General features: G+C 46.5%; 2 protein-coding genes across 3 annotated transcripts; both read left to right on the top strand.

The window, feature by feature from the left end:
* The first annotated feature begins 27,937 nt into the window (after window positions 1-27,937).
* Window positions 27,938-47,902, top strand: LOC144491714 (protein rolling stone). 2 transcript variants are annotated; one of them, XM_078209921.1, is made up of 3 exons: window positions 27,938-28,128; window positions 35,091-35,349; window positions 42,814-47,902. In XM_078209921.1, exons 1-3 carry the CDS (start codon window positions 28,033-28,035, stop codon window positions 43,347-43,349), a joined length of 891 nt encoding a protein of 296 aa, XP_078066047.1. In that variant the 5' UTR covers window positions 27,938-28,032; the 3' UTR covers window positions 43,350-47,902. The 2 variants fall into 2 exon arrangements, with proteins under 2 accessions (XP_078066047.1, XP_078066046.1); XM_078209920.1 differs by having other exon boundaries at window positions 42,811-47,902.
* Window positions 47,903-61,070: 13,168 nt separating this feature from the next.
* On the top strand, window positions 61,071-136,309 carry LOC144491888 (toll-like receptor 7). The gene is made up of 4 exons (XM_078210178.1): window positions 61,071-61,166; window positions 66,956-67,036; window positions 67,134-67,214; window positions 133,166-136,309. The coding sequence occupies exons 1-4, from the start codon at window positions 61,071-61,073 to the stop codon at window positions 136,307-136,309; spliced, it is 3,402 nt and encodes a 1,133-aa protein (XP_078066304.1).
* Window positions 136,310-144,179: the final 7,870 nt, after the last annotated feature.

The raw sequence follows: 144,179 nt of genomic DNA, 5'->3' as shown, positions 1-144,179 counted from the left end.
TGTGAAAGGTGCTATATAAATAGAGTCATAGAGGTTTACAGCATGGAAACAGGCACTTCGGCCTAACTTGTCCATTTTTTACCACTAAGCTAGTCCCAATTGCCCGCATTTGGCCCATATCCCTCTATACCCATCTTACCCATGTAACTGTCTAAATGCTTTTTGAAAAATAGGATTGTACCCGCCTCTACTACTGCCTCTGGCAGCTCGTTCCAGCCACCCACCACCCTCTGTGTGAAAGAATTGCCCCTCTGGACCCTTTTGTTTCTCTCCCCTCTCACTTTAAACCTATGCCCTCTAGTTTTAGACTCTCCTATCTTTGGGAAATGCAGGTTTTTTCTATCCTTTCTTTCAGTAACTCTCCCCCATTGCCTGCCAGTGTTCATCCCTGACTCAGGGCACAGTGCCTCATGGACATGCTTGGAACAATAAGGAGCCACTTTGAATGCAGCAGGGCAAGCGGTTTAAGACTCTGGGTCTGTAATCGTTGGAGTTTAGCAGGATGAGGGGGGATCTTATTGAAACTTGTAGGATACTGTGAGGCCTGGATCGATTGGACGTGGAGAGGATGTTTCTACTCGTAGGAAAAACTAGAACCAGAGGGCACAACCTCTGGCTAAAGGGACAATCCTTTAAAACAGAGATGAGGAGGAATTTCTTCAGCCAGAGAGTGGTGAATCTGTGGAACTCTTTGCCACAGAAGGCTGTGGAGGCCAGGTCATTGAGTGTCTTTAAGATAGAGATAGGTAGGATTTTGATTAATAAGGGGATCAGGGATTATGGGGAAAAGACAGGAGAATGGGGATGAGAAAAATATCAACCATGATTGAATGGCAGGAGCAGACTCGATGGGCTGAGTGGCCTAATTCTGCTCCTATGTCTTATGGTCTCTGGTCTAAGCAATGCTTAGAAACCCCAGCGAATGTTCTGCAGGAAGATGAAAGAAGGAAAAGAAACAAAAACTTATAGAATGTTTCTCATTATATGATGTTTACCTAATTGGATCCAAGTGTGAAGCTGGATACTGTTACTTTCCTTACTGATTGGTTTATTCACAAGATGCAGTGTTACCAATCTCTGCCTCTTAACGACCAACCCAATATCCTAGCTGACTCTCTTTATATTCTTTTCCAGATACCAATTAAACAAATTAGCTAATTAACAGCCCCTTCCAGGCACACTGTAAGAAAAATCTAAAACACGAACAGAAATTTATCTAATTAAATTAAAATAATATTTCTGGGGGCACTGTCTCTTTTGAGTATACTAATTAAACTAATTAACTAATTAGCAGCTGCTTAAAAGGACGCTTAGGGGAGGCGATAGCCTAGTGGTATTATCGCTAGACTATTAATCCAGAAATTCAGCTAATGTTCTGGGGACCCGGGTTCGAATCCCGCCACGGCAGATGGTGAAAACTGAATTCAATAAAAAATATCTGAAATTAAGAATCTACTGATGACCATGAAACCATTGTCAATTGCCAGAAAAACCCATCTGGTTCACTAATGTCCTTTAGGGAAGGAAATCTGCCGTCCTTACCTGGTCTGACCTACATGTGACTCCAGAGCCACACTCCAGGCAGCGGAAGATCTCAGGATACTGATGGACACTCGGTGCTCCCTGTCCAAGGACACCCAGAAGCAGACATACCCAGGGAAAATGGGCAGGCATATCAGGGCAAACGTCCCCCTCATCTGCCCGCTGTCTGGACCTGTTAATGTCCACCAAGGCCAGGCCCAGCAGGAGAAAGTGATGTCCTGTGACTTACACAATATGAGGTGAGACCTTGTATTCACTTTGCATCCCATCGCCAATGCTAGCTGCAGTCCCAGCAGTGGCCACTGCCTTCGGTGGTGCTGCTGAGTCTTGAGAGTTGCTCACCCTCAAATTGACCATCAGAGCCTGGAGGCAAGACTTCCTCATGGTGAAGGACCAACTGAAGGAAGGCTGACTTTATTTCCTAAAGCCTTTCCACCACTTACAAGGCACAAGGCAGGAGTTTGATAGAATGTGCTCCATTTGTTTGGATGAGTGGTAATTCCAATAACATCATCCAGGACAAAACAAGCCTTTTGATCAGCAACCTATCTACCACCTTAAACACTCCAGCACTGACACACAGTGGCCAATTACAAGATGCACTGCAGCAACTCACCAAGACTCCTTCAACTGCACCTTCCAAGTCTGCAATTTCTATTATTTAGAAGTGTAAAGACAGTGGGCACATGGGAACACCAAGCTCCTTTCCAATCACTCACCATCCTGACTTGAAAGTATATCGGCATTCTTCACTGGCTCTGGATCAAAAACCTGGAACTCCCTCCCTAACAGCACTGCAGGTGTATCTACACCACATGGACTGCAGCGGTTTGAGAAGCAGCTCTCCACCTCCTTCTCACGGGCAATCGGGGATGGGCTACAAATGCTGACCTTGTCAATTGAACTTTATTTATTATTGCCACAGGTAGGCTTAGATTAACACTGTGATGAAGTTGCTGTGAAAATCCCCTAGTCGCCACACTCCGGCGCCTCTTCGGGTACACTGAAGGAGAATTTAGCATGGCCAATGCACCTAACCAGCACGTCTTTCAGACTGTGGGAGGAAACCAGAGCACCCAGAGGAAACCCACGCAGACACGGGGAGAACGTGCAAACTCCACACAGACAGTGACCCTAGCTGGTAATCGAATCCAGGGACTTGGCGCTAGCTGAGGCTTACAGTGCTAACCACTGTGCCACCGTCACTTGAATGAATAAATGAGCATAAAATTCCTTTGGCTGTACATTTAAAGAGTTATAATAAGTGCACACATACTGTTGCTATGTGTAATTGGAGAATCGACATTAGGTGACCACAGTTCCCAATGAAACATCCTTTTGTTTGATCATCATCCAGCGTCTCCCAGCCAAGCTCAGCGTGGATTTCATTAACAGCAGAAAAGATGGTATAAAGTACGGTTTTTATTGTAACAATGGTGGGGTCATTCTGCAGGAAAACTACCCAATCCCTCTTACTGATAAGTGTCATAATTTCTACCCAGGTCCCAGCTACCATCTATTTTCACTAAAATTTTAAAAAATCGCACTTCAAAATTTCTCAAGCCAAGCCAAGACTCAATTTATTTTCTTAATTTGTATTTTCTCATCTCAATCCCAATTTTCCACATGGTTTAAACATCATTGAAACATGAGACTAAAATATTGCCCTGTAAATTCCTTTCAAAACATTCCTCAAACTCCATTTGTACTATTTAAGCTCAGGATTTATTAGCTTTGAAATCTCCATCAATTTCTATGCAGTGCCGAATAGCATTTAGACAGTTACATGGACAAGATGGGTACAGAGGGATATGGGCCAAATGCGAGCAATTGGGACTAGCTTAGCGGTAAAAACTGGGCGGCATGGACAAGTTGGGTCGAAGGGCCTGTTTCTATTAGCGCCTCTTGATAGAGTAAGACCTAATCTGAGAAGTTTCAGAAACGGCAGAGGTAATGAATCACTTTCTGGAAAAGTTAAGTGAAAAGTGTCAATGATCGAGCGTGATTGGGGGAATAGCTGAGTGAAAAGTGATGTATTGTGTCTGGGATGGGAATGGATTAGGTTTTCTAAGTCCTATGATTTGTAAGAGGCTGCCAAATAAACTTGTTGGACTTTAACCTGGTGTTGTGAGACTTCTCACTGTGCTTACCCCAGTCCAACGCCAGCATCTCCAAATCATTGTAAGAGGAAGTCAGGATGGCGAGAGACAGATTTTCACACTTCCTGAAGTCTCAGGAACAAGCATTAGTGTCAGAGCCAATGCAATAGGACTTGATTTCACACAATGTGGATTTGAGGTGTGGGGAGATGTGGGGAAGTTGTGTGGGAGGTGTAAGGTAAGGTCAACTCCAGTCATTTGTCACCCCCTCTAATATGAATTCATTTACCCAGGCGAATGCAGTTACGATTCACATACATAGAAACATACATAGAAACTAGAAGGAGCCATAGGCCATTCAGCCCTTCATGCCTTATCCAACATTCATTTTGATAATCAAAATCAATATAGGGAGTGGGATAGCTTGATCTTGGTTTCAGATGAAGGTCGGCACAACATCGTGGGCCGAAGGGCCTGTTCTGTGCTGTAATGTTCTATGTTCTATCCTGATCCCCTCTTCCCCCTCATATCCTTTTAGCCCCAAGAGCGAGATCTAATTTCTTCTTGAAATCACACAACCTTTTGGCCTCAACTACATTCTGGGGTAGTGAATTCCACACATTCGCCACCCTCTGGGTGAAGAAACTTCTCCTCACCTCAGGCCGAAAAGGTTTACCCCTTATCCCCACCCATGACCCCAATTCTGGGCTCCCCCACCATCAGGAATATTCTTTCTGAATCTACCCTGTCTAATCCTGTTAGAATTTTATAAACTGCTATGAGATCCCCTCTCACTCTTCTAAACTCAGTGAATATAATCCTAACCGACGTAGTTTCTCCTCATATGACAGACCTGCCATCCCAGGAATCAGCCTGGTAAACCTTCGCTGTACTCCCTCTGTAGCAAGGCCATCCTTCCTCAGATAAGGAGACCAAAACTTCACACAATACTCCAGGTGTGGCCTCACCAACGCCCATTATAATTGCAGTAAAACATCCTTATCCCTATATTCAAATCCTCTCACTATGAAGGCCAACATACCATTTGCCTTCTTTATTGCCTGCTGTACCTGTGTGATTACTTTCAGCAACTGATGCATGAGGACACCAAGGTCTCAATGAGTATCCACCTCTCTCAATTTTACACCCATGCAAATAATAATCTGCCTTCCTATTACTGCTGCTGAAGTGGATAACCTCACATTTATCCACTTTATACTGCATCTGCCATGCATATGCCCACTGACTAAGCCTCTCCAAAACATGCTGAAGCATCTCTGTATCCTCCCCACAGCTCACCCTTCCACCCAACTTTGTTCCTTCTTCCAAATCATTAATATATAATGTAAACAGTTGTGGTCCTAGCCTAGATCCCTGCGGTACCCCACTAGTCACTGCCTGCCAATTGGAAAAAGACTCATTCATGCCAACTCTTTGCTTCCTATCTGCTAACCAGCATTCTGTCCATCTCAAGACACTAGCCGCCATCCCGTGTGCTTTAACTTGGCAAGAACTCGTGAGAACAAAATGCCGGGGAGTGGCAGAAGTTGACTGTGTCTAATTTGGAGTTATAAACCAAAAGAGGAAATAAAGCGTATGTGAATCATGACTATTGTTGTCCTTAAAAAAACAATAAAGTCCTCGACCGAGAGAAAAAGGCCTGGCTGGAATCAATAGTAAGCCATTCTGCCCACCGAGCCTGTTCTGCCATTCAGTCAAATCAGGACTGATCCGTCTCTCAAATGTGTCCACCGGGTTTGTTTTCACACCCCTACCTTTGCCGAATAAAAATCGATAAACACAAGTGAGAGAAGGATTTGCTATCAGATACCAAGCCTTCTCAGACCCAAGGAAGCTGGTAGAATATGGGAAGTATTAAAGTAACTTATGGCACAAGACTCTCGAGAAGCTGGGCCAAGGAACAAGAAGTTCTTCCCTGCTGTCTTATATTAGCCTGAGGCACTTCTTTCTCTCTCTCCCTCTCAGGAACACATTCAGGGATCACTCAAATAACACAACAATGCCCTGTGTTCTGGTCTTAGAATGAGGTTTGGCAGAGGGGTATTGTGGGGGAGGGGGGGGGAGGGGGGGGAGTGGAATCATTAAAACCAGCAGAGTAGAGTTGAAACGTGGGTTTTTTTTTCAAGTTCAATTGATAAATTTCTCTGGAGAGTGGTAGAAAGCAATACTGAGAGTGCTCGTAGTCCAGGAAAGGCACAGAATGTACAACATTTGAAGAAATCAACTGAATCAAACGGCACGGTGGTACAGTGGTTAGCACAGCTGCCTCACAGTGCCAGGGACCTGGGTTCGATTCCCGGCTTGGCTCACTGTCTGTGTGGAGTTTGCATACTCTCCCCATGTCTGCTTGGGTTTCCTCCGGGTGCTCCGGTTTCCTCCCGCACTCCAAGGATGTGCAAGTTAGGTTGATTGGCCATGCTAAATTGCCCCTTGGTGTCCAGTGACGAGTAGGTTAAAGGGATTAGCAGGGTAAATGTGTGGGGATAGGGCCTGGGGTGGGATTGTTGTCAGTGCAGACTCGATGGGCCGAATGGCCTCCTTCTGCACTGTAGGGTTTCTATGATTCAAAAACTGCTAACTCACTTTGGGAAGAAATGAAGGCAAAATGAAATTGTAACATAAGTAATGGCAAGAATAGTTTGGGGGGGGGGGGTGGTTTTGGATCGTGGTAAGGATTCTAACATTTGACAGTTCTGTTGGAAAGTCATTAACCTGAATCTCTGTTTCTCGCTCCACAGATACTGTTTGATCTTTGATTTATCATTGTCACATGTATTAGTATACAGTGAAAAGTATTGTTTCTTGTGCGCTATACAGACAAAGCATACCGTTCATAAAGAAGGAAAAGAGAGAGTGCAGAATGCAGTGTTACAGTCATAGCTAGGGTGTAGAGAAAGATCAACTTAATGCGAGGTAGGTCCATTCAAAAGTCTGACGGCAGCAGGGAAGAAGCTGTTCTTGAATCGGTTGGTAGGTGACCTCAGACTTTTGTGATCTTTTTCCCGATGGAAGAAGGTGGAAGAGAGAATGTCCGGGGTGTGTGGGGTCCTTGATTATGCTGGCTGCTTTGCCGAGGCAGCGGGAAGTGTAGACAGAGTCAATGGTTTTGGGAGAATAATCTGGAGAGTAATTCCGGCATTTTCTGTTTTGGTTGTAAAATATAATCTTTTTTTTGCAGCATTCGTAACACTTTATTTCAATGGTTATAAGGTCTGCTACCACCTATGATGGGCAAACTACAAACAGTAACAGCCAGCCTGCAACAGAAATGGCCTTATGGAGATATGTGTGAGAAAGAGAGAGAGAAAAAGTTGTTAAACTGGTATAGACTTTTGTTTAGACCACAATTGGGGCTGGCTTTTACGTTCAGCGAGTGGGTGCTGTGGGTAGATGCGAAAGTGGGCATACCTGGTGCTCCTGCCATGATACACCCTCCTTTAGGATGTTAATTACTTTGGGACGGGACTGCCATCCACATCTGAGGAGGGAATCCTGCCCCCAAGAGCTGTTGGCCATTCAGCGTCACAGGAGCGGTTGACACTGCTGGGACTGTATCCCGATCCCAATCGGACTCCAGGAGCTGAATGCGTATTGCCAGAGCCAAGTGACTTAGGTTCTTTGAACAAGTGTTAAAAATGCTATTTCTGCCACGTTTCCCATTGGGACATGCTCACTGACACTCCTCCCTTTCTCTTGTGGAATAAACTGGCGCATAACATAACATTGGAGAAGCAGCAGAGGGCATGCACATTTGTATCCACTGTGGCCACTGGGGAAGATGATGCTGCTATTTATTGGCACAGCAATGACCGAGGCCAGCATCGTCAAGAATTTGATTTGATTTATTATTGTCACATGTATTGGGACACAGTGAAAAGTATTGTTTCTTGCGCGCTACACAGACAAAGCATATTGTTCATAGAGAAGGAAAGGAGGGGGTGCAGAATGCAGTGTTACAGTCATTGCTAGAGTGTAGAGAAAGATCAACTTAATGCAAGGTAGGTCCATTCAAAAGTCTGACGGCAGCAGGGAAGAAGCTGTTCTTGAGTCGGTTGGTACGTGACCTCAGACTTTTGTATCTTTTTCCCGAAGGAAGGAGGTGGAAGAGAGAATGTCCGGGGTGCGTGGGGTCCTTAATTATGCTGTCATGAGCGACAGTCCAGCATGAGCGACAGTCCAGCAAGACCTGGACAAAATACGGACTTGGGCTGTAAGTGGCATCTAACATTCACGTCACTCAAATGCCAGGTAATCACCATCTCCAACCAGAAAGAATCTAAGCATCACCCCTTGACATTCAATGGCGTTTCCATCGCTGCATCCCACACTATCTTTGCCAGAAGCTGCACTGGCCCATCCATATAAATATCATTGCTACAAGAGGAGTTTACAAGGCTAGGAATTCACCTCCTGACTCCCCAAAGCCTGTCCACCATCTACAAGGCACAAGTCAGGAGTGTGATGGAATACTCCTGATGCGCGATATAACTCACGAGGCTAGAGATGCTCGAGGAAATAAAGGCTTTTATTAACTACTACAATAGAGCTACCATATATAATACACGATCCCAGACTGAGGGGTCCCAGACAGAGCAGTGACCTTTATACCTCTCCCAGGAGGCGGAGCCCGACTGGGATGTACCATAATAACTATATTACAGGTAGAACAGCCCAACCCTAACCCCAACAGTAACATATATACAGACTCATAGTACTGGCCAGACCCTGGCTCAGTACTACCTGGTGGGAACCAACGATGGTTCACCACAACTCCCCACTTAGCTGGACGAGTGCAGCTCTAACAAAATTCAAGAAGCTGGATTCAAATCCAAGAGAAAGCAGTCCACCTGATAGGCATCCTTCCACCATCTTAAACATTCACTCCCTCCATCACCAGCGCACAGTGACAGCAGTGCATACCATTCCACAAGATGCACTGCAGGACTCAGCACGGCTCCCATGGCAACATCTTCCAAAAACACAACCTCTATCATCTAGAAGGACAAGGAAAACAAATGATGAGAAACACAACTATCTGCAAGTTGCCGTGCAAGGCAGACACCGTCCTGGCTTGGGAATATATCGCTGTTCTGTCACTGTCGCTGGGTCAAAATCCTAGAACTCCCTGTCTAACAGCACTGAGGATGTATCTACACCATCTGGTCTGCCACAGTCCAAGAAGACAGTTTATCACCACCTTCTCAAGAGCAATTAAGGATGGGCAATAAATGTTGGCCGAGCCAGCAACACTCACATCCCATGAAAAATGTGTAAAAATCTGGGGTGATGGCATGTTCTAGCCTCATGCATCTTGTCAAATCCCACAATCTGCCATGAAGTATGACCTACAGTGACTGTGGACATCTTGCTTTCCACCCTCACCTTAATCACTTTGTGTTGATGTTTTCAGCTCCTGAAGGACTTCTACCTGTCAGTATAAGGGCAGCACGGTGGCACAGTGGTTAGCGCTGCTGCCTCACAGCGCCAGGGACCCGGGTTCAATTCCCGGCTTGGGTCACTGTCTGTGCAGAGTTTGCACATTCTCCCCGTGTCTGCGTGGGTTTCCTCTGGGTGCTCCGGTTTCCTCCCACACTCCAAAGATGTGCGGGTTAGGTTGATTGGCCATGCTAAATTGCCCCTTAGTGTCAGGGGGATTAGCAGGGTAAATGTGTGGGGTTACGGGAATAGGGTCTGGGTAGGATTGAGATCAGTGCAGACTCGATGGGCCAAATGGCCTCCTTCTGCACTGTAGGGAATCTATGATTCTATGACTTTCAAACTCCCTTAAACTCCTTATGAATTCCCTGCTTTACTCCCTTCCAACTCCAACAGCTAGTGTGAGATCCTGCAACACCACAGTGCACAGTGCTCCCACCTTAAAAAGCTCACAACACTTCACTTCAAACTGCCAATCTCCATCTTTAAGCATCATAGGTAGGAGGTCCCTCATGGCAGCAGAGGTATCTGCATGCTGGGAATGTTTAAGACCAGGCTTTAACAAAGCCGCGAGCTCCAAAATGTGAGTTCAGGGGCCAAATGGATGTCAGGCACTGATTGACATCATGATCTGCCCACTCTGATTGTTTCTGGCATCAGCACGGTACGTCTGCGTAATCATCCTTCCAAACATGGTCATTCCCATGGCTGGAAGTGGACCAATCGCCCCTTCCGGGCTCCTGCAGTGCCAACACCAGCAGCACCACAAAGCCCAATGTTGTGGCCAGGATGTTTCCCCTTGTGGGCGAGACCAGAAGCAGGAGCCTTAAATAGACGATCGTCACTAGCCAGAGTGTGGTGAAAATGTGGAAGTCGCTACCACAAGGAGTGGCTGAGGCTAATAGCTAAGACGCACTGCAGATAGAAGGGAGATAAATGCAGCCCGGGGACAGGATACGTTGACGGGAGTTGGATGAAGATGGTTAGGAGGAAGTTCACGGGGAACATAAACATTGGCATGGACCTGTTGGACTGTGAGGCTTGTTTCTGGACCTCAAATACTCTAAGACTGTGTAACAGATAGATGGGATGAAGGTTTTGTACTTCATAAATATTTCAAGCACAGATCCAAAGATGTGCGGGTTAGGTGGATTGGCCATGCTAAATTCCCCCTCAGTGTCAGGGGGACTAGAATCATAGAATCCCTACGGTGCAGAAACAGGCCATTCAGCCCATCAAGTCTGCACTAACCGCAATCACATCCAGTCCCTAAGCCCATAACTCCACGTATTAACCCTGCTGATCCCCTGACACATTTACCCCATTAATCCCCCTATTTTACACATGTTGGGACACTAAGGGGCAATTTACCAAGGCCAATCCACCTAACCTGCACATCTTTAGACTATGGGAGAAAACCAGAGCACCCAGAGGAAACCCACACAGACACGGGGAGAATGTGCAAACTCCACACAGACAGTGACCCAAGCCGAGAATCGAACCCGGGTCCCTGGCGCTGTGAGGCAGCAATGTTAACCACTGTGCCGTCCACTAGCTAGGGTAAATGCGTGAGGTTGTGGGGATAGGGCCTGGGGGCAGTGGGGGGTGGGGGGGATTGTGGTCGGTGCAAGCTCCTTCTGCACTGTAGGGAGTCTATGATTCAGTGAGATCCTTCACCTAACCATTTATTTTGGTCTTTCTGTTCCAGTTTTCCAGCATTTGCAGTTTTATTGTTATATCATAGAATCCAACAGTGCAGAGGCCATTCGGCCCATTGAGTCCATTCCAACCACAATCCCATCCAGGCCCTATCCCCATAACGCCATGCATTTACCCTAGCTAGTCCCCTTGACATTAAGGGTCAATTTAGCATGGCCAATCCACCTAACCCGCACATCTTTGGAGTGTGGGAGGAAACCGGAGCACCCGGAGGAAACCCACACAGACATGGGGAGAAGGTGCAAAGTCCACACAGTCAGTGACCCGAGACCAGAATTGAAATGGGGTCCCTGACGCTGTGAGGCTGCAGCGCTAACCACTGTGCCACCATGCCGCCCTACTGAATTCATTTGTTTCTTTGCGATATACAAAGAACAGTACAGCACAGGAACAGGCCCTTCGGCCCTCCAAGCCCATGCCGCTCCCTGGTCCAAACTAGACCATTCTTTTGTATCCCTCCATTCCCACTCCGTTCATATAGCTGTCTAGATAAGTCTTAAACGTTCCCAGTGTGTCCACCTCCACCACCTTGCCTGGCAGCGCATTCCAGGCCCCCACCACCCTCTGTGTAAAATATGTCCTTCTGATATCTGTGTTAAACCTCCCCCCCTTCACCTTGAACCTATGACCCCTCGTGAACGTCACCACCGACCTGGGGAAAAGCTTCCCACCGTTCACCCTATCTATGCCTTTCATAATTTTATACACCTCTATTAAGTCTCCCCTCATCCTCCGTCTTTCCAGGGAGAACAACCCCAGTTTACCCAATCTCTCCTCATAACTAAGCCCCTCCATACCAGGCAACATCCTGGTAAACCTCCTCTGTACTCTCTCCAAAGCCTCCACGTCCTTCTGGTAGTGTGGCGACCAGAACTGGACGCAGTATTCCAAATGCGGCCGAACCAACGTTCTATACAACTGCAACATCAGACCCCAACTTTTATACTCTTAGCCCCGTCCTATAAAGGCCCCGTCCTATAAAGACCTATAGTTCGAGTCTGGAGAACAGCTGAAATGCCTGATTCACATCGAAAATAAAAAGCCCTGTTTCATGGTCATATCTGTGCGAATGAGAAAAATCCAAGAATAATACTTAAAATTCATGGCAATAAAAAAAGGGGATTTTTTTTTCCACCTCCGTTTTCTGACAGGCTACACAGCCGGATTTATGCTGTTGTTTCAGCGTGACCCTTGAGTCACTTCCAACTTCACAAAGTAGAGACCGTTTCTGAATAACTAATATTAAATTCTGGGAAAACTGTCATCACTTTCAGACAGAAGAGTAAGCAAGCCCGTTTTGCAAAATGCTGTCAGATTGAAGGGAATTCTTGCCAATGATTCCTTCAGGAGGCCAATTCCTAATCTTAGCCAAGAGTGACAGGGAAGGCCATTCTCGTAACACACAAGCTGGTAACCCTGTTAAAGGGTGTCTTTGACTGAGATAAACCCAGTGCAAAGATTTGTGGGGATACAGTTTAAAGTTTATTTACTCGTGTCACAAGTAGGCTTACATTCCCACTGCAATGAAGTCACTGTGAAATTCCCCCAGTCGCCACACTCCGGTGCCTGTTCAGGTACACTGAGCACATAGCCACAGTAATTCTCCCGCAGTAATGGAATAGTCAGCAAACGTACACTGTTACGGTTCACACATGGCTGTTAATGGTACTTTCGTTATATTGTTGAGATACACGGGTGAAGGGTGGCATGGCGGTACGGTGGTTAACACTGCTGCCTCACACCACCAGGGACCTGGGTTCAAGTCTGGTCTCGGGTCACTGTCTGTGTGGAGTTTGCACTTTCTCCCCATGTCTGTGTGGGTTTCCTCCGGGTGATCCGGTTTCCTCCCATAGTCCAAGGTTAGGTGGATTGGCCAAGCTAAATTGCCCTTAATGTCAGGGGGATTAGCAAAGTAAATATGTGGGGTTATAGGGCTTGGGTGGGATTGTGGTCGGTGCAGGTTCAATGGTCCGAATGGCCTTCTTCTGCACCGTAGGGATTCTATTAAAAAAAAGCATGGTTTAAGTAAGTATCTAGAGCACTTATAGAGAGAGGCCCACTGGCACATCTGAGGTGTTCCGTAGCTCTGTGCTCCTGTCCTTATCTGAAACCCAAACGTGCTCACTTCAGGTTTCATAGTCTCATGGTCAGGAGTGAGAATTCTGACTGACCCGGGGACTTGAAGGCCATGGGTTAGCATCCCAATGGGTTCTGTTACCACCATTTAGGGAAAAGGCAAAGGTTTCCATTCAGATGAAGCTGCAAGGTCCCAGCTGGAGTCTCTGAGCTGAGTGTCAGCGATGGCTCGGTTGGTCACATGCCAGCCACTGAGTCAGAACGTTGTGGGTCATAGTCTCACTCCAGGACTTGAGTTCAAAGGTCAAGCCTGGCACTTTGGTGCTGCAGCGAGGGAGTGCTGCACTGTTGGTAGTGCCATGTTTCAACTGAGATGTTAAAGTGAGACCCTGTCTGCCCCTGAGGTGGATGTAAATGATCCTGTATCCCTGGTACACTGGTCAATATATGTCCCTGGTACACTGGTCAACATATATCCCTGGTACACTAGCCAATATTTGCCCCTGGTACACTGGCCAATATATATCCCTGGTACACTAGTCAATATATATCCCTAGTACACTGGCCAATATATATCCCTAGTACACTAGTCAATATATATCCCTGGTACACTAGTCAATATATATCCCTGGTACACTGACCAATATATATCCCTGGTACATTAGTCAATATATATCCCTGGTACACTGGCCAATATATATCCCTGGTACACTAGTCAATATATATCCCTGGTACACTGGCCAATATATATCCCTGGTACACTAGTCAATATATATCCCTGGTACACTGGCCAATATATATCCCTAGTACACTAGTCAATATATATCCCTGGTACACTGGTCAGCATATATCCCTGGTACACTAGCCAATATTTGCCCCTGGTACACTGGCCAATATATATCCCTGGTACACTAGTCAATGTATATTCCTGGTACACTGGTCAACATATATCCCAAATACACTGGCCAATATTTATCCCTGGCACGTTGGCCAATATTTACCCCTGGTACACTGGCTAATATTTATCTCTGGTGAACACCATGGGAGCTGGACTGCATCATTTTCCGATTGGCAGTCAGTAACTAGTGGGGTTCCGCAGGGATCTGTGCTAGGACCCCAACTGTTCACATTATATATTAATGATTTGGAAGAGGGAACTGAATGTATTATCTCCAAATTTGCAGATGATATAAAGTTGAGTGGGAGAGTGAGCTGTGAGGAGGATGCAGAGATGCTTCAGCGTGACTTGGACAGGCTGAGTGTATGGGCATCTGCATGGCAGATGCAGTATAATGTGGATAAATGTGAGGTTATCCATTTTGGTAGCAATAATAGGAAGACAGATTATTACTTGAATGGGTGTAAATTGAGAGGTGGATACTCAATGAGACCTTGGAGTCTTCGTGCATCAGTCGCTGAAAGTAAGCACACAGGTACAGCAGGCAGTAAAGAAGGCAAGAAATGGTATGTTGGCCTTCATAGCGAGAGGATTGGAGTATAGGGATAGGGATGTTTTGCTGCAATTGAATTGGGCACTGATGAGGCCACATCTGGAATATTATGTGCAGTTTTAGTGTCCTTATCCGAGGAAGGAAGTTCTTCCTCAGATAGAGGGAGTACAGTGAAGGTGTATCAGGCTGATTACTAGGATGGCAGGTCTGTCATATGGGGAAAGACTAAGTTGGTTAGGATTATATTCACTGGAGTTTAGAAGAGTGAGAGGGAATCTCATAGAAACTTATAAAATTCTAACAGGGTTAGACAGGGTAGATTCAGAAAGAATGTTCCCGATGGTGGGGAAGCCCAGATTAGGGTGTCATAGTTTGAGGATAAGGGGTGAACTGAGGTGAGGAGAAATTTCTTCACCCAGAGGGTGGTGAATGTGTGGAATTCATTCCCACAGAATGTAGTTGAGGCCAAAATGTTGAAGAAATTAGATATAGCTCTTGGGATTAAAGGCATTTGGAATACTGCGCCCAGTTCTGGTCACCACACTACCAGAAGGACGTGGAGGCTTTAGAGAAAGTGCAGAGGAGGTTTACCAGGATGTTGCCTGGTATGGAAGGGCTTAGTTATGAGGAGAGATTGGGTAAACTGGAGTTGTTCTCACTGGAAAGACGGAGGATGAGGGGTGACCTAATAGAGGTGTATAAAATTATGAAAGGCATAGATAGGGTGAACGGTGGGAAGCTTTTTCCCAGGTCGGTGGTGACGTTCACGAGGGGTCATAGGTTCAAGGTGAGGGGAGGGAGCTTTAACACGGATATCAGAAGGACGCATTTTACACAGAGGGTGGTGGGGGCCTGGAATACGCTGCCGGGCAAGGTGGTGGAGGCGGACACACTGGGAATGTTTAAGACTTATCCAGATAGCCACATGAACGGAGTGGGAATGGCGGGATACAAAAGAATGGTCTAGTTTGGACCAGGGAGCGGCGCGGGCTTGGAGGGCCGAAGGGCCTGTTCCTGTGCTGTATTGTTCTTTGTTCTTTGTTCTTTGGATCAAGGGATATGGGAAGAAGGGGGGATCAGGATATTGAATTCGATGATCAGCCATGATCAAAATGAATGGCAGAGCAGGCTCGAATGGCCTATTCCTACTTCCAGTTTCTATGTTTCTATAAGCCCCCGAAAATGATATCCTCATTAAATACAGCAATGTTCCTTTAATGTTTTTGTCTTTAGTCACAGAGCTCCTTAGGGCCTATCAATTAGTTTAATTGGTTAATTTGTTCCATTTGTTTTACTCAAAAAGGAGACTGTGCCAATTTCTTTGATGCTTAATGCTGTACTCAGTAAAAATATAGGGAGAGAGATTGTCCCTCTAAGGGGCGGTCAGTTTGATTAACTTGATTAATTTGATTAATTGGTCTGATTAATTTCACAGGTGCTCCAAAGAATAGAAAGGAGATGGCTCCATCAGCCCCCATAATACCATTTCTGTCTAACTTCAGAAGATTCCTTTAATGTATTTTTATTTTGTTACAGTGCCCCTTTAAGGGACTAGGACATGTTAATTAGTTGTTCCCTTGGCTTCTCCAAGCCCCTGAGTGCTCCTTCCGTGGCCAACAAGCCTTGAACCCAGTGGTTCGTGGACAAGGCTGTTGAGTATTGAGCCATAAAAGCTCCTCATGGTTTATCAGCCAAACCAATGTCACGCTCAAGCACCCATCAGCATAGCTGATCCCAGGCAAAAAAAGCTGGGATCCTGGAGATAGGCTGGGAGATGGGATTGTTGGCCAAATTGTGGATCAATATGGGAGCCCAACATCTCCCCATATTGGAACCAGAGAAAAGTTAAAGCACAGAAGCAGGCTATTCAGCCCATCTTGTCCATGCCAGCCTAAGAACATGATGTAGAGATGCCGGCGTTGGACTGGGGTAAACACAGTAAGAAGTCTCACAACACCAGGTTAAAGTCCAACAGGTTTATTCGGTAGCAAAAGCCACTAGCTTTCGGAGTGCTGCCCCTTCGTCAGGTGAGTGGGAGTTCTATTCACCAGTTAAAATCCAACCATTATTTTGTAAATTGAGTTTGTGTCTTTATATGCCCTGTTTGTGAACAGAACTCCCACTCACCTGACGAAGGGGCAGCGCTCCGAAAGCTAGTGGCTTTTGCTACCGAATAAACCTGTTGGACTTTAACCTGGTGTTGTGAGACTTCTTACTGAGCCGAAGAACATCCAGATGCCCGTTCTAATCCCACCTTCCTGCAACCGGCCCATAGCCCTGTAGCTTAAAGCACTTACGGTGCAGATCCAGGTTCTTTGTGAAAGAGTTTAGGGTTTCTGCTTCCGCCACCAACTCGGGCAGTGAATTCCAGACACCCACCGCCCTCTGCGTAAAGAAGTTCTTCCTCATGTCCCCTCTGCATCTACTGCCACTTATCTTAAATCTATCTTCCTTGGTTCTAGAATTCTCCACCAAGGGAAACAATTTTATCCTGTCCACTCTATCTCTGCCCCTCATAATTTTGTACACCTCTATCAAGTCACCCCTCAGTCTTTTTTGTTCCAAGGAAAATAACCCCAACCTATCCAATCTCTCCTCATCGCCCTGACAATATTCTTGTAAACCTCCTCTGCACTCTCTCTCTCCAGAGCTATTACATCCTTCCTGTAATGTGGTGACCAGAACTGCACACAATACTCCAGTTGTGGCCTCACCAGTATTTTATACAATTCCAACATTATATCCTTACTTTTATATCCTATACCTCTGCCAGCGAAGGAAAGCATTCCATATGCCTTCTTTACAACCTTGTCTACTTGAACTATATTGAAGGTAGTGGGAACCTTAATGGACTGGTTTTCCACAAACGACCACTCAATCCCCATTAGAGGCATTGGCGATGAACAATTTTTAAGTGAATACGAAGCCGGGGTGAGGTGAGGAAGGAGATGAATTGGGCAGGGGAGGTACAAAAGGTAAAGGTTTGGATTAGAGTGGGGGGGAATGGCAAAAATGCTGATGGAGCAAAGCAAAAAAAATAAAGTGAGAGAGGGACAAGTACAGAAACAGAAGATGGGCGCAGTGGAGGGCATCAGTGGCTGCAGAATATCGAGAGGAAACTGGGAGCATTCATTATCCAGGATCCAAGAAAAAATATGAAAAGTATCTTCTGAAGTTAGATCAAAATGACATTAGGGGGCCTGATGAAGCCATCTTCTTTCTATTCTGATCCAGCATATCCATTCAGGATGGGCGGCAGGGTGGCACAGTGGGTTAGCACTGCTGCCTCACAGCGCCAGGGACCCAGGTTCGATTGGGTCTCTGTCTGTGTGGAGTTTGCACGTTCTCTGCGTGGGTTTCCTCCGGGTGCTCCGGTTTCCTCCCACAGTCCAAAGATGTGCGGGATAGGTGGATTGGCCATGCTAAATTGTCCCCTAATGTCAGGAGGACAAGCTAGGGTAAATACATGGGGTTATCATAGAATCATAGAAATCCTGCAGTGCAGAAGGAGGCCATTTGGCCCATCGAGTCTGCACCGACAACAATCCCACCCAGGCCTTATCCCCGTAACCCCACATATTTACCCTGCTTAATCCCTCTAACCTACGCATCCTGGGACGTTAAGGGGCAAGTTAGGATGGCCAATGCACCTAACCCACACATCTTTGGACTTGGGAGGAATGTCATGGGGTTATGGGGGTAGGGCCTGGATGGGATTGTGGTCGGTGCAGACTTGATGGGCCGAATGGCCTCCTCCTGCACTGTAGGATTCTATGATTCTAAAGGAATAAAGAAGGCCTTTGTAACTGAGGGGGAGCGAATCTCATTCCAGCAGCTCAGTTAATTTTCTGGTTCTCTTTTTTGAAACGAATCTGAGCCCCAAAGCCTCAGGCAGGCAGCTGTTCCTGCAGAAGCCACAAGGGTATAATTGCTGATACACTAAATTCACTCTCCCTTCAAGGATTGACGTACAGAAGGAGTCAAATTATAAACCGACAGACATGCCTCCGTAATTGTTTGTCTGAAGAACCAGAGGGGGGGGCAATGAAACGGCTGGGGAGCAAACGCAATGTACAACAGCAGGAGCGTGGAAGATATGCTGACATATGCTAAAGTTAACCGGGGAAGACTTAATACAGACACTAGATCCAAAAATTCAAACCCTTGTTCCTCTGGTGTTAAAGGCAAAATATAGCGGATGCTGGAATCTGAATCAAAAACAGAAAATTCTGGAGAAACTCAGCAGGTCTGACAGCATCTGGGGAGAGAGAATGACCCCAACGTCTGGATGATCCTTCATCCGGGCTGAAGATAAAGGAAATAGGACCTGCTTTATCTTCAGCTCTGACAAAGGGTCATCCTGACTTGATGGGCTGAATGGCCTCCTTCTGCACTGTAGGGATTCTATGACTCGAAACGTTGGCTCTATTCTCTCTCTACTGATGCTGTCAGGCCTGCAGAGATTTTCCAGCATTTTCTATTTGTTACCTCTGATTTTTGTGAAGTCAGGGCTGAAATGTTTTCACACTCGTTAGTATAAATACATTTTCTTAAGGAATCTGTTTTGGGCGGCACAGTGGTTAGCGCTGCTGCCTCACAGTGCCAGGGACCCAGGTTCAATTCCAGCCTCGGGTGACTGTCTGTGTGGAGTCTGCATGTTCATAGAATCCCTACAGTGCAGGAGGAGGCCATTCGGCTCATCGAGCCTTCATCGACCGCAATCCCACCCAGGCCCTATCCCCATAACCCCCAATTATTTACCCTGCTAATCTCCTGACACTAAGGGGCAATTTAGCATGGCCAATCAACCTAACCCACACATCTTTGGAGTGTGGGAGAAAACCGGAACACCCGGAGGGAACCCATGCAGACACAAGGAGAATGTGCAAACTCCACACAGACAGTGACCCAAGGCCGGAATTGAACCCGGGTCTCTGGAGCTGTGAGGGAGCAGTGCTAACCACTATGCCACCATGCCGCCCACTGTTCTCCCTGTGTCTGCGTGGGTTCCCTCCGGGTGCTCCAGTTTCCTCCCACAGTCCAAAGATGAGGGTTAGGTGGATTGGACATGCTAAATTGCCCCTTAGTGTCCAAGAGATGTGCCAGTTTTTTTCAGATGGAAGGCCATTGACCTGAAATTATGGTCTGGATTTAATCCAGCCTGTCGCAGCAGGAAAACATGGTGGCCAGGCCCACTTAATTCTGGGAGAGGCGGCGCTTCAGTCTGCAAGAAATGGAAAAAATAATCCCCAATTAAGTCAGAGGGAGGAATGAGTTGACGCGAGATTCCTAACCACATGCCAGTTAAACACATTAGGCAATGTACACCCATTATACTTGAGCCCACCTCAATTTAGTGATGGCTCAGGGGTTAAACAGAGGTTGCACGCCTCTCCCATGTCCTTGGGAGGCCACCCAGCCAACGGCTTCCTGCGGGAGTAGCATCTTGCTCTCTCGTAGTCAGGTATGCTGTACCTGTATCAGGTGATCCTTTGAAAGTCATGCACTGCCTCTGTACCCCTCCCCTTTGACCCCACCCAACAACATTCATCTTGCCTTTTGTCACATTTGGTCTCGGGCCTCAAGACGGTATGGGGCCTCTGGTTTGGTACATTGCCATCAGCTGCCACCACTCCTGCAGGCACTGGCAGCAAGAGGAACTGCCCAACACTGACTGAGTGGCACCTCATAACCAGGGTTTCCACTGCCGAGGACCTCAAACACGAGGAAGACACAATGGTGGCCACTTAGTGCCTGAAGTGAAATTGATTCAATTGGGCCTCCACCACAATCTCCCACCAAGCCTCCGACTATTGGCATGATTCCTGACAGCTGAACATCATCGTGGCCATTAATTCTGTTTTACGTAAATGGTACAGATGAAAACATGAGGGGAATGTTCAGCAAGTTTGCAGACAACACCAAGATTGATAGGGCAGTTAATAGTGAACAAGAAGGCCATAAGTTACAGGAAGATATAAGTGGGTTGGTCAGCGGGGCAGAGCAGTGGCAGATGGTATTTAACCCTGATGAGTGATTGGAAGAAGTAACAAGATGAGGGAGTATTTGACAAATGGCAGGACACTGGGAAGCTCAGAGGAACAGATGGAACTTGGGATACTTACTCACAGATCCTGAAGTGGGCAGAGCACATGAATAGGATAGTTAAGAAGGCATATAGGACACTCATTTTTATCAGTTGTGGTGTAGAGTATGAGAGCAAGGAAGTAATGTTGGAGTTGCACAGAGCATTGGTTGGGCCACAGCTGGAGTACTGCGTACGGATCAAGGAACTAATTGATGGGGGGGAGGATGCAGGGGTAAGGAGAATTACAAAATTAATGGTAGAGGAGAGGGTGCAAGTGAATGAAGGCGGTAATTTAGATAAGGGAGTAGAGGGAGAGGGTGTTCGCGACTCATCAAAGCGGGTCCAGATAAAAGCTGGAATAAGGACACTTTGCCTGAATGCACGAAGCATTCGGAACAAGGTGAATGAGTTGATGGTGCAAATCAGCACAAGTGGGTACGATCTAGTGGCCATTACAGAAACGTGGCTGAAAGGTGACCAGGACTGGGAGATGAATATCCAGGGGTATCAGGCGTTTAGGAAGAATAGACAGGAAGGAAAAGGTGGTGGGGTCGCGCTATTAATAAGAGATAATATCAGGGTAGTACTGAGGGATGACATAGGCTCTGAGGAACAAAACGTGGAATCATTATGGGTAGAGATGAGGAATAGTAGAGGGAGAAAGACACTAGTAGGTGTGGTATATAGGCCCCCAAATAATAATGTTGAGGTAGGGAGGGCTATAAACAAGCAGATAAGGGATGCGTGTAAAAACGGAACGGCAATAATCATGGGGGACTTCAACATGCACATTGACTGGCAGACTCAAGTCGGTAAGGGTGGAATGGAGGAAGAGTTCTTAGAATGCTGTCGGGATAGTTTCCTTGAACAGCATGTTACGGAACCGACGAGGGAACGAGCTATTTTGGATCTGGTATTGTGTAACGAGGTAGGTAGAATTAAGGATCTTATTGTGAAGGACCCTCTTGGGTCTAGTGACCACAATATGGTCGAATTTCTGATTCAGATGGAAGAGGAGAAAGTTTGGTCTCAAACCAGTGTCCTCTGTTTGAACAGAGGGAAATATGATAGGATGAGGGATGAATTGGCTAAGGTAGACTGGGAGAGCAGGCTGGCAGGTAGGATAGCTGAGGAACAGTGGAGGATTTTTAAGGAGATCCTTTTCAGTTCTCAGCAAAAATATATTCCAGCAAAAAACAAGGATTGTAAGAAAAGGGAGAACCAGCCGTGGATAACGAAGGAAATAAAGGAGAGTATTAAAATAAAAACAGCTGCGTACAGAGTGGCCAAAAATAGTGGAGAAACAAGTGATTGGGAAAAATTTAAGAAACAACAAAGAGAGACTAAGAAAGCGATAAAGAAAGGAAGGATAGACTATGAAGCTAGGCTAGCAATTAATATAAAAAATGATAGTAAAAGTTTTTATAAATATATAAAAAGGAATAGAGTGGCTAGAGTGAATGTTGGACCCTTGGAGGACGAGAGGGGGGAGTTAATAGTGGGAAATGAGGATATGGCTGAGTCTTTAAATAAGTTTTTTGTGTCGGTCTTCACGGTGGAGGACACAAATAGTTTGCCAAATATTAACGATAGAGGGTTGGCAGCAGGAGAAATACTTAATACGATTAATGTTACCAGAGAGGCAGTGCTGGGTAGACTAATGGGACTGAAGGTGGACAAGTCCCCGGGTCCGGATGGAATGCATCCCAGGGTATTGAAAGAAATGTCAGAGGTAATAGTGGATGCGTTAGTGATTATTTATCAAAACTCGTTGCATTCTGGGGTAGTGCCGGTTGATTGGAAAACGGCTAATGTTACGCCGCTGTTTAAAAAAGGAAGGAGACAAAAGGCGGGTAACTATAGGCCGGTCAGCTTAACGTCTGTAGTAGGGAAAATGCTGGAATCCATTATTAAAGAGGAGATAGCAGGGCATCTGGATAGAAATGGTTCGATCAATCAGACGCAGCATGGATTCATGAGGGGAAAGTCGTGCTTGACGAACATGTTGGATTTTTATGAAGATGTGACTAGGGCGGTTGATGGAGGAGAACCGGTGGATGCGGTGTTTTTGGATTTCCAAAAGGCGTTTGATAAGGTGCCCCATAAAAGGCTGCTGAAGAAGATTAGGGCACACGGAGTTGGGGGTAGTGTGTTAAAGTGGATTGGGGACTGACTATCCGACAGGAAGCAAAGAGTCGGAATAAATGGGTGTTTTTCCGGTTGGAGGAAGGTAACTAGTGGCGTGCCGCAGGGATCGGTACTCGGGCCGCAACTGTTTACCATTTATATAGATGATCTGGAGGAGGGGACGGAGTGTAGGGTAACGAAGTTTGCAGACGACACAAAGATAAATGGAAAAGTGAATCGTGTGGAGGACGGAGAAGATCTGCAGAGAGATTTGGACAGGCTGAGTGAGTGGGCGAGGATATGGCAAATGGAGTATAACGTTGAGAAATGCGAGGTTATACACTTTGGAGGAAATAATAACAAATGGGATTACTATCTCAATGGAAACAAATTAAAACATGCTACCGTGCAAAGGGACCTGGGGGTCCTTGTGCATGAGACGCAAAAGCCCAGTCTGCAGATACAACAGGTGATCAAGAAGGCAAATGGGATGTTGGCCTATATTGCGAGGCGGATAGAATATAAAAGCAGGGATGTCTTGATGCACCTGTACAGGGCATTGGTGAGGCCGCAGCTGGAATACTGTGTGCAGTATTGGTCCCCTTATATGAGGAAGGATATATTGGCATTGGAGGGAGTGCAGAGAAGGTTCACCAGGTTGATACCGGAGATGAGGGGTTTGGATTATGAGGAGAGGCTGAGGAGATTGGGTTTGTACTCGTTGGAGTTTAGAAGGATGAGGGGGGATCTTATGGAGACTTATAAGATAATGCGGGGGCTGGATAGGGTGGAGGCGGAGAGATTCTTTCCACTTAGTAAGGAAGTTAAAACTAGAGGACACAGCCTCAAAATAAAGGGGGGTCGGTTTAAGACAGAGTTGAGGAGGAACTTCTTCTCCCAGAGGGTGGTGAATCTCTGGAATTCTCTGCCCACTGAGGTGGTGGAGGCTACCTCGCTGAATATGTTTAAAGCGCGGATGGATGGATTCCTGATCGGTAAGGGAATTAAGGGTTATGGGGATCAGGCGGGTAAGTGGTACTGATCCACGTCAGATCAGCCATGATCTTATTGAATGGCGGGGCAGGCTCGAGGGGCTAGATGGCCTACTCCTGCTCCTATTCCTTATGTCCTTATATTCTTATGTTCTGGTCACCTCACTATAGGAAGGATGTGATTGCACTGGAGGGGATACAGAGGAGGTTCACCAGGATGCTGCCTGGGATGGAGCATTTGAGCTATAAGGAGAGACTGGATAGGCTTGGACAATTTTCTCTAGAGCAGAGAAGCCGGGGGGGCGGGGGGGGGGGGGGGGAGGAGGAGGCAGGGGGGGGGGGGGGGGGAGGCAGGGCGGCGGAGGCGGGGGGGGGGGGGGAGGCAGGGCGGCGGAGGCAGGGCGGCGGGGTTGGAGGGAACATACTTGAAGTGTATAAGATTATGAGGGGTTTGGACAGGATGAATAGGAAGCAGATGTTCCTCTTGTTCGAGGGGGCATAATTTCAGGGTAAGTAAGGGGCAGGAGATTCAGAGGGGATTTGAGGAAAGAAATCACTCAGAGGGTGGTGGGAATCTGGAAAGCGCTGCCTGGGAAGGTAGCGGAAGCCAGAAACCTTACAACCTTTAAAAAAATATTTGGATGAGCACTGGAAATATCACAACATTTAAGGCTGTGGGACAAGTGCAGGAAAATAGGATTAGAATACTTTTTGTGGTATTATTGTTGCAGACTCGATGGGCCGAGGGGCCTTTTCTACACTCTGTGACTCTACGCAACAAAAGCCCAACATGCTAAATATATTTAACATTTATTTGCTTTTACTGCAGATTTCCAGTATCTTGTGCTGTTACAGTCTAGCCATCCGTCTGTTGTGTAAAGATGTGGTTGAAATAATGTTGCTTAGTAATCTTAACATTTAACAATGTGTGGTGGCGTACAGGTCAAGATTTTCCACCTTGTATTGAATCCAGACCACAACACCAAAATAAAGCCAGGATTAGGAAGTTAATCCAGCTTCGATACAGAGGTACAGAAACCTTTTCTTTTCATTTTCATTGTGCAATGTGTTTGAACAGACAGAAAGGTAGATCACACACGAAGAAATCTTTAACACTTCCGCCACAAATCCCATTCAGGTATAATTTATACTGCTGCTAGCAACTTTCAGTGTAATGCAATGACAGGAGGATTGTAGGGTTTATAAACAGAGTGCAATTTCTCTAATTCATATTAAAGTTATATTAAAAAATCATTATAAATATGACTAATTAAATTGCATTCACTAGAATAGATATTAATGACAACCTTACACTAAACACAGAGGGTTAAAGCTATGTACTGAGTCAGACCAGCAACTGAGACATCTGTGTCCTGCCAAGCACTACATGTGGTTAATAAGCCTAATGTGACATATTCATTAAGTTAAAAGAACAACTTGGCGCAAAGGGCCCTGCGTCCAATTAGACTGAAATTTAGAGTCAATTTATGTCCAACACTGGCGATTTCCCTATTTTTCCCTATCTTCCCAAGGCCTTTATTCTGAGTCACCTTGCTGAATTCTGTGAGCTTGCCAAGATGTTTTCCGAGTTACACAGAATCATTTCTCGTTTTGAAATGTTCCTTTTCTTAGATCATCTTAACCCAGTCTTTTGGAGGGAAAGTGCTTTTGGGTCGTCCCAAATCCGAAACATTCTCATTCAGCTTTCGCAAGTAGGAAAGAAAGACTTGCATTTACACGGCACCCTTCATACCCATTAGACGTCCCTTTATGGCCGTTGAGCTGCTTTTTGAAGTGTTGTTAAATTAGAAACACAGCAGCCAATTTGCACACAGCAAGATCCCATTATGCTAATGACTGGATTATCTGTTTGTGTGATTGAGATTTCAACATTGGTCAGGGTATCCCCTATTCTCCTTTGCAAAAATTCCCTGGAATTCACCACATCATCAGTTTAAAAATCTCATCCAAACAAAGTACAGCTTTGTGCATCATTCTGTTGGTACTAAACCCAGAGGGTGGTGGGAATCATAGAACCCTACAGTGCAGAAAGAGGCCATTCGGCCCATCGAGTCTGCACCAACCACAATCCCACCCAGGCCCTATCCACATATCTACCCACTCACCCCTTCTAACCTATGCATCCCGGGACACTAAGGGGCAATTTAGAATGACCAATCAACTTAGCCCGCACATCTTTGGACTGTGGGAGGAAACCGGAGCACCCGGAGGAAACCCACACAGACACGAGGAGAATGTGCAAACTCCACACAGACAGTGACCCGAGCCGGGATTCGAACCCAGGTCCCTGGAGCTGTGAAGCAGCAGTGCTAACCACTGTGCTACCGTGCTGCCCCAAGGAACCTGGAACTCACTGCCTGAACATGTGGTAGAAACAGAAACCCTCACAACATTTAAGAAGCATTTAGGTGAGCACTTGAAACGCCTTAGTATACAAGGCAACGGACTAAATGCTGGAAAATGGGATTAGAATAGATAGATTCTTGATGGCCAACACAGACATGATGGGCCAAAGGGTCTCATTCCGTGCTGTAAAACTCTAGGAGCGGAATCTTCCACCGGCGTAATTTTCTGGTCCCGCTGGAGTTTATTTATTTATAAACTTTATTTATTTATTAGTCACAAATAGGCTTACATTAACACTGCAATGAAGTTACTGTGAAAATCCCCTGGTCGACACACTCTGACGCCTGTTCAGGTACACTGAGGGAGAATTTAGCACGGCCAATGCACCTAACCAGCGTGTCTTTCAGACTGTGGGAGGAAACCGGAGCACGCGGAGGAAACCCACGCAGACACGGGGAGAACGTGCAGATTCCACACAGACAGTGACCCAAGCTGGGAATCAAACCCAGGTCCCTGGCACTATGAGGCAGCAGTGCTAACCACTGTGCCACCATGCCACCCCAAAAGGTTCAAAGTAAGTATCTTTTTGAAAGAGTACGAATGGCCTTAGCCCTGCAGTGAACGGAGATTTGGCTGAGCGCCAAATTCTCCATCCTCGATGGCAGTGGACATGAACAACAGGTAAGATCGTGCCCTGTGACTCTATGACACCAGCACATCAGCTGAGATTGTTGTGCTCAAGTGGGATTTGAACCCACACTTTCCAATATTCAGAGGCAAGAGTGCTACCAACGAACTCAGAGCGGTGGCGATGTTACAGTTCACTCAGGGAGTCCGAATTGCTGTGACAGCATGCGCTTTTTACATGCATGTCATGGTCTGCAACTCTGGGTAATATGGTAGCAGCTCCAACTTTCTTTCCATCAAATGGGCAATGGGAATCTCTCCCACTTTTACCAGCTGTCATTGTTGAGTGTTGGAAGAGTTCGCAGGTCGATACTACACACCTGTTTGGTCACATTATGAATGTACTTTCCTTGGCCATTAAGTCCTGAAGTGGGACTGGAACCTGGAGCCTCAGAGGCGGCGGTGCTACCCACTGCGTCACAAGACCTCCATAATTATGGAGTCAGGTGTGACAATTCTTGAAGATTGACTACTGATTTTTTTTTTTAAACCCACAGCTGGGTGGAAAACAAAAACATTTATAGACGGGCAAAGAAGTAGCAAATAAAATCTATGCAGAATTTCTTGCAAACGGTTAATATTTTGAAAGATGTCTTCAAGGTAAGGCTGTTTCTGTTTTCAAACAAGACTCAGAGTGGCCAACCTCTGAAAAGAATTCCCATTGTGACTGACGCCTCTTTCAAAGGGGGTCTGACTATGAGATTTCCAACTTTAAAATAAAGAAAAGAACATTCTGGCAGCGTCGATTCCATTTTGCATCATAAATGCAAGGCTGGCAATCAAATCCTGGACTGGGGTTAGTCCGTCCTGTAGGGTTTTGTTTTGATACTGGCACAGAATTTAACAATGCAGTCCAATTAAGACAAAGTTCTCCACTGGTGAGGTTTCTTTATAGCGAATGGCGGCTCGGTTGTGTGGTGGTGGTGGTGGCGGGGGGGACGAAAGTAGGATGTCTACATTTGCGCAATCGGATAATTTTGGCATGGGTTCCCCAAAATCAGTAATGTGGGACAGGGTGGAGAGAGCTGTTCAGTGAAATTCCCAGCTACACCATCTGGACAGGTTCCTGTTGTTTCAGAGTCACTGCTACTTCATATATAGCTTTAAAGGGAAAGTTGTTATCCTTTTCCTGAGAAAGTTGACGATGGGGAGGGAGTGGGTGGGTGAGGTGGGTGGGTGGGGTGGGGAGGAGGGGGGGGGGAATGGAACAGGACAGGGGAGTGGGGTGGGGGGGGGGGGGGGGGGGGGAGGGCGGGCCGAGGGGAAGAGAAGAGCTGTGCGACTGCCAGCAAAACTCACTGTGATATCAGTTCTGAGTCATTCTCAGCCAGTTCCAACTTCCAGAACCAAATGCCTCTGTATAAATACAGACCAGTCGATGCCAGGACTCAGTCAGAACGCTGAATTATATACAGACCATTAAAAAAATGGGAGCTTCTTGGATCAAGCATTTTAAGCAAGAGTTCACGACGGAAAAGCGTTCTCCAAAGGCCAGAAATCCACAAATAATCCTTCGATCGCAGGTAGGACAGAAGTTATATTTCTGTCATGTTAGCAATAAGTAGCTCAAGATGTGATTCATCTGGAGATTGTAACTATCTGCAAATCTAAAAGCAGATGAGAGTAACTGTTCAGCTTCCAAGCTAGTGTAAGAGCGACGGACTGGGGGGTCAATTGGACAGCCCGTGAAGTCAGGCGCGATGATCACAATTCACAATTAACCTTTGCCCATTCAAGGCAGCGCACTAACTCTGAACTCGCCTCTCAGTTGAGTAATTACTGTGTCCAGCTAGTGCAAACTGCACTGTTCACTGGTTGCTCACATCAGTAAGATGGGAGTGGGGGTGGGGGGAAGAGTCAAATATCGTAGCATGTTCACACAACTTAAAGCTAGCCTGCACTGTGTAAAAACCAGCCCGGGACCCTTAAAGGGGAGATGCATTGTGGCCACAGCAGAGGTTGGCAGCTGTGCAGAAAGTGAATCTTAGGTGCAAACAGGGGAGAATGGCCCAACCTGGGAGCGAGCGGGTTCCAAGGCTTGCAGACGTAACACTGGAGATCTTAGTGAATGAAAGTAAAGTTTATTTATTAGTGTCACAAGTAGGCTTACATTAACACTGCAATGAAAGACGTGCTGGTTAGGTGCATTGACCTGAACAGGCGCCGGACTGTGGTGACTAGGGGAATTTCACAGTAACTTCATTGCAGTGTTAATGTAAGCCTTACTTGTGACTAATAAATAAGTTTTACTTTTACTTTAACTGTGAAAATCTGCTGGACGCCACATTCCAGCGCCTGTTCGGGTACACTGAGGGAGAATTTAGTATGGCCAATTCACCTAACTAGCACGTCTTTGGACTGTGGGAGGAAACCGGAGCACCCGGAGGAAACCCACACAGATATGGGGAGAACGTGCATACTCCACACAGACAGTGACCCAAGCCGGGAATCGAACACGGGCTCCTGGCGCTGCGAGGCAGCAGCGCCAACCACTGTGCCACCAAGTGGAAAGGGAAAGTGCTCTTCTCAATCTGCAGGGAACCAGACACAGTCAAAGGGCAAAGGGAACAGATGAGCAGGAAGCTCTTTTCCAGGAGTAAGGAACCAGGGATCTGGAGGCAGTGCCACAAGAAGTCCAATGACCTCACACGAGTGGTCAAGGTCAGTGAATATATCTTCAAAAGCCACGTCCACCGACTGCACCCCCACATCTGGACAGTGCTCAACCACCACATCCCCATCACTCACCTACTAACTCTCTCTCTCTCTCTCTCTCACATTTCTATGCTTCATTGCACTCACAGACTGCTGCAAGCCTCACGCCCACAGATCACAACTTGCCCACACGTACCGCCAGTTATTCACCCATGACAGCAGTATCACAAAAGCTGATTGCACAGCTCTCATTGACACCTTTCCCTCGCTCTTGTCAGACAAGATGGCACACAAGCAGAGATGGCAGGAGTTAACTGGAGGGGAACAGGTGAGCCTGTATGCCCTGACCCGCAGTGAGGAGTTAGTGCTGGCCACTACTGTGGTTTTCTTTGCTGGGGCTGCTGTAAAGAATGTTTGGTGTCTCACTAAGAGGTCTGAACGTTTGTATGGTTGAACACAAGCCATCAGTAAACCATAAATATAGACGCCGCCGAGATATATTTCTGCACTGGTGCTGGCTCCAAGTTGCCTACTCCCAGACTTCTCTACACACAGTCATGTGACTCTCTACATCAGCATCTGGGTCGTACTGTTTCCCTAGTCCTACATTAACCCTTGCTCTGCCAAATACCCTTATGCTACACCTTCCGTCTCCCGTCTTTAACCAAATATATTTGCAATACTTGTTATTCCTTCTCCGCTCCCCGCCACTATCCACTCCTCTGCTTCCCCCAACCACCTCTCCTCACCCGGCTCAAGTCCCCGACATTTTACATTCGGACAGTCTGGAGTCTTGAGAATTTTGGGGGGGTTTTATTGGCATTGGAATAGTCTCACTCTGTTTCTGGTACTTGGTCGTCTCAACTTATTCCCTTTCTGCAACTCCCTCCAGTTGCGACTCTCTTTACTGACGACCTGTCTGCTTTGTTTGGACACTGTGGATTTATCCCGTTCCCTCCGGGGGGAATCCTCACTCCATTCATTCCTGGAGTTGACACGGATTTTCTTTTCCTATGGGGTCTGCCGTGATCTTGCTGAATGTTAACCTTTCAAAAAGGGAGCCTTCATTTCCATTTATTTCACAATTTCACCCAGGTGTTTGTCAATGTTTTTTTTTTCCAATCCCTTTTCAAGCTTATGAATCTTTTCATTTCGCTCTGTTGTTGTCTTTGAAATCATAGAAATCCTACAGTATAGAAAGAGGCCATTCGGCCCATCGAGTCTGCACCGACCACAATCCCACCCAGGCCCTACCCCCACATCCCTACATATTTTACCCGCTAATCTACGCATCCCAGGACTCTAAGGGGCAATTTTTTTTAGTATGACCAATCAACCTAACCCGCACATCTTTGGACTGTGGGAGGAAACCGGAGCACCCGGAGGAAACCCACGCAGACACGAGGAGAATGTGCAAACTCCACACAGACAGTGACCCGAGCCGGGATTCGAACCCAGGTCCCTGGAGCTGTGAAACAGCAGTGCTAACCACTGTGCTACCGTGCCGCCCAGAGATAGCTGCAGAATCCTTATGCAAGCTTCATAACTTCATCAGGGTATTATTTCCTTTCAGAACCTTTCTCCTGTGTTCATAAGTTCATAAGATATAGGAGCAGAATTAGGCCATTCGGCCCATCGAGTCTGCTCCTCCATTCGATCATGTCTGATATGCTCCTCATCCCCATTTTCCTGCCTTCTCCCCATAACCCTTCAACCCATTACCAATTAAAAATCTGTCTAACTCCTCCTTAAATTTACTCACTGTCCCAGCATCCACCGCACTTTGGGGTAGCGAATTCCACAGATTCACAACCCTTTGGGAGAAGTAGTTTCTCCTCAACTCTGTTTTAAATTTGCTACCCCTTATCCTAAGACTATGATCTCTCGTCCTAGAATGCCCCACAAGAGGAAGCATCCGCTCCACGTCTACTTTATCCACACCTTTTATCATCTTGTATACCTCAAATTTGATCTCCCCTCATTCTTCTAAATTCCAGAGAGTATGGGCCTAAACTGTTCTGATTGGTAACTGACTGACTCTTTTAGACTCTTTAAATTCAATCGTTAGACCAGTAGTCTGTTTCTTAGAAATTTCCTTTTCCGCTTTTAAAGTCTGGATTTGCTTTTCCAACTCGGGTGTGATCTTGCCGGCTCACAGTGTCGGTCAGTCAGCGTGGTGAACCGGGAAAATAGTGTGAGAGGTCAAACATCTGATTTGCGCCAGACGCAAATACTAGCTTCCCAGCCCCTCTTTACCGACGAGAGCACCTTGAGAAAGGATATCCTGGCACTGGAGGGGGTGCAGAGGAGATTCACTGGGTTGATTCCAGAGTTGAGAGGGTTGGCTTATGAGGGGAGACTGAGTAGACTGGGGCTATACTCATTGGAATTCAGAAGAATGAGGGGCGATCTTATAGAAACATATAAGATTATGAATGGAATAGACAAGATAGAAGCAGGAAGGTTGTTTCCACTGGCGGGTGAAAATAGAACTAGGGGGCATGGCCTCAAAATAAGGGGGAGCAGATTTAGGACTGAGTTGAGAAGAAAATTCTTCACACAAAGGGTTGTGAATCTGTGGAATTCCCTGCCCAGTGAAGCAGTTGAGGCTACCTCATGGGATGTTTTTAAGGCAGAGATAGATCAATTTTTGAACAGTAAAGGAATGAAGGGTGAGCAGGCAGGTTAGTGGAGCTGAGTCCACAAAAAGATCAGCCATGATCTTATTGAATGGCGGAGCAGGCTCGAGGGGCCAGATGGCCTACTCCTGACCCTAGTTCTTATGTTCTCATGTTCACGCCCAGAAAGGGCGCAAAGTCTATGAACATCGGATTGCATACATTTACATCCACTCGCCTGGTTCAACACGCTACTTCCACCCTCCCAGATGCTTTCCCGCCTCGTTGGCGAGATACCATGCCGGCGAGAACAGCTACTGCTCTGCAATTGCGCAGACCAGGTGCCATGGCCACACCAGGGAGATCAGAGGCCATTAAAGCCCCCGGGTGATCGGGGACATGGCTGGGCGGTGTCCATCAGGCAGTGCCAGCTTGGCAGTGCCTACTTGGGCACTATAAGTGTGCCGGGGCAGTGCAAAGGGGTGCGGCCTAAGTGGGGGTGGGGGTGGCACTATGGCACAATTACGGGAGGATATGCGCTGGGGGGGGGGTGCTGCTACGCAAGGGAGAGCTCTGTAACGGGGGTGTTCGGCAAGGGGGGGCCATGCAGGGGTGAGTCACGGAGGTCGTCGTGACAGGGGTCTCCAGGGTCTGCCAGGGGACACATTGGGAGGGTCCTGATGCCCCAATCCAGCAGCTTGTGTTGGTGAGAGGGGGGAGGGTGAGGGGTGGGTCACAATGCACTGCTGATGGGGTGCGGGGAACGATGCCTGATAGGGGGGTAGTGGGAGAAGGTCTCCCGGTCCATTGTCAGATCGAGATGCCTTGTGCAATGGCACCCAAACGCACTGAAGCCAGCTTCCCCGATATAATTAGGCTCCGCACCCCCCCCTATCCCCGTGCAAAGCTCCCATCTGTCAATGAAATTGTCAAAGGTACTGTCAAAGAGTACCGGACGACTGCAGTGCCAAGCTCATCCAAAAGACCGGTGTGGAGAATCCCCGTTTTCACGCTGTTATGATACTTAGAAACGTTTTGGGAAAATCGCCCCCTTCATCCTTTATGTTCTTCAGAATGGATCAAAATTGAAGAATTTCATTGCATTTTTCACATTAAATTTTCAAGTTTTGGTTATTAATTCGACATTCAACTAACTGTCCTGAGTCAGGGGGTCAGTAAGAGAGGAATTGTTGGGAAATGAGCGGCAGAATTCTGGATGAGCTGAGGTTTATGAAGGATGGGAAGATGGCCAGAAGATTATTGAGACTGGAGGTAACTATGCCATGGATGAGGCTCTCAGCAGCAGATGGGTCCAGATAGGATCCGAGACAGGAAACGCTACGAAGGTGGGAACAATCAAACTTTGCAATTGCAGCTGAAAGCAAATTACTGCAGATGCTGGAAGCATAAACAGAAAATGCTGGAAAATCTCAGCGGGTCTGACAGCACGTGTGGAGAGATGTTTTTGTAATTGTGCGGATGTGGTTCAGAAGCTCAGTTCCAGTTTGAATAAGTCGAGCGAAGGTTTCCAAGTTGGAAGCCAAATCCATGTTGAGTTAATCAGCCAGAGTTTCCGTTCCTGTTCCCTGTCCAGTCGACTGTATTGCAATGCATGTCTGTTGTGTGTGTGCGTATACTTGTGTTTATGTGGATGGGGGGGGGGGAGGGCGTGAGGCCTGCATCATGCTTAGCTGCTCTGCCCCACAATTGTCAAATAGTCACCAAGAAATCAAGTAGAGAACTCAGAACAAACACTTTTACCCAAAGAGTGGTGAGAACGTGGAACTCGTTAATGCAGAGATTGGTTGAAGTGAATAGTATAGGTGTATTTGGGTGGCTCAGTGGTTAGCACTGTTGCCTCACAGCGCCAGGGACCCGGGTTCGAATCCTGGCTTGGGTAACTGTCTGTGCGGAGTCTGCGCGTCCTCCCTGTGTCTCCGTGGGTTTCCTCCGGGTGCTCCGGTTTCCTTCCACAGTCTGAGAGACATGCTGGTTAGGTGCATTGACCCGAACGGGAGTGTGGCGACTAGGGGAATTTCACAGTAACTTCATTGCAGTGTTAATGTAAGCCTACTTGTGACTAATAAATAAACTTTATTTTACTTAAGCAGGAGCTTTACAGGCAATGAGGAAGAACAAAGAGTTACTATGATCGATTTAGATGAGGAAAAGCTTGATCCAGGCATTAACACCCAGCTTAGACTGGTTGAACCAAATAGCCTGTTTCTGCGATGTATATATACATTGTGTAGAAGTGCAGGGTTCGGATGACTCGCGATGAAAGACTTATAACACCAATAGTTTATTAAGTACTCTGAGTAGCTCTTACTCTAAGAGCTACTCAGAGTACTTAATAAACTATTGCTGTTATATCTCTCTCTGCCCACTAATAGTTAATAAACTATTGCTGTTATATCTCTCTCTGCCCACGCTCCAGGGAGAAATCCCTCACTTCCAACACGTGGCCCTTTAAGTAACCATGTCATCACATGACCACTCTGTCTACACTATGGAACCCTGTGTAAAATAGTCCACTCTCACACCTACTGTCTAGGCTAACACAAGAAACGCACACTTGGCAACCTACCTAATGGTGCCGTACCCCATTGTGAGTAAGTACCTTCAGAAAAAGAAAAAAAATTGCGATAAAAGTTAGAATCATAGAATCCCGACAGTGCAGAAGGAGGCCATATGGCCCATCGCGTCTGCACCGAACACAATCCCATCCAGGCCCCATTCCCGTAACCCCACTCATTTACCCTGATAATCCCCCTGACACTGAGGGGCAATTTATCATGGCCAGTCAACCTAACCCACACATCTTTGGACTGTGGGAGGAAATCGGAGCACCCGGAGGAAACCCACGCAGACACGGGGAGAATGTGCAGACTCCGCACAGACAGTGACCCGAGGCTGGAATTGAACCCGGGACCCTGGTGCTGTGAGGCAGCAGTGCAAACCACTGTGCCACCGTGCCGAATAACTTTAACTTACGCAGGGAGGGGTTGGGTTCAGAAAACCCTGTGTGCCGGGAATGGGTGGGGGCGGAATGCTCATCTAACACCCTGACTATCCTTTCTTCCCATTATTTGGCAGCCGCTATACAATTATCATCCGGATTGTGACAATTCACCTTATTGATGCCAAAAGCTCAGCTTCTGAGAAGGCTCTTGGTTCATGTTGACTGAATATTTCTCTTTCCTCTCTCTCAGTGGCGGTTCCACCCAGCTGTCTGGTTATTCTATCGAAGTTTCGCCGCGATATACACCCTGGTTTGGTGCATTTCAAGTGGAGTTCAGACTAGCGACCCTAAATGGTTCATCTTCTTGACGCACATAACTTATGTATTCCTAACGATATACTTTGTCCTGGCATTGGTAAATCTGATATGCTACATGGCACTTGGACGGAAGAAGTCAGAACAGGACATTAGTGCAGCCTCATTAGAGGAGATTTCAAGATGCAACCCAGGTAAGACATTAACCCAACTCTCATGGTTAGTGACAATGCTCACCTGTTCATAGAAACATAGAATCCCTACGGTGCAGGAGCAGGCCATTCAGCCCATCAAGCCTGCACCAACAACAATCCCACCCGGGCGCTATCCGTGTAACTCCATGTATTTACCCTGCTGACATTCAGGAGCAATTTAACCTGGCCAATCAACCTAATCCACACATCTTTGGACTATGGGGGGGAAACTGGAGCACCCGCAGGAAACCCACGCAGACAGGAAGAATGTGCAGACTCCACACAAACAGTCACCCGAGGCTGGAAGCGAACCGGGGTCCCTGGAGCTGTGAGGCGGCAGTGTTCACCATGGTGCCATCATACCACCCTCTTACCTCAAGGAAAGCTGCCCACAAAGAGATCAACATTGGGCGAATTCCCCCTTTCCTGATGTCAGTTTGAATCTGGTGCCAAGTCAAGGAGATCCAATCACATTGAAGTATTCTCACAGGTAGTAAACCAGAAAGTAAAATGCACTCAAATTTTCCATTTTTAATTAAAATTTTGGAGAATTAAATAAATGGTCGGAACATAAATATGGAATTAATATTGAGGCTAAAATATCATAAAACAAAACTTAAATAAACAATATTTTTAAAAGTGTTTGTTTTACTGTAATGGAGTAAATGAAATTAGTTTCTCTGCAGCAAAGAGGCTGGTCAACAATAATTATAAACTTAGATTCCCATTAAAATCCGAATCACACTTCAATCAACAAGGGGGGATTTTATCACGGATTTTGTTTACACAAAGACTAACAGTGTACATTTTCATCAGTTCAGTAATTTCGAATTTGTTACAGGCTGGCGGACTTTGCCATGTGCCCAATGGAGAAGTGCAGAACCACTGACAGCAATTTCTGAATTTCTATCTTTAACTGCGCATTTGCCGATTCCAGAATCTTCTGTCAGCTTTAGAGGTGTAACAATGGCAAATGTTGACAATGTAATGAGTTCAATGAGGCCAAAGAGGTTGACTTCTTGGAGTATGAGCTCCCTGATTGAGGTCATAATTCCCTGTCCAATCAGGGAGCCTCATCTGGCTATACAAAAATGGGAGTGTCCGGTCTTCTGACACTCCTGATTCTGACTATACACCTGAATCACTCTAGGAGTGAGATAGAGTTTGTAAATATAGGAAATCTGTGAAGGGACACCGGCCTCTGAGGAGTTATTTCAGACAGTTTTGCCATCATTACTACCACAACATCCCTGTATAAATTTTGTAAGTAATTTTGATACAGGTTTTATCATACATTTTCTCCTTTACTCCTCTTGTTTGGTTCCATTCTTACCTGGTCCAAAGTATCCAACACACTTCCTTCAACTATTGTGCCTCCAGGAAGTATCCAAAACAAAATGTAATCCATTCCAGACCTCCAAATGTTGCAATGTTCCCTTTACACAGGTCAATCCTCACCTTCTCACCACATCCCATATACACTTCTCTCCAGAAATATATCTAATTCCCTCTTTAGTCTATTCAGACTGAATTGTTTAAGGCATTTCCTGGTATCTTATGTAAGAAATCAGGAACTGGCGTAGTTACCTTTAAGGGAAGCTAGATTAACATATGAGGGAGAAAAATGTAAAAGTTAAAGATTATTTATTAGTCACAAGTAAGGCTTACATTAACACTGCAATGAAGCTACTGTGAAATTCCCCTAGTCACCAGAGTCCAGCGCCTGTTCGGGTCAATGCACCTAACCAGCACGTCTTTCAGAATGTGAGAGGAAACCGGAGCACCCGGAGGAAACCCACGCAGACACGGAGAGTACATGCAGACTCCACACAGACAGTGACCCAAGCCGGGAATCAAACCTGGGTCCCTGGCATTGTGAAGCAGCAGTGCAAACCACTGTGCCACCATGCCGCCTGATTGTGCTAGTGTGCCGCCCGAAAGGAAGAGAAGGAAAGGTTGTTAGGGTGGGAGGAGGCTCATGTGGAGCATCAACAGGTTCATGGACTTGTTGGGGCCTCTCTCTGTGCTGTGCTCTATGTAATTCCATGTCCTGTTTCAGACAGCTTGCAATACACCAGTTTCAAAATTACAGGAAGGTCAAACCATTGAGGAAGATATATTCACCACGTAAACATCATGCAAAGTCTTTGCTCTGAAAAGAGCAGTTGCTAACATAACAGAGAACTGGTAGGCCTCAATATTTCAGGCAGCGTACTCTACCCATCAACTGAGGGAATGTCTAACAGAGGGGGTTGTCAATGGTGGAGGATTGGGATTGTGGCTGGATCTTACTTTTGATTGGTCAGGATATTGTGTTCATAATAGTTAAGAACAAAGAACAAAGAACAGTACAGCACAGGAAACAGGCCCTTCGGCCCTCCAAGCCTGTGCCGCTCCTTGGTCCAATCGTTTGTATCCCTCCATTCCCAGGCTGCTCATGTGACTATCCAGGTAAGTCTTAAATGATGTCAGCGTGCCTGCCTCCACCACCCTACTTGGCAGCGCATTCCAGGCCCCCACCACCCTCTGTGTAAAAAACATCCCTCTAATATCTGAGTTGTACTTCGCCCCTCTCACCTTGAGCCCGTGACCCCTCGTGAACGTCACTTCTGATCTGGGAAAAAGCTTCCCACCGTTCACCCTATCTATCCCCTTCATAATCTTGTACACCTCTATTAGATCTCCCCTCATTCTCCGTCTTTCTAGGGAGAACAACCCCAGTTTACCCAATCTCTCCTCATAGCTAAGACCCTCCATACCAGGCAACATCCTGGTAAACCTTCTCTGCACTCTCTCTAACGCCTCCACGTCCTTCTGGTAGTGCGGCGACCAGAACTGGACACAGTACTCCAAATGTGGCCGAACCAGCGTTCTATACAGCTGCATCATCAGACTCCAGCTTTTATACTCTATACCCCGTCCTATAAAGGCAAGCATACCATATGCCTTCTTCACCACCTTCTCCACCTGTGTTGCCACCTTCAAGGATTTGTGGACTTGCACACCAAGGTCCCTCTGTGTTTCTATACTCTTGATGACGCTGCCATTTATTGTATAACTCCTCCCTACATTATTTCTTCCAAAATGCATCACTTCGCATTTATCCGGATTAAACTCCATCTGCCACCTCTCTGCCCAATTTTCCAGCCTATCTATATCCTGCTGTATTGCCTGACAATGCTCTTCGCTATCCGCAAGTCCAGCCATCTTCGTGTCATCCGCAAACTTGCTGATTACACCAGTTACACCTTCTTCCAAATCATTTATATACATCACAAATAGCAGAGGTCCCAGTACAGAGTATGTCCATGTTAACATTCCTGCTGCTGATTGGTTGATTCAGTCGAATGGGCAGTGGGGTGTTTCTTGAGTAAGGGGGTATGTGATTGGTGAGAAAGTTGCTGTCTTGTCATTTTTTGCCTTTTGGCCTTTCCAGTGGCAAGGTTCCTATTTCAAACACAGATATGGTGCTGTTACAGGAACGCTATTGTCGCTAATCGTCATGTTATGGACAGGAGAGGGTGTGGTAAACCACTGTTAGCTTATTACCTGTATATGTGACATGCCTGGACACATCCCTGCCGGCCCTACCCGAGACTCCTCCCCCTCTGGTCCAGGTATAAAGGCGACTGCTCCCCACCCCCCTGCCTCAGTCTGGACCAGTTCATCGGCATGGGTGTGCTCCAAGTCTTTTGCTAATAAAAGCCTATTTGTTCTTGCATACAAACTAGTCTTTGCTCGATTGATGGTGCATCAGAGGGACAGTTCAAACTGCTCTGATTTCCTCTTACCACCTCTCCGTAAGCAGAAGGTGTTCTGATTTAGTTCTTGAAAAGAATCGGAGGTGACGGCGTCCCCAACCCCTCGGATTTTGTGATCCAATTTTACTTACAATCCACAGCAAACTCTAGTTAGGATTATCTCAGGAAGTTAGTTTTTTTTTTATGCATTCAAAACCTAGGGAAAAGAAATGCCGGAAGCCTCCGACCTCACCCGTGGCTGGGATTCTCCACTGTCACTGCAGTGAATAGAGCGCCAAATTCTCGCTGGCAGTGGGCTGGGAACAAGGAAAACTGCAGAATGCTGCCCAAGGTTTCTTTGCCACTTCCCACTCCAGCCATTTGCACAGTAAAATTGGGGAGGTAGGGAGGGAGACGGGTATAGAGAAAAGGTCTTACAGTATGAAGACCACAAAATAAATGGATATCAGTTCACGTGACTTCCAGAGTCTAAAATCAGATTCCAGAGGGTGTTTTCACTGTGGTGAGGTTCTGTTCTGATGTGTTCAACAATACCAAAACCCTTGGAGTGAATGACATTACAGCACGATGGGCTTTTTCTGCGTTTTGCCCATTTGCCCAGATGTTGATAGGAGCTTGTGGAATCAAACAGCCTTTTTTTGGAATTGAAACTGCTTACCCAGCCTGGCTGCTGGAATTTTGTCCAGGTGATGTTTAAACATAAGTCTGCCTAGTTTAATTTCACATTAAACTGTCCAAAAAGGCTGGAGGCTTGTATCATGTGACTTTCCTTCCTCACAGTGACTTCAAAAAGGGATGTTTATCTGGAACTGGTTTTGGTTTCTGAACTGATAAATGTCTCAGTCATTAGTTCTTGAAAGGGATGTCATCAATGTTCAGGGTCTGATGGTTGGGAAGCTATTGTCTAAAAAGATGCACTGACTTCGCCAGCAAGATTAGTTCCCAGACAGACGACTAACCCCAGCATCAAGTGACTTGTAGTAGCCATCTTTGCTTTGTTTAGCAGAAAAAGGCCAGTTTTTAAAAGTACAATTTTGTCTTAGGAACCCAACAATTACTAACATTTTAAGGCAGAGTTTGAACAAGTGGTATTTCAATTAGTTAGTCTTAAACCTAAACTCTGACTGCAATATGTCAGGAACATTTTCTTCACATGGTAACATGATAGGAAGGAAACTTTATAGTTTCCTACAATATCTTCACAATCAAAATTAAAATATTACTCTTACCATGGAGACAGAACAACAATTCTGCACACTATCTCCCTAACTTCTCATCAGCAAGTCTCATGGTGGCATCACGTTGACCATAAAGCCCACTCATTCTGACAACATATCTCAACAACTGATCTTTCCAATGTCCATCCACCCTGCTATCAGTTTGCAACATGTTCAATTGTAGACCCTGCTCCATCAGTGACAAAAGACATCAACTTTGCCAAGTTAAGTCAACTCAATGGATTCCCTTCCCTAAAGATTAGCACACACCCACCAGTTACTCATTCAACAACAAATAGTTTCATTAAGACAAGAGTCAGCTTCCCATACTTTGGTTCCATCTCACATAGATAGTAGCACAGTGGTTAGCACTGCTGCCTCACAGCGCCAGGGACATCGTTCAATTCTCGGCTTGGGTCACTGTCTGTGCGGAATCTGCACATTCTACCCATGTCTGTGTGGGTTTCCTCTTGGTTCCCCGGTTTCCTCCCACAGTCCAAAGATGTGCAGGTTAGCTGCATTGCCCATGCCAAATTCTCCCTCAGGAGAATTCACAGTAACTTCATTGCAGTGTTAATGTAAGCCTACTTGTGGCACTAATAAATAAACTTTTAAAAGATTATCAATTATATAAGTCAACGGACATAGAAGTCTGATACAAGTCATCTAAGAAGTTCCACTCCATTGTTTATACCCACAAAGGCAAGAATCCATCTGTAATAGACCAGGTATTGACAGCATACCGTGCTATTTCAGCCTTGTCTACATTGGACATACAGGCCGCAGCCTACACACTGGACTCAAAGAACATCAAATCTTCTTCAAACACAGTGAATGGGGCAAGTCAGCCATTGTCAAACATGCTTAGCTTAAGAATCACTACATCCAATAGTCCAACTCCAAAGATATCTGATCCGTCGTACATTGGTATACAATGCATGCCAGAGGTGCCATGAAGGTCCACCAACACCACACCATCCACCAAGATAGCAGCCTTCTCGAGAGAGAGACATCTGGCTATTCTTACTCAAGGAAAGCACTATTGTCCATTCGACAGGTTAACCAATCAGCAGCAAGAATATGAACATGAATTGACCTATTATGAACACCAATGAGCCTGACCAATGAGCAGTACAATCCCACCCAGATTGCCATCCTCCATTATGTATCACTACCTCACATCTGTTCCAGTTAGTCCTCCGGATAATGGTCAGATTATACTACTGGAAACAGTGAGGCTTATCAGTTCCTGCAAGTAAATATTTTGAGGAAACAACCTGTTTTTTTCAGAGCAAAGTTTAACATGGTGTAAATTTGTCTTCCTCAGTGTTACTGCTCTCACCTGGAAAACCTTCATAATGTTTAAGAAATGAAATAATTAACAGACTAATTTCTGTCTGTCTGCTCTCTCGCGCTCTCTATCTGGGTTTCTCTTTCTCTCTCTGTCTGTTTTTCTTTCTCTGGCTCTCTTAATTGGACACCACAAAATCTAATTTCTGCCTGTCTGTCTTTCTCTTTCCATAAGACCATAAGACCATAAGACATAGGAGCGGAAGTAAGGCCATTCGGCCCATCGAGTCCACTCCACCATTCAATCATGGTTGATTTCAACTCCATTTACCCGCTCTCTCCCCATAGCCCTTAATTCCTCGAGAAATCAAGAATTTATCAATTTCTGTCTTGAAGACGCTCAACGTCTCAGCCTCCACAGCCCCCTGTGGCAATGAATTCCACAGACCCACCACTCTCTGGCTGAAGAAATTTCTCCTCATCTCTGTTCTAAAGTGACTCCCTTTTATTCTAAGGCTGTGCCCCCGCGTCCTAGTCTCCCCTGTTAATGGAAACAACTTCCCTACGTCCATCCTATCTAAGCCGTTCATTATCTTGTAAGTTTCTATCAGATCTCCCCTCAACCTCCTAAACTCCAATGAATATAATCCCACGATCCTCAGACGTTCATCGTATGTCAGGCCTACCATTCCTGGGATCATCCGTGGGAATATCTGCTGGACCCGCTCCAGTGCCAGTATGTCCTTCCTGAGGTGTGGGGCCCAAAATTGCTCACAGTACTCCAAATGGGGCCTAACCAGTGCTTTATAAAGCCTCAGAAGTACATCCCTGCTTTTGTATTCCAAGCCTCTTGAGATAAATGACAACATTACATTTGCTTTCTTAATTACGGACTCAACCTGCAAGTTTACCTTTAGAGAATCCTGGACTTTCTCTGGGCCTCTGCCTCTTTCTCTCTTGCTTTTTCTTTGTCAGTCTCTTTTTCTACCTCTCTTTGGAGATCACAAGCCTTCCTCATTTCCCCTTTATTTACATACAGCTCATTAACCCCTGTTAAAAATGCAGGGATGATGTCCCAATGGGACATCTAGTTGAAACTGGAAAAGTTTCTATGATTCCTATATCTTAGCAAATATGAAACAGCAGCTCAGGATGTACTTTTAATAATGCCATTGTATTTTCTTTGTTCTAAGCAGTTCCAGAGATTGAAGGTGGGACCCTTTCTCGGACGTTGCAGACAGAATTCTATCCATCCTGTACTGTATTATATCCCACCGTCTGCATACAGTGGATTCTGCACAACCTAACCTGCGTGACCACCCTTTTCGTCACAGCTGCCTTCTGGAGCTTAGAGTATGTTCCAGAGAGACCACTTGACTCCATTAACATCAATATGCATGCGATAAACTCAGTGCTTGTACTGGTGGAGCTGACTGTGACAGCGGCTCCCATACACCTCGCCCACTTTGTTTACACCTTGATCTATTGCCTGACATTTATCCTCTTTACCGTCATCTACTGGGGTGCTGGGGGCACCAACCTCAAGGGACAGCCGTACATCTACAGGTCGCTAAACTACGGGGAGAAACCGGGGCCTGCCATGGGCTGTATCATCATGAGCATCTGCGTCCTCATGCCACTCCTTCAGTTCCTGGTGTGGAATCTCCACTTTCTCAGACGCCACGTCTATCTCAAGTGCAACAGGAAGGGTGGTGATGTGCCACACTGCTAATCTATCCATGGATTTTCCTCATTTCACTTGCAGAACGATTTCAAACTAAGGTGGCAAAAAATGGGAATGGACCGGAAAAGAAAAGCCTTGTCCACATCAAATGGACAGGATAGTGAATCAACATATTTTATTTTGGGGGACCGGCCCACATCATTCATTCCTTTACATTATTGGCTTACCCCCGTTTTGCCAGTGAACCATCCCTCCAATTGGACATGTACAAAGATATTGGCTGGTGTTTTATGACCTCACTCGGGCGAGGCTCGTAAAATCCCACTCGAGTCCGACGGAGAATTCCGTTCTGCGCGCCTCGCCCATCCCGAATCCGGGGTGGGTGTGCCGGTAAAATTTTGGCCATTCTGTTCCTGAGGTTCTAACTAGATGATTTGGTGTCACTGTTGAGGGACCCAAGGAGTAGTAATGCTGAACTGACTACAAGCTGGTGAGGGTTTCCCTAAAAGACAATGATGTTCATGGATGTGATGTGAAGCTACATTGCCTCCGGCCTCGCTTGCTAACTTAAGATACGTGTTCGACTCAGTAAAGCCAACAGGTTTGTCCGAAAAAGGCAGCTAGCAAGAAGCTGTCTGCTGCTCAGGGACATCTCACTTTGGTAAGCTGAAGCACGTTCTGGCTTTGTTGGTACATTTCACAACCAGCAAGGCAATCCCACTCCCCTGAAAGAGCTCTTCACCAGGAAAAGACCTGTTCCTGGGGGGCTACCACCTGCTTCTCGCCATTGAGGGATATATTGTCAGAGCAAAATATTTAGTTATAGGCAGACACTACAAGCTATTGACACAATGAAACACCTCAGAGCTAAATTGTGCTGGACGTTTCCAACCAGTGAATGTCCTAAGGTGACAGGAAACATGCAAGGAGATTTCCAAAGGTTCTAACCACCGCTCCCTCCTATTTCTCACCCACATGCTGCCCCTCAGTAACATCATCTGAAAACACATTTTCAGTTTCCGTACGTACCCCGAGCTCTATTTCAACATGACCTCTCTTGACTTCACCGCAGCCTCCAAGTTGTCTGACTGATTTCTGATAATCATGATGTGGAGATGCCGGCGTTGGACTGGGGTGAACACAGTAAGAAGTCTCACAACACCAGGTTAAAGTCCAACAGGTTTATTTGGTAGCAAATACCATAAGCTTTCGGAGCACTGCTCCTTCGTCAGATGGAGTGGCAATGTCCACTCCATCTGACGAAGGAGCAGTGCTCCGAAAGCTTATGGTATTTGCTACCAAATAAACCTGTTGGACTTTAACCTGGTGTTGTGAGACTTCTTACTGATTTCTGATATCCAGAAATAGATGGTGAAATTTCCTCCAACTCTAGATTGGGCCAGCCAAAGCCACTAGGGGGTGATCCAAGCAGAATTTGGAAAAGTTTCGGTTCCAGCGAGATGTGTTTCTCTCCAGAGAAATTGGTCGGTTTTCTCTCCAGATCTTACCATGCTTTGTCGAAAAGAAAGCAGCTGGGGTGAGATTCACGATATCATGTAGGGGCAGGGCCTCAACACGCCAGTAGAGCCCGGCTGTACTGAGGTCGGGGCACCATGTTTCGAGGGCGTTCCGCTCAAAACATGAATGAATCTTTCCCCAACCCCTCAGCTCACAAATGGGTGGGCTTCCCCTACCCCACTGCCCCCCTGCTGATCAGAGCCGGCACTTCTCACCCCACCCCCCATGATTGGAATCAGCACCTCCCCCGCCCCAAACAACTGTCAACGCCAGCGCCCACCCCTCTCCCTCTTCCTCCTGAGCGTCAGACTCCTTCACCCTGTCCACACAGTCAATGACGGCACCCACATTGCACAGCGTACCCCCACACGCCCCCACCCCGGGGCATCCCCAGTTCCCGGGTCCATTTCTGGGTGCCACCATATGTAAATTAATACTCCCCCACACACAATCCATGAGGCTCCCACTGGTGCCAATCTGGTGGTGCCAACCCAGCAGTGCCAATCTGTGCTGGGGGTAATGCCAGGGCATGTCTCTCTCTATACTCTATAGGGGCTATACTCACCTTTACACCCTTTGGGGGATCCCCACAACAGGTGAACCTGCTGCACATCACGCCAACATGACGTCACATCAACGCGCTGTGAATATACAGCGAGGGGTCCATATAGGACGAGAGAGCGTGTTGATTATATGGAACTGAATTTGAATGTATGTAAATCAGGCTCACGCCCACTGTGCACGTGAACAAGATGACATCACTGGCGAGGGACAGTGAAAATCAGAAGTCGCGATCTCACCGGCAAGATCAGTACTGTCAGGTTTCGTTGCATCTTAAGCCCCTGCCAGCATTCTTGCAGAAGGCAAGAGTGGGGTCGAGATCCTGTCCTCTGTTCCTGAGTCACTGGCTCCATCCACCTGCATGGCCAATGTCTCAGGCCTCGTGAGACTGCCCCCAAATCTGGTGTCATATTTAAACCTCAGGATGTATGTGTTAGGTTGATTGGCCATGCTAAATTGCCCCTTAGAGTCAGGGGGATTAGCAGGGTAAATATGAGGGGTTACGGGAATAGGGCCTGGGTGGGATTATTGTCGGTGCAGATTCGATGGGCCAAATGGCCGCCTTCTGCACCATTCTATGATTCTATGAGCTTCTGACCGTATATTTGCATCATTAATAAGACCGCATATTTCCACCTTCCTTTCATCACCCAATCTCACCTCATCAATTGCTGAGATCCTCATTGCATCACTTTGTTGCCTCTCAATTTGGCTATCCCAACACACCTCCGAACAGCCTTCCATGGTTGCCCTCTGTAAACTTGAGGTCATCCAGACCTCTGCTGTCCATGTCCTTACTCACACCGAGTCCCATTCACCAATGATCCCTGTTATTACTGATCTACACTGGCTCCCAGTGAAGCAAAGCCACAGTTTTAAACTTCAAATTCCTCTGTGGCCCTCCCTATCTCTGCGATCCCACAAACATTCAAGATCCAGCGGTGGCTTTTGTCCTGACCTCTTGAACATGTCAGATTTTAACTGCTTTCAGTTGCCTGAGCTTGACGATCTGGAATTCCCTCCCTAAACCTCCCACCTCTCGACATCTCTTTCCTCCATTAAGATGCTCCTTATAACCAAATCTTTGGTCACCTGGCCTAATAACTCCTTTTGTGACTTGGTGTAAGTTTTCGTAGGATCATATAGAATCCCTACACTGCAGAAGAGGCCATTCGGCCCATTGGGTCTGCACCAACTTGCTGGCAGAGTATCTTACCCAATCTCTCTCACTCACCCTATCCTCACACAGTTCCCATGGCTAATCCACCTAATCTATACATCTTGGGACACTAAAGGGCAATTTAGCATGGATAATCCACCTAACCTACACATCTATACATGAAGCACAGTCCATCATGCAAACCAGCCTCCCATCTATTGACTTTGTCTTCACTTCCCACTGCCTCGGAAAAGCAGCCAGCATAATCAAGGACCCTACGCACCCGGGACATTCTCTTTTCCACCTTCTTCTGTCGGGAAAAAGATACAAAAGTCTGAGGTAACGTACCAACCGACTCAAGAACAGCTTCTTCCCTGCTGCCATCAGACTTTTGTATGGACCTATCTCGCACTAAGTTGATCTTTCTCTACACCCTAGCTATGACTATAACACTACATTCTGCACTCTCTCCTTTCCTTCTCTATGAACGATGTGCTTTGTCTGTGTAGCACGCATAATACATGTGACAATAATAAATCAAGTCAAATCTTTGGAGTGTGGGAGGACACCAGAGCAAACATGCAAACTCTGCAGAGTCACCTAAAGCTGGATTTGAACCCAGGTCCCTTGCATTGTGAGGCAGCAGTGCTAACCACTGTGCCGCTGTGCCGCCCCACTTATTCTGTTCAATAATGTTCCTGTAAATCACACTGGGACATTTCATGTTGAAGACACTATAGAAACTCAAGTTGCTGTTAGTGAGGGAAAGCACATCCAGAAGGAAAAGAAAGATTGCAGATGTTATTTTTGACACCTATGCAGTTTATTGATGCAAGTACCCTGAGTGACCAGGCTGCCCCATATATATGTTTATCTTTATATTCAGTAACGCCTAAAGTGTACAAATTATTGGGGCCATAATAACAAAGCTTCATAATTCTGGATTAAGTACAATGATACTGGAAGCTTCTCCCACTGACATGAGCATTTTGGAGAATGAAAACTCATGAAACACAATTGACAGAAATAAAACTGCGACATTGAGAGACCGCAAGTGGGGACAGGATACACTTGTCAAACAATGCGTACTTGCATTGTATTCTGGCCGTAAACCTTCCTTACTCTAAGGGTAATATTCATATCTGGTTCAAATACCCTTTAGCATATACTATATCGTGCATTAATATACAATCGTGTATCCACTCATATTAAAGTCATGCATACCAAGTTATAGCTATGTGTGAAGTCCATCTATCCTGTGATGTACATTACAGTATTCTGATCCATCTAATCCGTGTACCTCAAAAGTGATGTCACATTGCCCAGACCACGTGTTTTGTTAATGTGTAAATAAATACCTTTGTTTTAATACATGTGACTTGAGAATTTACTATCAATGATATTGGGTGGTATTTTCCGGACTCGCTCGTCCCAAGACCAGGAAATCCCACTCGAGGTCAATAGGCTTTTGCATGGTCCTGTCCCGCCCGCTGTGATTCCCATCGGTGGACGGGACGGGAAAATTCCGTCCATTAGCTCTGTCCTCTCTTTCAGTACAGGTGATCATCACTGGAAATATATGGATAACACTTCCGCTAACAAATGTCATTTGGCTGCATTAGGTGTTGTACACTAATATTACCAAAAGGTATTTCTAAGACTATGCCATGTTCCCTTCATAAAATATAGCTGAATCCATGTAAATAAATACCTTGCATTTATATAGTGCCATTACCCATCTCAGAACTTGTGAAGATATTTGAAGTGTGGTATCAACGTAAGAAACATAGAAGTCAATTTGCGCACAATGTGGCTCCACAAATAGCAAAGCAATAATGACCACCCGATCATTTGTCTTTAGTGATGTTGCCATTCAGCTCCTGACCTCATTGCAGCCTTGGTCTAAACATGGGCAAAAGAGCTGAACTCCAGAGGCGAGGTGAGAGTGACTGCCCTTAGTATCAAGGCAGCCGGTGATTGAGTGTGGCATCAAGGAGTCCGAGCCAAACTGGATTCAATGGGAATCGGGGGGGAGTCATACTGCTGGAGTCATAGATGATTGTGGTTGTTGGAAGCCAGTTATCTCAGCCCGAGGACATTGCTGCAGGAGTGCTTCAATTTCAGATTGTTGCAACCATCTTCAGCTGCTTCGTATAGTTGATTCCTCCCTAACATTAGAAGAAGGGATGTTTGCTGATCGATGCACAGTGTTCAGTTCCACTTACAACTCCTCAGGTACTGGGGCAGTCCATGCCCACATGCAGCAACACCTGAGCAACATTTAGGGGTTGGGCTGATAAGTAGTATATAACATTCATAGAGTTATAGAGTCATAGAGATTTACAGCATGGAAACAGGCCCTTCGGCCCAACTTGTCCATGCTTCCTTTTTTTAAGATGTCGAGATGCCAGCGTTGGACTGGGGTAAACACAGTAAGAAGTTTAACAACACCATGTTAAAGTCCAACAGGTTTATTTGGTAGCAAAAGCCACACAAGCTTTCAGAGCTCCAAGCCCCTTCTTCAGGTGAGTGGAAAGAATTCCCACTCACCTGAAGAAGGGGCTTGGAGCTCCGAAAGCTTGTGTGGCTTTTGCTACCAAATAAACCTGTTGGACTTTAACCTGGTGTTGTTAAACTTCTTACTGTCCTTTTTTTAAACCACTAAGCTTGTCCCAATTGCCCGCATTTGGCCCATATCCTCTATACCCGTCTTACCCATGTAACTGTCTAAATGTTTTTTAAAAGACAAAATTGTACCCGCCTCTACTACTACCTCTGGCAGCTTGTCCCGGACACTCACCACCCTCTGTGTGAAAAAATTGCCCCTCTGGACCCTTTTGTATCTCTCCCCTCTCACCTTAAATTTATGCCCACTAATTTTAGGCTCCCCTACCTTTGGGAAAAGCTGTTGACTATCTACCTTATCTATGCCCCGCATTATTTTATAGACCTCTATAAGATCACCCCTAAGTCTCCTACACTCCACGGAAAAGAGTCCCAGTCTATCCAGCCTCTCCTTATAAAACCAAAATCCCAGTAACATCCTTGTAAATCTTTTCTGCACTCTTTCTAGTTTAATAATATAAGAACATAGGAACATAAGAACTAGGAGCAGGAGTAGGCCATCTGGCCCATCGAGCCTGCTCCGCCATTCAATAAGATCATGGCTGATCTTTTCATGGACTCAGCTCCACTAACCCGCCCGTTCACCATAACCCTTAATTCGTTTACTGTTCAAAAATGTATCTATCTTTGCCTTAAAAACATTCAATGAGGTAGCCTCAACTGCTTCACTGGGCAGGGAATTCCACAGATTCACAACCCTTTGGGTGAAGAAGTTCCTCCTCAACTCAGTCCTAAATCTGCTTCCCCTTATTTTGAGGCTATGTCCTCTAGTTCTAGTTTCACCCGCCAGTGGAAACAACTTCCCTGCTTCTATCTTATCTATTCCCTTCATAATCTTATATGTTTCTATAAGATCGCTCCTCATTCGTCTGAATTCCAATGAATATAGCCCCAATCTATTCAGTCTCTCCTCATAAGCTAACCTTCTCAACTCCGGAATCAACCTAGTGAATCTCCTCTGCACCCCCTCCAGTGCCAATATATACTTTCTCAAGTGAGGAGACCAAAACTGTACACAGTGCTCCAAGCGTGGCCTCACCAGCACCTTATACAGCTGCAACATAACCTCGCTGTTTTTAAACTCCATCCCTCTCGCAATGAAGGACAAAATTCCATTTGCCTTCTTAATTGCCTACTGCACCCGCAAACCAACATTTTGTGATTCATGCACAAGGACACCCAGGTCCCTCTGCACAGCAGCCTGCTGCAATTTTTTACCATTTAAATAATAGTCCATTTTGCTGTTATTCCTACCAAAATGGATGACTTCACATTTACCAACATTGTACTCCATCTGCCAGACCCTTGCCCACTCATTTAGACAATTTATATCCCCTTGCAGACATTCGGTGTCCTCTGCACATTTTGCTCTGCCACTCATCTTAGTGTCATCTGCGAATTTTGACACACTACACTTGGTCCTCAACTCCAAATCATCTATGTAAATCGTAAACAATTGCAGTCCCAACACTGATCCCTGAGGCACACCACTAGTCACTGATCGCCAACCAGAAAAACACCCATTTACCCCCACCCTTTGCTTTCTGTCAGTTAACCAACCCTTTATCCATGCTAACACATTATGCATAACACCCGTGCAACTTTATCTTATGCAGCAGCCTTTGGTGCGGCACCTTGTCAAATGCCTTCTGGAAATCCAGATACACCACATCCAAGGCTCCCCGTTGTCACTGCGCATGTAATATTCTCAACAAATTCCACCAAATTAGTCAAATATGACCTGTCCCTTATGAACCCATGCTGAATCTTTTCAATGGGACAATTTATATCCAGATGTACTGCGCGCAGTTCTGGTCACCTCATTACAGGAAAGATGTTGAAGCCATTGAAAGGGTGCAGAGGAGATTTACAAGGATGTTGCCTGGATTGGGGGGCATGCCTTATGAGGACAGGTTGAGGGAGCTTGGTCTCTTCTCCCTGGAGAGACGAAGGATGAGAGGTGACCTGATAGAGGTTTACAAGATGTTGAGAGGTCTGGATAGGGTAGACTCTCAGAGGCTATTTCCAAGGGCTGAAATGGTTGCTACGAGAGGACACAGGTTTAAGGTGCTGGGGGGTAGGTACAGAGGAGATGTCAGGGGTAAGTTTTTCACTCAGAGGGTGGTGGGTGAGTGGAATCGGCTGACGTCGGTGGTGGTGGAGGCAAACTCGTTGGGGTCTTTTAAGAGACTTCTGGATGAGTACATGGGATTTAATGGGATTGAGGGCTATAGATAGGCCTAGAGGTAGGGATATGATCGGCGCAACTTGTGGGCCGAAGGGCCTGTTTGTGCTGTGGCTTTCTATGTTCTATGTTCTATGTCTCGCTATTTCTTCCTTGATGATAGATTCAAGCATTTTCCCTACTACAGAAGTTAAGCTAACCGGCCTATAGTTACCCATCTCTTGTCTACCTCCTTTTTTAAATGGTGGCATCACATTTGCTGTTTTCCAATCTGCGGGAACCACCCCAGAGTCCAGCGAATTTTGGTAAATTACCACTCGTGCATTTGCAATTTCCCCCACCATCTCTTTTAGTATCCTGGGATGCATTCCATCAGGGCCAGGAGACTTGTCTACCTTTAGCCCCATTAACTTGCCCAACACTACCTCTTTAGTGATAATGATCATTTCTAGGTCCTCACCTACCATAGCCTTCTTGTCATCAATTTTTGGCATGTTATTTGTGTCTTCCACTGTGAAGACCGACACAAAATACCTGTTCAATACCTCAGCCATTTTCTCATTTCCAATTATTACATCCCCCTTCTCTTCCTCTAAAGGACCAATGTTTACTTTAGCCCTCTTTTTCGTTTTATATATTTGTAGAAACTTTTGCTATCTGTTTTCATATTCTGAGCTAGTTTCTCTCATAATCCATCTTGCTTTTCTTTATAGCTTTTTTTGTGGCTTTCTGTTGACCTTTAAAGATTTCCCAATCCTCTAGTTTCCCACTAATCTTTGCCACTTTGTATGCATTTTCTTTCAATTTGATACCCTCCTTTATTTCCTTAGATATCCATGGCTGATTATCTCTTTTTCTACAGTCCTTCCTTATCACTGGTATGTACTTTTGCTGAGCACTGGGAAAGATCGCTTTGAAAGTCCTCCACTGTTCCTCAATTGTCCCACCATAAAGTTTTTGCTCCCAGTCTACCTTAGCCAACTCCTCCCTCATCCCATTGTGGTCTCCTTTGTTTAAGCACAAGACACTGGTATTGGATTTTCCCTTCTCACCCTCCATCTGTATTTTAAACTCAACTATACTGTGGTCGCCTCTTCCCAGAGGATCCCTAACTGCGAGATCATTAATTATTCCTGTCTCATTACACAGGATGTGGAGATGCCGTCGTTGGGCTGGGGTAAGCACAGTAAGAAGTCTCACAACACCAGGTTAAAGTCCAACAGGTTTATTTGGTAGCACAAGCCACAAGCTTTCAGAGTGCTGCTCCTTCATCAGGTGAGTGGGAGTTCTGTTCACAAACAGGGCATATAAAGACACAAACTCAATTTACAAAATAATGGCTAGAATGCGAGTCTTTACAGGTAATCAAGTCTTAAAGATACAGACAATGTGAGTGGAGAGAGGATTAAGCACAGGTTAAAGAGATGTGTACTGTCTCCAGCCAGGACAGTTAGTGAGATTTTGCAAGCCCAAGCAAGTCATGGGGGTTACAGATAGTGTGACATGAACCCAAGATCCCGGTTGAGGCCATCCTCATGTGTGTGGAACTTGGCTATCAGTTTCAGCTCAGCAATTCTGTGTTGTCATGTGTCGTGAAGGCCACCTTGGAGAACGCTTACCCGAAGATCAGAGGCTGAATGCCCATGACCGCTGAAGCGCTCCCCAACAGGAAGAGAACACTCTTGCCTGGTGATTGTCGAGTGGTGTTCATTCATCCGTTGTCGTAGTATCTGCATGGTCTCCCCAATGTACCCTGCCTCGGGACATCCTTTCCTGAAGGAACTGGATCTGCAAAATCTCTGCAAAATCTCACTAACTGTCCTGGCTGGAGACAATACGCATCTCTTTAACCTGTGCTTAACCCTCTCTCCACTCACATTGTCTGTACCTCTAAGACTTGATTACCTGTAAAGACTCGCATTCCAACCATTATTTTGTAAATTGAGTTTGTGTCTTTATATGCCCTGTTTGTGAACAGAACTCCCACTCACCTGATGAAGGAGCAGCGCTCTGAAAGCTTGTGGCTTGTGCTAGCAAATAAACCTGTTGGACTTTAACCTGGTGTTGTGAGACATCTTACTGTCATTACACAGGACCAGATCTAGGATAGCTTGCTCCCTTATAGGTTCCATAACATATTGTTCGAGGAAACTATCGCGGATGCATTCTCTGAACTCGTGGATACATTCTATGAACTATCCTTTCTATTATAGGATGACCAGAACTGTACACAGTATTCCAGTGTGACCTCATGTCATACAAGTGCCAGGCAATGGCTGTCTCCAATGAAAGTGGCATTAACCATCTCCCGTAAACAATTGGTGACATTATCATCACTGAAACCTCAACAATCAAAATCCAGGAGCTCACCATTGAGCAGAAACTCACCTGGGCCAGCCATAAAAATAACATGGCTGGAATCTTACCACCGTTCACTCCGGCGGGATTTTCCCATCCCGCTGCAGTGAACAGAGACTTGTCTGGCCGCCAAATTCTCCGACATTGCTGTGGCGGGAGCATGGCGTCAACGGCCGGTAAGATCGTACCCTATGGCTACAAGAGCAGGTCAGAGGCTGGGAATTCTACCATGAATAACTGACCTATTGACTCCCCAAAGTCTGTCCACCATCTGCAAGGCACAAGTCAGGAGTGTGATGGAATACGCTCCACTTGCCTGGATGAGTGCCACTCCAACAATATTCAAGGAACTCAAAACCGACCAAGGAAAAGCAGCCAACTTGATTGGCACCACAAACATTCTCTCCTTACAACACAGCCACACAGTGACAAGATACACTGAAACAACTCACCCAGGCTCCTTCGACAGCATGTTCCAATCATGTAACCTCTACCTGAGGAAGAAGGGCATCAGGTACATGAGAGCATTGACACCTTCCTGTTTCTCTCCAAGTCACACACCATCCTATCTTGGAGCCAAATCACCATTCCTTCACTGAAGCTCTGTCATAACCCTGAAATTCCTCTCCTAACAGCAGCGTGGGTGTACCCACACCATATGGTCTGCAGCGGTACAAGGAGATGGTTCAGTATCACTTTCTCAAAGACACCATAAGAAGTCTCACAACACCAGGTTAAAGTCCAACGGGTTTATTTGGTATCACGAGCTTTCGGAGCACTGCTCCTTCATCAGGTGAGCGGAGAGGTAGGTTTCACAAACATGGCATATATAGACAAAGATACAATTGCAAGATAACGGTTAGAATGCAAGTCTTTTCAAGTAATCAAGTCTTCACAGCTGCAGACAGTGCGAGTGGAGAGTGGGATAATCACAGGTTAAAGAGGTGTGAATTGTATCAAGCCAGGACAGTTAGTAGGATTTTGCCAGCCCAGGCCAAATGGTGGGGGTTACATGTAGTGTGACATGAACCTAAGATCCCGGTTGAGGCCATTTCTCAAGGACAATTAGGAATGGGCAATAAGTGTTGGTCTTCCCAACAACACCCATATCCCACAAATGAATAAAAACTAATGGTTGAGGAATAAATATTGGCCAGGACGAACCCCCTTTGTTTTTTTTTCAAAGTAGAGCAATGGGATCTTTCATATCACTCTGAGAGGATGATGCCTGAAAGCCAGTACCTCTGATAATGTAGCCTTCTCTCAGCGCTGCACCAGGAGCCAAAACCTTGTGATTCAGAGGCAAGCACACTACCAACTGAGTCACAGGACATAAGTGAGAAGAAAAACCTGTGAAATCCCTCTCCAACCTCTTCAGTCAGTCATACTCAGTCCAGGGAACATGAATCATGTTTGTGTTAACTGTTAAAATTCTTTGATACAATTAGGTTTCTGTCTCCCCCATCCGTGCACACCATGCCGTGAACTGCTCCAGCTCCCTGCCAAAGGCACGCAGGGAGTCGAGACATTTCACGGGATCACAAACAGAGGCAGAAAATGCTGGGAAATCTCAACAGGTCTGGTAACATCTGTGGAGAGAGAATAGAGCCAACGTTTCGAGTCTGGATGACCCTTCGTCAGAGCTGAAGCCAAAAGAAAATGGAATCGCAAGTTGCCACGTGTCGGAGTTAAACTGAAGTCACGGTGTCGGAGTAGGGCATGTGATGGAACACAGCATTACACTCAATACATACAGTACAACCTACTGCCTCAACACCGCACATTGCCTTAAAAAAAGTTCAGTGGAAATGCTGGGTATTCCCTTGTGTTTTGCTGTGAAGTCTTTCCTCTTTAGCTGTAAGCAGCCGGTGCCTTCCTTCACCTGCACGGCCGATTCTCCACTGACCAAATAAAAATGAGTGGAAAATGTGAACACTTTTGCAAAAGCTCAGTGCTGCCAGGATTTCAGATGAGAACAGTTAAAAACAGCAGCCTGGTGTGGAACAGGAGAGGCCAGGGAAGCAATGGGAGAGACCTCAATCTACAGTCCGTACAGCCTTGGGAAAAGTGAACTAATGTTCACAGAATCACAGAATATTACAGTGCAGAAGAGGCCCTTTGGCTCATCGAGTGTGCACTGACACATGAAAGGCCCTGACCTGCCCACCTAATCCCATTTGCCAGCACTTGGCCCATAGCCTTGAATGTTATGGCGTGCCAAGTGCTCATCCGGGTACTATTTAAAGGATGTGAGGCATCCCGCCTCCACCACCCTCCCAGGCAGCGCATTCCAGACCATCACCACCCTCTGGGTAAAAAAGTCTTTCCTCAAATCCCCTCTAAACCTCCCGCCCATCACTTATAACTTGTGCCCCCTCGTAACTGACCTTTCAACTAAGGGGAACAGATGTTCCCTATCCACCCTGTCCTTGCCCCTCATAATCTTGAACACCTCAGTCGCTCCTCAGTCTTCTTTGCTCCAGAGAAAACAAGCCTGGCCTATCCAACCTCTCTTCATGACTTCAATGTTCCATTCCAGGCAACATCCTGGCGGATCTCCTCTGCACCCCTTCCAGTGCGTTCAGGTCCTATATTGCTGGTAAATATTGCCTTATTCACAGAAAATGCTGCAAATACATTGCAGGGCAGATAGAGGCTGGAAAATGTTTAGATTTTAAAGTTTATTTATTAATGTCACAAGCAGGCTTACATTAACACTGCAATGAAGCTGCTGTGAAAATCCCACTAGTCGCCACACTGAGGGTACACTGAGGGAGAATTTAGCATGGCCAATGCACCTAACCAGCACGTCTTTTGGACTGTGGGAGGAAACCGGAGCACCCGGAGGAAACCCACGCAGACAAGGGGAGGACGTGCAGACTCCGCACAGACAGTGACCCGAGGCCGGAATCAAACCCGGGTCCCTGGCGCTGTGAGGCAGCAGAGCTAACCACTGTGCCACCGTGCCGTAAAGGAGAGCTAATATTTGGACTGATAAAACCCCATCCTTTCTGATGAAAGGAGCAACATCTGAAACATTTGGGGGCGATTTTGCCAGAAAGTGGCAGTTCTGGTGAGAAAACTGGTGAGAAGCTCTGCAGCCTCAGTTCTCACTCCAGATTTTGAGCTTCTTAGTCTCAGAAAAAAGAGCGGCTGTGGGTTCCACCATCATCCTGGCGAGGTGGGGGACTCTTAAATCCGGCAACCAGCTCCACTGAAATCGGGGTCCCCATTTTTCAGGGAGCTCCGATCGGAACAAAAACCTATCTCCCTCCTGCCCCTCCCCTATCGTCATCACCTCCCCCTACCACACATCCATTCAGGTATAATTTATACTGCTGCTAGTAACTTTCAGTGTAATGCAATGACAGGAGGATTGTAGGGTTTATAAACAGAGTGCAATTTCTCTAATTCATATTAAATTTATATTAAAAAATCATTATAAATATGATTAATTAAATTGCATTCACTAGAATAGATATTAATGTTCACTAGAATAGATATTAATGACAACCTTACTGATGCACGATTGATTCACACAGGAGGCTAGGACGTACCCGGGAATAAAGGCTTTTATTCACAACAAGATTGGAGCACACTACTTAACAATATTATCCCAGACTAAGGGCTACTAGGAAGTAGCAGTGACCTTTGTACTCCTGTAAGAAGGCGGAGCCGAACGGAGCGTACCACATAAACAATAATAACAGGTGGAACACCCCAACCCTAACCCCAACAGTAACAAGTGTAACATATGTACAAGTACCCATAGTGGTAACCATCTATGGTTCACCACACTTACACTAAACACAGAGGGTTAAAGCTATGTACTGAGTCAGACCAGCAACTGAGACATCTGTGTCCTGCCAAGCACTACATGTGGTTCATAAGCCTAATGTGACATATCATTCATTAAATTAAAAGAACAACTTGGCGCAAAGGGCCCTGCGTCCAATTAGATTGAAATTTAGAGTCAATTTATGTCCAATACTGGTGATTTCCCTATTTTTCCCAATCTTCCCAGGCCTTTGTGCTGAATTCTGTGAGCTTGCCAAGATGTTTTCCGAGTTACACAGAATCATTTCTCGTTTTGAAATGTTCCTTTTCTTAGGTCATCTTAACCCAGTCTTTTGGAGAGAAAGTGCTTTTGGGTCGTCCCAAATCTGGAACATTCTCATTCAGCTGTCGCAAGTAGGAAAGAAAGACTTGCATTTGCATAGCACCCTTCATACCCATCAGACATCCCTTTATGGCCATTGAGCTGCTTTTTGAAGTGTTGTTAAATCAGAAACACAGCAGCCAATTTGCACACAGCAAGATCCCATTATGCTAATGACTGGATTATCTGTTTGTGTGATTTTGATTGAGGTTTCAACATTGGCCAGGATACTGGGGATAATCCCCCCCTATTCTCCTTTACAAAAATTCCCTGGAATTCATCAGATCATCAGTTTGAACAAAGCATCAGTTTAGGAGGGGCAATGGCATAGTGGTATTGTCGTTGGTATTAGTAATCCAGAGACCCAAGGTAATGCTCTGGGGGGAACCAGGTTTGAATCACACCACGGCAGATGGTGAAATTTGAATTCAATAAAAATCTGGAATTTAAAAAGTCTACCGACGACCATGAAACCATTGTTGATTGCTGTAAAAACCCATCTGATTCACTAATGTCCTTGAGGGAAGGAAATCTGCTGTCCTTACCCAGTCTGGTCTACATGTAACTCCAGAGCCACAGCAATGTGGTTGACTGTTAAATGCCCTCAGGAATGGGCAATAACTGTTGACCAAACCAGTGATGCCCACATCCCATGAACGAATTAAAACATTTTAAAAAATCTCATCCAAAAAAAGCACAGCTTCAACTGTGCATTACTCTCTTGGTACTAAACCCAGAGGGTGGTGGGAATCTGGAACTCACTGCCTGAACGTGTGGTAGAAGCAGGAACCCTCACATTTAAGAAGCATTTAGATGAGGGGCAGCACGGTAGCACAATGGTTAGCACTGCTGCTTCACAGCTCCAGGGACCTGGGTTCGATTCCCGGCTTGGGTCACTGTCTGTGTGGAGTTTGCACATTCTCCTCATGTCTGCGTGGGTTTCCTCCGGGTGCTCCGGTTTCCTCCCACAGTCCAAAGATGTGCAGGTTAGGTGGATTGGCCATGCTAAAAATTGCCCTTAGTGTCCTGAAATGCGTAGGTTAGAGGGATTAGTGGGTAAATATGTAGGAATATGGGGGTAGTGCCTGGGTGGGATTGTGGTCGGTGCAGACTCGATGGGCCGAATGGCCTCTTTCTGTACTGTAGGGTTTCTATGTTTCTATGAGCACTTGAAATGCCATAATGTACAAGGCTACGGACCAAATGCTGGAAAATAGGATTAGAATAGATAGGTTCATGATGGCAAGCGCAGACATGATGGGCCAAAAGGTCTCATTCTGTGCACGTCACCTGAGATTGTTGTGCTTAAGTGGGATTGGAAACCACAGATCCCATATTCAGTGCTACCAGCAAAATCACAGAGTGTTGGTGATGTCATAGTTCATTCAGGTAGTCCAAGTTGCTGTGGCAACATGCACTTTCTACATGCATATTGTAGACTGGAGCTATGGATAATATGGCGGAGGCTCCAACTTTCTTTCCATCGCATGGGTGATCAGGAATTTCTCTCGCTCTTACCCCCAGTCATTGGCATGTGTTGGAAGAGATACTTCACCTGATTAGTCTCATTATGAATGCACTTTCCTTGGCCATTAAGTTCTGAGATGGGATTTGAACCTGGAGCTTTTGTCTCAGAGGCAGCGGTGCTACCCACTGTGCCACAAGACCTCCATAATTATGGAGTCAGATGTGACAATTCTTGGTGCTTGAAGATTGACTATTGATTTTTATTTAAAAACCCACACATAGTCAGACCAGAGTGGAAAAAGGAAACCATTTATATCCAGGAAAAGATAGCAGGATGATTCTTTACAAGTTCTAACTGTCAGAACTGAATGGCTCTCCATAACTAAAGGGCAGAGCGAGAACATTGAAGTGTATACAACGAAAATGGGACTCTCTTGGATCAAGAACAGCAATAAAATTTATTCAGAATTTCTTGCAAATGGTTCATACTTTGAAAGGGTATTCACGGTAAAACTGTTTTTTTAAGAAAGTCTCTCAATGGCTTCAGCCCACCCTTTGAAAATAAATCCCGCTGCAACCAATCCCTCTTGAACATAGAATCCTCGCAGTGCAGAAGGAGGCCATTTGGCACATCGAACCTACACTGACAACAATCCTAGCCCGACCCTATCCTTGTAACCCCATGCATGTACCCTGCTAATCCCCATGATACTAAGGGTCAATTTAGCACAGCCAGTGCGCCCAACCCACACATCTTTGGAGTGTGGGAGGAAATGGGAGCACCCGGAGGAAACCCACGCAGACACGGGGAGAAAGTGCAGACTCCACACAGACAGTGACCCAAGCCAGGAATCGAACCCGGCTCCGTGGTGCTGTGAGGCAGCAGTGCTGACCACTGTGCCACCCGTGCTGCCCCCACTGTGGGATAATTTAGAATTAGGGGATGAGAAGAAATATTTCCCTCAGGGGGCCATGCATCTCTGGAACTCTCTTCCTCAAAAGGCAGTGGAAGCAGAGCCTTTGAAAATTTGTAAGGCTGAGCTTGGTAGATTCTTGATTAACAAGGGGATGAAAGGTTACCGGGGGTCAGCAAAAAATTTGGAGTTGAGGTTACAATCAGATCAGCCACAATCATATTGAATGGTGGAGCAGGGCTCGAGAGTCCGAGTGGCCTACTCCTGCTCCTAATTTGAATGTTTGTAAAATAATATTCTGGCAGCGTCAACTCCTTTTTGCGTCATAAGCAGTCACGTGCTGTACTGGGGTTAGTTGTCCTGTTGGGTAATCTCATACTGGCACACAATTTAACAGCGCAGCCCGATTAAAAGAAAGTTCTAATCTGATGAGGTTTTTCTATATTAACTGGTGGCTGGATTGTGGGGGCGGGGAGATGGGAGGGAAATAAGATGTCCTCGTTTGTGCAATCGAACAATATTGACATCAGATCCCAAGATCAGTAATATGAGACAGGACAAAGAAACCTGTTTAGTGAAATTTCCAGAGTACCCGATACACAATCTGGTCAGGTTCCTGCTGCTACTTCACCCTCCAGCTTGAAACTGAAAGCTGTTATTCTTTTGCTGGCAAGGTTGGAGATGTCCAAGAGGGGGGAGGGAGGAAAGAGTTGTGTAACTTCCTGGAATGATAGCAGGATGATGCTTTACAAGTTCTGTCAGAACCGAATGCCTCTCCATAACTAAAGGGCAGAGCGAGAGCATTGAAGTGTATACAACGAAAATGGGACTCTCTTGGATCAAGACCTTTAAGCAGGAGTTCACTCTGGGCAAGTGCTCACCAAAGACCAGAAACCCACAATTAATTCTTCGACCGCAAGTAGGACAGAAGTTATATTTCATGTTTGATTTAATTTATTATTGTCACACGTATTTGTATACAATGAGAAGTATTGTTTCTTGTGCGCTATACAGACAAAGCATACTGTTCATAGAGTACATACATGGAGGAGAAGGAAAGCAGAGAGTGCAGAATGTAGTGTTACAGTCACAGCTAGGGTGTAGAGAAAGATCAGCTTAATATAAGATAGGTCCAAACAAAAGTCTGATGGCAGCAGGGGAGAAGCTGTTCTTGAGTCGGTTGGTACGTGACCTCAGACTTTTGTATCTTTTTCCCAACGGAAGAAGGTGGAAGAGAGAATGTCCGGGGTCCGTGGAGACGTTGATTATTCTAGCTGCTTTTCCGAGGCAGCGGGAAGTGGAGACAGAGTCAATGGATGGGAGGCTGGTTTGCGTGATGGACTGGGCTTCGTTCATGACGCTTTGTAGTTTCTTGGGGTCTTGGTCAGAGCAGGAGCCATACCAAGCTGTGATACAACCAGAAAGGATGCTTTCTGTAGTTCATCTGTAAAAATTGGTGAGAGTCAGGCGCGATGATCACAATTCACGATTAACCTTTGCCCATTCAGTGTAATATAGGCAGCGCACTAACTCTAAGCTCACCTCTCAGTTGAGTAATTACTGCGTCCAGCCAGTGCAAACTACACTGTTCACTGGTTGCTCACATCAGTAGGTTGGGAATGGAGTGGGGGGGTGGGGGGGGGGGGGGGGGGGGGGGCGTGGGGGGAAGAGTCAAATATCATAACTTGTTCTCACAGCTTAAAGCTCGCCCTCACTGTGTAAAAACCAGCCCAGGACCCTTAAAAGGGAGGTGCACTGGGGCCGCAGCAGAGGTTGGCAGCTGTGCAGAAAGTGAAACTGAGCTGCAAACAGGAGAGAATGGCCCAACATGGGAATGAGCAGGTTCCAAGGCTTGCGGACGTGACACTGGTGGTCTTAGTGAATGAGGTGGAAAGAGAAAGTGCTCTTCTCAATCTGGAGGGGGCCACAATTCCCACTAGACACAGTCAAAAGGCAAGGGAACAGATAACCATGAAGCTTTTTGCCAGGGTTAAAGCCACAAGGCCTTGGATGTATCGTCACAAGAAGTTCAATGACCTCACACGAGTGGAAAAGGTCGTGAATACTTCTTCAAAAGCCCTATCGCGCTGACTGCACCTCTAACCCTAGCAACTGTTCAAAAAGTCAGATCACCATCAGTAATTGGTAAAGTTATAAATGAGGTCAACAGAACCGATTGCCAACTCAGGGGATTAGTGCGCGTGTATTCAACTAATACAGATTGTATTGTTGAAGGAGGAATGTTCTTGGGAATGATACTTGCCATATCAGTGCTCACTGACTCAACCCACCTAAAGTCTGTAGAGTAGAGAACATAGGAGGGATCAGGGAAAGAATAGGCTGGGATTTTCCGGCCATTCCCGCCGGTGGGACCATCCGGTCCTAGGAAATTCAGAATAAGTGTCTTTACCCAAAGTGGTGTTGAGAATGTGAAACTCGCTACTGCAGAGATTGGTTGAAGCAAATGATAGTAAATGATAGTGTAACCTCCTGCTGACAACGATATGCTCTGACCAGCTGAGTTAAGTAAAGCTGTACCTGGGATGTGCTTGATGTTATAAGGGGCTACTATGTAAATGTTCAATTAACAGGATCCTGAGTTCTTAGCGGTTGGTGTTGAGCTAGGCTAAATTTCCTATTTACCAAGAAATGTCAGTACAGGCATGAATGAAAAGGATTAGTGTGTGCAGTTGCAATCTAGAGTAATAATCTATTAATAATAGCGTGGTGCCTCCTAAAATGGTAAGTATGTAAACCTTATATTAAGAAAAGGTTCAGGACAACCATGCAAAAGGAATGACAAAAATAAATTTATTTTTTTGCATTGTTGCGTCTCATAAAACAGGTAAAGAGTCCCAAATAAAGATTTTTCAATGAAACAGTTTCAACCCTGAGAAATGTTCAAAATATTACCAAGCGCTTGGATTTATAAACGTTGGGGCCCATACGTTGGTGCACATATGAAGCAAACACGCCCTCAACAACACACGGCTGATAGCGTTCAGTGTCTGATAGTATAGTCTCCAGTTACCCACGCAACCACCACACACACAGTCCAGAAGGGTCTGCGAGCGGGAAGATGATGCAGCAGGAAAACAAAATGCAGCAAGCTGTCCGTGTAGTGACGCAGGTCCAGTTCGCTGAAGTCTGTCCTCCTCGGCAGTGCTACTGAGCAAGTTAGCTTCAGCTAATCCTCGTTCTCTCCGTCTTCTCAGTGAAAACTATGCCCGGCGTTTATAGCTGACTGTCCCTCACCGGCAGTTTCTAGCAGAAACGTCCACGCTTGAGAGGACAAGATGATGCGCTTTACACTTTTTCTCAACAGTAATGAAAATAACAAACAGGACTAAACCTTGCTGCCTTTCACTTCAAACTGGAAAAAACGAGTGACTAAACTGCGACAAACACGAGCTTTAACTGCACAGTAATATTTGTGCCCATACTGTGAAGTATGTTAGTCTACGAATATTATTTGCCTCGACGTTAAAACTGGGTTTTTACCGCATGGAAACAGCTCCTCTTCCCCACGTGTGTCTCCCCACTGCAGCTTCCTGTTCCCCACGTGTGTCTCCCCACTGCAGCTTCCTCTCCCCCACGTGTGTCTCCCCACTGCAGCTTCCTCTCCCCCACGTGTGTCTCTCCACTGCAGCTTCCTCTCCCCCACGTGTGTCTCCCCACTGCAGCTTCCTCTTCCCCACGTGTGTCTCCCCACTGCAGCTTCCTCTTCCCCACGTGTGTCTCCCCACTGCAGCTTCCTCTTCCCCACGTGTGTCTCCCCACTGCAGCTTCCTCTCCCCCACGTGTGTCTCCCCACTGCAGCTTCCTCTTCCCCACGTGTGTCTCCCCACTGCAGCTTCCTCTCCCCCACGTGTGTCTCCCCACTGCAGCTTCCTCTCCCCCACGTGTGTCTCCCCACTGCAGCTTCCTCTTCCCCACGTGTGTCTCCCCACTGCAGCTTCCTCTCCCCCACGTGTGTCTCCCCACTGCAGCTTCCTCTCCCCCACGTGTGTCTCCCCACTGCAGCTTCCTCTCCCCCACGTGTGTCTCCCCACTGCAGCTTCCTCTCCCCCACGTGTGTCTCCCCACTGCAGCTTCCTCTGCCTCCCGCCGTTTTTTTTTTCCCTTCCCCTAAGTAATCTGATTGGCTTAAAGTGCAGCTCTCTAGAAAACGGATTGGCTTAGCTTCCATCACTCAAACAAACAGTATCTGTTCACAGTATTTGGCCCAGTAAACAGGATATTGAAACTCACAAGAAAACAAAGAACAATGGTGAATGTTTTTTTCATTAGATTTACCCATATTTCAAGAAAACACACTTTTTTCATTTTTCTTTCATTTATCCTTTTTTTCAGGCCCCTACAATAGTAAATGATAAATAGTAATGATAAATAAAACGTGATAGTCACCACGGGTTCGTGAAGGGTAAGTCTTGCCTCACAAATTTGATTGAATTTTTTGAGGAGGTAACTAGATGTGTTGATGAAGGTAGGGCAGTTGATGTCATATACATGGATTTTAGTAAGGCGTTTGATAAGGTCCCCCATGGTCAGCTCATGAAGAAAGTAAGGAGGCGTGGGATAGAGGGAAGCTTGGCCGATTGGATAAATAACTGGCTATCTCATAGAAGACAGAGGGTAGTGGTGGATGGAAAATTTTCAGACTGGAGACCAGTTACCAGCAGTGCACCACAAGGATCAGTGCTGGGTCCTCTGCTATTTGTGATTTTTATAAATGACTTGGAGGAGGGGGTGAAGGATGGATCAGTAAATTTGCGGATGACACCAAGATTGGTGGAGTAGTGGATGAGGTGGAGGGCTGGTGTAAGCTGCAAAGAGACATTGGTAGGATGCAGAGCTGGGCCAAAAAATGGCAGATGGAGTTTAACCCTGATAAGTGCGAGGTGATTCATTTTGGTAGGACAAATTTGAATGCTGATTACAAGGTCAAAGGTAGGGTTCTGAGGAATGTGGAGGAACAGAGAGATATGGGGTTCATATCCACAGATCTCTGAAGGTTGCCACTCAAGTGGACAGAGCCGTGAAGAAGGCCTATAGTGTGTTAGCATTAACAGGGGGTTTGAGTTTAAGAGCCGTGGAGTTATGCTGCAACTGTACAGGACCTTGGTGAGACCACATTTGGAATATTGTGTGCAGTTCTGGTCACCTCACTATAAGAAGGATGTGGAAGCACTGGAAAGAGTGCAAAGGAGATTTAGCAGGATGCTGCATGGTTTGGAGGGTAGGTCTTATGAGGAAAGGTTGAGGGAGCTAGGGCTTTTCTCTTTAGAGCAGAGGAGGTTGAGAGGCGACTTAATAGAGGCTTATAAGATGATGAGGGGGGTAGATAGAGTGGACGTTCAGAGACTATTTCCTCGGGTGGATGTAGCTGTTACTAGGGGGCATAACTATAAGGTTCATGGTGGAAGATATAGGAGGGATGAACGAGGTAGGTTCTTTACTCAGAGTGTGGTTGGGGTGTGGAATGGACTGCCTGCTGTGATAGTGGAGTCGGACACTTTAGGAACTTTCAAGCGGTTATTGGATAGGCACATGGAGCACACCAGGATGACAGGGAGTGGGATAGCTTGATCTTGGTTTTGGAAAAGGTTCGGCACAACATCGTGGGCCGAAGGCCTGTACTGTGCTGTACTGTTCTATATTCTATGTTCTATGATATAGATTCATTTAAGGGGAAGTTACACAGGCACATAAGGAAGAATAGAGTTACTATGATCGATTTAGAGGGTTGATTTCGGTACAAATACCCAACTTAGACTGGTTGAGCAAAATGGTATGTTTCTGTGATGGATATTTTTAAAATTCATTCATGGGACATGGACATCACTGGCTGGCCAGCATTTATTATCCATTCCTAGTTTTCCTTGGAGGGCAGTTGAGAGTCAACCACATTGTGGTGGCTCTCGAGTCACATAAGAACAAAGAACAGTACAGCACAGGAAACAGGCCCTTCGGCCCTCCAAGCCTGTGCCGCTTCTTGGTCCAACTAGACCAATCGTTTGTATCCCTCCATTCCCAGGCTGCTCATGTGAAAAGAACAAAGAACAGTACAAAGACATGTAGGCCAAACCGGGTAAGGATGGCAGATTTCCTTCCCTGAAGGACATTAGTGAACCAGATGGGTTTTTCTGACAATCGACAATGGTTTCATGATCATTTGTAGATTCTTAACTCCAAATTTTTTCCTTACTGAATTCAAATTCCACCGTCTGCCGTGGCGGGATTCAAACCAGGGTCCCCAGAACGTTAGCTGAGTTTCTGGATTAATAGTCTAGCGATAATAACACTAGGCCATCGCCTCCTCTATCCTTCGCAGTCATACGTAAAATAACTTACTCACACTTACTGTCTAAGCTAATACAAGAAATCCAACTTTGGCAATGTACTCTAATAGTGCTATACCCCATTGTGAGTCAGCACTTTCAGGAGAAGAAGGAAAATTGAAATAAAAGTTATGGGGGTAATTTTAATTTATGCAGGGAGATGGGGGAGCAGAGATAGAACATGGTTGTGTGTGTGGTGGTGGGGGGAGGGGGGGGGGGGATTTCCATTTAAACACCCTGACCATCTTTCTTTCTATTATTTGGTGGTAACTATCAGCCAGATTGGGACAATGCACCTTCTTGGTAGCACAAGCTCAACTTCTGAGGGAAACTCTTGATTCGTGTTAACTGAATGTTTCTCTTTCAGTGGAGAGTCCACCCAGTTGGCCTGTTACTTTATCGGTCCTTCACCGTGATATACACCCTGTCCTGGTGCATCGCCGATGCAGTTAGGATTAACAACCCTAAATGGCTCATCTACCTAACAAATCAAAGCTATGTCACCCTCACCATTTACTTCATCTTGGCGTTGGTGAATTTGATAATCTCCATGGCACTTGGACGGAGGAAGTCAGAACAAAATATCGAGGCAGGCGTTTTGGAGGAGATTTCGAGTAGCAGTCCAGGTAAGACATTGACACGAATGTCTTGGAAACGGAAAAACATATAAACATAGAAAACATAGTCATGGTGAGTGGCGAAGCAATGGTGCTTGCCTCTTACCTTGAAGAAAGCTTGCCCACAAAGTGATTAGATTCCCTCTTTCCTGTTTGAATCTGATGCCAAGTCGAGGAGATCCAATCACATTGAAGTATTCTCACAGACAGTAAACCAGGGAGTGAAATGCACGCAAATATTCCATTTTTAATTACAATTATAAATAAACAATTGGAACGCACATGTGGAATTAAGATAGAAGCTGAAATATAATAAACCCACTAAAAAACAATATTTTTGAAAAGTGATTTTTTTTTTAACCACAATGGAAAAATTTGACATTCCCCTAATTAAATTACTTTCTTAGGGTCAGAATCAATGTTCATTAGTATTAATCAACTTAATATGCCATTAAAATCCAAGTCCCACTTTGTTCAATGAAAAATGACTTTCTCAAAGATTTTATTGACAGAGAAACTAACAGTGTGAAAGAGTATGTTTTCATCAGTTCAGTAATTTCTAATACATTACAGTATGTGGTGCCTCTGCAATGGAGAAGTGTCGAATAACTGAAAGCAAATTCTTGATTTCTACATTTAACTGCGCATGTGAAGACTCCAGAAGTTTCTGTCAGCTATAGAGGTGTAACAATAGCAAATGTTGACAGTTTTCCTACATTACTACCACACAATTCCTGTGTAAATTTTGAAGCTAATTTTGATACAGGTTTTATCAAGTATTATTATTCATTTTCTCCTTTACTCCTCCTGTTTGGTTCCATTCTTACCTGGTCCAAAGTATCCAATGCGTCGCCTTCAATAACTGTTCATCCAGAAAGTACCTCAAACCAAAATGTAATCCATTCCAGACTTCCAAATGTTGCAATGTTCCCTTTACCCAGGTCAATCCTTGCCTTCACACCACATCCCATATACACTTCTCTCCAGAAACACACCTAATTCCCTCTTTAGTCTGTACAGACTGTATCGTTTAAGGCATTTCCTGGTATCTTTTACAACAAATCAATAACTGGCATTGTTGCATTTAAGGGAAGCTAGATTAACACATGAGGGAGAAAGGAAAAGAAGGAAAGGTTGTTAGGGTGGGAGGAGGCTCATGTGGAGCATCAACAGGTTCATGGACTTGTTGGGGCCTCTCTCTGTGCTGTGCTCTATGTAATTCCATGTCCTGTTTCAGACAGCCTGCAATACACCAGTTTCAAAATTACAGGAAGGTCAAACCATTGAGGAATTTATATTCACCACGCAAACGTCATGCAAAGTCTTTGCTCTGAAAAGAGCAGTTGCTAACATAACAGAGTTCCTTGAAAGAACTGGTAGGCCTCAATATTTCAGGCAGCGTACTCTACCCATCAATGAGGGAATGTCTAACCGAGGGCGTTGTAAATGGTGGAGGATTGGGATTATGGCTGGATCTTATTCCTGATTGGTCGATCTATTGTGTTCGTAACAGTTCAGCCCATGTTAACATTCCTTCTGCTGATTGGTTGATTCTGTAGAATGGGCAGTGGGTTGTTTCTCGAGTAAGGGGATGTGATTGGTGAGAAAGATGCTGTCTTGTCAATTTTTGCCTTTTGAACATTCCAGCGGCAAGGTTCCTATTTCAAGCACAGAAATGGTGCTGTTACGGGAACTCTGCTGGCACTAATCATTGCCAACATCTTTATGGAAGAGTTTGAACAAGCAGATCTCCAATTAGTTAGCCTTAAACCTAACCTCTGACTGTGATACATCAAAAACATTTTCTTCAAATGGTAACATGATAGGAGACAACTTCATAATTTTCTACATCTTCACAATTAAAATTAAAATATTAATCCTACCATGGAACGACAATCATAGAAATCATAGAAACCGTACAGTACAGAAAGAGGCCAGTCGGCCCATCGAGTCTGCACTGACCACAATCCCACCCAGGCCCTACTCTCATATCCCTACATATTTACCCACTAATCCCTCTAACCTACGCATCTCAGGACACTAAGGGGCAATTTTAGCATGGCCAATCAACCTAACCCGCACATCTTTGGACTGTGGGAGGAAACCGGAGCACCTGGAGGAAACCCACGCAGACACGAGGAGAATGTGCAAACTCCACACAGACAGTGACCCAAGCCGGGAATCGAACCCAGGTCCCTGGAGCTGTGAAGGAGCAGTGCTAACCACTGTGCCACCGTGCCGCCCCCTACAATGCTGCATAGCTGCCGGAATTTTACCATCTCGCCCGCCCAAGGCTCGTAAGATCCCACCCAAAGCCAACGGAGAATGCCGTTCTGCGAGCCTCACCCGCCCCAATTCTGTGCTGTGCAAGGCGGTAACATTTCTCAAAGTTCTCCACAGCAAGTCTCATGGTGGCATCAAGTTTACCATAAGATACTCACACTAACATGGGTCGCTCATCCCAAAACCATAAAACCCCGCCCTAGGTCAACAGAAATTTCCATTGTCCGCCCCTCGCCCGCTCCAATTCCATGGTGGGCAGGGCGGTAAAATTCCAGCCCCGACCTCAACAACTTATCATTTCATCGTCGATCCACTCTGCTATCAGTCTGCAACATGTTCAGTTGTAGACCCTACTCCATCAGTGACAAAAAAAACCTCGACAACAAAACACAAATCTGCACACCAACACAATAGATTCCCTTCCCATAAGATTATACATGCCCACCAGTTACTCACTCAGACATTGGTTCCACAATGCACAGATTAGTATTTCTATAAGCCGGCAGACATAGAAGTTTGACACAAGTCACCTGAAAACAAAGAACAAAAAGATTACAGCACAGGAACAGGCCCTTTGGCCCTCCAAACCTGCACCGACCATGCTGCCAGACTGAACTGAAACCCCCTAGCCTTCCTGGGACCGTATCCCTCTATTCCCATCCTATTCACGTATTTGTCAAGACACCCCATAAAAGTCACTATTATAGCTGCTTCCACTACCTCCCCCAGCAGCGAGTTCCAGGCACCCACCACCCTCTGTGTAAAAAACCTGCCTTTTACATCTCCTTTAAACCTTGCCCCTCGCACCTTAAACCTATGCCCCCTTTCTTCCACCCTGGGAAAAAAGCTTCTGACTATCCCCTCATAATCTTGTAGATTTCTATCAGGTCGCCCCCTCAACCTCCATCGTTCCAGTGAGAACAAACCAAGTTTCTCCAACCTCTCCTCATAGCTAGTGTCCTCCATACCAGACAACATCCTGGTAAATCTTTTCTGTACCCTCTCCAAAGCCTCCACATCCTTCTGGTAGTGTGGCGACGAGAATTGAACACTATATTCCAAGTGCGGCCTAACTCAGGTGCTATAAAGCTGCAACATGACTTACCGATTTTTAAACTCAATGCCCCTGCCGATGAAGGCAAGCATGTTGCATGCCTTCTTCACTACCTTCTCCACCTGCATTGCCACTTTCAGTGACCTGTGTACCTGTACACCAGATCCCTTTGCTTATCAATACTCCTAAGGGTTTTGCCATTTACTGTATATTTCCCATCTGTATTAGACCTTTCAAAAGACAATACCTCACTCCATTGATTATCTTCACTCCATTGTTCATATCCACAAAGGCAAGAATCCATCTATAATGGATGGTCTTAGGTATTGTTTAAGTTTTTTTAAAGTTTATTTCTTAGTGTCACAAGTAGGCTTACATTAACACTGCAATGAAGTTACTGTGAAAATCCCCTAGTCGCCACACTCCGGCACCTGTTCAGGTACACTGAGGGTGAATTTAGCATGGCCAATGCACCAAACCAGCACATCTTTCAGACCGTGGGAGGAAACACACGCAGACATGGGGAGAACATGCAGACTCCACACAGTCACCCAAGCTGGGAATCAAACCCGGGTCCCTGGCGCTGTGAGGCTAACCACTGTGCCACCGTGCCGCCCAAGAAAGCATGCTGTGCAATTTCAGCCTTGTCTACATTGGACATACAGGCCGCAGCCTACACACTGGACTCAAAGAGCATCAAACCTTCTTCAAACACAGTGAATGAGACAAGTCAGCCATTGTCAAACATGCTTAGTTTAAGAATCACTACATCCAATGGGCCAACTCCAAACATATCTGATCCATCCAGTGTATACAAGGCGTGTCAGATAGACAATGGAGGTCCATCAAGACCACACCGTCCACCAAGACAGCAGCCTTCTGATCAGAGACATTTGGTTACTCTTACTCAAGAAAAGCACAACTGCCCATTCTACACAGTTAACCAAGCAGCAACAAGAATATGAACATGAATTGACCTATTATAAACACAATAGCCTGACCAATGAGCAGTACAATCCCACCCAGATTGACATCCTCCATTATGTATCACTACCTCACATCTGTTCCAGTTAGTCCTCCAGCTAATGGTCAGATGATACTACCGGAAACAGTGCGGTTTATCAGTTCCTGCAAGTAAATATTTTGAGGAAATAAATGTTCTTTTCAGAGCAAAGTTTTACATGGTATAAATTTGTCTTCCTCAATGTTACTGCTCTCATCTTGAAAACCTTCATGATCATCAATCATGGAATCCCTACAATACAGAAGAAGGCCATTTGGCCCATCGAACCTGTACCGACCTCAATCCCACCCAGGCCTTATTCCCGTAACCCCACACATCTATCCTGTTAATCCCCCTAACACTAGGGTCAATTTAGCATGGCCAATCAACCTAACCTGCACATCTTTCAGACTGTGGGAGGAAACCGGAGCACCCGGAGGAAACCCACGCAGACATAAGAACATAAGAACATAAGAAATTGGAGCAGGAGTAGGCCATCTAGCCCCTCGAGCCTGCCCCGCCATTCAATAAGATCATGGTTGATCTGAAGTGGATCAGTTCCACTTACCCGCCTGATCCCCATAACCCCTAATTCCCTTACCGATCAAGAATCTATCTATCCATGATTTAAACATATTCAACGAGGTAGCCTCCACCACTTCAGTGGGCAGAGAATTCCAGAGATTCACCATCCTCTGAGAGAAGAAGTTCCTCCTCAACTCTGTCCTAAACTGACCCCCCTTTATTTTGAGGCTGTGCCCTCTAGTCCTAGCTTCCTTTCTAAGTGGAAAGAATCTCTCCACCTCTGCCCTATCCAGCCACTTCATTATCTTATAGGTCTCTATAAGATCCCTCCTCAGCCTTCTAAATTCCAACGAGTACAAACCCAATCTGCTCAGTCTCTCCTCATAATCAACACCCCTCATCTCTGGTATCAACCTGGTGAACCTTCTCTGCACTCCCTCCAAGGCCAATATCTACTTCCGCAAATAAGGGGACCAATACTGCGCACAGTATTCCAGCTGCGGCCTCACCAATGCCCTATACAAATGCAGCAAGACATCTCTGTTTTTATATTCTATCCCCCTTGCGATATAGGCCAACATCCCATTTGCCTTCTTGATCACCTGTTGCACCTGCAGACTGGGTTTTTGCGTCTCATGCACAAGGACCCCCAGGTCCCTTTGCACAGTAGCATGTTGTAATTTTTTTCCATTTAGATAATAATCCAATTTGCTATTATTTCCTCCAAAGTGAATAACCTCGCACTTGTCAACGTTATACTCCATCTGCCAGATCCTCGCCCACTCACTCAGCCTGTCCAAATCTCTCTGTAGACCTTCTACACCCTCCACACGATTCACTTTTCCACTTATCTTTGTGTCGTCTGCAAACTTTGTTACCCTACACTCGGTCCCCTCCTCCAGATCGTCTATATAAATGGTAAATAGTTGAGGCCCGAGTACCGATCCCTGCGGCACGCCACGAGTTACCATCTGCCAACCAGAAAAGCACCCATTTATTCCGACTCTCTGCTTCCTGTCGGATAGCCAATCCCCAATCCACGCTAACACCCTACCCCCAACTCCGTTGACACGGGGAGAATGTGCAGACTCCGCACAGACAGTGACCGGAGGCCGGAATTGAACCCGGGTCTCTGGCACTGTGAGGCAGCAGTGCTAACCACTGTGTTTAAGAAATGAAATAATTAACAGAATATTAATGAGGCACCAAATTTTATTTTTGTCTGTCGCTTTCATGCTCTCTGTTTGGGCCTTTCTTTCTCTCTCTGATTTTTTTGTCTCTTAATGGACACAATAAGAAGTCTCACAAAACCAGGTTAAAGTCAAAGGTTTATTTGGTAGCACGAGCTTTGAATTGTCTCAAGCCGGGACAGTTAGTAAGATTTTGCAAGCCCAGGCCAAATGGTGGGGGTTACAGGTAGTGTGACATGAACCGCACACATGAGGACAGCCTCAACTGGGATCTCGGGTTCATGTCACGCTACCTGTAACCGCCACCATTTGACCTGGGCTTGCAAAATCTTACTAACTGTCCTGGCTGGAGACAATACACATCTCTTTAACCTGTGCTTAACCCTCTGTCCACTGGCATTGTCTGAACATAGAACATAGAACATTACAGCGCAGAACAGGCCCTTCGGCCCACGATGTTGCACCGACCAGTTAAAAAAAAAAACTGTGACCCTCCAACCTAAACCAATTTCTTTTCGTCCATGAACCTATCTACGGATCTCTTAAACGCCCCCAAACTAGGCGCATTTACTACTGATGCTGGCAGGGCATTCCAATCCCTCACCACCCTCTGGGTAAAGAACCTACCCCTGACATCGGTTCTATAACTACCCCCCCTCAATTTAAAGCCATGCCCCCTCGTGCTGGATTTCTCCATCAGAGGAAAAAGGCTATCACTATCCACCCTATCTAAACCTCTAATCATCTTATATGTTTCAATAAGATCCCCTCTTAGCCGCCGCCTTTCCAGCGAAAACAATCCCAAATCCCTCAGCCTCTCCTCATAGGATCTCCCCTCCATACCAGGCAACATCCTGGTAAACCTCCTCTGCACCCTCTCCAAAGCCTCCACATCCTTCCTGTAATGTGGGGACCAGAACTGCACACAGTACTCCAAGTGCGGCCGCACCAGAGTTGTGTACAGTTGCAACATAACGCTACGACTCCTAAATTCAATCCCCCTACCAATAAACGCCAAGACACCATATGCCTTCTTAACAACCTTATCTACTTGATTCCCAACTTTCAGGGATCTATGCACACATACACCTAGATCCCTCTGCTCCTCCACACTATTCAAAGTCCTCCCGTTAGCCCTATACTCAACACATCTGTTATTCCTACCAAAGTGAATTACCTCACACTTCTCCGCATTAAACTCCATCCGCCACCTCTCGGCCCAACTTTGCAACCTGTCTAAGTCTTCCTGCAAACTACGACACCCTTCCTCACTGTCTACCACACCACCGACTTTGGTGTCATCAGCAAATTTGCTAATCCACCCAACTATACCCTCATCCAGATCATTAATAAATATTACAAACAGCAGTGGCCCCAAAACAGATCCCTGAGGTACACCACTTGTAACCGCACTCCATGATGAATATTTACTATCAACCACCACCCTCTGTTTCCTATCCGCTAGCCAATTCCTGATCCAATTTCCTAGATCACCCCCAATCCCATACATCTGCATTTTCTGCAGAAGCCTACCATGGTGAACCTTATCAAACGCCTTACTAAAATCCATATATACCACGTCCACTGCCTTGCCCCCATCCACCTCCTTGGTCACTTTCTCAAAAAACTCAATAAGGTTAGTAAGGCACGACCTACCTGCCACAAAACCATGCTGACTATCACCTATCAATTCATTACTCTCCAAATAACTATAAATCCTATCCCTTATAATTTTTTCCAACATCTTGCCGACAACAGAAGTGAGACTCACCGGTCTATAATTCCCGGGGAAGTCTCTGTTCCCCTTCTTAAACAATGGGACAACATTCGCTAACCTCCAATCTTCTGGTACTATACCAGAGGCCAACGACGACCTGAAGATCAGAGCCAGAGGCTCTGCAATCACTTCTCTTGCCTCCCAGAGAATCCTTGGATAAATCCCATCCGGACCAGGGGATTTATCTATTTTCAGACCCTCCAGAATATCCTGCACATCCTCCTTATCAACTGTAATACTGTGTATTCTACTCCCTTGCAACCCAGTGTCCTCCTCAGCTATATTCATGTCCCCTTGCGTGAACACCGAAGAGAAATATTGGTTCAATGCTTCACCAATCTCCTCCGGTTCCACACATAACTTCCCTCTGCCATCTATAACTGGCCCTAAACTTGCCCTAACCAACCTTCTGTTCTTGACATACCTATAGAACGCCTTAGGATTCTCTTTAACCCTATCCGCCAAAGTCTTCTCATGTCCCCTTTTAGCCCTTCTAAGCTCGCTCTTCAACTCCCTCTTAGCCAATCTAAAGCTTTCTAGTGCACTACCCGAGTGCTCACGTCTCATCCGAACATAAGCCTCCTTTTTCTTTTTAACCAACAAAGAAACTTTTTTGGTGCACCACGGTTCCCTAGCCCTACCAATTCCTCCTTGCCTGACAGGGACATACCTATCACAGACTCGCAGTAGCTGCTCCTTGAAAAAACTCCACATGTCGGACGTTCCCAGTCCCTGTAATCTCCTAGTCCAACCTATGTTTCCTAAATCTCTCCTAATAGCCTCATAATTACCCTTCCCCCAGCTAAAACCACTGGCCCGAGGTTCATGCCTATCCCTTTCCATCACTAAGGTGAACGTAACCGAATTGTGGTCACTATCACCAAAATGCACACCAACTTCCAAGTCTAGCACCTGGTCTGGCTCATTTCCCAGCACCAGATCCAATATAGCCTCACCTCTAGTTGGCCTGTCTACATACTGAGTCAAAAAACCTTCCTGCACGCTTTGAACAAAAACTGACCCCTCTAACGAGCTAGAGCTATAACAATTCCAGTCAATATTAGTCAAGTTAAAATCCCCCATAACAATTGCCCTATTACTTTCACTCCTAAGCAGGATTGACTCCGCAATCCTTTCCTCAACCTCTCTAGAACTTTTAGGAGGTCTATAAAAGACTCCCAACAGGGTGACCTCTCCTCTCCTATTTCTAATCTCCGCCCATACTACCTCAACAGATAAGTCCTCATCAAACCTCCTCTCTGACACTGTGATACAATCTCTGACCAATAATGCTACCCCTCCCCCTCTTCTACCTCCTTCCCTACTTCGACTAAAACATTTGAACCCCGGGACCTGCAGCATCCATTCCTGCCCCTGCTCTATCCATGTCTCTGAAATAGCCACAACATCGAAGTCCCAGGTACTGATCCACGCTGCAAGTTCACCCACTTTATTGCGAATACTCCTGGCATTGAAGTATACACATTTCAAACCCTGCTCCACCCCACCTCTGCAATGCCGTGCATTGCAGTCCCCATCCATGCATCCCTCACTTTCAGCCCCACTACTCAGGATCCCTCCCCCCCCCCGAATCAGTTTAAACCTCCCTGCATGGCCTTAGCAAATTTACCCCCCAGGATATTGGTCCCCTTCTGATTAAGGTGTAGACCATCCTTCTCATAGAGGTCACACCTTCCCCAGTACGAGCCCCAATTGCTTAAGTACCTGAACCCCTCCCTCCTGCACCATCCCCTCAGCCATGAATTCAAACCTTCCCTCTCCCTATTCCTCTCTAAACTATCCCGTGGTACAGGCAAGAGTCCAGAGATAACCACTCTGTCAGTCTTGGCCTTTAGTTTCCACCCCAACTCCATAAATCCCTGCCTAATATCCCCTTCCCCTATCCTCCCTATGTCGTGTGTCCCCACATGTACAATAACTTGTGGTTTATCTCCCTCCCCCCTAAGAGTCCTGAATACCCTGTCAGACACATCCCGGACCCCAGCCCCTGGTAGGCAACACACCAACCCTGAGTCCCTACCTTTATTTCCGACCCTCCTATCTGTCCCCTTAATTGTGGAGTCCCCAATCACAAGGCCCAGTCTTTTACAGCCCCTAACCACCTGAGCTTTCTCACTCGGCTCACCCCCAGAGATCTGCTCTCTATGCTCAGTTGATTCCTCCTCAACTGTAGCCTCCAGCACCGAAAACCTATTATGGAGGGGAACCGCCCCAGGGGATTGTCTTCCCGATTGCTTCTTACCCCTCCTCCTGGCATTGACCCAAGCCTCATTTCTAGGAGTTACTATTTCTCTATAACTCCTATCAACTTCCACCTCCGCCTCCCGAATTATGCGGAGTTCCTCTACCTCCCCCTCCAGCTCCTTTACACGCTCCTCCAGAAGCTGCAATCTAATGCACTTCTTACAACTAAAATCTCCTGAAACACTACTGGATTTCCTCACCACATACATCCCACAGGAGATGCAGCATACTGCCTGAACTGCCATCCCTGAAGCCATTACCAGCAAGAAAAAAAAAAAAAAGAAAACAAAAAACTTCCCCACACTTATAATTAGGTTAGAGGAGGATGGAAGGGTGGGATCCTCTACCAGTGTAGAGGATCGGGTATCTCCTCTGCACCAATTTATAGGGCTAGGGGCCCGAGAGAAAAAAAAACTACTACTGAGGGGGAACCACCCAGGTAACTGACTTTTAAAGTTAAAATAAAAACCCTTCCCAGACTCCTTTGCTGCCCACTTCTAGTTTTCACTTTAAACTTGAAAAACTGCTGTTAAAGTAAAGGCCAAAAAAATACACACACTAGCTGACTAATTAAATAAATAAACAATTCAATTAATCCAATTAATCTCTTACCAGCACTGCTGCTTTTCAATCACCCCTCTCAGCTTGCTCCAGTGGATCAATGAGGGGGAACCACCCAGGTAACTGACTTTTAAAGTTAAAATAAAAACCCTTCCCAGACTCCTTTGCTGCCCACTTCTAGTTTTCACTTTAAACTTGAAAAACTGCTGTTAAAGTAAAGGCCAAAAAAATACACACACTAGCTGACTAATTAAATAAATAAACAATTCAATTAATCCAATTAATCTCTTACCAGCACTGCTGCTTTTCAATCACCCCTCTCAGCTTGCTCCAGTGGATCAATGAGGGGGAACCACCCAGGTAACTGACTTTTAAAGTTAAAATAAAAACCCTTCCCAGACTCCTTTGCTGCCCACTTCTAGTTTTCACTTTAAACTTGAAAAACTGCTGTTAAAGTAAAGGCCAAAAAAATACACACACTAGCTGACTAATTAAATAAATAAACAATTCAATTAATCCAATTAATCTCTTACCAGCACTGCTGCTTTTCAATCACCCCTCTCAGCTTGCTCCAGTGGATCAATGAGGGGGAACCACCCAGGTAACTGACTTTTAAAGTTAAAATAAAAACCCTTCCCAGACTCCTTTGCTGCCCACTTCTAGTTTTCACTTTAAACTTGAAAAACTGCTGTTAAAGTAAAGGCCAAAAAAATACACACACTAGCTGACTAATTAAATAAATAAACAATTCAATTAATCCAATTAATCTCTTACCAGCACTGCTGCTTTTCAATCACCCCTCTCAGCTTGCTCCAGTGGATCAATGAGGGGGAACCACCCAGGTAACTGACTTTTAAAGTTAAAATAAAAACCCTTCCCAGACTCCTTTGCTGCCCACTTCTAGTTTTCACTTTAAACTTGAAAAACTGCTGTTAAAGTAAAGGCCAAAAAAATACACACACTAGCTGACTAATTAAATAAATAAACAATTCAATTAATCCAATTAATCTCTTACCAGCACTGCTGCTTTTCAATCACCCCTCTCAGCTTGCTCCAGTGGATCAATGAGGGGGAACCACCCAGGTAACTGACTTTTAAAGTTAAAATAAAAACCCTTCCCAGACTCCTTTGCTGCCCACTTCTAGTTTTCACTTTAAACTTGAAAAACTGCTGTTAAAGTAAAGGCCAAAAAAATACACACACTAGCTGACTAATTAAATAAATAAACAATTCAATTAATCCAATTAATCTCTTACCAGCACTGCTGCTTTCCAATCACCCCTCTCAGCTTGCTCCAGTGGATCAATGAGGGGGAACCACCCAGGTAACTGACTTTTAAAGTTAAAATAAAAACCCTTCCCAGACTCCTTTGCTGCCCACTTCTAGTTTTCACTTTAAACTTGAAAAACTGCTGTTAAAGTAAAGGCCAAAAAAATACACACACTAGCTGACTAATTAAATAAATAAACAATTCAATTAATCCAATTAATCTCTTACCAGCACTGCTGCTTTTCAATCACCCCTCTCAGCTTGCTCCAGTGGATCAATGAGGGGGAACCACCCAGGTAACTGACTTTTAAAGTTAAAATAAAAACCCTTCCCAGACTCCTTTGCTGCCCACTTCTAGTTTTCACTTTAAACTTGAAAAACTGCTGTTAAAGTAAAGGCCAAAAAAATACACACACTAGCTGACTAATTAAATAAATAAACAATTCAATTAATCCAATTAATCTCTTACCAGCACTGCTGCTTTTCAATCACCCCTCTCAGCTTGCTCCAGTGGATCAATGAGTCTGTACCTGTAAAGACTTGATTACTTGTTAAGACTCGCATTCCAACCATTATCTTGCAATTGAGTCTGTATCTATATATGCCCTGTTTGTGAACCCAAATCTCTACTCACCTGATGAAGGGGCAGCGCTCTGAAAGCTCGTGCTACCAAATAAACCTATTGGATTTTAACTTGGTGTTGTGAGATTTCTTACTGTGCCTATCCCAGTCCAACACCGGCATCTCCACATAATCTCTTAATGGAATACCACAAAACCTAATTTCTGTCTGTCTGTCTTTCTCTCTCTCTGGGCCTCCATCTCCTTCTCTCCTGCTTTTTCGTTGTCAGTCTCTCTATCTCTCTTTGGAGATCACAAGCCGTCCTCATTTCCCCTTTATTTACACGCAGGTCATTAATCCCTTTTAAATGCATCCTAATCGGACGTGTAGTTGAAACTGGAAAGGTTTATATGATTCTGTGGGGAAATGTAAAACATAGAAAAACTACAGCACAATATAGGCCCTTCAGCCCACAAAGTTGTGCCGAACATGTCCCTACCTTAGCGATTACTAGGCTTACCTATAACCTTCTATCTTACTAAGTTCCATGTACTTATCTAAAAGTCTCTTAAAAAATCCTATCGAATCCGCCTCCACCACCGTTGCTGGCAGCCGATTCCCCGCACCCACCACCCTCTGAGTGAAAAACTTACTCCTGACATCTCCTCTGTACCTACTCTCCAGCACCTTAAACCTGTGTCCTCTTGTGGCAACCATTTCAGCCCTGGGAAAAAGCCTCTGACTATCCACTCGATCAATACCTCTCAACATCTTATACACCTCTATCAGGTCACCCCTCATCCTTCGTCTCTCCAAGGAGAAAAGGCTGAGCTCACTCAACCTATCCTCATAAGGCACGCTCCCCAACCCAGGCAACATCCTTGTAAATCTCCTCTGCACCCTTTCTATGGCTTCCACATCCTTCCTGTAATGAGGCGACCAGAACTGAGCACAGTACTCCAAGTGTGGTCTGACCAGGGTCTTATATAGCTGCAACATTATCTCATGACTGCTAAACTCAATTCCTCGATTGATGAAGGCCAGTACACCATATGCCTTCTTAACTACAGCCTCAACCTGCACAGCTGCTTTGAGTGTCCTATAAACTCGGACCCCAAGATCCTTCTGATCTTCCACTCTGCGAAGAGTCCTACCATTAATATTATATTCCGCCATCCGATTTGACCTGCCAAAATGAACTACCTCACACTTATCTGGGTTGAACTCCATCTGCCACTTCTCCACCCAGTCTTGCATCCCATCAATGTTTTGCTGCAACTTCTGACATCCCTCCACACTATCCACAACACCTCCAACCTTTGTGTCATCAGCAAACTTACCAACCCATCCCTCCACTTCCTCATCCAGGTCATTTATAAAAATCACAAAGAGTAAGGGTCCCAGAACAGATCCCTGAGGCACTCCACTGGTGACCGACCTCCATGCAGAATATGACCTATCTATAACCACTCTTTGCCTTCTGTGGGCAAGCCAGTTCTGGATCCACAAAGCAATGTCCCCTTGGATCCCATGCCCCCTCACTTTCTCAATAAGCCTTGCATGGGGCACGTTATCAAATGCCTTGCTGAAGTCCATATATACTACATCTACCGCTCTTCCTTCATCAATGTGTTTAGTCACATCCTCAAAAAATTCAATCAGGCTCGTAAGGCATGATCTGCCTTTGACAAAGCCATGCTGACTATTCTTAATCATATTATACCTCTCTAAATGTTCATAACTCCTGCCTCTCAGGATCTTCTCCATCAACTTACCAACCACTGAGGTTAGATTCACTGATCTATAATTTCCAGGGCTATCTCTACTCCATTTCTTGAATAAAGGAACAACATCCGCAATCCCCCAATCCTCCGGAACCTCTCCCGTCTCCATTGATGATGCAAAGATCATCACCAGAGGCTCAGCAATCTCCTCCCTCGCCTCCCACAGTAGCCTGGGGTACATCTCATCCAGTCCTGGTGACTTATCTAACTTGATGCTTTTCAAAAGCTCCAACACATCCTCTTTCTTAATATCTACATGCTCAAGCTTTTCAGTCCGCTGCAAGTCTGCACTACAACCACCAAGATCCTTTTCCATAGTGAATACTGAAGTAAAGTATTCATTAAGTACCTCTGCTATTTCTTCCGGTTCCATACAAACTTTCCCACCGTCACACTTGATACGTCCTATTCTTTCACGTTTTATCCTCTTGCTCTTTACATACTTGTAGAATGCCTTGGGATTTTCCCTAATCCTGCCTGCCAAGGCCTTCTCATGACCCCTTCTGGCTCTCCTAATTTCCTTCTTAAGATCCTTCCTATTAGCCATATACTCTTCAAGATCTCTAACATTACCTAGCTCCCTGAACCTTTTGTAAGCTTTTCTTTTCTTCTTGACTAGATTCATTACAGCCTTTGTACACCACAGTTCCTGTAACCTACCATAACTTCCCTGTCTCATTGGAACGTTCCCTGAAAATTTGCCACATTTCTTCCGTACATTTCCCTGAGAAATCCTCTTTCCAGTTTAAGCCTCCAATTCCCTGCCTGATAGCCTCATAATTTCCCTTACTCCAATTAAACACTTTTCTAACTTGTCTGATCCTATCTCTCTCCAATGCTATTGTAAAGGAGATAGAATTATGATCACTATCTCCAAAATGCTCCCCCACTGAGAGATCTGACACCTGACCAGGTTCATTTCCCAATACCAAATCAAGTACAGCCTCTCCTCTTGTAGGCTTATCTACATACTGTGTCAAGAAACCCTCCTGAGCACACCTAACAAACTCCTCCCCATCTACACCCCTTACTCTAGGGAGATTCCAATCAATATTTGGGAAATTAAAATCTCCCATCACGACAACTCTGTTATTATTACACCTTTCCAGGATCTGTTTCCCTATCTCTCTTCAACATCCCTGTTACTATTGGGCGGCCTGTAGAAAACACCCAGTAAAGTTATTGACCCCTTCCTGTTCCTAACCTCCACTCACAGAGACTCCGTAGACAATCCCTCCATGGTGTCCATCTTTTCTGCAGCTGTGACACTATCTCTGATCAACAGTGCCACTCCCCCACCTCTTTTGCCTCCCTCCCTGTCCCTTCTGAAACATCTGAAACCCGGCACTTGAAGTAACCAGTCCTGTCCCTGAGTCATCCAAGTCTCTGTAATGGCCACCACATCATATTTCCAAGTAGTGATCCACGCTCTAAGCTCATCCACTTTGTTCACAACACTCCTTGCGTTAAAATAGACACATCTCAAACCTTCGGTCTGAGCGTTCCCCTTCTCTATCACCTGCCTATCCTCCCTCTCACACTGTTGACAAGCTTTCTCTATTTGTGAGCTAATCTCCTCTCTCCCAGTCACTTCAATTTGATTCACACCCCAAACCATTCTAGTTTAAACTCTCCCCAGTAGCCTTAGCAAACCTCCCCGCCAGGATATTGGTCCCCCTGGGATTCAAGTGCAACCCGTCCTTATTGTACAAGTCACAACTGCCCCAAAAGAGGTCCCAACGATCCAGAAACCTGAATCCCTGCCCCCTGCTCCAATCCCTCAGCCACGCATTTATCCTCCACCTCATTCCATTCCGACTCTCACTGTCGCGTGGCACAGGCAGCAATCCCGAGATTACTACCTTTGCGGTCCTTCTTCTCAACTCCCTTCCCAACTCCCTATATTCTCCTTTCAGGACCTCTTCCCTTTTCCTACCTATGTCATTGGTACCAATATGTACCACGACCTCTGGCTCTTCTCCCTCCCACTTCAGGATATCTTGGACGCGATCAGAAACATCCCGGATCCTGGCACCTGGGAGGCAAACTACTATCCGAGTTTCTTGTCTGCGTCCACAGAATCGCCTGCCCGACCCCCTCACTATAGAGTCCCCTATCACTACTGCCTTCCTCCTCCTTTCCCTACACTTCTGAGCTGCCGGGCCAGACTCTGTGCCGGAGGCACGGCCACTGTTGCTTCCCCCAGGTAGGCTGTCCCCCCCAACAGCACTCAAACAGGAATACTTATTGTTAAGGGGCACAACCACTGGGGTACTCTCTAGTACCTGACCTTTCCCCTTCCCCATCCTAACCGTGACCCACTTGTCTGCCTCCCGTGGCCCCGGTGTGACCACCTACCTATAACTCCTATCTATCATCTCCTCGTTTTCCCTGACCAGACGAAGGTCATCGAGCTGCAGCTCCAGTTCCCTAACGCGGTTCCTTAGGAGCTGCAGCTCGACGCGCCTGGCGCAGATATCGACGTCCGGGAGGCTAGGAGACTCTAGGACCTCCCACATCCGACACCGAGAACAACAAACTGGCCTCACACTCATAATTCCCCCTTTCTTCAAATAACACAGGAAAAACTAAGAACTAAACCTACCCTGCCTCGCCCGTTGAGCCAAAGCCCTTCAGCCTTCACTCTGCTCCCTCTCACTCCGCCGCCCGCTCACAACACTGCCCGCTGGATAGAGCGGCCTGCTTTTCAAAGGGAAAAAAAAACTTCCCAGGTGTCACTGGGGCCTACTTCCGGTTTTACTCTCCCGGCTGCCTTCGAGAAAAAAAACACTCCGAAAATAGAGTAATTTAAAAACACCTCTTACCCACTCGCTCTCCTCTCCTGAAAACACCACTCTAGCTGCTCCACTGGAACAATGAGATCGAACCCTCTAAGGTAAGTACCTTTTAAGGGAAAAAAAAACTTCCCAGGTGTCACTGGGGCCTACTTCCGGTTTTACCCCTTTGCACATTCTCTTCGTGTCTGCGTGGGTTTTCTCCGGGTGCTCCGGTTTCCTCCCACAGTCCAAAGATGTGCGGGTTAGGTTGACTGGCCATGCTAAATTGCCCCTTAGTGTCCTGAGATGCGTAGGTTAGAGGGATTAGTGGATAAATATGTAGGGATATGGGGGTAGGGCCTGGGTGGGATTGTGGTCGGTGCAGACTCGATGGGCCAAATGGCCTCTTTCTGCACTGTAGGGTTTCTATGATTCTATGATTCCTATATCTTAGCAAAGATTAATCAGTAGTTCAGGATGTACTTCTAATAATGTCATTGTGTGTGTTCTTCATTACGAGCAGTTCCAGAAGCTGAAGATGGGACGCCTTCTCGGAAGTTAGGGACGGAATTCTATCCATCTTCTTCTGCACTGTATCCCACCATCTGTATACAGTGGGTTCTTCACAACATTACCTGTGTGTTCGCCCTTTACGTCACTGTTACCTTCTGGGGTCTTCTCTATGTTCCAGGAAGATTCGTTGACTCCTTTCTCATCAATTTGCACGGGATCAACGCAGTGCTTGTACTGGTGGAACTGTTTGTGACAGCGGCTCCCATTCACCTCACCCACTTTGTTTATGCTTTTTCCTATCACTTGATGTTCATCCTCTTTACCGTCATCTATTGGGGTGCTGGGGGCACCAACCTCAGTGGAAAGCCGTACATCTACGTGTTGCTAAACTACGGGGAGAAACCGGGACTTACTGTGGGCTACCTCATCCTGGGCACCTGTATTGCCCTGCCACTCCTTCAGTTCCTGGTGTGGAACCTCTACCTTCTCAGACGTCAGGTCTATCTCAAGTGCAACAGGAAGGGTGGTGATGTGCCACACTGCTAATCTATCCATGGATTTTCCTCATTTCACTTGCAGAATGATTTCAAAATAAGGTGGCAAAGATGGGAATGAGCCGGAAAAGGGAAGCCTTGTCCACATCAAATGGTCAGGATAGACATTTTATTTTGGGGGACCGGCCCATATCATAAATGTTTCTTTTCCTCTACGTTGTTGGATTACCCATTTTGCCACTGAAAAATTTTGCCACATCCCTCCAATTGGACATGTACAAAGACATTCTGTTTCTGAAGCTCAAACTAGATGACTTGGTGTCATTGTTGATGCCAAGAGGGACCCAAGGAATAGTAATGCTGAATGGATTACAAGCTAGTGAACATTTCCCTGGAAGACAACATAGATGTTCATGGATATGATGTGAAGCTACATTGCCTCTGTCCTCTCTCGCGAAATTAAGACTCTCGTTCGACTCAGTAAAGCCGAAGATTTGTCCGAAGAAAGCAGCGAGCAAAAGACTATCTGCTGCTCAGGGCCGTCTCACTTTGACAAGCTGAAAAACGTCCTGGCTTTAGAATCATAGAATCAGTGCAAAAAGAGGCCATTCAGCTCATCGAGTCTGCACCGACAACAATCCAACCCAAGCCTTATCCCCATAACCCCACATATTTACCCTACTAATCCCCCTGACATCCCCCAACACTAAGGAGCAATTTAGCATGGCCAATTAACCTAACCTCACATTTTTGTGGGAGAAAACCAGAGCACCCGGAGGAAACCCACGCAGACACGGGGAGAACATGCAAACACCACGCAGACAGTGACCCAAGTCAGGAATCAAACCCGGGTCCCTGGCCCTGTGAGGCAGCAGTGCTAACCACTGTGTCGCCGTGCTCCCCCAGCATGTCACAACTAGAAAGATATTGGGAGTGATTTACCAAAAAAGATTCCATGTCCAGGACGGGCATGCAAACAGGAGAGTCTCAGATCCATTATTTGAGCAAGTTCAAATCTGCGTTCTTATGTACTCAGTGCATGCAAAAACAGCAGAAACAGTTTCTCACCCATAAAGGGAGGGGGACAGGGCTTAAATTGCATGAATGCTGGCCAGGAGCTGCAGAGGGCGCCATTGCGCACGTGCAAGTCTCTAGCAGCAGAGGCTTGTCACTCATCCTTTGCTGCTGTCAGCCAGCCTCAGAAACAGAAACCACCCTCCCCCCCCACCCCCCAGCTACTGTGGGGGCCTGTGCCCTATCGCAATCCCACCCCAACCCACCCAGATCAATTGACCCCATGACACCCCCATTCGGATCAATCCCCCCACCCTCCTCCCCCGCCACGAGGGGTCACCCAACCTCCCCGTAATCACCAGCCCGACCACCCCCCCCACCCCCCCGCAATTGGCTGCCCAATCCCACTGCAATCGCTAGCCCAGCCCTCCCACCATGGCCAGCCCCGTTTCTCCCCCCTCTTCCTCTCCCTACTGTTCCCTGATGCAGGGTGCACAGTGGGTATCCACCACTAACAAGCCTCTCCCCCAGTCTGGTCATGTCCCCAATAGGCCCAAGCCCTCTTCTGTCCCCAATCCCTTGGCATTGTCCAGTGCCAGGCTGGCACTGCCAGGTTGCCAGGTTGGTGGCACCAGACTGGCACTGCCCAAGGGGGGGCACTCCCATTGCCCATGACCTCCACGAGGGGCCTCAGAGGCTTCCAGTTCTACTGGAGGGGCCATCACGACTGGTCCCCGTTGCTGGGGACCAGCTGTTATTCTTGCTGGAGAGAACCTCTCCCGGCAAGTTCAAACAGGCAAGTGAGCCCGGACGATAACATCCCAGGCTCATTAATTCAATGAAAAAAAGTTTTAAATGGTATTTAAATAAATTATTCAGCCTCGCGCCAGAAATGGGCATGAGGTAGAATTCGCTGGATATCTGGTTCCGGTAAGATCGTGAGAGGTGAGAAATCAGGTGTGAATCTGATTTCTCGGCTCTTGTGCGATCTTACCGGCCTGTCCCGCCGCAATGGTAAGACCGCCCCTCCCCCACAATGTTGCAATTGTATAAAACACTGGTGAGGCCACAACTGGAGTATTGTGTGCAGTTCTAGTCACCACATTACAGGAGGAATGTAATTGCTCTGGAGAGAGAGTGCCGAGGAGGTTGACAAGAATGTTGCCAGGGGTATGAGGAGAGATTGGATAGGTTGGGGTTATTTATCTTGGAACAAAGAAGGCTGAGGGGTGAGTTGATAGAGTTGTACAAAATTATGAGGGCAGAGATAGAGTGGACAGGATAAAATTGTTTCCCTTGGTGGAGAATTCTAGAACAAGGGAACATATATTCAAGATAAGTGGCAGTAGGTGTAGCGGGGAAATGAGGAAGAACTTTCTTACACAGAGGGTGCTGGGTGTCTGGAATTCGCTGCCCGAGTTGGTGGTGGAGGCAGAGACCCTAAACTCTTTCACAAAGTACCTGGATCGGTACCTCAAGATCCAAAGATGTGTGTGAGTTAGGTTGATTGGCCATGCTCAATTGCCCCTTAGTGTCAGGGGGGTTAGCGGGGTGGGGTTATGGGGATTGGGATTGTTGTCGGTGCAGGCTCGATGGGCCATATGACCTCTTTCTGCATTGTAGGATTCTATAATTCTACGATTAAGTGCTATAAGCTACAGCTTGTCACCAAATTCTCTGAGTTCGCTGCCGCGGGAGCGTGGCGCGAATGGGTGGCAAGATCACACCCATGGGATTTTCTGCAATCCTGTTGAGAAAGAAAATGTGGGGTGTTCTGTTCGCAGTGCACATTTAGTAGCAGGTGGTGTGACAATGAGGATCTCTCAGAGAATGACCTGGGGACTTCTGAGGTGGAGGAAAAGCTTAGCATTGCCTGATACAATTCAAGTTACGTTCACTTTATGAAAGGAAAGGGTAAGAATTAGGAGAGAGGTGTGTTTTAATAGCACAGTAAATCCTGTTCACATTGTGACTGGAGCAGCAGTGTTGCAGCTTGCCCAGACAATGGACTCTGCCTAAATCTCAGATTAAGGAGTCTAACAACACCAGGTTAAAGTCCAACAGGTTTATTTGGTAGCAAACGCCACTAGCTTTCGGAGTGCTGCTCCTTCGTCAGGTGAGTGGGAGATCTGCTCATATAGAGCAAACAGGGCATATAAAGACACAAACTCAATTTACAGAAGAATGAATAATGATTGGAATGAGAGTCTTTACAGCTAATCAAGTCTTAAAGGTACAGACAAGGGCCTGGAAGCCACTCCTGCTTCTATTTCTTGTGTCCTTGGGTACAGACATGTTGTAGCCTGGGCCTATGAATTGTGATGGTTTCCATCACATGACTGACCAAGAATCTCTCCAGTTCTTCCTGCCTGCTATTGGTGTATGTTGGAAGAGTTTACATGTTGATAATCTATTATATTATGAACGTATTTTTCTTAACCACCAAAACCTGGAGTGAGACTCAAAACCAGCACGCAGAGGCAGGGACACCAGCCACTGCATCACAAGACCTCCTGAAGAGATGATATAAAATGCCAAATTTGCTGCTCCAGTCTGAGCAATCTATAATTATATGCCCCAATATTTGGACAGAGCGTATGTAGGAGGTGTGTGAATGGATCAAGCATTTGGCTGCCGCTTGCTCTGTGCTTGTAAGAACCAATTCTATACGCAGTGTAACCACTGCCAGTTCCTTCGCTAAGCCAAGCAGCCCATGAAACAGGAAAATAGATCTGTAACTTATTAAAAGCATGGTGTTGTTTGGGATAAATAGAACTGGAAATATGGAGCAGTCCCAATTTACTCAGTGCCAGACTGCAGTATGTGATGGGCAATTAGGAAATGGGAAGCCAACCCAAATCTTATGATACAAAATACTTTGTGAGTCATAGATGCTTCAGCTGAGACGGGAGGCAACAGAGGGGACCTTATAAACCAAGTGATGGGTCCAATCTGTGGCCCTTTCTTCATGTTTCTGTTTATGTTCATGTTTGGGCGGCACGGGAGCACAGTGGTTAGCACTGCTGCCTCACAGCGCCAGTGACCCGTGTTTGATTCCCAGCTTGGGTCACTGTCTGTGTGGAGTTCGCATGTTCTCCCCGTGTCTGCGTGGGTTTCCTCCGGGTGCTCCCGTTTCCTCCCACAGTCCAAAGATGTGCGGGTTAGATGGATTGGCCATGCTAAATTGCCCCTGAGTAGTCAGGGGGACTAACTAGGGTAAATGCATGGGGTTATGGGAATAGGGCCTAAGTGGGATTGTGGTTAGCGCAGACTCGATGGGCTGAATGGCCTCTTTCTGCACTGTAGGGATTGTATGATTCTATTCTATGATCATTGAACGCTCAAAGCCAAGGCATTTTAATCCCATTTCCATTCCCATTTCTTTTTCCATCCATTGCTTATTCAGGGGGGGCATGGTGACACAGTGGTTAGCACTGCTGCCTCACAGTGCCAGGGACGCGGGTTCAATTCCAGGCTTGGGCCACTGTCTGTGCTGAGTTTACACATTCTCCCTGTGTCTGTGTGGGTTTCCTCCGGGTTCTCTGCTTCTCTCCCACAATCCAAAGGTGTCCAGGTTTGATGGATTGGCCACGGGAAATGTGCGGGCTTACAGGAATAGGGTGGGGTGGTGGGCCTCCTCCTGCACTGTTAGGATGCTATGATTTATTCGTGATGTTGATGCTTTGATGTTATTCCTTCATTAGTTGGTAAAACCAAACTCATCAGGCCCAACTTTAACCCATTCAAGCCCACCCACCTTCAGAGTTAGAAACAAGCCCATGTTCACTGTCTTAAAAAGTAAAGTTTGGGCCTGCAATTCAGTCGTGTTTCCACTAAAACTGAATCATCTAAATAATTTTAACCAGCCTCTAGCTTCACTATCCATAGCTCTAGCCTGTAACATGCTTGTTGCCACAGCAACTCAGACTTCCTGAGTGAACTATAACGCACCACCACCATCTCTAAACAACTAACAACTAACGTCATATCACCACCTAAAACAACTAACCTTTTCATCCCATACTAGATCACTAGTTCCAATTCATATTCACTCAAACCTTTAGGGTCTCCGTACACCTCAGGGAGATTGTGGTGTAGTAGCAATGTCACTGGGCTAGTCATCTAGCCTGGTATTCTTGGGACGTGGGTTCAATTCCCATGGTAGCTGGGTGCAATTTGAATTCAATTAATAAGTCTGGAATGTACAGCTAGTTTCAATAGTGGTGACCAGTGTCTTTAAAAGCCCATCTGATTCACTAATGCCCTTGAGGGAAGGAAATCTGCCGTCCTTACCTGGTCTGGCCTACAGGTGACTCCAGAGCCACAGCAGTGTGGTTGACTTTTAACTACCCTCTGAAAAGGCCGAGCAAGCCTCTTAGTTCAAGGGCGACTTAGAAATGGGCAACAACTGTGGGCATTGTCAGCGATGCCCACATCCATGAAAGAATGAAGAAAAGGAAAATTCTGAACACCCTTGATTTTAGTCGCTCCACAATTGGCGGCCATGCCTTTAGTTGCCAACACTCTAAACTCTTCCCTACACTTCTCTGTCTCTATTTCCTCCTTTAAGACACTCCTTAAAACCTGTCTCATTGACAAAAGGTTTGGTCATCCGATGTAATATTTCCCATGTAGCTCAATGCCAGGTTGTATGTTGCTGAAGCACCTTGGGACGTTTGTGATTAAAGGCACTATATGAATATAAGTTGTTGCTGTGTGAATCCATCCTAATGACCCACTGACTCCTGTATTTTTCTTGGAGCTCACGATTTCTTGAAATGCGTACCATTTATGTGGGAAGATTTCCCCTTCACACAAATAAAGCGGAAATGCTGCAGATGTTGGAAACATGGATCAGAACAGAAATAGAGGTCGGGACATTCCACTTACCGGTGCAAACCCTACCGCGGGTTTCCGGGCAGCATGGGGTGCGTTTAATGGGAATTCTCGTCGACAGAGGTGAGACCAGAAGATCTCGCTGCCAGGAAATGATGTGCCACTTCCCATCGCCAGGAAAAACGCCACTGGGAGGTCAGAGAATCTCGCCCAGAATGTGCTGGAAATGTTTAGCAGGTCTGGCAGCATTGCCAGAGAGAGGAACAGGGCAAACGTTTCAGCTCCGTGACTCTTTGCCAGAACTGGAACAAGTCAAGAGGTGAAATAATTTCCAAATAAGTAGGGAGGAAAGGGAGGAAAAGAACAAAAGGGAAAATCGGTGACAGGGTGGAAAGCGGGAGAGATTAAATAACAAAAGTAGTGATTGTCAAAGTCAAAAAGGGATGGTGGCGAGACAGGTAAAGAAACAAGCAATGGTTCTAGAGCAGGAACTGGTAACCTTTCTCATCTGATAACTTTTGATACCTGTTAGTGACCTTTCTCATCTGAAAGTAGGTACGGAATAACGGGATACAGACCACATAGAGGCAGGATGGACGGAATTCTCCCAAAAAAATTCTAAGTGTCGAATTCACGTGAAAACTGGAGTAATTCACGCTGGTTTTTTCAGTGGGAGCTCAGGGAAGAATCTCCCATGCTCTGTGCACTATAGAGGCCTCCAGCGCGAATATCATTAAATTTCAGGGGGCTGGGCCTATCCCCGCTGGAGAGAATGAAATAAAGAACAAAAAACAGTCCAGCACAGGAAACAGGCCCTTCGGCCCTCCAAGCCTGTGCCGCTCATTGGTTCAACTAGACCATTCGTTTGTATCCCTCCATTCCCAGACTGCTCATGTGACTATCCAGGTAAGTCTTAAACGATGCCAGCGTGTCTGCCTCCACCACCCTACTTGGCAGCGCATTCCAGGCCCCCACCACTCTCTGTGTAAAAAACGTCCCTCTGAGTTATACCTCGCCCCTCTCACCTTGAGCCCGTGACCCCTCATGATCGTCACCTCCGACCTGGGAAAAAGCTTCCCACTGTTCACCCTATCTATGCCCTTCATAATTTTGTACACCTCTATTAGGTCTCCCCTCATTCTCTGTCTCTCCAGGTTTTACAAGCCCAGTTTACCCAATCTCTCCTCATAGCTAAGACCCTCCATACCAGGCAACATCCTGGTAAACCTTCTCTGCACTCTCTCCGAAGCCTCCACGTCCTTCTGGTAGTGCGGCGACCAGAACTGGACGCAGTATTCCAAATGTGGCCGAACCAGCGTTCTATACAGCTGCATCATCAGACTCCAGTTTTTATACTCTATACCCCGTCCTATAAAGGCAAGCATACCATATGCCTTCTTCACCACCTTCTCCACCTGTGCTGCCACCTTCAAGGATTTGTGGACTTGCACACCGAGGTCCCTCTGTGTTTCGATATTCTTGATGGCTCTGCCATTTATTGTATAACTCCCCCCTACATTAGTTCTTCCAAAATGCATCATTTCGCATTTATCTGGATTAAATTCCATCTGCCATTTCTCCGCCCAATTTTCCAGCCTATCTATATCCTGCTGTATTGTCCGACAATGTTCATCGCTATCCGCAAGTCCAGCTATCTTCGTGTCATCCGCAAACTTGCTGATAACACCAGTTACACCTTCTTCCAAAACATTTATATATATCACAAATAGCAGAGGTCCCAGTACAGAGCCCTGCGGAACACCACTGGTTTGCACTGTTTGAGAGCACATTTCCACTCCATCTGATGAAGGAGCAGTGCTCCGAAAGCTTATGGTATTTGCTACCAAATAAACCTGTTGGACTTTAACCTGGTGCTTTGAGACTTCTTACCGCGTTCACCCCAGTCCAACGCCGGCATCTCTACATCATGAACACCACTGGTCACAGACCTCCAGCCGGAAAAAGACCCTTTGACTGCTACCCTCTGTCTCCTGTGGCCAAGCCAGTTTTCTACTCATCTAGCCACCTCTCCTTGTATCCCATGAGCCTTAACGTTCTTAACCAACCTGCCATGAGGGACTTTGTCAAATGCCTTACTGAAATCCATATAGACAACATCCACAGCCCTTCCTTCGTCAACCATTTTTGTCACTTCCTCATAAAACTCCACCAAATTTGTAAGGCACGACCTCCCTCTTACAAAACCATGCTGTCTGTCACTAATGAGATTGTTCCGTTCAAAATGCGCATACATCCTGTCTCCAAGAATCCTCTCCAACAACTTCCCTACCACGGACGTCAAGCTCACTGGCTCACTAGCCTATAAATCAGTGCGCTGAGCGGGCCATTGCACATGCGCGGATCTGTCAGCGCCCCGCACTGACGACCTCACCAATCGCTGGCCAGCTTGATCGCTGGCCAGCCTCACGACCCCCGTAACGCTGGCCTGGCCCTCCGCACATCCCCCCCCCCCCCCCCCCCCCAACAACCTGATCGCTGCCCACCAACCATTCCCGGGCCCAGCCCCGACCCCCCTCCTCCTGGTCCGCTGCGATCTCCAGCCCCCCCACCCCCCCCCCACCCCCCTCTGATAACACCCCCCCCCCCCCCCCGACAGTAACCTGTGCATCGCCCACCGCGAGATTCTCCCGGTCCGTTATGCTAAGAAATTAGCGCAGTGGGGGATGGGAGAATCGCCCCCAAGGTCTTTAGTTTTGAAAGATGCCAATGAGTCGGCACAGACATGATGGGCTGAAGGGCCTGTCCCTGTATTGTACGGTTCTTTGTTCCTTGTTTTTTTTGTAGATGACTTTTTATTTCTTTAAATTGCCTGAGTATTGGGGCTATTCAACGTTTCGAAATTCAATACTAGGCAAATTTCCAAGCAACTGACAGCCTGCACAATTTGCCTTTGCAGGAAACACAATGCATCTGCTGAATTCATGTAAAAAAAACCTGAATTGAAATAGACATAACCTAGAATTCTCATGTCTTTTGACGTCTATCTTTAATATAACTTTGCCGGTTATAGTCACCTTTAAAACAAATTTTAACATAAGATGCCACGGAATTAAGGCCATTTTCTTGCTGACTGATTCTTATGATTAAAAAATGCTTCTAAGAGCACATTCAGAATAATTTATATTCCCAAGCGTTACTACTTTCAATATAATGAAACATCGCAAGGTATTATCAGGACCGTTATCAGATAAAACACTGATCCCAAAAGAGCAAAAGTGTTGCTTTGGGAAGAAACTGCAAAGGTTAGGGGTTAGATAGCAGATAGCACAAACATTAATTATGTCAGTGCAACCCTCAACGTTCAACCTTCCTTATTTTCAGACTTTTATTAGCCCACTTGGAGGCTAAGACGCAGTCAACAGCAGGAAATCAGATTATTTTCTCCTCTCTGGCTCACGAGGACTTCAGAATAGCTTCCGTGCCCATACCATTGGCTTGGGTAAGGCCTCCTAATGCAGTACAGACCAAGGGCTGAACCCTCCCTAAGGCAGAAATGGTAATGGAGATGGGGGCGGCGGGGGGAGGAATCTCTGACGTATTGACAGTTACCAATTGCCATTTCTCCCATTGGACATCTATTGGAGAAGTTTCAGAGCCTTGATAAAAGGAGAGTTTAGGACTTCCAATCCGTCTCTAGGGAAAGGACAAATGGCCTGGAGATGGGCAGCAAGCTCCAGATTGGGGGTGGGGGAGAGGGCAGCTCTCCTAATAGGCCTTACAGGCACCTCCTCCACCTCCCCCTGCCTGTCGGTCTGAGTTGGGTGCAGCCAAATGCCACCCAGTAGAGGGGCTACCATCTCACACACAATAGCGTCCTTGCTTCTTTAAGTAATCCTGTGTAGGTTTTTGAAATAGTGGCTTAGACTGCATCTCCTTGTTGAGGGGCCCTCTCACTTTCTAACCTTGCACCGCAGCCAGGCTGCAATTGCTCTCTGAGTGACCCTCCCACTTGTCTGTCCAGGAACCTTCATTGGATGGGAACCCCCATGTCTCCCACCAGTTAAGGGCCTACCCATTTGAAAATCTTCAACTCTCGTCAGTTTTCCTCCAGAGGTGAGTGTATGGCCTGAAAGCAAAACTGGCTCCTGTTTCCCCATCCCCCATCGCAACAATTCAACCCCGGGTAGCAGTTTGGCATTTTCCTGGCCTGTGTGGCTCCATTTCAATAAATGACCCTTCACCTGAGTAACCTCCTGACCTGATCTTATTCATTCTTTTCATTTTGATGACAGGTTGTTTTTCCAAACTGTTTCCCACATAAACAACTTGGATTTTCCGGGTGTCAATTCCTGTGTGGACTCTGGAGGCACTGATTATTGTTAGTTAACACCGACAATCTCAAGGATATTGTTATGATGTTTTTTACCTATTGTGTCATAGACAGGCTTGATATCAATTATTATTTTTCAATCCACCAGCTGGAAACTTCGACTGAACTTTAACCAAGAGGACAGAAGACCACATTCCAGTGAGCACCCGGGTTCCATTTCGCAAAGGCACCCTCCCCGCCGATCTCACAGTGCAATTGGAGACCCCACAGACATCGGGACCGCCCCCCCCCCCTCTCATCAGCGGCATGCCCCCCCCCCCACCCCCCACCCCCCACCCCCCTCCCCAAGACGAGTCGCCAGCTTCGGGGATATCAGGGCCCTCCCGATGGGTCACCCTGTCTGACACCCGACGTGATCCACCCCTGCATAACCTCCCCCTAATTGCCCCCTATCATAGCACCCCTGCAATGCACCCTCCTATCATAGCCCCCACTCCCCTTGGCACTGCCCTTGGCATACAGGCGATGCCTGACTGGCACTGCCGGACCGTCCGGTGGCCACTGCCGGGGTGACTGGTGGGCACCGCCTGTGTGCCAGGTGGGCACTGCCCAGCCATGCCCCAACCACCCGGGGGCTTCAATGGCCTCCAGGTCGCCCAGCATGACCATCGTGCCAGGTCTCTGCCTGACTTTTAAGGGGCGTCTTGGCAAATACATCAATAGGATGGGAATAGAGGGATATGATCCTGGAAGGGTAGGGGGCTTTAGTTCAGATGGGCAGCATGGTTGGTGCAAGCTTGGAGGGCCGAAGGGCCTGTTCTTGTGCTGTAATTTTCTTTGATGTGGAGTTGCCTGCATTGGACTGGGGTGGGCACAGTAATTAGTCTCACAACACCAGGTTAAAGTCCAACAGGTTTATTTGGTAGCACGAGCTTTTGAAGCGTTGTCCCTTCACCAGGTGATGAAGGAGCAGCGCTCCAAAAGTTTGTGCTACCACGGTAGCACAGTGGTTAGCACTGCTGCTTCACAGCTCCAGGGTTTCAGGTTCGATTCCCGGCTCGGGTCACTGTCTGTGTGGAGTTTGCACATTCTCCTCGTGTCTGCGTGGGTTTCCTCCGGGTGCTCCGGTTTCCTCCCACAGTCCAAAGATGTGCGGGTTAGGTTGATTGGCCAGGTTAAAAAAAATTGCCCCTTAGAGTCCTGGGATGCGTAGGTTAGAGGGATTAGCGGGTAAAATATGTGGGGGTAGGGCCTGGGTGGGATTGTGATCGGTGCAGACTCGATGGGCCGAATGGCCTCCTTCTGCACTGTAGGGTTTCTATGATTTCTATGAAACCTGTTGGACTTTAACCTCGTGTTGTGAGACTACTTACTGTAATTTTCTTTGTTCTTTGTTCTAATGATTCTCACCAATCTCACGCCGTGCCCACAGGCCGGAGAATTCCCTGCGCTGGGACTCGAATGGGTGATGCATATTTAAATGCTACTTTAAATATGCTAATTGGCCTCACGTTCTTTCGGGTTGCGAGTCAGTTCACGCTGTTAGAAAGGGACCGGGAGAATCGCAAACTGCTTGGCGCCGGACACAAACCTGATTTTTAGGCCCACACGCTATTCCTGGGATCAGCGCGATCTGCGGTGAGATTGGAGAATCACACTTGCCATGTTTGCAAAAACCCATTATAGACAATGGTCGCCAGGGACCAGGAGTGAACCCACTCTTCAGCCCCATTAGCAAAGCATCAAGCATCCTGGATGTTCAATTGGGTGCAGACAAACCATTTAACCTAATCAACTGGGCAATGGCTCTGGCTAAGAAGGAATTTCCCAAGAATGGTCTATTCAAGTAACAAGTGGAATACACTAGCCACAGCATGGTCCTATGAAAGGCAAAACATGTTTGATTAATTTGCTAGAGTTCTTTGGGAATGTAACAAGCCAAGTGGATAATGGGGATCCTGTAGATGTAGTATATCTGGACTTCCGGAAGGCGTTTGATAAGGTGCCACACAAAAGATTAATTCACAAGGTTAGATCACGTGGGATTAGGGGTAATTTATTAGCTTGGATGGATGACTGATTAAGAAGTTTAACAACACCAGGTTAAAGTCCAACCGGTTTATTTGGTAGCAAATGCCACTCAAATCTGGTTTTGTTAAACTTCTTACTGTGTTTACCCCAGTCCAACGCCAGCATCTCCACATCATGGATGACTGATGGACAGAAGACAGAGAGTCGGGATAAAAATTTGTTTCTGGATGGCAAGACGTAACTAGTGGGGTGCCACAGGGATCGGTCCTTGGGCCCAGATATTTACAATCTATATTAATGACTCGGATACAGGGATGGAAAGCTCGATAGCCAAATTTGCAGATGACACAAAAAAGGCGAGACAGTAAGTTTCAATGAGGAAATAAGAACCTTTCAAATGGATATAGGTATGTTAGGAGAGTGGGCCAAAATGTGGCAGATGGAGTTTAACATGGATAAATGTGAGGTCATGCATTTTGGTCACAAAAATGGGAAGGGACTTATTAACTAAATGGGGAGAGACTTCGGGGTGCTCCGATGCAGAGGGATCTGGGTGTCCTCGTTCATGAGTCACAGAAAACTAGCATGCAGGCACAGCAGATAATAAAGAAAGTGAATGGAATGTTGGCATTTATAGCTAAAGGAATAGAATATAAAGGTGAGGAAGTATTGCTGCCACTATACAAGGCATTGGTGAGGCCGCACCTGGAGTATTGTGCACAGTTTTGGTCCCCGTGTTTGAGGAAAGATGTAGTGGTGTTGGAGGCAGTTCAGAGGAGGTTCACTAGATCGATTCCAGAGATGAGGAGTTTGTCGTGTGAAGAGAGATTGAACAGTTTAGGCCGATACTCTCTGGAATTTAGAAGAATGAGGGGAGATCAAATTGAGGTACACAAGATGATAAAAGGTATGGATAAAGTAGACGTGGAGCGGATGCATCCTCGTGTGGGGCATTCTAGGATGAGAGGTCATAGTCTTAGAATAAGGGGTAGCAAATTTAAAACAGAGTTGAGGAGAAACTACTTCTCCCAAAGGGTTGTGAATCTGTGAAAATTCGTTACCCCAAAGTGCGGTGGATGATGGGACAGTGAGTAAATTTAAGGAGGAGTTAGACAGATTTTTAATTGGTAATGGGTTGAAGGGTTATGGGGAGAAGGCAGGAAAATGGGGATGACGAGCATATCAGCCATGATCGAATGGTGGAGCGGACTCAATGGGCCGAATAGTCTAATTCTGCTCCTTTATCTTATGAACCTATGAACTTATGAAAAACGATGCTTGAACGACTGGTTAAAGAGGAATGGACATATGACGAGCCAGCCACTTTGCACATTTTAAACCCATGCTTTCTCGGCAGTAGAGCGAAAGCAACTGATTCGCTGAAAGAAAGCGGCTCGTGTGGGATCCTTCCTTCTCTCTCCCAACTTGCAAGCTTTTGAACCCTGTTTCCTGATCGTAACTATCCAGGTACCGTCGGGAAACAGATTCAAAAGTCTGAGGTCACGTACCAACCAACTCAGGAACAGCTTCTTCCCTGCTACCATCAGACGTTTGAATGGACCCACCTTATATTAAGCTGACCTTTCTGCACATCCAAGCTACGACTGTAACATTATATTCTGCATCCTTTCCTTTCCTTCTCCCCTATGTACTCTATGAACAATATGTTTTGTCTGTATAGCGCGCAAGAAACAATACTTTTCACTATATCCCATGTTATAATTCAAGGTCAGAAACTCCAAAGTGTTTTATGAAGTCCGCCTGGATCATAAGTTTTGCAATTTGAATTTGGCTAGGGTGAGCATGAGATGTTTCACTTCAGCTATGATTCAAATGACCCACGAGGGAGCTTTTATCAAACAAAGTTAATTTAAGAATACAGTTAACATATAGCAATAGTTTTTACCAATTGCAATCAGGGAAAAAAATAACCATGATATTGTATAACCCTTGACAAATATATGAAATATGAAACAAAGCTCCTTAAAATAAAACCCTTGCCACAGGTTTAGCACAGACAATACGAATGCTCACGTGAAGCTGGAACTTAGTCCTTTAGTTGTAGAATTGAAACTCTGACTTCACAGCCTTGTAACTTCCAGCAGACTCCAGGTAGAGATAATGCCACTGCTGGCCTTAGCTTTTAGCCAGTGAACCACTGCAAGAGACAGGATTCTCACTCCAGGAAAGCAAGAAGACCTGCTTCCAGCTAGCCAGCAGAATTTATAATACCAGGGAGAGAGAAAAAAAAACACTGCTTTTCAGTCTGATATCCAAACACCTTCTAAACTAAAACTGCAGCCAGTGCCAAACTGAAAATGAAAGAACTCCTGTCACCTGACCTGTCAATCATGCTTCCTCCAACAATCCAGGGTCATAAGAAATGCTGGACACTGCATGAAGCCCAGAATAAAAATAAACAAAACCCCATTTAAACCATTGAAGCAGCAATAAAAGGACCTCTAAGCAAACACCTCGGAAACAATGAAACCAAAAGGCCTGCTTACAAACTGCAGAGAACATGATTTAAAAAATCATTTCTTAAAGGTACACTAGCTTCACACCCAATACATGTGACAATAATAAATCAAATCAAAACTTGCAATAGAATTGACAAGGTTTAGGTGCCTTTTGGCAATCTATTGAAAATGACTCTCTCTTGAGGCAATGAAATATCCATATATCTCAGCCACATGACTAGAAACATAGAAACTAGAAGCAGGAGTAGGCCATTCGGCCCTTCGAGCCTGCTCTGCCATTCATTTTGATCACGGCTGATCATCAAATTCAATATCCTGATCCCCACTTTCCTCCCATATCCCTTGATCCCTTTAGCCCCAAGGGCTACATCTAATTTCTTCTTGAAATCACACAACATTTTGGCCTCAACTACTTCCTATGGGAGTGAATTCCACACATTCATCACCCTCTGGGTGGAGAAATTTCTCCTCATCTCAGTTCACCCCTTATCCTCAAACCATGACCCCCTAGTTCTGAACTCTCCCACCATTGGGAACATTTTTGAATCTACCCTGTCTAACCCTGTTAGAATTTTATACGTTTCTATGAGATTCCCTCTCACTCTTCTAAACTCCAGTAATATAATCCTAACCGACTTAGTCTCTCCTCATATGACAGTCCTGCCATCCCAGGAATCAGCCTAGCAGCCTTCGCTGCACTCCCATCTATAGCAAGGACATCGTTCTTCAGATAAGGACACCAAAACTGCATACAATATTCCAGATGTGGCCTCACCAACGCCCTATACAGTTGCAGCAAAACATCCCTATCTCTAGATGGGAATATTAGCGTTGGGCATTCTTTTTGCCTGGTTTAATAGTGGGACAACTTCATACTGGCAGAATAACCAATAATACATACTTGGACCTGGACTTTCCTCATGGGCTCGTGAAATGTGAGTCAGATGCGATTGCAGCTTCCAAAAAGACCACACCCAACTCATGACTGACCTTAATATAAAAGCAAATTACTGCGGATGCTGGAATCTGAAACAAAAACAGAAAATGAAGAGCCATCCAGACTCAAAACGTTGGCTCTGTTCTCTCTCCACAGATGCTGCCAGACCTGCTGAGATTTTCCAGCATATTCTGCTTTTGTTTAATGACTGGCCTTGCTTGGGATTCTCGTGTTTGCAAGCAAGGTACAAATTCTCAGTATAATGTGCAAACCGTGATGCAGTGCGGGGGGAGTGTGAGTGTGGAGGTGGGTTGGTTAGAAAGCACACCTCAGTTCTTAGGGACATTAGCCCAGCTCCCAACATTATTCGCATTAAGTAATCTGTATTTGTATTTTTGAATGTTCGAAAAGGTGAGTTTAATTGTGTGTTTCTGTGTAAGAAAGGGTTAAATCTTCAGTTAGATTCATGTCAACAAGGATGGGGGTTTCGGTTTAATTTCAAATTCTGTCTGCATCATGATTAGACTTCATGACGTGAAAACAAACAAGAGAGACTGGGCTGTTGCTTAGCAACAAGGGGCCACTTTAAGTTAGAAATACATTTTGAGTTTAGTTTTGAGTTTAGTTTTGAACCTGGGCCCAGTAGCAGTTGCAGCCAGGTAGCTGGAAAGGAAGCAGCTTTCACAGAATGTTCCGGAAGAGAAGCGAGACAAAGGAGAAAATGCAAGAAAGCAAGTCCCAGAAGTTAAGGAACAGATTGCTCCAGAAATCAGGGATTGAAAAGAGAAGTCCTGAGAAGACTGAAATAAAAGGAGCAAAGGAATTCGATATTGAACAAGGTGAAGTTCGCTGACATTAAAGAAAGAGGCAGAGAGAGGCTCCCAGTTACAGACAGCGCTGAGAGTTTCAGGCCTGGTGCAGTTGGCTAATGAGAAGCCAGACACCTGAAGTAATCCTAAGGTTGATGGCCTGTGAAACAGCAGTATTCTGTTGGCACGGCTCGCCACCTGAGGGATTATATGGAAGCTTGAATGGCAAGTGGCAATCCAAAGCAGAGGAATACTGCAAGGAGAGACTGAAATCCTGGAAGAGGATTCTTGGTGAAGGCATCTGAGAGAAAGCATTGTTTGGGAGAAGATGCTATGGCGTGTTTTGTCAAGACCTGAGTTTGAAAACGCTCATGTGGAAATCAGAGTTCCGTTAAAACCAGTTGACTCACAGTGGGATAAGCATCTGAGGAAATTTGATGAGGAATACACAGAGGTTGTAATGGGTAGCATTTGTCACTTTGTTTCAGAGTGAGGTGTGTCTGACCACAGTTGACCACAGGGACTGTGTACTTCATAGAATCATAGAATCCCCACAATGCAGAAAGAGGCCATTCGGCCCACCGTGTCTGCACAACAAACCCTCCCAGGCCCTATTCCCGCAACCCCACGTATTTACCCTGACACTAAGGGGCAATTTAGCATGGCCAATTAACCTACCTGCACATCTTTGGACTGAGAACAATATAGTATAAAATACATTCTGTAACTTGTGTTATCCTTAAATGGCTCTGTATATTTCTGCAGGTATAGGTGGGATGAGGGAGTATTGTATTATAATCAATCTTCTCATGTTTAATAACCATTTCTTTTCTGTTGTCAAAAGTTAGTTGATGGTCCTGTGACTCTGTTCATCCACATTCCCAAAACAATGTAAAGGTTATGTTCTATTGAACCAGAGTTCCATTCTAGAACCTTCCCATCATGTAGTAATATTAACCAGGTGAATAGCAACTGCCACAGCGGCGCAGTGGTTAGCACTGCTGCCTCACAGTGCCAGGGACCCGGGTTCAATTCCAACCTTGGGTGACTGTGGAATTTATACATTCTCCTCATGTCTGTGTGGGTTTCCTCCCACAGTTCAAAGATGTGCAGATTAGGTGGATTGGCCATGCTGAATTGTCCCTTAGCGTACAAAGATGTGGAGGTTAGGGGGATTAGCAGGGTAAATATCTGGGGATAGGGCGGTGGGGAAGGACTGGGTGGGATGCTCTGTCAGACTTGATGGGCCGTATGGCTTCCTTTTGCACTGTAGGGATTCTATGATTCCATGACAATGTTCCCAATCCCTAAGAAGGCTTCTCCTGAGAGTCACAAAGGTGATCCTTTTTGGGGGGACACTTCCACAACGCACCCCAGCATATGAAAATAGCACGGGGTGGATATTCAAATTTCATTCAGTCGGCACAATGGGACCCCGAACCCAGGAGAGGTGGGTGCCTGATTAGTACCAAAGGCCTCCCGGAGCTGCAAAGAGGCCACACAAAGATGGCACACAGTCAAGAAGTCAGAGGATAACTGGGCGGGATTTCTCTCCCTCTCCGCGGCGAGTTTCACTAGCGGCGGGATCTCACGGTCCTGCCATTGTCAACGGCATTTACCACTGAACGTGCCACTTACCGCTGGAAAACCGCAGCAGGGGTGAGCCATCGGCGGGACCGCAAGACGGTCGGGGCCAGCAAGATTTTGGCAAGTGTTTCTTCCAAGCAAAGCAAAACACTGAGATTTGCCACCCAGTTCCTGCAGTGATTGGAGACAAGCATCCGGCCCTTTTGTCTCTTGGGAATACTTTCTCCTTTGAAATCAAAAGCCATTTCTCTGAAAAATTTACTTGGCAAACCACAGTAAACAATGAGATGGGTGGCCTGATCCAGTTGTGTCTGACATCAGTAACTTTCACGCATCTCCTCCAGATGGTCTTAACAGATGCCAGCAATCAAGATCACATTTTAAAAGGTACATGGAGAGGGTGGGCAATTTTAACTGCCCTCTTGCCCCAATCCCCGGGCCAGGTGGTGAATCATAGAATCCTACAGTGCAAAGGAGGCCATTCAGCCCATCACGTCTGCACCGACCACAATCCCACCCAGACCCTATCCCTATAGCCCCATGCATTTACCCTAGCTAGTCCCCCTGACACTAAGGGACAATTTATCATGGCCAATCCACCTAACCCGCACATCTTTGGACTGTGGGAGGAAACCGGAGCACCCTGAGGAAACCCACGCAGACACGGGGAGAACGTGCTGACTCCACACAGACAGTGACCCAAGCCGGGAATCAAATCCGGGTCCCTGGCGCTGTGAGGCAGCGATGTTAACCACTGTGCCACCGTGCTGCCCGGATGAAGAAAGGTTTAAAATAGGATATCGAATTCCAACACTGCCAACCCTGGTTTTAATGGAATCCAGTTGACACTGTCCAAAGACAGATCCCAATCTAACTATTTTACTGAGGTTGCACGTCTCCAATTTTATCCCTTCTGCAAATTTACCTCCATCCGGGCAGGTTTCCTGCACCTCAGGGTAACCCTGCCATTAATGAGGAGTGAGAATGGTTGGGTGGAGCAGACAAGTGGGCTTTCAGCCATTGCTTCCATTCTCAAAATTGGACCAATCTGATCGCTCCACCCCTGTTCATGAGTCCCCCTCACACCCATCTCCGCTATGGTCACAACCGCCCCTCATGCCCCCCAGCCCACACACAACCCCTATGACTGACCCACCATCGCTCCCTCCCTCCCTCCCACTCTGCTCCCTGGCTCCTGCCGGCTGTTCTCACACTATTACCCATACAGCCTTGCAACCTGGCCTGATGTGGCCAAGAAATGGGTTCGAATTTTTCAAACCAGCTCCTATCGTTTCTGGGCTTCCCAGCTGCTAAACATCTCTCCTGCCCTCGCTCCCTCCCCATGAATAATGCGACCATTATACCCAGTATCAAGCCATAGGGCGGGATTTTCCGGTCATTCCCACCAGAGGAATCTTCCAGTCCCGTTGTTGGCATCCCCCCGACGCAGGTTCTCCAGCAGTAGAGGATGTGAACAACGGAAAACAACAGTGACAGTGGCGGGACTGGAAGATAATCCCACCACCCAATGGTGGGCCACCACCGCAGAACATGCCGCAGGGAGTATGGAAAATCCCACCCTTAAGTTTCTGAAAAAATGTTGGGTATCATAGAATCCCTACAGCGCAGAAGAGACCATTCAGCCCATTGTGTCTGCACTGACAGAGTTCTTACCCAAGTCCTCTCCCCTGCACTATCCCCATAACTCCATGGGTGGCACGGTGGTACAGTGGTTAGCGCTGCTGCCGCACAGTGCCAGGGACTCGGGTTCGATTCCCGGCTTGGGTCACTGTCTGCACGTTCTGGGTGCTCCTGTTTCCTCCCACAGTCTGAAAGATGTGCTGGTTAGGGTGCATTGACCCAAACAGGCACCGGAATGTGGCGACGAGGGGAATTTCACAGTAACTTCATTGCAGTGTTAATGTAAGCCTTACTTTTGATAAATAAATAAACTTTTTTTATATTTATATTTCCCATGGCTAATCCCCCTAATCTTAGACACCAAGGGGAAATTTAGCGTGGCCAATCCATCTAACCCGCACATCTTTGGACTGTGGGAGGAAACCGGAGCACCCGGAGGAAACCCGCGCAGACATGGGGAGGTTGTGCAAACTCCACACAGTCACCCAAGGCCAGAATTGAACTCAGGTGCCTGGAGCTATGAGGCAGCAGTGCTGACCACTGTGACACTGTGCCACCCTAATCTTGGCTACAAGTTCTCACACTGATTGATGAAAATTCATTCGTTTTCAAAGAGAACTATCCAATTCAGGATGAAGTTTGGTGATTTTTCTTTCATGGCCTATGAATAACACTGCACCTGTATTTGTTGTCTATCCCTAACTGCTCTTTGCCTTGCTAGGCCATTGATGAGTTAACCACATCGCTCTTCATTTGGAGTCACATGTAGGCCAGATCAGGTAAAGACGGCAGATTTCCTTCCCTAAAGGACGTTAGTTTCATGGAACCCATAGAATCCCTACAGTGCAGAAGGAGGCCACTCGGCCCACCGAGCCTGCACTGACCACAATCCCACCCAGGCCCTATCCCTATAACCCTAGCTAGTCACCCTGACACTAAGGGGCAAATTAGCATGGCCGATTCACCTATCCCGCGTATCTTTGGACTGTGGGAGGAAGCCGGAGCACCTGGAGGAAACCCACGCAGACACGGGGAGAATATGCAAACTCCACACAGACAGTAACCCAAGCGGGGAATTGAACCTCTGGCGCTGTGAGGCAGCAATGCTAACCACTGTGCCGCCGTGCCGCCCAGATGGGTTCTTACAACAATCAATGATTGCGGTCATGGTTACTATTACTGATATTGGTGAAAAGAGGCCCAAAGTGCCCAAAAGAGGCCCTTTCAATACTTCCCTTCCCAAAAACAACAGAAATAGGCTGGCATAACTTTCCCGGTTTGTAACACTTTATTCAAACTGGTCAGTGGAATAAATCTCAAACAGAGCTGTGTATCATGACTTACTAATGATCATACTTCCTGTTCAGTCATCCTGCATAACTCTCAAACTATGCATAAAAATATCCCCAAGAAGCCCCAGGATCGGAAGATTGCAGAGTTTTCATAATGTTATACAGAGGTAAGGAGGAGTGAGACCAGCAAGCTGGATGTCCTGTGGTGCAATGAGTAGCGTCCCTGTCTCTGAGCCGGAAGCTCCAAGTTGGGGTCCCATCCCAGTCTTTGGTGGACGAGGAAAGTGCATTCATAATGCAGTCATACAGGGTGAAAGTCAACCTGCAAAAGCCTTCCAATGCGCCAATTGGCAGGCAGTAAGAGCAGGAGAGACCCCTGGTCAGCCACACTTGATGTGGAGTGATGCCCCATCACTGAATCCCCTACAGTCAACATGCTGGGAATTGCCATTGACCATGACCTCAACTGGATCCAGCCGTATAAACACTGTGGCTACAGGAGCAGGTCAGAGGCTGGGAATCCTGTAGCGAGTAACTCACCTCCTGACTCCACAAAGCCCGTCCACAATCTACAAGGCACAAGTCAGGATTGTGATGGAATATTTTCCTCTTACCTGGATGGTAACACTCAAGAAGCTCGACACCATCCAGGACAAAGCAGTCCGCTTGATTGGTGCCCCATCCACAAACATTCACTCCCTCCACTAATGGCACAGTAGCAGCAGTGGGTACCATCTACAAGATGCTTGACAGGAACTCACCCGAGGCTCTTTAGACTGCACCTTCCAAACCCACGACCACTATCATCTAGAAGGCCAAAGGCAGCAGATACCTGGGAACACCACCACCTGCAAGCTCCCCTCCAAGTCACTCGCCATCCTGACTTGGAAATATATCATCATTCCTTCACTGTCTCTGGGTCAAAATCCTGGAACTCCCTCCCAAACAGCAATGTGGTTCAAGAAGACAACACTCCTCCACCTTCTCAAGGGCAATTAGGGATGTGCAACAAAGGCTGGCCAGCCAGTGAAGCCTAAACCTTTGAATGAATAAAAAATGATACAGCGTTATTAAGAGAGGCCAGAGACAAAGCTGTTTGTATTTGTTTTTAGCTTGTGAGTATTGCCAGCAAAGCCAGTATTCATTGCTTGTCCCTAACTGCCCTTGCTCAGTCACCTTCTCAAGCTCTGCAGTTGTGTAGGTACACCCTCAGTGCTGTTAGGAAGGGAGTTTCAGGATTTTGACCTAGCAAAAGTGACGGGAAGGCAATATATTTCCAGGTCAGGAGTATGTGTGACTTGGGTGGGCACTTATGCATGGTGGTGTTCCCCTGTGCCTGCAGCTCTTGTCCTTCTAGGTGGAGGTTGCAGGTTTGAATGATGCTGTTGAAGGAGAAGTGGAGAGTTGTTTCCAAGCTGAGTTCAGATAGTTGTTGAAACACTTCTTAGCAACAGATGATTCAGAATCTACCTTGGGCAATGAAGAAGCATGTGGAGAAGACAGACCAATGGTAGCACCAATCTTGTTCAACGTACAAACAAACGACCTGCCAACAACTAGCCTGTAAATTTATCTGTACTGATGCCATCTGTTGTGCCACCCAAGCTCCATCCTTCTGCACTCTGGACCAGATCCTTAACAAAGACAGACTATTGCAACACATTGCATCTTCCATTGAATCCTTCTAGAACTATATCCAGTAGTCCACCTCCACACTGCAAAAAAGAACTGCATATCTACATGGATGACCAGAGATTAAAACATGATGCCAACGCTATATCCTTGGGAGTGACTCTAAATGGTATTCAGTCAAAGAACAAAGAACAAAGAAAATTACAGCACAGGAACAGGCCCTTCAGCTCTCCAAGCCTGCACCACCCATGCTGCCCGACTGAACTAAAACCTCCCACCCTTCCGGGGACCGTATCCCTCCATTCCCATCCTACTCATGTATTTGTCAAGACGCCCCTTAAAAGTCACTACCGTATCTGCTTCCACTACCACCCCCAGCAGCGAGTTCCAGGCACCCACCACGCTCTGTGTAAAAAAACCTTGTCTCGTCCATCTAAAGTCCTTCCAGGAACATTTGAGGAAAACAGCAGCAAAGGTCAAAACCAAAAATAACCTATGACCCAAACTTGCTGCACCTATGTGGGGGCGATGCTGCTGCCACAAGACTTCGAACTTCAACACTTGCCCTGTCACACACTGCAGCAGAGCATTGTCTGGCCATGCCCATCACTCAAACACACATCTTGTTGACACTCAATTGAATGCAGCAATGCGCATCAACTCAACACCCGTCCCCTGGCTTCCTGTCCTCACAAACATCACTTCCCCATCTGCTGACTGACAGCAACCCACAAGCCGATTGAAACCAGCTGTTCTGCACTTCACCCACCACTCCACGATGAACTGTTCCAACCCATCAACTGCCTGCCTTCCAACCCCACGTGGAACACCCTTCCTGACCGAGATCCATCAGAAAACACCCACAGATCAGGGAATGGGAAAGTCACTAGAAGGTTCCTTGTGACAAACCCCCCTCTGTCGAAGGGTAGGCTTTGAACTGCCATGGCAACAATGATCCTGGCCAAATAGAATCGAGGCGGCATGGTAGCACAGTGGTTAGCACTGCTGCTTCACAGCTCCAGGGTCCCGGGTTCGATTCCCGGCTCGGGTCACTGTCTGTGTGGAGTTTGCACATTCTCCTCGTGTCTGCGTGGGTTTCCTCCGGGTGCTCCGGTTTCCTCCCACAGTCCAAAGATGTGCGGGTTAGGTTGATTGGCCATGCTAAATTGCCCCTTAGTGTCCTGGGATGCGTAGGTTAGGGGGATTAGCGGGTAAAATATGTAGGGGTAGGGCCTGGGTGGGATTGTGGTCGGTGCAGACTCGATGGGCAGAATGGCCTCCTTCTGCACTGTAGGGTTTCTATGACTTCTATACGCCAGAATTCTACTGCCTCGCCACCACGGAAGCAGAGCGGGCGAGGGATGGACAATGGAAATGTCCGTTGATCTCAGGTGGGAATTTCCGGTCTCATTCAAGCAAGGCCATAAAAACCCGTCCATAGAGTCCCTACAGTGCAGGCAGAGGCTATTTGGTCCATCAAGTCAGCACCAACTCTCCAGAGGGACATCTTATCCAGGCCCAACCTCCGTCCTACCCCCATAACCCCACACATTTATCCCGCTAATCCCCCTAACCTGCACATCTTTGCACGCTAAGGGGCAATTTAGCATGGCCAATCCGCCTAACCTGCGCATCTTTGGACACTAAGGGACAATTTAGCATTGCCAATCCACCTAACCTGCACATCTTTGGACTGTGGGAGGAAACCGGAGCACCCGGAGGAAACCCACACAGGTACGGGGAGAATGAGCAAACTCTACACAGTCACCCAAAGCTGGAATCGAACCTGAGTCTCTGGTGCTGTGAGGCAGCAGTGCTAATCTCTGTGCCACCGTGCCGCCCAGATAGATTCAAGACAGGCAAGGGCCCCTATGCTGCCAACCTCCACCACTCAGTACAAATCTCTTTTGCTCTTATGGAAAGACACAAACAATGCTGCATATTGCCGAGTGTTGTCCCCTCTACACTATAAGTGTCCAATTAATAACCTTAAACTCAGCAATTGAAGAGGCTTCAGGGATTTGAGATTACTAAATAAATAAACTGCCTTCTCAAGGCCAATTAGGGATGGACGGCAGATAGAATCATAGAATCCCTACAATGCAGAAGGAGGTCATTCGGCCCATCGAGTCTGCACTGACCACAATCCCACCCAGGCCCTACCCCCATAACCCCATACATTTACCGTAGCTAGTCCTCTTGACTACTAAGGAGCAATTTAACATGGCCAATCCACCTAACCCGCACATGTTTGGACTGTGGGAGGAAACCGGAGCACCCGGAGGAAACCCACGCAGATACGGGGAGAATGTGCAAACTCCACACAGACAGTGACCCAATCCAGGAATCGAACCCGGGTCCTTGGCACTGTAAGGCAGCAGCGCTAACCACTGTGCTACCAGATGCTGGCCTTTCTTGCAATGATGTGGAGATGCCAGCGTTGGACTGGGGTAAACACAGTAAGAGTCTTAACAACACCAGGTTAAAGTCCAACAGGTTTATTTGGTAGCAAATGCCATTAGTTTTCGGAGCCCTGCTCCTTCGTCAGATGGAGTGGATATCTTTCTTGCAATACCCACATCCCAGAAGCAAATAAAATAAATGTTTCGAGTCCTGGTTAACCTGACCAATTTAATTTGCACTGGTACATCCATGTTTTCCCAGCTCAAGAAAGGCCTCCTCACTCACCTCCCGCCCATTGGTTTCCATCCGAAGGGTAGGTGGGGAAATGTCTCCTTCCCTCCATTCATCCCGAGCAAGTTGGACATCCACCTCTGCCCCCTATTCACAGAATACTTACACCCTTTTCCCTGTGCTGTTCACCACCACCCACCAAACTACAAAACGAAACATAGAATGTGCTGAATCATGGTGGCATTTTTAAAAATGGAAAGAGAAATTACATTTTGGTCCCACTTTTGATAAAATTGAGAGCAATAAATAGAACCTACTCTCGTCGAGGAGGAGGAAGTCTAAATATAGGGCAGTGAAAATGACTAAAAGCCTCGATGACGTGTGAATGTGAGATAATGGTCTTCGGTATAGCCCGTTAGTCATGTTTAAAATGGTGGGAATGGTTCAGTTTCACAAGTTGAAAACATGTATGGGATCTCCAATGTGTTCGTACCATAAAATAGTTGGAATTCTGTGCCACCATGGCGGCACAATGGCACAGTGGGTTAGTACTGCTGCCTCACAGCGCCAGGGACCTGGGTCCGATTCCCGGCTTGGGTCACTATCTGTATGGAGTTTGCACGTTCTCCCCATGTTCTGCATGGGCTTCCTCCGGGTGCTCCCGTTTCCTCCCACAGTCCAAAGATGCGCGGGTTAGGTGGATTGGCCATGTTAAATTGCCCCTTAGTGTCAGGGGGGCTAGCTAAGGTAAATGCATGGGATTACGGGGATAGGGCCTGGGTGGGATTGTGGTCGGTGCAGACTCAATGGGCCGAATGGCCTCCTAGTGCACTGCAGGGATTCTATGATTCTATCTATGATTTATTTGAACCTTTGAATATGGAGACTGATGGGGTGGAAAGTGAGGACAAGGCGAACCCTGTTATGGATAGTTTCAGGTCAAGTCCAGCTTGAGAGACTTTAATACCAAATCTTGGCTGACACTCTAGTGTAATACTGAAGGCGTGCGCACTGTTGGAAATGCTGTTGTTTGGATGAGTCATTAAACCAAGGTTCTGTCTGTCATCACAGTTCACACTATTTGAAGAGGAGCAAGGGAGATCTTCCTGGTTCCCGAACAGTATTTACCCCTCAACCAACACCAACACAACCAACTTTCAAGTCATTACTGTAGCATAATGGTCAGCAGTTGAAGGACCAAGGATAGACATGTGGGCATGTGAGCTAATTGTTGAGTTGAAACAGCAAGAGGCAGGAAGGTCCATGCCATGCTTGCGGACTGAGCAAAGGTACTCCACAAAGCTATCACCCCGTGAGACTGGATACTGTACTGCCCACAGTGCGATGTAAAGGAACACGTGATCTGAGTTTAGAGGGCAGTCTTGGAATGGACAGAGACCTGTGTAGAAACCAGCATGGAGTTAACTCCTAGTGTGCACTATACTCTGTGGCCAGAATTCTCCAGTCTCGCACACCCCACTACCGCTGTCAGCAAGAATGGAAAACTGGGCGCTCAGCCAAATCTCCATTCACAGCAGTGGGACCGGATAATCCCAACCCTGGGTGAGGTTGGAGAATTCCGGCCTGTATATATGTACATAGCTATGTGTTACCAATGAGCAATTATTGTTAAACTATACAAGACTAAAAACTGCACTGAACAACGTACAACATTTTAGAACAATTACCATAAACCTGTCTGTGGGATCTTGCTGCATGCAAATTGGTTTTCGCACTCCCTACAGCAGTGATTATGTTCAAAGTTACTTTATTGGCTGCAATTGGACTGAGAGGGTGGGGGGGGGTCCTGAGATCATGAACGGCGCTATACAAATCTTTCTTCCTCTGTTCTATGACCAAGAAAGAAATGTATTCAATATTTGGCATGGATGGGAACTTGGATCTTTTACTGAAAGCTCAAAATAACTTTAGGAATTGCCACGTCAGACTCAAAGCAGCTGAAGGGACAGACCCACCAGAATCCTCTGCACAATCACTGTGGCCCTGCCAGAAAGTGCACATGGGAGGGTTTGGTGATGGAATCAACGGGCCACTTTGGGGAGAATGACGGGAAGGGAGATGGGGAAGAGAAGTCAAATTCCCAAATTGAAATTGAGAAATTATCTACAGCTGGCAAAGTTTTATTGAAACCCGTTCAGGAGTTGTGGTAGATTCAGTACAGTGAGTCAATCTGTCCTGGACCAATTCCCAGGCAGCAATTGAGAGAAATATACGTCAGAAGTTCAGCTAATAGATAGTGTGAGACTCAGTACACACCATGGGCGGCACTAATAAATCTCAGACCTTCATTATTGGCCTTAATTGTTCAGTTAAGATTCAGGCACTGAATGCAAAATAACTTTGAAGAAGTGTTTTTAATTAACCGCCACCTCTGGAGCTGCTCTGTCGGAGAGTTGGTGCTAACTCAATGGGCTGAATGGCCTCTTTCTGCATTGTAGGGATTCTATGATTGCGGGAAGAAACTGCAGGGCTATAGGCTAAATGAAGGCGAGTGAGATTAATTAGATAGCTCAACCAGAGAGCTGGTAACCCACAGTGAGCTGACTGCATTAACAATAACATCCCTTCAAAGTGAAAGCACTGTACAAGATATAGCCTTTCTTTAAAAAGTACAAGAACTTGTACTTGTCAAAGAGTGAGACTTTGTTTCCTGCACACTCTGTGATATTTCAAATGGGATGAGTTGTGTCTGTATGCCATGTTGTAATATCCTTTTAAGGGATTGCAGCATGACATCACTAGAAGGGAAGTGTGTCATGCGATCCAGTCTTAGTTACACTTTTGTCTGTCAGCAGAACACAGCACTGCTCTGATGTTTTTAAGCTTTCTACTGGTTATAGACAAGCTTCTCGAACCGCTTCAGCATGAGAACAGGCAAGACACTATTAGTGATTCACAATCAGCCATTTTCTCTCCGGCGCCCCTTTGTCGCCCTCAGTCTCATCAAGACACCCGGAGGAAACCCACGCAGACACGGGGAGAATGTGCATAGACAGTGACCCAAGCCGGGAATCGAACCCGGGTCCCTGGCGCTGTGAGGCAGCAGTGCTCACCACTGTGCCACCGTGCCACCCCTGTCAACCCTTATTTGTCAGCTTAGACAAGGAGAGAGTTGGCAGACGATATGACCATGAGGCAGGCTGTAGGGCTATAAGCGAGGCAGGTTAAATGACCGTCACAGTCAAGACTAACACTAGTGTGCAGAGGTGCTTCAACCAAGTGCATGCTTACAAGCATAAGAATCAGGATCAGGAATAGGTCACTCAGTCCTTCCAGCCAGCTCTGCCATTCGATAAGAACACGGCTCAACTGATTGTACCCTGAACCCCACATTCCCGGCGAACCCCCGATGACCTTTCACCCCCTTGTTATTCAAGAATCTATCGAGCTGAGCCTTAAAAATATTCAAAGACTCTGTTTCCACTGCCTTTTGAGGAAGAGAGTTCCAGAGATTCACCACCCTCTGCCGTCAATGAGCGACCCCTTATTTTAAACAGTGACTTCAATAAAGAAGGCATTTTATATTCACAGAACCTTAGAATGATGTAACAGGAAGGATGCCATTCAGCTCACTGAGTTACTAGCTCGCTTGTTGAGCTATCTAATTAATCCCACTGGCCTGCATTTACCCCTTAGCCCAGCAGTTTCTCCCCCACAATCCCATCATAGAATCCCTACAGTGCAGAAGGAGGCCATTCAGCCCATCGAGTCGGCACTGGCCACAATCCCACTCAGGCCCTATCTCCATAACCCCATGCATGTACCCTAGCTAAACCCCTGACACTAATGGGCAATTTAGCATGGCCAATCCACCTAACCCGCACATCTTTGGACTGTGGGAGGAAACTGGAGCACCCGGAGGAAACCCATGCAGACACGGGAAGAACATGCAAACCCCACACAGACAGTGACCCCCAAGGCCTGAATTGAACCCGGGTCCCTGGCGCTGTGAGAAAGCCGTGCTAACCACTGTGCCACTGTGCCTTACTAAGGCAACCACCGAATCTGCTTTCACCAACCATTTTGGCACGCCGTCCAGATCACAACAACTCGCGGCATTCAAAAACATTCCCTCCATGTGTGTCTGGCTTTACTCCCTAGTCACGCTAAACCTGTGGTCTCTGGTTAGCAACCTTTCAGCCACTGGAGACAGTTTGTCCTTCTGCACCCAATCGAAAGCCCTCCTCATTCTGAACACTTCGGCCAACTCCCAGCATCGCCTGTCTCTCTAGACGTGACTGAGACGCATCATCATCATCACCAGTACCATTCGAGTGAATCCACCCACTGCGAGGCCTTGTGACGTTCTTCCTGAAACGTTGCGCCAGGTATTGGATACAGTACTCTAGCTGAGGCCTAACACTGCAGCTGAGCCTGAATCTGTATGTTGGAGCGTGGAACAGCAGAAGCAAGTCTCCTCTCTGCTGTCCCACCTCACCGCACCGTGGAACCATATACATGATGTAGCAGCCAGCCCTTACTACACATGATGTTAATGTCCCTTACTGCAGGCTCTAAACACAGACTTCCCCAATCTTAAATAACCAAGATGAAATGAAACTTCAAACAATTACCATCAATAGCATGATGCGTGCTTCTCTATAAAGATTCCTCCTACGCCCCCCCCTCCACCGCCCACCTCTTCCAAACCCACGTTAATTAATATTTGCTTATAAGTTGATCTTACTTCTGCAATTTCTTGATGGATTAGCTTAAAGGTAGTTGGAGTGAGAAGTGGACAATGCGAGTGAGGGCAATGGTGACCAGAAAAAACGAAGAGCAAAGAACATAGAAAAGTACAGAACAGGAACAGGTCCTTTGGCCCTCCAAGTCCGTGTCAATCATGATGCCCCAACTAAACTAAAAAACAACCTTCTGCCCTTACCCGGTCCGTATCCCTCTATTCCCTCCCTACTCATGCACTCAGCCAGACGCCTCTTAAATGTTGCTAATGTGCCTGTTTCCACCACCTCCTCTGGCAGTGCGGCACCCACCACTCTCTGCGTGAAAAATGTACCCCGCACATCTCCCTTAAACGTTCCCCGAAGAACAAAGAAAATTACAGCACAGGAACAGGCCCTTCGGCCCTCCAAGCCTGCACTGACCATGCTCCCCGACTGAACTAAAACCCCCTACCCTTCCAGGGATCGTATCCCTCTACTCCCATCCTATATACGTCAGGGGGACGTATTTTACTCAGAGGGTGGTGGGGGCCTGGAATGCACTCCCAAGCAAGGTGATTGAGGCGGACACGCTGGGATCATTTAAGACTTATCTAGATAGCCACATGAACAGACTGGGAATAGAGGGATACAAAAGAATGGTCTAGTGGGCACATGAGCGGCGCAGGCTTGGAGGGCCGAAGGGCCTGTTCCTGTGCTGTATTGTTCTTTGTTCTTTATTCATGTATTTGTCAAGACACCCCTTAAAAATTACAAAATGCAGTGCCAATTAACAGATAGCAAAGAAAGCAGGTGGGCTCATGTTGAAACCCAGGATTGAACCAAAGACCTTTAGATCTTCAGTCTAACCTTCTCCCAACTGAGCTATTTCAGTTTGCCCCTCTCAACTTGAACCTGTGCCCCCTTGTAATTGACAGTTCCACCCTGGGAAAAAGCCTCCGACTATCCACCCTGTCCATGCCTCTCATAATCAGGTCACCCCTCAGCCGCCAGCTTTCCAGTGAAAACAATCCCAGTTTATTCAACCTCTCCTCATAGCCAGCACCCTCAAGACCAGGCAACATCCTGGTGAACCTTCTTTGCACTCTCTCCAAAGCTTCCAAGTTCTTCTGGTAGTGTGGTGACCAGAACTGCACGCAATACTCCAAATGCGGCCTAACCAAGGTTTTATATAGCTGCAACAGGATTTCCCAACTCTTGTACTCAATGCCCCGGCTGATGAAGGCGAGCTTTCTTGGGGTGGGTCAGACTAATGTAGCACCTGTCTGGTCACATTCTGAAATCCTTGGATGTCTCAAAGATCTCGGGCGGATTGTAACTGCCAATGGGGGGCTGGTGAGTTGCTGGGTGGCGTGTGTTCAAACTTGAGCAGGGGTTTAAATCCCCAAAGAATTGCCAGCATGCCAGAAAGTCGACACAATTCTACTCAATTGAAACTGACAGGCTGGGAAGGTGCCAAGATGTGTAGGTTAGGGGGATTTGTGAGGTAAATGCGTGGGGTTCCTGGGATAGGGGGACATGGAGGGCAGGGGGGTGGGGGGGGCATGGGTAAGATTCTCTGTCAAAAAGTCAATGCAGACTCGGCGGGCTGAATGGCCTCCTTCTGCACTGTTGGGATTCTATGATCCTGAACTTCAAGCTAATGTTTATATTTTTAAAACTGTCCAAAGGCTGCCAAAGGTGGTTGCCCAAGAATCACCTGACGTCTATGAAGGGCATAGATTGGGTGAACAGTGGGAAGCTTTTTCCCAGGTCGGAGGTGACGAACACAAGGGGTCACAGGTTCAAGATGAGGGGCAAGGTTCAACCCAGATGTCAGGGGGACGTATTTTACACAGAGGGTGGTGGGGGCCTGGAATGCACTCCCAAGCAAGGTGATTGAGGCGGACACGCTGGGATCGTTTAAGACTTATCTAGATAGCCACATGAACAGACTGGGAATAGAGGGATACAAATGAATGGTCTAGTGGGCACATGAGCGGCGTAGGCTTGGAGGGCCGAAGGGCTTGCTCCTGTGCTGTATTGTTCTTTGTTCTTTGTTCTACTGTGAATTGGAAAACACTCCCTTATCTCAAGGGGGAACAATAGTGACATTCCAGACCGATGTTTAATCAACGGCTTTTCCCGAATCCGATTCTAAAGGGTATTATCAAATTGAATGGGTCATTCAAAAACACTGGCAGGGTCAAGATGTCAAAGAGCAACACAGGATGTGTAATCAACACACCACCCCTTGTGGAAAAAATAGTTTGGAACGTGTGGAAGTCACATCATGAGGAAACCATGTTTGCTTTTAAGCTTTTAAGCCAGTTAGAAGCTGCTTGCTGTCAGAGCTCCAACAAAAATAATTCGCTATAAGTCACCCAAGAAGCCAAAGTCATCAAGAGCAATAATTTGAAAGAGGGAGGACCCACCAGCAAAGGACTCCCCAACCTGCCCCAGTTAAAATTCACCAGTTAAAATTCACCTAGAAATTTGACTACAAGTAATCTCAGAGCCAGCTCAGTATCCTGCCCTTTACAAGACTCTCACACATTAAAGTATTGAAGCCATCTAAGAAACTACAGGCCTGCCACATAGGAGCTGGAGACCAGAAAACAGAAACTGAGATAGTTACAATCTATCAGAGTCTGTTACCCCCATCTGTACGTGAATTTTTGTCAGTGTGTGTTGAGACGTCATGTTTAATTCAGGGTAAGTGTGTGAGAATAGTAGCTTTCTTTATTTTTAAACTCTCAAAAGAGCTTGCTGCTGGAATTATTTAATTGGGATGCCCAAGCTGAGAGTAAAGAAAACACCCACTTTTACAAAGAAACTTTTCTTTTATTCATTCGTGGAACATAGGCTTCGCTGGCTGGCCAGCATTTATTGCCCATCCCTAGTTGTCGAGGGCGGTTAAGAGTCAACCACATTGCTGTGGCTCCGGAGTGACATGTAGGTCAGACCGGGTAAGGACGGCAGATTTCCTTCCCTAAAGGGCATTAGTGAACCAGATGGAATTTTCCAACAATGGTTTCATGGTCATCAGTAGATTCTTAATTCCAGATATTTTTTATTGAATTCAAATTCCACCATCTGCCGTGGTGGGATTCGAACCTTGGTCCCCAGAACAGTAGCTGGGTTAATGGCCCAGCAATAATATCACTAGGCTATCGCCTCCCCATATTTATACATAAAAGCTAACTTCTGTTCATGACAGGTGGAAGCAACTTGAGAAAAGTCCCCGCTTCCACTTGCCTTTTCTCCATCTGTCCCTTCTTTTGACTCACTTACACCTCCCTGATCACCGCAGAAGTTGCACTTCAGTAAGATGTTGAACAGCCATGGCCTACTCTTTCCTTCATCCTGTTATAGAACCATAGAATCCTTACAGGCAGAAAGTGGCCATTTGGCTCAACAAGCCTGCACCATCTTACCTTGACGCAACACCCCGTCCTAATTCCATAATTCCATACATTTACCATGACTAATGCCACTGGCCTTCAAATCTTGGGACACTAAGAGGCAATTTATCATGGCCAATCCAACTGACCTGCACATCTTTGTTTAAAGTTTATTTATTAGTGTCACAAGTAGGCTTACATTAACATTGCAATGAAGCTACTGTGAAAACCCCCTCATCGCCACACTCCAGCGCCTGTTCGGGTACACTGAGGGAGAATTTAGCATGGCCAATGCAGCTAACCGGCACGTCTTCCGGACTGTGGGAGGAAACCGGAGCACCCGGAGGAATTCAGACACGGGGAGAACATGCAGGCGCCGCACAGACAGTGACCCAAGCCAGGAATCGAACCTGTGTCCCTGGTGCCGTGAGGCAGCAGTGCTAACCACCGTGCCACCGTGCCGCCACATGGAGTGTGGGAGGAAACCAGAGCATCCGGAGGAAACCCACGCAGACACGAGGAGAACGTGCAGACTCCACACAGACAGTCACCCGAGGCTCTGATGCTGTGAGGCACCAGTGTTAGCCACCGTGCCACCCACCCCCTCAAACAGGTCGGTCACTTTTAAATTCCGCTCCTTGGTTCTGGAAGCAGCCAGGTGGAACTTAGGAACAAAGGGTAAGTGCGGCAGAGGAGGAGTTGTAGAAAAAGATCACAGTGTCACTGAGAGCCACTTTAATGAAAGTCTTGGTTGTACGAGATAGAGTGGCATTCAGAAGCAGATTGCCAGCTTGTAAGTGAGGGGCAAAGAGATGCAGAAGGAGATGGGCAGGGAGAATGTTGTGATCGTGGATCAGACCCCCAGGTTTCTGGTACGAGCCTGTCAGCATCCAATATCTTTTTGTTCAAAGCAGACAAAGTTTGAGATCCTCGGTACTCAGTAAGAGAATCACAGTTTTGAACAAACAAGATAAAGTGTAATATACAAGATCAGAAAAATAAAACAATTTACAATATCTACTTCATACTCTAACATTCAAGGTTAACATGAGGCACATGTGAACTAGCAGGCTAACTGTGGTCTGACACACACACACTGCACAATAAGTAGCAAATGCAACCAAAACAGATCCCAGGAATTTCTCAGCAACCCACATCAGTGTTCAATGTGAGTTGCATGATCTTGTTATGAGGGATCGCAAGTCTTCACGCTTCCCTTTTGAAGAACTAGCCTCAGAATTCCTTCCAAAAGGCACTCCGATTCGGACTGCCTCAACAACTCTCACTTCCCAGGGTTACAGCCTCGTCTCCTGAGAGAATCATAGAATCATAGAATCCCTACAGTGCAGAAGGAGGCCATTCAGCCCATCGAGTCTGCACCGACCACAATCCCACCTTGGCCCTATCCCCTATTATGTTTCATTGGATCCCCGAACGTGTATTCCAGCAACAACTCACAGGCACAACTTCAGCTCTTCGACTACGTCAAGCAGAACGCCACTGCTCCAAGGGATGACCTTTGCCCCAGCGGCCCACAGCACAGAATTGCTAACGTTTTGCGGCCTTTTCAGCTCTTTAAGGCTTCTCCCACATCCTCAGTGGTCTGAGTCAGCCAACCCCACTCTTCATAGCTGAGAGTGCTTTATCTGCATTCTTCTCCTGCTCGTGACTATCTCCCCCAATAAAACTGCCTGACCATTGAATTGACTGGTGACCTATCAAAACACTCCACGGGGGCCCCGCACTTGTTATCAGACGCAGTCACATGTAACAAGCATTGGAACAGGGGTGGCACGGTAGCACAGTGGTTAGCACTGCTGCCTCACAGCGCCCGGGACCTGGGTTCAATTCCCGGCTCGGGTCACTGTCTGTGTGGAGTCTGCACGTTCTCCCCGTGTCTGCATGGGTTTCCTCTGGGTGCTCCAGTTTCCTCCCACAGTCCAAAGATGTGCGGGTTAGGTTGATTGGCCGTGCTAAATTGGCCCTTAGTGTCAAGGGATTAAGAGGGTAAACATGTGGGGTTACGGGGATAGGGCCTGGGTGGGATTGTGGTTGGTGCAGACTCGATGGGCCAAATGGCCTACTTCTGCACTGTGGGGATTCTATGAACATCCTGTCCTCTAAATGTTACAACGTCCAGAGGTGCCAGCTTACAAAGCACAAAAAAAATTTGCTTTCATGGCAAGAATAATATGTTCCCTTAAACATTCGTGTTCTTCAAATCTAAAGCATGGATTGAGGCCCAGATAAGAACATTTTTATGATGCTGAACAACTTATTGCAACAAAAGGAATCTCAGCCAAAATGCATGTATTTGATTTAAAGCATACATTGTGTCTCTGTGGTGAGGAGGGGGCCTGAGATATTCTGCTGTAAATTTTGTTATGTTAAAATGTGACACCGCATTCAGCTTGTGAGATCTGTTGTCAGAATACACAACACGCGAATAAAAATACATCTTGAGGAAACAGCCAATGGACCTCATGGGGCTTGCTGTCTTGCTTATACAAATGGGGACTGGAAAATGTGAAGCCAACCTTGCAACCCTTGTGGTGTCAGCGCGATGCAGCGAGAAATAAAAACCAACCCTCAAATAAAGGCAGCCAAGAAAAATCTATTGTACCATAACCGGACAAAATGCTCACTGCAGGAACTTGAATTTCTCACCAGCCATCTGATTATATTTATATCTCTCTACCTCTATAACTTGCCCCCTTTACAGATCTGCCAGTTATTCTGAGTCATAGAGTCATGGAGGTTTACAGCATGGCAACAGGCCCTCCGGCCCAACTTGTCCATGCCGCCCTTTTTTTTAAACCCCTAAGCTAGTCCCAATTGCCCGCATTTGGCCCATATCCCTCTATATCCATCTTACCCATGTAACTGTCTAAATGCTTTTTAAAATACAAAATTGTACCCGCCTCTACTACTGCCTCTGGCAACTTGTTCCAGACACTCACCACCCTCTGTGTGAAAAAATTGCCCCTCTGGATCCTTTTGTATCTCTCCCCTCTCACCTTAAATCTATGCCCTGTGGTTTTAGACTCCCCTACCTTTGGGAAAAGATATTGATTATCTAGATGATCTATGCCCCTCATTATTTTATAGACCTCTATAAGATCATCCCTCAGCTTCCTATGCTTCAGGGAAAAAAAGTCCCAGTCTATCCAGCCTCTCCTTATAACTCAAACCATCAAGACCCGATAGCATCCTAGTAAATCTTTCCTGCACTCTTTCTAGTTTAATAATATCCTTTCTATTATAGGGTGACCAGAACTGTACACAGTAAAGGGCACAAATGGTGTTGGCATCCATTATCTCCCCCTCTTTTAGTGTCCCCAAAGATTCATGATGTGTCACTTCAGCCATGACACAATTGATAGTAACATTTGCCCTAGAACCGTAAGGTTATGGGCTCAAATCGCACTCCTGGCAAGTTGAGCCTAAACCTAAGCCAACACTCCATTTCATTTGATTTGATTTACTATTGTCACATGTATTGTGACAATACAGTGAAAAGTATTGTTTCTTGCGCGCTATACAGGCAAAACATACCATTCATAGAGTACGTAGGGGAGAAGGAAAGAAGATGATGCGGAATATAGTGTTACAGTCAGAGACATATGCCGGAATTTTACCGGTCCGCCTCCCCCAATTACGGGGCGGGCAGGGCTCAGAATTCTCCGTTGGCCTCGGGTGGGATTTGACGAGCCTCGCCCGAGCAAGGTCGTAAAATACCGGCTAGAGAATTCCTACAACGCAGAAGGAGGCTATTCGGCCCATCAAGCCTGCACCGAACACAATCCCACCCAGGCCCTATCCTCATAACCCCATGCATTTACCCTGCTAATTCCCCTGACACTAAGGTTCAATTTAGCATGGCCAATCAACCTAACCCACACATCTTTGGACCGTGGGAGGAAACCGGAGCACCCGGAGGAAACCCACGCAAAGTACAGATTCCACACAGACAGTCACCCGAGGTCAGAATTGAACCTGGGTCCCTGGTGCTATGAGGCAGCAATGCTAACCACTGTGCCGCTGTGCTGCCCATGTCATGGCTAGGGTGTAGAGAAAGATCTACTTATTGCGAGGTAGGTCCATTCAAAAGTCTGACAGCAGCAGGGAAGAGGCTGTTCTTGAGTCGGTTGGTATGTGACCTCAGACTTTTGTATCTTTCTTCCGACGGAAGAAGTTGGAAGAGAGAATGTCCGGGGTGCATGGGGTCCATGGTAATGCATTGTAGAGGGTGCTGCATTTTAAGTGAAATGTTAAACTCTCTGAAATGGGAATAAATTATCCCTTTTAGATAAAGTGCAGGAGAGTTTCTGCCTGAATCCTGGCCAATATTCATCCAGTAAGAAGTTTAACAACACCAGGTTAAAGTCCAACAGGTTTATTTGGTAGCAAAAGCCACACAAGCTTTCAGAGCTCAAAGCCCCTTCTTCAGGTGAGTGGGAATTCTGTTCACAAACAGGGCATATAAAGACACAGACTCAATTTACATGAATAATGGTTGGAATGCGAATACTTACAACTAATCAAGTCTTTAAGAAACAAAACAATGTGAATGGAGAGAGCATCAAGACAGGTTAAAAAGATGTGTATTGTCTCCAGACAAGACAGCCAGTGAAACTCTGCAGGGCCACGCAACTGTGGGAGTTACAAATAGTGTGACATGAACCCAATATCCCGGTTGAGGCCGTCCTCGTGTGTGCGGAACTTGGCTATCAGTTTCTGCTCAGCGACTTCATCAATATTCCACATCAATATTCATCCCACAGCCAAGAGGGACAAAATCACGTCGTTTATCTGAGCATTATCACACAGCTGGTCGTGAGGCTTTAAAGTACACAAACTGGCTGCTGCATTTTCTACAATATAACAATGACTATTTTTAAAAATAAAGTATTCAAATGGTTATGAGGCATTTATTATGTACAACGCTAATTTGAGGGATGGCGCGGTGGCACAGTGGTTAGCGATGCTGCTTCACAGCGCCAGGGACCCAGGTTCGATTGCCGCTTGGGTCACTGTCCATGCGGAGTCTGCACGTTCTCCCCATGTCTGCGTGGGTTTCCTCCGGGTGCTCCGGTTTCCTCCCACATCCTGAAAGACATGTTGGCTAGGTGCATTGACCCAACAGGTGCCAGAGTGTGGCGACTTGGGGAATTTTATGGTAACTTCATTGCAGTGTTAATGTAAGACTTACTTGCGACTAATAAATAAACTTTAAAAAGCCACCTCCTTGCCTGCTCCAAAAAACAACTCAAATTGAATCCCCAGGGGACATAAGAACATAAGAAATAGGAGCAGGAGTAGGCCATCTAGCCCCTCGAGCTTGCCCCGCCGTTCAATAAGATCATGGCTGATCTGAAGTAGATCAGTTCCACTTACCCGCCTGATCCCTATAACCCCTAATTCCCTTACCGATCAGGAATCCATCTATCCGTGATTTAAACATATTCAACGAGGTAGCCTCCACCACTTCAGTGGGCAGAGAATTCCAGAGATTCACCACCCTCTGAGAGAAGAAGTTCCTCCTCAACTCTGTCCTAAACTGACCCCCCTTTATTTTGAGGCTGTGCCCTCTAGTTCTAGTTTCCTTTCTAAGTGGAAAGAATCTCTCCATCTCTACCCTATCCAGCCCCTTCATTATCTTATAGGTCTCTATAAGATCCCCCCTCAGCCTTCTAAATTCCAACGAATACAAACCCAATCTGCTCAGTCTCTCCTCATAGTCAACACCCCTCATCTCTGGTATCAACCTGGTGAACCTTCTCTGCACTCCCTCCAAGGCCAATATATCCTTCCGCAAATAAGGGGACCAATACTGCGCACAGTATTCCAGCTGCGGCCTCACCAATGCCCTGTACAGATGCAGCAAGACATCTCTGCTTTTATATTCTATCCCCCTTGCGATATAGGCCAACATCCCATTTGCCTTCTTGATCACCTGTTGCACCTGCAGACTGGGTTTTTGCGTCTCATGCACAAGGACCCCCAGGTCCCTCTGCACAGCAGCATGTTGTAATTTCTTTCCATTTAGATAATAATCCAATGGGGAGACGGGCAAGATTCAAGCTGACAAGAAAAGGCATTGCACCTGATCTTGGACTTGATCTTAGCCAAAAGGCTGAGAAGCAAAGGACTCAGTGTCACTTTTTTCCCTCCTGTCTGTGGGATCCTTTGTATGGTTTGCTTCAGTCAAAAGACTTCATTTTAAGGTACTTCTGCCCCTGTGTAACTAACTCTGCTAAGCTTTAAAGCTAACTTGACCACATTTTAAAACTCCGCTGGTAATTTTTAAAGTAAAGTTTATTTATTAGTCACAAGTTGGCTTACATTCACATTGCAAGTTATTGTGCAAATTCCCCAGTCGCCACATTCTGGCGCCTGTTCAGGTACACTGAGAGAGAATTTAGCATGGCCAGTGCACTTAACCAGCACATCTTTGGACATGGGAGGAAACCAGAGTACCCGAAGGAAACCCACACAGACGCAGGGAGAACGTGCAAACTCCACACAGACCTAAGGTGGGAATTGAACCCGGGTCCCTGGCACATTGAGGCAGCAGTGCTAACCACTATGCCACTGTGCCACTCCAATTCTGGGATGAGCATAGAAATTGACTGCATTTAAAAGTACCATAAGAACATAAGAACTAGCAATGAGGACCATCAGAGGATACAGCAGGATATAGGTCAGTTGGAGACTTGGGCAGAGAGATGGCAGGTGGAGTTTAATCCGGACAAATGTGAGGTAATGCATTTTGGAAGGTCTAATACAGATAGGAAGTATACAGTAAATGGCAGAACACTTAAGAGTATTGATAGGCAAAGGGAACTGGGTGTACAGGTTTACAGGTCACTGAAAGTGGCAATGCAGGTGGAGAAGATAGTCAAGAAGGCATATGGCATGCTTGCCTTCATCGGCTGGGGTATTGAGTTTAAAAATTGGCAAGTCATATTGCAGCTTTATAGAACCTTAGTTAGACCACACTTGGAATATAGTGTTCAATCCTGGTCGCCACACTACCAGAAGGATGTGGAGGTTTTGGAGAGGGTACAGAAAAGATTTACCAGGATGTTGCCTGGTATGGAGGACATTAGCTATGAGGAGAGGTTGGAGAAACTTGGTTTGTTCTCACTGGAGCGACGGAGGTTGAGGGGAGACCTGATAGAAGTCTACAAGATTATGAGAGACATGGACAGAGTGGATAGTCAGAAGCTTTTTCCCAGGGTGGAAGAGTCAATTACTAGGGGGCATAGGTTTAAGGTGCGAGGGGCAAGGTTTAAAGGAGATGTACGAGGTAGATTTTTTACACAGAGAGTAGTGGGTGCCTGGAACTCGTTGCCGGGGGGGAGATAGTGGAAGCGGATACGGTAGTGACTTTTAAGGGACGTCTTGACAAATACATGAATAGGTTGGGAATAGAGGGATATGGTCCCCAGAAGGGTAGGGGGTTTTAGTTCAGTTGGGCAGCATGGTCGGTGCAAGCTTGGAGGGCCGAAGGGCCTGTTCCTGTGCTGTAATTTTCTTTGTTCTTTGTTCTTTGAGCAGGAGGAAGCCATCTGACCCCTCAAGCCTGCTCCGCCATTCAATAAGATCATGGCTGATCTTTTCGTGGGCTCAGCTCCACTTACCCGCCCGCTCACCATAACCCTTAATTCCTTTACTGTTCAAAAACCTATCTATCCTTGCCTTAAAAACATTCAATGAGGTAGCATCAACTCCTTCACTGGGCAGGGAATTCCACCATGTCAGCAGAAACAACAAGTCTTTCGTGGTCACACAGCTGCCAATTATTTATGTAAGTTGGAGACTGTGTGTGCCCGGTCTTGCAATAACACAAATAAGCATTCATATATTGTAGTAACAGTTATCTATTCAGTTCTGTTCTGTCCAAGGTTTGGATCAAGTCTGTATTGGGACCAGCTTCTGCCGGTTTCTGTCTCTCTCTCTCTCTCTCCCTCTCAAGTAATCCTTATTCACTTTCTGATATGTTAATTTTAAATGATGCTCAGTAAAAGAGGTTCAACTTCAGACCAGTTCTGCCCACGTCTCTTCTAAGAGAAGAACAGACCCTACACTGTCCAAGTTTGTAGAAATGTTCCCCTAATTTGTCCATTTCCCCCCACAATAATTTCTAAAGCTTGTTCGCCATGATCTATTCCTTTCTCAACTTCTGCTCATCTTTTTCCAAACTTCCATCTTCCCCCTGCTTTTTCCTTCAGTCACCAGCCCAACACCTCACTTCTCGAACATCCCCGAAGCATTCTCTCCGTCCCCCGTTCTTTTAACCGCCCATTAATGTCTCACACGTTTCCCCCGCTGTTTCCTACTACACTCAGAATAGCAGCCAGACCACAAAAATGTTCAATATCTATTCCTCCTGCTCACCCGATTCACATCTCACTTCCCCATGGCACTTCATTTGCTCTCCTGCCCCCCTATCAAATCAAATTGCCTCCCACAAACCGCCTCCTCTCACCTATCGTCACCAGATTCACTTGCTCACAAGGGGGTCTCCTGTTCTCACTCCATGTGAGAATGTTCCAGGAGATCTTGGGGCTAAAGGGATCATGGGGATAAGGCAGGATCAGGATATTGCATTTGATGATCAACCATGATCAAAATGAATGGTGGAGCAGGCTCGAAGGGCCGAATGGCCTATTTCTGCTCCTACATCTTACTGGAAGTGCAAACCATTCCTTTCCTGCTGCAGGTTCTCACATTGATAATCTTCTCCATCCCCAAGCATGGAATCCCATGGATCTGCCAATCCACAAATCTTCACACAGCAAGTAGCCTCTGACTGACCGTGGGATGTATAGCAATGGCCGAAATTGGGCCCAACCCAACATCCAGCCCAAAAATGACCATTTGGCTCCCAACAATTGTACTTCAGGACACAGGCTGCCAAAAAGCTTGATTCTTGAGGGTGAAAGGTTATTGGGGGGTGGGGAGGGGGAGGTGGAGAGCAAGGCTGGAATAACAGGCTTGAGGTTACAATCAGGTCGGCCATCATCTTATTGAATGGTGGTGCAGGCTGAAGGGGCTGCGTGGCCGTCTCCTGCTCCTAATTCGGATGTCTGTTCATATACATGCCTTTGATTTTGTACTTCAGTTTTATCCGCAGTTTGAATGATTATTAACCAATTTTTAACAACTTCAGAATTTCAACAGGAAATATGTAACCAATCACCTCAAGGGAGGTGATGGTCTAGTGGTATTATCACTAGACTATTAATCCAGAAATTAATGTTCTGGGGACCTGGGTTCGAATCCCACCCGAAACCGAGACTCTGTCTACACTTCCCACTGCCTCGGAAAAGCAGCCAGCATAATTAAGGACCCCACGCACCCCGGACATTCTCTCTCCCACCTTCTTCCATCAAGAAAAAGATACAAAAGCCTGAGGTCCACGTACCAAGCGAATCAAGAACAGCTTCTTCCCTGCTGCCATCAGACTTGTGAATGGGTCTACCTTATATTAAGCTTATCTTTCACTACACCCCAGCTATGACTGTAACACTACATTCTGCGCTCTCTCCTTTCCTTCTCTATGAACGGTATGCTTTGTCTGTATAGCGCGCGAGAAGCAATACTTTTCACTGTATACTAATACATGTGACGATAATAAATCAAATCAAAATCAAATCAAATCAACCTGTATCAACTGTTTCTGGCTGGCTGGAAACAGCCTAACAGGCGGCAATTTGGATCCAGTGTTGCCGACTGGTCCCAGTTCGCACTTAGCGACTGTTCCCGCCATTATGGTGAGCTCATTTCTTCTCATTCTGGGCGAGCAACGCCACGGGAGATCAGCTGCCGTCTTGAAAAGGGAACTGCTGTGACACACGGAGTTACCAACAATTTTATAACTATTTCTAAAAGCAGAAGAGAAATGAAACTGCGGAAGCAAGCGACAGTGTGCAGTCAGTTCCAGAAAGTGGATACAGCCGGCTGTGTACAACCTCACTCAGTCAAATCATCACACCGGGTTCAGAAGAAGCGCAGCAACTTCAGCAACTGTGGGGTGCAAACTGGAGGATGTTCAAGAGTGACGGTTTTGCATTTATGAAAGACATCGAGAGGATGGTAAGTGTATTTAGATTTCATGATGGACCCAGGTCCTTTTCCACATAGAAACATAGAAACCCTACAGTGCAGAAGGAGGCCATTCGGCCCATCGAATCTGCACCGACCACAATCCCACCCAGGCCCTACCCCCACATATTTACCCGCTAATCCCTCTAACCTACGCATCTCAGGGGCAATTTTAACCTGGCCAATCAACCTAACCCGCACATCTTTGGACTGTGGGAGGAAACCGGAGCACCCGGAGGAAACCCATGCAGACACGAGGAGAATGTGCAAACTCCACACAGACAGTGACCCGAGCCAGGAATCGAACCCGGGACCCTGGAGCTGTGAAGCAGCAGTGCTAACCACTGTGCTACCATGCCGCCCTATGGGGGGGTGGGGGTCATAAACTGACTGGGAAAGTTACACCCGCAGACGAAAAGGGCAAAGTAGCTTTCCAGCTTTGACTTAACTTCATAAAAAAAATCAAAACCAAAATTATAGAGTGAAATAAGTTTATATATTTATTATTTTACTGTTCATTCTTGCAGATGACACCAAGATTGGTGGCATAGTGGACAGTGAAGAAAGTTATCTCCAATTGCAACGGGATCTTGATCAATTGGGCCAGTGGGCTGACGAAGGGCAGATGGAGTTTAATTTAGACAAACGCGAGGTGATGCATTTTGGTAGATTGAACCAGGGCAGGACTTACTCAGTTAATGGTAGGGCGCTGGGGAGAGTTACAGAACAAACAGATCTCGGGGTAAATGTTTATAGCTCCTTGAAAGTGGAGTCACAGGTGGGCAGAGTGGTGAAGAAGGCATTCGGCATGCTTGGTTTCATCGGTCAGAACATTGAATACAGGAGTTGGGACGTCTTGTTGAAGTTGTACAAGACATTGGTAAGGCCACACTTGGAATACTGTGTGCAATTCTGGTCACCCTATTATAGAAAGGATATTATTAAATTAGAAAGAATGCAGAAAAGATTTACTAGGATGCTACCGGAACTTGATGGATTGAGTTATAAGGAGAGGCTGAATAGACTGGGATTTTTTTCTCTGGAGCGTAGGAGGCTGAGGGGTGACCTTATAGAGGTCTATAAAATAATGAGGGGCATAGACAAGGTAGATAGTCAATATCTTTTCCCAAAGGGAGGGGAGTCCAAAACTAGAGGGCATAGGTTTAAGGTGAGAGGGGAGAGATACAAAAATGTCCAGAGGGGCAATTCTTTCACACCGAGTGTCTGGAACAAGCTGCAAGATGTAGTAGTAGAGGGATTGCAACGGGATCTTGATCAATTGGGCCAGTGGGCTGACGAATTACAACCTCTATGCCACCAATCTTGGTGTCATCTGCAAGAATGAGCAGTAAAATAATAAATATATAAACTTATTTCACTCTATGATTTTGGTTTTGATTTTTTTTATGAAGCTAAGTCAAAGCTGGGAACAAGAGGTAGTAGTAGAGGCGAGTATAATTTTATATTTTAAAAAGCATTTAGACAGTTACATGGGTGCGATGGGTATAGAGGGATATGGGCCAAACGCGGGCAATTGGCATTAACTTAGGGGTTTTAATAAAAAGGGCGGCATGGACAAGTTGGGCCGAAGGGCCTGTTTCCATGCTGTAAACCTCTATGACTCTACGACTCTATTCTCTCCCCTTTCCTCCTTCCTATTTAGAGTAAGTCTTGTTCAGCTACACCCCAACAGATGCAGTGGGGTGGGGTTAAACTAGCCTCCAGTTTCCCCATTCCGCATAATTTTAGGGGCTCTTTTACACCCCCCCCACCCCACTGCTTGCTCCCCACCCCCTCTTAAATCCACTCAATACTCTGTTTCAGTGAGCTGCACATTAACTATGCTAGCTTACATCGCCATCTCCAATCTACCCTAAGTATGATAGTTTGAAGTTTCTTTATTAGTGTCACAAGAGGGCTTACGTTAACACTGCAATGAACTTACTGTGAAAATCGCCATGCTCCGGCACCTGTTCGGGTACACTGAGGGAGAATTTAGCACGGCCAGTGCACCTAACCGGCACGTCTTTCGGACTGTGGGAGGAAACCGGAGCACCCGGAGGAAACCCACACAGACACAGGGAGAACGTGCGGACTCTGCATAGACAGTGACCCAAGCCGGGAATCAAACCCAGGTGCCTGGCGTTGTGAGGCAGTAGTGCTAACCACAGTGCCACCGTGCATGCCCATGTGTCCTGGGCAAGTGGTGGTGTGTTGACAATGAAAAGCAGAGGGAGGGGAGGTGTTTATTTTTAGATGACAATCAATCAGACAGATCTGCATAGAGAGAGAGTATTTCCTTTCGGGAGACTGAATCTCTGATCTCTGGAGCCTGACCGCTTGGGAGGACACTGGGGAAGAAGGGAGCAGAAGAGTACAGAAGAATGAGAGGGGATTTGATTGAGGTATATAAAATACTCAACGGGATTGATAAAGTAAATGTTAACCAAATGTTCCCGCTTCTAGAACAGTCTAGGACAAGAGGTCATAGTTGTAGAGTAAGAGGGGGGAGATTCAAGACAGAGATAAGGAGACACTACTTCTCACAGAGGGTTGTGAATCTATGGAACTCACTGTCCCAGAGTGCAACAGATTCAGAATCAATCAATGGATTCAAGAAAAGGCAGGCAAGTGGAGTTAAGATGAGATGGAGATCAGCCATGATCATATAGAATGATGGAGCGGGCTCGAAGTACTGAATTTCCTACACCTGCTCCTAATTCCTATGTCCCTTTGTTCCTATGTTCCTAACAAATGGAAAGCTCAGCTGTAGTTTTAGTGCATAGCGTCCACTCTGTATTCTTCTTCCTAAAATGCATCACCTCAAATTTCAGACCCCTAGTGGATTATAGTCATCCTGCCCAACACAGCTATTGGTAGTAGATTAGACACGTTTAACCACACTATCCTTTTCCAGGCACCTCTCCTCCATCTAGCTCAATGGGACTAGACTTGTAAAGTTCCATTTTTACCTGTTCAGTCATAGTTAATCTGATTCCGGTCTTGGGTGACTCTCTGTGTGGAGCCTATACGTTCACCCCGTGTCTGTGTAGGTTTCCACAAGGTGCCCCGGTTTCCTTCCACAGTCCAAGGATGTGCAGGTTAGGTAGAATAGCCATGCTAAATTGCCCTTAGAGACCCCATGTACCCCGGACATTCTCTCTTCCACCTTCTTCCGTCAGGAAAAAGATACAAAAGTCTGAGATCACATACCAACCGACTCGAGAACAGCTTCTTCCCTGCTGCCATCAGACCTTTGAATGGACTTACCTCATATTAAGTTGATCTTTCTCTACACCCTAGCTATGACTGTAACACTACATTCTGCACTCTCTCCTTTCCTTCTCTATGAACGGTATGCTTTGTCTGTACAGCACGCAAGAAACAGTACTTTTCACTGCATTCCAATACATGTGACAATAATAAATCGAATCAAGTCAAATCAAAAGATGTGCAGGTTAGGTGGATTGGCCATGCTAAATTGCCCCTATTGTCCCAAGATATGTAGATTAGGTAGATTAGCCATGGTAAATGTATGGGATTACAGGGATAAGGAAGGGGGTAGTCCTGGATAAGATGCGCTGTTGGAGAGTTGATGCAGACTCGATGGACCAAGTAGCCTCCTTCTGCACTGTAAGGATTCTATGATTCTATGATTCGTCCTCCCATATCTTTCCCTCTGAAGCCCCCAATGATATATAGTGTCCTGAAGAGCTCCTCCATCGCCCATAGCATCATTGAAAGCAGGGCCAATCCGGCACCCCTTGTGTACAGGTTGCAATGATGTTGCAGGACACCGTCCTATCCATCACTGAACACCAGCCAATTAATCTGCATAGCTTGACCCTACTCCCTTTGTCAAGGCAGACGATCCTTCATTCTATGATATGTCCTTTTAATTGATGTTGGGTGAGAAATATATATTGTCCAGGATGCCAGGGGAAAGTCCCCTGTGTTCTCCAGTTTAATGTCTCAACTAAGCGGCACGGTGGCACAATGGTTAGCACTGCTGCCTCACAGTGACAGGGATTTGGTTTGGATTCCAGGCTTGGGTGGAGTTTCCACGTTCTCCCCTTGTCTGCCTGGGTTTGCTCCGCATGCTCCGGTTTCCTCCCACAATCCAAAGATATGCAGGTTAGGTGGATTGGCCATGCTAAATTGCCACTTAGTATCAGGGGAACTAGCTAGGATAAATGCATGGGGTTAAGGGGATAGAGCTTGGGTGGGATTGTGGTCGGTGCAGACTTGATGGGCCGAATGGCCTCCTTCTGCACTGTAGGATTCTATGGTTCTATGACAACACCTTAAATAGTGAAACATTCCCACAATACTGCACCTTAGTGCCACCAGTAGAGTCTCAAATGCCTTGAATAGGACTTAAACCCACAATCTTCTGATTCAAAGGTAAATGTGCTATTATTGAGCTCTGATTGACAAAGTGACAAAGACATTACACAAAAGTTACGTTTTGCAAAGTGAAGGATTTTTTAAAATGATATTTCTCAATTTACTTTACAATAGGATATTCGCAAGAATTGCTTGAGTGTTATACTGCTTGTCTTATTCAAGTGCATCCTCGTTTGGGGTCGCTTTCCTGTTTACCTGCCTTGCGATGGACCGAGGATGGCCAGAACGATTGACTGCAGCAACAGGGGCCTAATATCAGTGCCAATAATCAAATCGGAAAATGTAACCATCCTGCTGCTGAATTCAAATTCCATTCAAGAGATCAAGAACCAAACTTTTGCTAACGTCCCAAACCTCGAGACAATTGACCTGAGTCACAACTGTTGCCCTGGCAAACTCCGCTCACCTGGCCAAGCCTGCAAATTGACCATCGAATCCGGAGCCTTCCTTCATCTCCACAGGTTGAAAGAAATTAACCTGGCAGGAAACAGTCTAACCAGAATCCCACCGTTGCCCAGCAACCTCATTGACTTGAGCCTAGTGCTCAACAATATCATTAACTTACAATTTAGCAATGTCTCCAACCTGGTAAACCTGAAGGTTCTGAACATCAGCAAGAACTGTTTTTACCAAAATCCATGCAACACCTCATTTGCCATCGCGAAGGACACCTTTAAGAACATGCGCGTGCTGAGCATTCTGGTGATGAACTCCAATAACATAACCATGGTACCCAGGGGCCTTCCACCATCCTTGACAGAGTTGAGCCTCTCCGAGAATAAAATCTCCTACATCTTATCAGAGGATTTCAAAAACCTCACTCAGCTGGAATCTCTAATTCTGGCATGGAACTGCCAACGATGTGATCATTCTGCTCAACCCTGCTTCCCTTGCAAGGGCAACAAGTCTATTGAGCTGTCTCCTGACGCCTTCCTCCATCTTTCAAAACTGAAAAGACTGGTCCTCAGAGGCAACTCCCTCAAGCACCTAGATGATATGTTATTCCAATCTCTTGGAGGTTTGACGCACCTTGACCTATCAGACAACTATTTCGCCTATGAAATTCAAAATGCCACGTTTTTTGCAAACTTGCACATGCTGGAAGACCTCAACTTGATGTATAACTACGTACCTTACAAAATCTTAGATAGCCTGCTCCTGCCTCCTTCTTTTGAGAATCTGACGTCCCTGAGAAAGTTTCAAATCGATGGCTATTTCTTCAGCAAGTTAGATAAAGACAACATACGCCCCCTGCTCAAACTCCCCAACCTTAGCTCCGTAAACTTCCGAATGAACTTTATAAAAGAGGTCGACCTGAAACTCTTTGAAGATATGAAGTCGTTGAGATACATTGGGCTGTCTGAAAACGAAGTGTCTTTTTCACGGAGGAACTGCAACCAACTCAGTGGTGAAAATGGCGGAATCAACACCCACTCCGCCAGCTATATAAAGCGACTGACCCCAGAAAGAAGAGTTGAGGATGAGATCATTGAGGAGCCTGGAACTGAAGCTAAAGCTTCCTGTGCCTTTCCTTCTCAAAAGTTTTGCGCCCTCAAAAAGACCTTTGATTTGTCATCTAATAACATTGCGGATATTAAACCAGAAGATTTTGATGGACTGGGAGACATTGAATGTCTGTTGCTGTCTTGCAATTATATGACCCAGGCTCTTAATGGATCACAGTTCAACAGATTGAAAAAACTCAAGTATTTGGACCTTGCCCACAATAGAATTGATTTTTACTACAAAACAGCGTTCTCTGAGATCCCCATGCTTGAGATATTAGATCTCAGTTACAATAGTTACACTTTTGAAATGAAAGGAATGGGACACAGTTTCGACTTCATCACAATGCTTACTTCTCTCAGAAACTTGAGCCTGGCGCATAATCGGATAGCAATGCGGGTGTCCAGCGAGCTACGCAGCAACTCCCTGAATATGTTAAACTTTGCAGGAAACAGGTTAAACGTTATGTGGGAGAGCGGGACAAACACGTACTTGAGTTTTTTCTACAACCTTCAAAATTTAACACTCCTGGACATCTCACACAACATGCTGGCGACAGTGCCTCCAGGGGTTCGATTCCCACCAAGCCTGAGAACGCTTTACATCAACGACAACCAGATCGACTTCTTCAACTGGGATAATCTAACGGCGCTGGTCCACCTGGAAGTGCTGGATCTGAGCCATAACTTGCTCCGCTCCCTGCCCGCCGAACCTTACAGTTTTCCCCAAACGTTCCGCAAACTCGTCCTGCGGCACAATAGGATAGCGGAACTCCACAGCGCCTTCTTCTCTGAAATCAAAGCCATGCATTACCTCGACTTGAGCTACAACTACATAAAAATATTGCACGAGAACAGCATTCCCTCTCACTTACTGGGGAGTTTGAAAGTACTGGCCTTGGACAACAACCGTTTCAGCTGCACCTGTGACGCCGACTGGTTCATCCGCTTCATCGAAGACACAGATGTGTTGCTGCCACATCTCGCCACGAGTTGGAAATGTGAATTTCCCGAATCAGAGGGAGGGAAGAGCTTCATTTCCACGGATCCCTTGTCCTGCCAGAAGGCGTATGGAAGCATAGGCTTTGTCCTGTCCTTTTTGGTGACAGCCATTTTCACGGCTCTGCCAATACTAAACAACCTCTTTGGTTGGGATTTTTGGTACGCCTTCCACATCTGTGCAGCCAAGTTAAAAGGCAGCACGACCATCGACTCAGGAAGCCCGCAGTACGACGCGTTTATAGTTTTTGACCCCACATGCAAGGCAGTGGCCGATTGGGTCTACCAGGAACTTGTGGTCAACCTGGAGAGGAAGGGGCCGTGCAGCTTCAGCCTGTGCCTCGAGGAGAGAGATTGGATTCCTGGCAAGCCAGCGATAGAGAACTTGTATGATGCCATTTACCAAAGCAGGAAGACAATCTTTATACTGACAAACTCTTATTTTGTCAGCGAACAATTAAGGCAGGCCTTCTTTGTTGCACATCAGCGGCTATTGGATGAGAAGACGGATGTCATTGTCTTGGTCATTTTGGATCAGTCTTTGAGGAAGTCGAGATATCTGCAGTTACGCAAGAGACTGTGCAGGGCTTCTGTCCTAAGATGGCCCCACAACCCTCATGCAGAACCCTATTTCTGGCTCACGTTGCAGAAAGTATTGACCAGGGGCAATAAGTTGCAATATGACCCAAATTTCAGTGAGAGCTTTTTACCCTTTGAATATAATTTACAAAGTGTCCTGTACCAAAAGATTTAAATTGAGGAACCGAAAATCTGTCAACCCCCAAGCAGCAGTGTGGCTCGGTGGTACAGTGGTTCGCACTGCTGCCTCACAGCGCCAGGGACCCGGGTTGGATTCTAGCTTTGGGTCACTGTCTGTGTGGAGTCTCCCCCCCCCCCGTTGGTTTCCTCTGGGTGTTCCAATTTCCTCCCACAGTCCAAAGATGTTTAGGTGGATTGGCCATGCTAAATTGCTCCTTAGTGTCCCAAGATGTGTAGGTTAGGGAGATTAGCGAGGTATATGTGGGGATAGAGCCTGGGTAAGATGTTCCGTCGGACAGTTGGTGCAGGCTCAATGGGCCGAATGGCCTCCTTCTGCACTGTATGGATTCTATGAAGTCCACTAAGGAATCTAGAGATTCTAGACTTAAGCTGTAATTTACCTTGTCAGTTGCCTATGAAACCATATCACTTTCCCAAAACATTTTCCAAACTTGCCTTGTGAAACAGTAGAGTAACAAAACTTCCTGTAGGTTTACTCTTTCAGAACTGTCTGATTTAATGGAACTATGTCACTCGGCATTACTAGGGAAAATAAATGAGAAGTCACTTCCTAAATATCTACCATGGTGACTCCAGGCAATAACTCACTTCCTTTATGGTATATGAGAGTTGTTGAAATGTTAAATTAAATCTCGTCAGGACCGCTACCACAGGGGCAAAGCAAAGCGAGCAATGAAGGAAGGTGAGATAATCTGAGAAAAAGACAAAAGACTTGATGAAAAATACAGCGGTGCGGCACGGTGGCACAGTGGTTAGCACTGCTGCCTCACAGCGCCAGAGATCCGGGTTCGATTCCCAGCTTGGATCACTGTCTGCGTGGAGTTTGCACATTTGCCCCGCGTCTCCGTGGGTTTCTTCCCACACTCCAAAGATGTGCAGGTTAGGTGGATTGGCCATGCTAAATTGTCCCTTCGTGTCAAGGGGCTAGCTAGGATAAATGCATGGTTTATGCGGATAGGGCATGGATGGGATTGTGGTCGGTGCAGACTCGATGGGCTGAATGGCCTCCTTCTGCACTGTAGGGATTCTATGAAATGACTTAAAATGTTTCCATTATTTCCATGCTGGTTTTGTAATCATAGGTTTACCATTAAAATTTTCAAACTTCTCCTGAATCAGGGTAGTTTTATTTGATTTGATTTATTGTCACATGTTTTGTTTTACAGTGAAAAGGATTGTTTCTTGCATGCTATATAGACAAAGCATACCATTCATAGAGAAGGAAATGAGAGAGTGCAGAATGTAGTGTTACAGTCTCTAGGGTGTAGAGAAAGATCAACTTAGTGCCAGGAAGGTCCATTCAAAAGTCTGATGGCAGCAGGGAAGAAGCTGTTCTTGAGTCGGTCGGTACGTGACCTCAGACTTTTGTATCTTTTTCCCGATGGAAAAAGATGGAAGAGAGAATGTCCGGGGTGCGTGGGGTCCTTGACTATGCTGGCTGCTTTTCTGAGGCAACAGGAAGTGTAGACAGTGTTAATGTGCCAAAGTGAAGTTTGTTTCCATATCCTACTGCTGGGCAGGGAACTAAACATAGATACATAGAAGATAGGAGCAGGAGGAGGACATTCAGCCCTTCGAACCTGCTCCACCATTCGTCACGATCATGGCTATTCGTCCAACTCAACAGCCTAATCCTGCTTTCTCCCCATAACCTTTGATCCCATTCACCCCCAAGTGCTATATCCAGCCGCCTCTTGAATACATTCAATGTTTTGGCATCATCCACTTCCTGTGGTAATGAATTCCACAGGCTCACCACTCTTTGGGTGAAGAAATGTCTCCTCACCTCCATCCTAAATGGTCTACCCTGAATCCTCAGACTGTGACCCCTGGTTCTGGACTCCCCCACCATCGGGAACATCCTCCCTGCATCTACCCTGTCTAGTCCTGTTAGAATTTTATAAGTCTCTATGAGATCCCCCCTCATTCGTCTCAACTCCAGCGAAAACAATCCTAACCTAGTCAATCTCTCCTCAGACATCCCGCCATCCCCGGAATCAGCCTGGTAAACCTTCACTGCACTCCCTCGAGAGCAAGAACATCCTTCCTCGGAAAAGGAGACCAAAACTGCACACATAATACTCTCGGTGTGGCCTCACCAACGCCCTGTATAGTTGCAACAACCCATCCCTGCCCATTTGCAATTCTATAGATATTGATTTTGTCAATGACTTTACTGAGAGTGTGAAATTAACATTCACTCTAACTTTTTACGTTATGACTACCAACAGCAGGAATTTCATTAATCCACGGGAGCTTTGGCCTAGGCCATACATTACACAAAGCTCTATAGTAATTCTGACTTGGGCGATCGTTTCACTGAACTCAATGGTAAGGAAATATTGGGAAAAGTGTATAATAAGAGGCTGAATTAATAGCACCCAGTTCACACAATCACCCCATGTCACCTGTCAGTAACCTTGGGTGTCAGTTTCAGTGGGAAAACCAGGGCGCATCTCTCCAGCTGCACAGCCGGGTTTTCTCTCCAGATTCTCTGGCACTCTGAGAATTTGGGGGCCTGGTTTTTGCCGTACTCTGACGGGGCAGGGCCTGACAGAGCTGGCAAGGCCTTCTCCAAGTAGTTCGGAGCACCATCTTTAAAGGGCAATAGAAATAAATTCCACGCCCCCTTCCCCTCCGCCATTGACATGGAGCACCCCACCACAGGCATCGGGTCCTCCCACGTCCTTCACAGGCTTTGGAGCGCCAGTACGCACCCCCCCCCCCACTCCCCCCCCCCCCAGACATCGAGGTGCTCCCTCCCCTACCTCAAGCACCAGGGCATGCCCCTCCCATCACCCACCTCACCCCACGAGCATCAGACACTCCAACCTTCCCCCCATCCTGGCCCCACCACCACACATAAGGAGAACTCTTCCTAATGGACTCCCCAGAGGGCCCACTCCTGGCACTGTGACACTCTGGCACTACTCAGGCATGTCCCTCACCACCTGGGGGATACACCTACGTGTGGACCCCCCCCCACAAACCTGGTCACCACAACTGTTTTTTTTTAAAAACGAGTTGTGAATTTCCCCGTTGGCGTGACGTCACGCTGACTGGGTGGGAAGATAAGTTGAGGGCTTAAATAGCGGGCGTCAAGCTGGCTAATGACATTATAATGTATGCTAATATATATACTGATCAGAGTCGCACCCTTCCCAGGCCCAAATCAGAACGTGTCATCAGAGACAGGTGGGGAAGATCCTGGACTGAAATCTCGCCGGCGCCAACCCTGCTTTTGGTCTCTTGTGAGAATTAGTGGCCATTACAGGGTATGCGCCCAGGTCAGGACTAGCATGGCTCTTTAATTGTGGCCCTTATCTCTGATCACCACCTTCCTTAGACAGGCCAACTGAGATCGAGCACTGATGCAGAATGAGATTTTTGTGCATTGCCATCTTATTAAATAGTGCAAATTCATTGTTCTGTAATTTATATTGTCATAGAATCCCTACAGTACAGAAGGAGGCCATTCGTCCCATCGAGTCTGCACCGACCACAATCCCACCCAGGCCCTATTCCCGTAACCTTCATTTACCCTGCTAATCCCCCCTGACGCTAAGGTCAATTTAGCACGGCCAATCAACCTAACCAGCACATCAAGGGTGGCACAGTGGCACAGCGGTTAGGTCCAGCAATATGTAACTGAGGGGGGAGTGGGGTTGGGGGAAGAGTGTACGTGGAAGTAAGGTATAGATTAGCATCGATCCAATTGAATGATGGAACAGGCTCGAGGGGCTGGATGGCCTCCTCTTGTTCCTCTGATCCCTATGGGTACGATTCTGACATTACTGGTGAGATTGCAGTTTGCGGACAGTCATTGTCTGGGCTGATTTAATCAATTCTGTAACTTGACACGTTGACAAGATGGTGAGAGATTACTTGGTGAACAGGGTGTAGCACTGAGAGAGAGAGAGAGAGAGAGTTTCAGGCCGAGAATTAACCATTCCTTTAATTTTACATATCCAAAAACAATGGAAGAATGGCTAATGATAACCATCTTTGAGTACAGATTCAACACGTCAACACTTCAACACAAAATAATGTCTATAAAAATACATCTACGATTCCATTCCACATTGGATTCTGACTTTGATTCCGATAGGGAATCCATGCACCATTTTCTCATCTGTGGTAATTGCTCTGTGAATATATAAATTCTGTGGGACATGGAAAATGTCAAATTAGATATATTCAGCCAGGAACTAGTAACAGGAATGTTTATTCTATGTCCATTCCAAACAGACTGTATTGGGGCTTTGGATTCAGACCTTCATTTGATGAGAATAGGGATATATTTAAAGTCATATCAAGAGGTGAACCTCTTAATATTGGCAGCAACTTCCCCACATCCCCTCCGTTTAGCAAGACTTTTAAGGACAATTTGAGGCTGCAAGGTTCTGGATAATAGAACAGAACCTAAAGTCAAGCTGATACAGGAATTCACAGCAAACAGAAGATGACAGAGATCATAGAATCATAGGGGGCGATTCTCCCAAAAGTGCTGAATTGGCGGGAAAACTGTTCTGGATCGCGACAGTTCTGTCAGTTCAGCTTCTCACCTGAATCTCCGCACTCTGTGCACTGAAGAGGTCCCAGTTGTGAAATCTCATTAAAAACCCGGGGGGGACGGGGCCTATTTGCGCTGGAGTTTGACAGTTCTGGAGCTGTGCGCCTGCGCAGTGTCCCCAAACTGACAAACTCCCATTTGCTGGCCAGCCCAGGAAACCCGCAGTGCTGCCCCTCCAGCGCCCCCCCCCACGGCCCGATCGTGGCCCCCACAACAATTCCCGGGCCAGCCCTGAACCCCCCCCCCCCCCCGTGTCCCGGAGCGCCCCGATGCCCAGGCCCCACCCCCCAACAGTGGCGATCTCCCCACCCCAGCAGACCCCTCTCCCCTGGGGTCAGACCCCGCACCCCCCCCCCAGCAGACCAACCACCCCAGGCTGCTCCAATCGCTGCCCTTCCTCCATCCCAGACCGAACCCAATGCAGAGTGGCAGCGGGACCCCCCCCACCCCCACCCCCACCAATTGCACCTAGGTCTCGCCCACAATAGACCTCACCCCCTTGGCACTGCCCGATGCCTGATGGGCAGTGCCAGGGGCACAGGCTGGCACTGCCAGGGTGTCCATATCCAGGGGGGCACCACCCCCCGCCGCCCGGCCCTGAACGTGGGGAGCTAGACTGAACCCCACCAGAATGAAGTACTCCTGACAGGGTGGGAGATTCGATCAGGACCTGATAGGTCCTGATAATTAGCAAATCTACATATTTAAGATACATTTTAAAAGATTTAAATTACTTATCTGCCTTCCCGCCGGTTTCCAGCGTGGTCTGACTGGCGACTGTTCACCGGCTCTGGGAGATGTGCATGTGTTCCCCGCGCCTGTGCAAATCCCCGTTCAAGGCCGCAGACACACGTCTCCCAGCCGGACCCGCCAGAAAGGTGGCGAGGGGCGGATGGGAGAATCGCGACCATAGAATCATACAGTGCAGAAGGAGGCCATTCAGCCCATCGAGTCTGCACCGACCACAATCCCACCCAGGCCCCATCCCCATAACCCCATGCATTTACCCTTGCTAGCCCCCCTGAAACTAAAGGGCAATTTAGCATGGCCAATCCACCTAACCCGCACATCTTTGGACTGTTGGAGGCAACCGGAGCACCCGGAGGAAACCCACGCAGACACGGGGAGAACGTGCAAACTCCACACAGACAGTGACCCAAGCTGGGTATCAAACCCGGGTCCCTGACGCTGTGAGGCAGCAGTGCTAACCACTGTGGCTCACAAAAACCTACAATGGGCAACACGGTGGCACAGTGGTTAGCACTGCTGCCTCACAGAACCAGGGACTCGGGTTCGATTCCGGCCTTGGGTCACTGTCTGTGTGGAGTTTGCACATGCTCACCGTGTCTGCGTGGGTTTCCTCCGGGTGCCCCGGTTTCCTTCCACACTCCAAAGATGTGTATGTTAGGTTGATTGGCCAAGCTAAATTGCTCCTTATTGTCAGGGCGACTAGCAGGATAATTACATGGGGTTGCGGGGATTTGGGATTGCAGGCTCGATGGGCCAAATGGCTCTTTCTGCACTGGAGGGATTCTATGAACATTCTGTGAATGTTACTTGCGAAATTTTTACAATTGGCCCTCACCCTCAACTCAACAGCTTTGTGTGAGGAGACCATCGTAGATATCCACTCCCCTTTGTGAAGATACTGTGGATGCTGGAATCTGAAACAAAAACAGAAAATGCTGGAAAATCTCAGCAGGCCTGACAGCATCTGTGGAGAGAGAACAGAGCCACAGATGGATGAAGGAATTCAACAACTTCAGAGCATACTCTCCCCTCCAACTTCACCCTATTTCCACTTAACATAGAAACATAGAAGATAGGAGCAGGAGGAGGCCATTCGGCCCTTCGAATCTGCTCCACCATTCATTACAATAATGGCTGATCATCCAACTCAATAGCCTAATCCTGCTTTTTCCCCATAACCTTTGATCCCATTCGCTTCAAGTGCTATATCCAGCCACCTCTCGAATACATTCAATGTTTTGGCCTCAACTACTTTCTGTGGTATTGAATTCCACAGGCTCACCACTCTGTGGGCAGCATGGTGGCACAGTGGTTAGCACTGCTGCTTCACAGCAAGAAGTCTCACAACACCAGGTTAAAGTCCAACAGGTTTATTTGGTAGCAAATACCATAAGCTTTCGGAGCACTGCTCCTTCGTCAGATGGAGTGGAAATCTGCTCTCAATCAGCGGCAAGGAGCTCACAGCTTCACAGCGCCAGGGACCCAGCTTGGGTCACTGTCTGTGTGGAGTTTGCACGTTCCACGTTCTCCTCGTGTCTGCGTGGGTTTCCTCCAGATGGTCCGGTTTCCTCCCACTGTCTGAAAGACGTGCTGGTTCGGTGCATTGACCCGAACAGGCGCCGAAATGTGGTGACTAGAGGAATTTTGCAGTAACTTCATTGCAGTGTTAATGTAAGCCTTCCTTGTGACTAATAAATAAACTTTACTTTACTCTTTGGGTGAAGAAATGTCTCCTCACCTCCGCCCTAAATGGTCTACCCTGAATCCTCAGACTGTGACCCCTGGTTCTGGACTCCCCCACCATCGGGAACATCCTCCCTGTATCTACCCTGTCTAGTCCTGTTAGAATTTTCTAAGTCTCTTTGAGATCTCACCTTATTCGTCTGAACTCCAGCAAAAACAATCCTAACCTGGTCAATCTCTCCTCATACATCAGTCCCGCCGTCCCCGGAATCAGCCTGGTAAACCTTCGCTGCACTCCCTCGAGAGCAAGAACATCCTTCCTCAGAAAAGGAGACTAAAATTGCACACAATACTGTAGGTGACTTTATATCATTCTGTTTCTCCTTTTCATCTCATTCATCTATTTTTATTATCCTTCTCTCACTTCCATTTTTCCACTTATCCATTCCCGCTCTCCTCCTTGCCCCCCCCCCCCCCCCCCCCCCCCCCCCCCCCCCTGCCCCAGGCCAATTGCCTTAACCATCTGTACCTCTGTTCTGCCATTCACACATTCTGATCACTTAATGGACACTTTGGGCACCTTTCTCAGCCGCCTTCATCCTTATTTACATTCCCTTTGCCCCATTACAGCGCCCCCCCCGCCCCACCCCACCTCACCCCCACCTCACCCCCACCCCCACCCCCACCCCCACCCCCACCCCCACCCCCATACTATAAATCTTTCTTTGCTCTTAGCTCTGGCGGAAGGTCATCCAGAATCGAAACGCTGGCTCTATTCTCTCAGACGCTGTCAGACCCGCTGAGATTTTCCAGCATTTGCTGTTTTTGTCCCTTTATG

Source organism: Mustelus asterias, chromosome 3 (genome assembly GCF_964213995.1).
Source record: "Mustelus asterias chromosome 3, sMusAst1.hap1.1, whole genome shotgun sequence".
Taxonomy (NCBI): domain Eukaryota; kingdom Metazoa; phylum Chordata; class Chondrichthyes; order Carcharhiniformes; family Triakidae; genus Mustelus; species Mustelus asterias.
The sequence above is the reverse complement of the archived record's forward strand: the minus strand, read 5'-3'. Positions and strand labels throughout refer to the sequence as shown.

Excerpts from the sequence above, each read along its gene's own strand:
- LOC144491714 (XM_078209920.1), top strand. The coding sequence starts at position 28,033 with ATGGGAGCTTCTTGGATCAAGCATTTTAAGCAAGAGTTCACGACGGAA. Across the intron at positions 28,129-35,090 it reads AAATAATCCTTCGATCGCAG|TGGCGGTTCCACCCAGCTGT; the intron begins GTAGGACAGAAG and ends CCTCTCTCTCAG. Across the intron at positions 35,350-42,810 it reads GATTTCAAGATGCAACCCAG|CAGTTCCAGAGATTGAAGGT; the intron begins GTAAGACATTAA and ends CTTTGTTCTAAG.
- LOC144491888 (XM_078210178.1), top strand. The coding sequence starts at position 61,071 with ATGGGACTCTCTTGGATCAAGACCTTTAAGCAGGAGTTCACTCTGGGC. Across the intron at positions 61,167-66,955 it reads AATTAATTCTTCGACCGCAA|TGGAGAGTCCACCCAGTTGG; the intron begins GTAGGACAGAAG and ends TTTCTCTTTCAG. Across the intron at positions 67,215-133,165 it reads GATTTCGAGTAGCAGTCCAG|GATATTCGCAAGAATTGCTT; the intron begins GTAAGACATTGA and ends ACTTTACAATAG.